This window comes from Lacerta agilis, chromosome 18 (genome assembly GCF_009819535.1).
Source record: "Lacerta agilis isolate rLacAgi1 chromosome 18, rLacAgi1.pri, whole genome shotgun sequence".
NCBI lineage: Eukaryota > Metazoa > Chordata > Lepidosauria > Squamata > Lacertidae > Lacerta > Lacerta agilis.
Window position 1 is genome coordinate 1,921,748 of NC_046329.1, and position 143,717 is coordinate 2,065,464.

The 143,717-nt window shown below is 47.6% G+C and overlaps 4 protein-coding genes across 4 annotated transcripts in view; 3 read left to right on the forward strand and 1 right to left on the reverse strand.

Annotated features, from left to right (window-relative positions):
- The first annotated feature begins 32,188 nt into the window (after positions 1-32,188).
- On the forward strand, positions 32,189-79,074 carry LOC117039687 (mucin-16-like). Its single transcript, XM_033136867.1, is given in 83 exon segments — positions 32,189-32,228; positions 32,794-32,922; positions 33,488-33,642; positions 33,741-33,808; positions 33,940-34,112; positions 34,705-34,731; positions 35,074-35,228; positions 35,320-35,387; positions 35,510-35,682; positions 36,130-36,156; positions 36,954-37,108; positions 37,206-37,273; positions 37,405-37,577; positions 38,682-38,708; positions 38,829-38,983; positions 39,075-39,142; positions 39,275-39,447; positions 40,053-40,079; positions 40,594-40,748; positions 40,840-40,907; positions 41,040-41,212; positions 41,802-41,828; positions 42,344-42,498; positions 42,590-42,657; positions 42,790-42,962; positions 43,408-43,434; positions 43,776-43,930; positions 44,022-44,089; positions 44,213-44,385; positions 44,853-44,879; positions 45,165-45,319; positions 45,416-45,483; positions 45,618-45,790; positions 46,132-46,158; positions 46,478-46,632; positions 46,729-46,796; positions 46,930-47,154; positions 47,835-47,868; positions 47,870-47,983; positions 48,070-48,137; positions 48,270-48,442; positions 48,785-48,811; positions 49,152-49,306; positions 49,407-49,474; positions 49,617-49,789; positions 50,132-50,158; positions 50,497-50,651; positions 50,748-50,815; positions 50,949-51,121; positions 51,607-51,633; positions 51,854-52,002; positions 52,089-52,156; positions 52,293-52,465; positions 52,807-52,833; positions 53,172-53,326; positions 53,420-53,487; positions 53,620-53,792; positions 54,135-54,161; positions 54,492-54,646; positions 54,743-54,810; positions 54,943-55,115; positions 57,501-57,527; positions 57,649-57,812; positions 58,036-58,103; positions 59,013-59,185; positions 59,622-59,648; positions 59,783-59,940; positions 60,347-60,414; positions 60,552-60,724; positions 61,048-61,074; positions 62,056-62,201; positions 62,281-62,348; positions 66,170-66,342; positions 67,521-67,547; positions 68,462-68,604; positions 69,865-69,932; positions 71,440-71,612; positions 73,093-73,119; positions 73,208-73,353; positions 74,762-74,829; positions 76,196-76,368; positions 77,245-77,381; positions 78,979-79,074. Coding segments are annotated over 83 exon segments (8,829 nt in total).
- A 588-nt stretch (positions 79,075-79,662) lies between these two features.
- LOC117039688 (mucin-16-like) lies at positions 79,663-95,079 on the forward strand. Its single transcript, XM_033136869.1, has 8 exons — positions 79,663-79,720; positions 79,805-80,005; positions 88,839-89,002; positions 90,066-90,133; positions 90,272-90,444; positions 91,916-91,954; positions 92,847-92,926; positions 94,787-95,079. The coding sequence occupies exons 1-8, from the start codon at positions 79,663-79,665 to the stop codon at positions 94,883-94,885; spliced, it is 882 nt and encodes a 293-aa protein (XP_032992760.1). The 3' UTR covers positions 94,886-95,079.
- An 8,643-nt stretch (positions 95,080-103,722) lies between these two features.
- On the forward strand, positions 103,723-105,091 carry ACTL9 (actin like 9). Its single transcript, XM_033136870.1, has one exon. It carries the CDS (start codon positions 103,723-103,725, stop codon positions 105,052-105,054), a length of 1,332 nt encoding a protein of 443 aa, XP_032992761.1. The 3' UTR covers positions 105,055-105,091.
- Positions 105,092-125,693: 20,602 nt separating this feature from the next.
- The window catches only part of LOC117039690 (tyrosine-protein kinase ZAP-70), a 21,424-nt gene continuing 3,400 nt past the window's right edge, over positions 125,694-143,717 (reverse strand). The window contains 16 exon segments of the mRNA XM_033136871.1: positions 125,694-125,811; positions 126,345-126,457; positions 127,195-127,335; positions 128,516-128,708; positions 130,154-130,233; positions 130,235-130,357; positions 131,914-131,966; positions 131,969-132,084; positions 132,970-132,979; positions 134,569-134,617; positions 134,856-134,896; positions 136,871-136,952; positions 138,109-138,247; positions 139,906-139,981; positions 139,984-140,020; positions 140,022-140,066. Coding sequence (XP_032992762.1) covers positions 125,694-125,811; positions 126,345-126,457; positions 127,195-127,335; positions 128,516-128,708; positions 130,154-130,233; positions 130,235-130,357; positions 131,914-131,966; positions 131,969-132,084; positions 132,970-132,979; positions 134,569-134,617; positions 134,856-134,896; positions 136,871-136,952; positions 138,109-138,247; positions 139,906-139,981; positions 139,984-140,020; positions 140,022-140,066 — 1,416 coding nt within the window.

Consider the following 143,717-nt stretch of genomic DNA (forward strand, 5'->3'; position numbering starts at 1 on the left):
TCCGACAGTGGGATTTGCTGCCAAGGAGTGTGGTGGAGTCTCCTTCTTTGGAGATCTTGAAGCGGAGGCTTGACAGCCATATGTCAGGAATGCTTTGATTATGTTTCCTGCTTGGCAGGGGGTTGGGCTGGATGGCCCTGGTGGTCTCTTCCAACTCTAGGATTCTATGAGAAAAATGCCAAGGGTTGTGGTGGGAAGTCTGGACTCACGAGAATGGTGCTGAGTTGCATCATTGGATGGCATTATCTGTCATGGATGCTTTAGCTGAGATTCCTGCCCTGCAGAGGGTTGGGCTAGATGACCCTCGGTGTCCCTTGCAACTCTGCAATTCTGCAATTCTGTGATTTAACAGCTCCAGCAAGCTTGAAACTGGAGCATTTTAGGGGAATCGCAGAGCTGAGAGAGGTTTCAGGAAGAGGGTAAGGAGAAAGGCAGCCCCTCAATCTCTTCCTAGAAAACTTCCTCTGATGTATTAAAGGTAAGGATAAAGGTACCCCTGACCATTAGGTCCAGTCGCGGACAACTCTGGGGTTGCGTGCTCATCCTGCTCTATAGGCCGAGGGAGCCGGCGTTTGTCCGCAGACAGCTTCCAGGTCGTGTGGCCAGCATGACTAAGCCGCTTCTGGCGAACCAGAGCAGCGCACAGAAACACTCTTTACCTTCCCGCCAGAGCGGTACCTATTTATCTACTTGCACTTGACGTGCTTTGGAACTGCTAGGTTGGCAGGAGCAGGGACCGAGCAACGGGAGCTCACTTTGTCACAGGGATTCGAACCGCCGACCTTCTGATCAGCAAGCCCTAGGCCAGGGGTCCCCAAACTAAGGCCAGGGGGGCAGGTGTGGCCCAATCACCTTTTAAATGTGGGCCGCGGACGTTACGAGAGTCAGCATGTTTTTACATGAGTAGAATGTGTGCTTTTATTTTAAATGTGTCTCTGGGTTATTTGTGGGGCCTCCCTGGTGTTTTTACATGAGTAGAATGTGTGCTTTTATTTAAAATGTGTCTCTGGGTTATTTGTGGGGCCTGCCTGGTGTTTTTACATGAGTAGAACGTGTGCTTTTATTTAAAATGCGTCTCTGGGTTATTGTGGGGCCTGCCTGGTGTTTTTACATGAGTAGAATGTGTGCTTTTTTTTTTTTTTAAATCTCTCTTTATTGTTTAAAATCATAACAAATAAAACATCTTCAAACATTAACAAACATAGTTTCATACATACATTACATTCATACCTTCAGGCATACACATTTATTCTCACCTATCTTACAACACTTCATATCACTCAATCTCAAAACTTCCAATTATCCTTTTTGTATTTCTTAATTAACTTCTTTAACATAACATACAGCTGTAGTTCTCTTTCTTTACTCTTACTGTCTTCTCATACTCTCCATTTAATTTTTAAGGTTCAATCTAGGTCTGCTTTTAGGATTTCAGTTATTTAAAGAATATCTAACAGAGAGCGGTTTAACTGTAGAATGTGTGCTTTTATTTAAAATGAATCTCTGGGTTATTTGTGGGGCCCGCCTTCTGTTTTTACATGAGTAGAATGTGTGCTTTTATTTAAAATGCATCTCTGGGTTATTTGTGGGGCCTGCCTGGTGTTTCTACATGAGTAGAACGTGTGCTTTTATTTAAAATGCATCTCTGGGTTATTTGTGGGGCCTGCCTTCTGTTTTTACATGAGTAGAACGTGTGCTTTTATTTAAAATGCATCTCTGGGTTATTTGTGGGGCCTGCCTTCTGTTTTTACATGAGTAGAATGTGTGCTTTTATTTAAAATGCATCTCTGGGTTATTTGTGGGGCCTGCCTGGTGTTTCTACATGAGTAGAACGTGTGCTTTTATTTAAAATGCATCTCTGGGTTATTTGTGGGGCCTGCCTTCTGTTTTTACATGAGTAGAACGTGTGCTTTTATTTAAAATGCATCTCTGGGTTATTTGTGGGGCCTGCCTTGTGTTTTTACATGAGTAGAACGTGTGCTTTTATTTAAAATGCATCTCTGGGTTATTTCTGGGGCTTGCCTGGTGTTTTTACATGGGTAGAATGTGCCCTTTTATTTAAAATGCATCTCTGGGTTATTTGTGTGGCATAGGAATTCGTACATCCCCCCCTTCAAAATATAGTCTGGGCACCCCACAAGGTCTGAGGCCCATGGCTGAAAAAGTTTGCTGACCCCTGCCCTAGGCTCTGTGGTTTAGACCACATCGCCACCTGCATATTCCATTGTGCTAAAAGTGGTCAGGTTTAGAGATGACCAGTCACTTGCAAACCTGAATGCGTTGTTTTTATGGAAAGAGTGTGTGGATGTGGTTTGTTTGAGAGAGAGAAGGGTAATTCTATTTTTCCGCACCCTCTTCACCAACTTTTTATAATGCAGGGGGGGGGGAGTTTTAAAATTCCATGGCATGCCCCCCCCCGCCCCCCAGTCCTAATCTGTGCTATTACTTAAGCTTTCCCAAGGAAAGCTGAGCACATCCAGACCTTCATTTATTTTCTTTTAATCAACACATTGTGGCCGGTTTTCTGAGCTGCTTTGGAACTGCCGCTGTTACGCTATTTATTTTTTAAAAAACTAATATAATTTTGTGTGGCTGAGAAGCCCCTAGGCGATGCCCAAATAACCAGTTTTGTCGCTTTGCTGCCAAAATGTTTGTTGTGGAAACACCCACCCTGGGCATTAGACGGGTGACGGTGACGATGCAAAAAACTGTGACTTTGCCTGCGGTTGGCCCCAATTCGCGGCCAGAATGATTGTCACGGGAACACCCAAGTTTGGTATTTAGAGGGCGTACAGCAGTGACGAGAGCATAAAGTATTTGGGGATTCCTCAGCTGCTGCCAAGTGGAAGAGTTAAGATTCCAGGTGACTGTCTGTTGCGCTACACCTGTTCTCAGCAGGCTGCAGTTACCAGATGAGTCCAGCAGGAGGTGGCATCTAATCATGGGAGTTGAGGTAGAGCAATATTTTACTGTAATAGGGAGGGGGGGGGGGAAGAGAGAACCTCTCAAAGAAGCACTTCCCTAAGCTAGATGTTAAACAAAAATTACACTCTTGAGCATAGTAAAAAAAAAGACATTATCATTTATTTATTTATTAATCATTGAAAGTGGGTTGGGCTAGATGACCCTTGGGGTCTCTTCCAACTCGGAATGTCCTTCATTTCCTTAGGAGGTCCCTATTTCCGTTGGAGAAATGTTGGAGGGGGTGGAAAAGGACATTCCTATTGTCATTGGAAGACGTCCCTATTTTACTCCTTATTCACTTTTTGTGCCAAATCTCCTCTTATCCTCCCTGTTAGTTCAGCAATATGGAAGTATTCCATCATTTTAGATAGCCAGTCTGTTTTAGTTGGGATGCTGCTGCTTTTCCAATTTTTGGCAATCAATAACCTTCCCGCCGTAGTCGCATACATAAATATTGGTCTGACCGTTCTTTTTATTCTTTTTATTTCCTCTGACATGATATCTAGGAGAAAGGATTCTGGTCCCCCCCCCCCATGAAAATATAAACATCTTTTTCAATTCGTTATAGATATTTTCCCAGAATCCCACTATCTCTTTGCACTCCCACCATATATGTAGAAAGGTTGTTGCATCTCCAACAGACATCACTACAGTTTTTATATATTTTTGGGAGGACGTCCCTATTTTCATCGGGGAAATGTCGAAGGTTATGAAATAGGATGTCCCTATTTTCACCAGAGAAATGTTGAAGGGTATGCAAGAGTTGTCTCCAGCAACGTTCTTCTCAGAGTAGACCTATTGTTGTGAATCGGCACGGCTAATTTTGGTCCATTCATTTCAATGACACCACATTCACATCAGACACTCTGATGAAAACAGGGACGTCCTGCCACACTCTCCAACCTGTTCCCAATGAAAATAGGGATGTCCTAAGGGAAAGTAGGACATTCCTGGATCAAATCAGGAACCAGGACAGCTTCTGAAAATCTGGGACTGTCCTTGGAAAATAAGGACCCTCGGAGGGTCTGCTCCCTTTGCAGATGCAAGTCCCATTTAGCTTCCATAGTTATTAGCAATTTATCTAATCCTCCCCGAAGCCACCGTAATCCCCCGGGGCCATCACCACACCTGCTCTGCCGTGTGTTTCATAAGGAAATAATTCAATGTATGCAGAGATACTTCCTTCTGCCAGTCTGCGGTCACCCAAGAAGCAATTTCTTTGAGCTCAAAGTGTTGCGAAACAGCACCTTCTCCCCATAGTGCATTATCTTAAGAACATAACAAGAGCCTGCTGCTGGATCAGGCCAGTGGCCCATCTAGTGTCCAGCATCCTGTTCTCGCAGAGGACAACCAGATGCCCGTGGGAATCCCAGAAGCTGGATCTGAGTACAAGAGCAACTCTCCCCTCCTGCAATTGCCTGGTAGTCTTCAATAGGCTTCTCCTCCACCTTTATGTTGTCAAATTCTATTTAAAGGCAACCAAGTTGGGCGGGGGGCAACACTGCCTCCTGTGGGAGTGAGTTCCGCCGTCTAACTGTGCACTGCAGAAGTAAGTCATAGAATCCTAGAGTTGGAAGAGACCCCAAGGGCCATCCAGTCCAACCCCCTGCCAAGCAGGAAACACCATCAAAGCATTCCTGACAGATGGCTGTCAAGCCTCCGCTTAAAGACCTCCAAAGTAGGAGACTCCACCACACTCCTTGGCAGCAAATTCCACTGTCCAACAGCTCTTCCTGTCAGGAAGTTCTTCCTAATGTTTAGGTGGAATCTTATTTCTTGTAGTTTGAATCCATTGCTCCGTGTCTGCTTCTCTGGAGCAGCAGAAAACAACCTTTCTCCCTCCTCTAGATGACATCCTTTGATATATTTGAACATGGCTATCATATCACCCCTTAACCTTCTCTTCTCCAGGCTAACATACCCAGCTCCCTAAGCCGTTCCTCATAAGGCATTGTTTCCAGGCCTTGGAACATTTTGGTTGCCCTCCTCTGGACACGTTCCAGCTTGTCCGTATCCTTCTTGAACTGTGGTGCCCAGAACTGGACACAGTATTCCAGGTGAGGTCTGACCAGAGCGGAATACAGTGGTACTATTACTTCCCTTGATCTAGATGCTATACTCCTATTGATGCAGCCCAGAATTGCATTGGCTTTTTTAGCTGCTGCATCACACTGTTGACTCATGTCAAGTTTGTGGTCTACCAAGACTCCGAGATCCTTTTCACATGCACTGCTCTCAAGCCAGGTGTCACCCATCCTGTATTTGTGCCTTTCTCTCTCTCTTTGCCCCAGTGTAGTACTTTACATTTCTCCCTGTTAAAATTCATCTTGTTTGCTTTGGCCCAGTTCTCTAATCTGTTCAGGTCATTTTGAAGTGTGATCCTGTCCTCTGGGGTATTAGCCACCCCTCCCAATTTGTTGTCATCTGCAAACTTGATCAGGATGCCCTCAAGCCCATCATCCAAGTCATTGATGAAGTCCTTTCTTGTATGTCTGCTGTTGCACTGAGGTCCTGCTTGTGGGCTTCCTATTGGACCACCCGGTTGCCCACTGTGAGTTCGGCTTCCCTTTTGTCCTGGTCCATGAGGGCTCTTCTTCTGTTCTGATATTCTGTGTCATGAATATTGAGCCAGAGCCATTAGGTCCATCTAGCTTAGTATTGCCTACATTGACTGGCAGCAGCTCTCCAGGAGTTCAGGCAGGGTTCTACCCCACCCCTACCTGGAGATGCCATTGGGGATCGAACCTGGGACCTTCTGCATGCAAAGTAGCTGCTCTACCGCTGAGTTGCAGCCACCAAAACATAATAAGCTTGCAGTATTAGCAATGGGATCAAACTGAATTTTGCAAGCGTGGGACACTCTGTAGCACGTGAACAGACCTGCCCGTCGGGATGTGCTGGGTGGGAGAGTCGAGCTTTGAGAAACCCCAAGTGCCCCTCCAACTAGAAAACCCAGCAGCTGATTCCAAAAAGGAGAGACACCCTCCAGGCTTGTAGCTCCCCCTCCACCCCTTATCCATCTGTTCCAGATCCTTTCCTCTGTCTATGGTGAGCCCCAAGGGGCCCTCTCTTGTTTCTGCCTGGCTCTCTGCTCTGTAACATGCAATAGACAACCTTGTTCGGGGGGGGGGGGCTTGCAGGGTGTCAGCAGAGAAGCTGTTGGGGTGGCTGTGCAGGAGAACTACCAGGTCTGATTCCTGTCTCTGCCCTGTGCTGGGGCTCCTGCCTGTTTCCTCCTAACTCTCAAGCTCCCAGCCTCCAGCTCTCCCCACCAGGTGTGGCTGGTTTCCCACAACCAGGACCCCAGACCCAAATCCTCTCCCTCTGTGCTTTTTTGGGGGGGGCTCTTGGTCAGGTGGCTTCCCCCACTCCTCCTCTTCCAGCCAGTCCCTAATAATAATAATAATAATAATAATAATAATAATAATAATAAATTTATTTATTTATACCCTGCCCATCTGGCTGGGCCTCCCCAGCCACTCTGGGCGGCTTCCAACACAATATTAAAATACAATAATTCACCAGACATTAAAAGCTTCCCTAAACAGGGCTGACAGCAAAGCAGATGTAAAACGAGAGCCAGGGTGGTACGGTGATTAGAGTGTTGGACTAGGACCTGGGTTCAAATCCCCACATGGCCTGAAAGCCCTGTGGGTGGCCTTAGGAGCCAACAGCTCTTGCCCCTCAAGCCTAACCTCTCAAGCCTAACCCTGAGCTCCTTGGAGGAAAAGTAGAATAAATAAATAAGACACGATTCTAAGTGCTTCCCCTCGGAAGCTCAAATATTTGGGGTGATTAGTGTCCCTTGCGATGGGCGTCGGATGCGTCACATGCTCCGCTGTCCCAGATCAATGTTCCAGGAAATGATTACCTTTCTTCAAAACACAGAAAGTTCCTCTCGATTCGTCTTATCAAGGGCGGGGAAGGCAGAGCTGTAAGAGGCAGGGATGGGTGTGTCTTCTGACACCTGCTCCTCAAACAAAAGGTTTTGGTCAAGTGAGCAGGAGATGGCACTTGGGGACAGGACCTGATCCAAGCCAGAAGCATCGTGCTCATAGTCGGAGAGAAACCACAAGCAGTACATGGCATTCTCGCAGTGCCTGCATGCTGGAGAAAAACAACTTTGATGACAGAGGGGTGCAACTTCGCGAAGTTTCCATGAGATGGGAGCGTACACGATTGCTTGTTACCTTCTGGGTAAGTCGCTTTTTGGGGGGTATTTTTAGAGTTATGGGTTGTATTCAGGGGTAGCACTGAGGATCATAGAATTGTGGAGTAGGAAGGGACCTCCAAGGGTCAACAAGTCCAACCCCCTGCAATGCCACAGAATCCCTGACAGGTGGCCATGCAACCTCAGATTCAAAACCTCCTCGGTTGCAACCTCCACCACCTTCCGAGGGGCTCCATCCCACCACCTAATGGATTTCTCTGTCGGAAAGTTCTTTCTGATGTTAAATCGGAATTGCCTTTCTTGCAACTTGGATCTGTCAGTTCAGGTTCCCCCCTCCGGAGCGGAAAAGGCAAGCTTGCAAGCGTGGGACACTCTGTAGCACGTGTCCATCTTCCATGGGACAGCCCTTGAGATATCTGAAGGTGGCTAAGGTGCCATCACTGTGAAGGTTTTTCCTTGCATGATTCCCAGGTGAATCCATTGTGTCCCTGTAAATTTGTTCAGGGAGTTTTCCCCACCCTCTGGAGCAGATTTTGGGGTGGAGGGTGGGAGAGGAAGAGGAAATACACTTTTTGTGTTAGCACTTGTGTTATTGGAAGCATAAGAACAGCCGGGTGGATCTGTTCCATAAATTTGTCCATTCGTCTATTAATGCCATCCAAGTTGATGGCCATCCCTGGCTCTTGTGGGATGGTTGTTGTTTAGTTGTTTAGTTGTTTAGTCGTATCCGACTCTTCGTGACCCCATGGACCAGAGCACGCCAGGCACTCCTGTCTTCCACTGCCTCTCGCAGTTTGGCCAAACTCATGTTAGTAGCTTCGAGAACACTGTCCAACCATCTCGTCCTCTGTCGTCCCCTTCTCCTTGTGCCCTCCATCTTTCCCAACATCAGGGTCTTTTCCAGGGAGTATTCTCTTCTCAAGGTGGCCAAAGTCTTGGAGCCTCAGCTTCAGGATCTGTCCTTCTAGTGAGTACTCAGGGCTGATTTCTTTAAGAATGGATAGGTTTGATCTTCTTGCAGTCCATGGGACTCTCAAGAGTCTCCTCCAGCACCATAATTCAAAAGCACCAATTCTTCGGCGATCAGCCTTCTTTATGGCCCAGCTCTCACTTCCATATATTACTTCTGGGAAAACCATAGCTTTAACTATACAAACCTTTGTCGGCAAGGTGATGTCTCTGCTTTTTAAGATGCTGTCTAGGTTTGTCATTGCTTTTCTCCCAAGAAGCAGGCGTCTTCTAATTTCGTGACTGCTGTCACCATCTGCAGTGATCATGGAGCCCAAGAAAGTAAAATCTCTCACTGCCTCCATTTCTTCCCCTTCTATTTGCCAGGAGGTGATGGGACCAGTGGCCATGATCTTAGGTTTTTTTTTTATGTTGAGCTTCAGACCATATTTTGCGCTCTCCTCTTTCACCCTCATTAAAAGGTTCTTTAATTCCTCCTCACTTTCTGCCATCAAGGTTGTATCATCAGCATATCTGAGGTTGTTGATATTTTTTCCGGCAATCTTAATTCCGGTTTGGGATTCATCCAGTCCAGCCTTTTGCATGATGAATTCAGCATATAAGTTAAATAAGCAGGGAGACAATATACAGCCTTGTTGTACTCCTTTCCCAATTTTGAACCAACCAGTTGTTCTATATCCAGTTCTAACTGTAGCTTCTTGTCCCACATAGAGATTTCTCAGGAGACAAATGAGGTGATCAAGCACTCCCATTTCTTTAAGAACTTGCCATAGTTTGCTGTGGTCGACACAGTCAAATGCTTTTGCATAGTATTCCAAACTACTACTAATTTTATTAGTTGTACCCAGGCCATCTGACTGGGTTGCCCCAGCCACACTAGGTGGCTTCCAACATATATAAAAACACAATAAAACATTAAACATTAAAAAACTTCCCTATACAGGGCTGCCTACAGGTGTTTTCTAAAGGTTGTCTAGTGACTTATCTCCTTAGTGCTGGGTTTGCATAACTCCCACATTTCTCTGATGGAAACAGTGACGTCCTAAGAAAAAGCGGGACATTCCAGGATCAAATCATAAACTGGAACGGCTTCTGTAAATCCGGGACTGTCCCTGGAAAATAGGGACTCTTGGAGTTTCTGAAGCAGAATGCCAATTACGTGATTGCAAACGCACACGGTGAAATGATTGGCAGTTCGTTAATTAACATACTGCATATTAATGGGTTTTGGATTTCAGCAAGAGATTTAAGGTTGGAATTTATTTATTTATTGTTTCTCTGGCTGGCTGGTGATTGAAACATTGCCTGGTCCGAGAGAGTGTCCCTGCTCCTCCTGTTCTCTTCCACACCCTCTCTGCCTCGTTTCAGGTGGCAAGAGGATGGCACAGGGCAATGCTGGCAGAGCCCCGAGGGCATTTTTTTTGAAATAGGTTCCCAGCTTTTACCAAGAAAGTCCTCACCTTCTTATTGACAAACGCCTACTGCTCTACTCTGTGAACTATATTCTCCTGTGGTCAGTGGACTAGGGGGACTAGGCTAGCCCCCAAAATGTTCCCCTGCCACCTCCTTCCCAAAGCTCGGGAAGCTTCTGCCTGGCTTAGGGAGGGAGGTGCGACGCTTACCTGGCTCTGAACATAGCCATAATTAATCATGGCTATGTTAATTAATAAGCTAAGAGGACTGCATTGCAGCAGGTTGGACTCAATGACTCTTAGGGTCCCTTCCAGCTCTATACGTAGTTCTATGATTCAATGACAAGCCCATTTGGACGCAGTAATAATAATAATAATAATAATAATAATAATAATAATAATTTATTTGTACCCTGCCCATCTGGCTGGGTCTCCCCAGCCACTCTGGGCGGCTGCCATCAAACATTAAAATACATTTAAAATATCACAGTTTAAAAACTTGCCCATTTTGCTCTTTATCTCCGTGGCCCGTTCGATGCCTCTGGGTAAGCCACGGCTTGAAGGCCGGAGCACAGAATCCCCTTTGTTAATCGTAATTTTTAAACTGATTTCCGCATAGTTTAACAAATTCAAATCAGTTTCCATAGAGTATTCCCTTAGCTTTTTGACTTCCCACCTGTACTTCCGTGAGGTTTCTGCTCGGATCCTTTTCTCTACTGCCTTAAATGCAATACTTGTTTCCATAATACATATCCTACACTATATTCCTTTCTCATCCTCATTCCTTAAATATCTAGTCCTGCCTGCAATTTCGGTTTACTATAACATTTTCTCAGATAATCCAAAAAGGGTCTCCACTCTCCCACAAATATTTCGTCTTTTTGGGGGTCTCTTATTTTTGCTGTCAATTTTGCCATCTACATATAGTTCAATAGTTTTAGAAGTCCACTCCTCTTTTGTTGAAATAATAGAATCACAGAATCATAGAACTGTAGAGTTGGAAAAGACCACGAGAGTCATCTAGTCCAACCCCCTGCAGTGCAAGAATCTTTGGCCCAACGTGGGGCTTGAACTCACAACCTTGAGATCAAGAGTCTCATGTTCTACCGACTCAACAACTTCTTCTTTCCATTTCTACCAGAGCACAGAATCTTGAGGGGCCCAGAGTAGGAAATGACACCCACCCTTAATAAGCTGTCTGTATTTATTTATTTTTACACTGCCCATGGCTTATATCCCAAGGGTGGTTAGATGCTTGATCCCCAGTGTTGGGTGACTCTGAGGTAGACTGCCTTGACTGTGGAGGCTCCATTGAGCTCTCATGGTTAATTGCTCAGGAGAAACTAATGTCCTTTCTATTTTTAGTGATAATGGGCCAAACTTGCTTGGTCAGCGAAAGGTCACTGAACATTAAGGCCCTGAGCTGGCTCTGGGGAGGAGCGTGCTAAATGCTTTCTTTTACAGTGACCTGCTCTTGGTGCAAAAGAAAATACATATTTTTCCTCTCTATTGCGTCTTAGTCAGAGTCCATGTCAAAACCGTTTGAGGTCAGGCGTTGGGAGGGAGGATCCTCCCCCTGGCAGATCTAATCCTCTGTGACACCACCTGTCATATTCTGGTGAGCCACAAGCTGTTGACCTTGGAGGCGAAATTAAGCCACCCAATTAAGCAACCTGCCTGACGCTCCGTCAAGGTGTTTGCTTTGCTTAACAGCCCGATCTATCCGGAAACGGAACGCATCTCGAGTGACAACTCTTCCTCTGCTTCCGCGTAAAGGTGCCAGAGAACACCGGAAGAGAATGGGAACCGGATCATCCAAATCCCTCATCCTGTCCTCGCAGTGGCCAACAAAATGTCCTGATGGGAAGCAAGGACCTGAGTGCAACAGCAACTCTCCCCACTTGCGGGTTTTTAATTAATTTATTAATTATTAAATTTGAATACTGCCCCTACACCTGCAGGTCTCAGGGCAGTTACAACATGAAACCACAATATAAAAACACAAAATACATAATAAAAACCAAAACCAATACAATCGGCCCAAGGCCTGGTTGAAGAGGGAGGTTTTCGGCAGCTAAAGGTGCACCGTGAAGGCACCAAGCTGAACCTCCCTGGGGGAGAGCGTTCCACAAATCAAATCAAAGTTTATTGCGTTAGCCAATTGGCCATAGCACATAAAAAGCATTCAGGCAGAAACCTGCCACAGTTATACAAAATATGTTAGCTTCATTTGCTAACCAACAGGTATAAAATCATGGTAGATAAAGCAAGATGTGGTAAAAGCAGTAATAAATCATGTGGCTATGGGTATTTCAGAATATTTACAAAAGTCCAGGGCTTTAAAAGAGTTAACCTATCGAGGTGGCCCTGAGTTTCAGGGCCTGCAAGATATAGATGGCCACACTGCGGGTAACCATGGGGTTGGCGTCCACCAATAAGTATTTCATACAATCATCTTCCAAGACGATGGATGGGGGAATTAATTGGGAGAGCCTCGGTCTTATTGAGTCATATAAAGAGCAGTGAAAGAAAAAGTGAATAAAGTCCTCTATCTTTCCCCTGTTGCATGGACAAAGGCGAAGATCAGAAGGAGTGTTGGAAAATATACCCTGTAGGAATGCTGTAGGAATGGAGTGGAAGCGGGCAAGTGTAAAGGCATTCCACAAATGGGGAGCCACCACAGAAATGGCCCTGTTCTCATGTTGCTAACCTCTCATGGAGGAGGCACTCATAGAAGGGTCAGGGTAGGTTCATATGGAAAGAGGCGGTCCTTGAGGTATTGTGGTCCTGAGCCATTTAAGGTATTCAGGGGTAGATGATCTCTGGTACTGCATGTAATATGTAACCATCATGGCTAGGTAAAGGTAAAGGGACCCCTGACCATTAGGTCCAGTAGCGGACGACTCTGGGGTTGCGGCGCTCATCTCGCTTTACTGGCCGAGGGAGCCGGCGTACAGCTTCCGGGTCATGTGGCCAGCATGACAAAGCTGCTTCTGGCGAACCAGAGCAGCGCACGGAAACGCCGTTTACCTTCCCACCGGAGCAATACCTATTTATCTACTTGCACTTTGATGTGCTTTCGAACTGCTAGGTTGGCAGGAGCAGGGACCGAGCAACGGGAGCTCACCGTTGCGGGGATTCGAACCACCGACCTTCTGATCGGCAAGCCCTAGGCTCAGTGGTTTAGACCACAGCGCCACCCGCGTCCCTAGTAGCCATCAAAAGTCTTCTTCTACTCCTCTGTGAGTGTTCCCAATCCTCTTTGAAAGGCATCCAAGTTGCTAGCCATCGCTGCCTCCTGTGGCGGGGAGTTCCATAGTTTAGCTATGCATGAAGGAGTACTTCCTTTGATCTTTGCTGAACCTTCCAGCATTGAGGTCCAGCTCTGAGTGCCCCTCTCCCTCCCTCCATGCTGAATATTGTGCAAATATTCACCAAAATCTATCCTTTGCAGTCTTTGCTGGGGTGCGTTGGGCTTCTATTCTTTTCTCTCTTTTTTTAGAGGGGGGAGTGATAGTTAGAGTGTGGTCCAAATGTACGGAAAATTCCCATCTCGCAGTTTTCATTCCATTATCGACAGGTGAGAGAGCAGCCACCCGTGTCTAGAAAATAATGGCTTGCTTTTTGGAAGGAAAGGTGTTTGGGATGATGAACTTTGAGAGGACATAAAAAAAGGAGGAAGAGGTGTTAGGTTGAGACAGACGTTCCTTCCTGAGGTTGTTTTCACTGGCTTCCTTCCTCTGCTATTTGTTTGGGCACAGAAAGGGCACCAGCAAATGGCATGTTTGTGTTGTCTTAGGGTTAATTCGATGTCGCAACAACATCCGTGCGTGACGTGGTCGCCTCTTTCAGGTTAAACTTTGGGTGAATCTATCAGCAGCGTCTATGCTGTGCCTCTGCAGCTGAAATTCCAATTGCTGCAAACTTCAGGAGGGGAGGGTTGCTCATGTGATGGAGTCTAGCATGCAGGTTTCCCCACAGGCAACTGAGTGGCCACTGTGAGAACAGGTTCCTGCCCTAGACGGGCAGCTGGCAGCAGGAACCTTATATATTAGCTCCCAGCTTACTAGCAGTACACGTGAAAAGGATCTCGAGGTCTTGGATGATCTCAAGCTGAACATGAGTCAACTGTGTGATGCAGCAGCAAAAAAAGGTTAATGCTATTCTAGGCAAAACAAAATAAAATAAAAAATTCCTTCCAGCAGCACCTTAGAGACCAACTAAGTTTGTTCTTGGTATGAGCTTTCGTGTGCATGCACACTTCTTCAGATACCCTAGATATTCCAGGCTGCATCAACAGAAGTCTAGTGTTCAGATCAAGGGAAGTAATGGTCCTACTCTGTTCTGCCTTGGTTAGACCACACCTGGAATACTGTGTCCAATTCTGGGCACCACAATTTAAGAAGGATGTTGACAAGCTGGAAGGTGGGCTGAGGAGGGTGACAAGGATGACCAAGGGTCTGGAAACCAAACCTTATGCGGAACGATTGAAGGAATCGGGGATGTTTAGCCTGGAGAAGAGACTGAGAGGAGCCGTCTTCAAATATCTCAAGGGCTGTGACAAGGAAGAGGGAACAAGCTCGTTTTCTCCTGCTTTAAATGGTAGGACTTGAACCAACGACGTCAAGTTACACTAAAGGAGATCCTGACATCAGGAAGAACTTTCTGACAGTAAGAGCTGTTTGGCAGTGGAACAGTCTCCCTCGGTCTCTCCTTCCTTGGAGGTTTTTACACAGAGGTTGGATGGCCATCTGTCATGGATACTTTATCTGAGATTCTTGAATTGCAGGGGGTTGGACTAGAGGACCCATGGGGTCCCTGTCCCTTCCAACCCTATCATTCTATGATTCTGTGATTAACCTTCCCCCCCCCCCAGTTTACTGGATCTCTAAGAGGTCCAGCCCTACTGTTAGACCTGTGTAACGGCAGACTCAGCTGGCAGGGGGCAGGCAGTGCCCAAGTGTTGAGAGCACAGTGCTGTTGTAAGAACATAAGCGGAGCCCTTCAGGATCAGGCCAATGGCCCACCTAGTCCAGCATCCTCTTCTCACAGTGGCCAACTAGATGCCCCAAACAGAAACCTCCAAGGAGGACAGCAACTTGGCCTCCTTTGGCTTCTAGCAGCTGTTATTCAGAAATATTACTGGCTCCAGCCTTGGAGGCAGAGAAATAGCCAGCATGGCTAGTAGCCATCGATAACCTTTGTGTGCCTGCCCCGAGCCCCCCAAGCAAGCCCACTGCCCTCAGGTGCAGTGATGTGGTGGAGGCTGTTATCCTGTTGCCAGGGGTTGAAGCAAGGAAGGGTTTGCTCCACAAGTCCTCCTTCCTTTTCCCTTGCCACAATGCAATGGAAAGAGTGGGGAGGGGTTATTTTTCTCCTTGGCTCCTCTCCCTGTCCTGAAGCTATCATTATGGGATTAGTTTGGATGGCGGAAGGTTGGGGGCTTGACCTTTGCCTACTAAATGCCAAAGAGCAGGTTGCTGCCATTTGACCCTAGGAAAACACACCAGAGGATTTCTCAGCAGGTTAATTCACTTGCAAGCTGGAGGAGGCTTCTGCACTCTTGGCTGTGACCATACAAACTGCTGCGTGATGACAGCCTTATGTTCTTATTTATATAGGAGGATGTGAAGTCTTAGTTGTGTCTGATGTGCTCAGAGAGGGATAGGAGGACCTGTCCATTTTGATTCTCAAAGTTTCTCATTTTTTCAATCTGAAATTCTGTTCCCCACTTTTGGCAGAAGTTTGCAGTTCTTTTCTATTCCTCGTCAAAATCTACCAGGCTTTTAGTGCAGCTTTCTCCCACTGAACACATTTTTTACCTTCCAGTTTTGACGAACGTCCATATTTCTGCCAGCAATTTTCCTTAGTGCATTGCAACTTTACACTGTTACTTTGACTAATCTGTTCATATTTTTTTGTACACGTTCCCTCAATATATGCCTTTCTGTTAATGTTGGCTGGAGAACTGCATTGCAAATTTTGGATAAATACAGATGGCTGCGTTTCGGTACTAAAATTGTTTCAGAAAGTGGAAATTAGTTTTCCTTTAAATGTGAACAGTCCCTGCTCGCCATTGCACCTGAATCAAAAGATGCTGTGCAGGTGTGTGTTATTGGAAGCATAAGAACAGCCAGATGGATCAGGACCAACAGTCTAGTCCAGATATTGACTGGATTGAGGCCCAGTGAACTTAAGCTGAATCTTTATAAATTAGAAGTGTTGGGTGGGGGTGGAGGTCCGTTTCCACCAAAATTTGGTGAAATGAATTATGTCAGGAAAGGATGAACTACCCCTGAAATAACAGGTTCATAGTCTCAGACAGTGTTTCCCAAACTTGGGTTTCCAGCTGTTTTTGGACTATAACACCCATCATCCCTAGCTAGCAAGAGATGATGGGAACTGTAGTCCAAAACAGCTGAAGACCCAAGTTTGGGAAACACTGGTCTAGGAGTATTCCTAGATTAAGCCTCTCAATAGAGTCCAAAGTGGCTGCTGTGAGTAGGAGTGTCAAGGCCTTCTAAACCAGGATAGCCTGGACTCCATTCTCCAGAGACCTCCTGGCTTGACTACTGCAAAGCATTCTATGTGGGGCTGCCCTTGACGGTGGCCCAGAGGCTGCAGCAAGTGAAAACGGCAGAGGCCCCTGTCTGTATAATGTAGTGTCGTACGATTTATCAGGAGAACTTGCTCGGTAAACAATTGTCCATTGTAAAATTGGGTAATGCAAATGGAAAAATAAAAAAAGCAAAATGAAATCCATGGGATTACAAACGCACAAAGTGAAGAAACGAATGCCAATGGAAATCTTCAAACAAACATGAATGTGCTATTTATAATACCTTCCGTGTTGCTTTAAAAAACTGCAGTTAACATAATTGCACTTAACATTCTATCCAATGCATGAAAGTAACATTAATCCTCTTTCACTTTAAAGTGGCAGGAAGCCTGCTGCCTTTGTCTCCAACACAGGAAACAAAAGCCACATCTTCTGTGATCTCCACTACGGTTCCCCCATCAAGGACCGAAACTGAACCCAGTACCACCACAAACACAACAGGGCCAATAACAAGATCTGCAGAAGCCACCCCGTCTCCGCGGCAGACCACAGAGCTCACATCAAGTACTGAGGCTCCATCCACGTCTCCAAAGGAGACTACAGGGCTTCCATCAACTGCACCAAAAGCCACTACATCTCCACTGCAGACCACAGAGCTCACTTCAAGTACTGAGGTTCTATCTACTTCTCCAAAGGAGACAACAGGGCTGGTATCAACTGCCCCAGAAGCCACCACTTCTCCACTGCAGACCACAGAGCTCACATCAAGTACTGAGGCTCTATCTAGTTCACCGAAGGAGACTACAGGGCTGACATCACCTGCCCCAGAAGCTACAACTTCTCCACTGCAGACCACAGAGCTCACATCAAGTACTGAGTCTCTATCAACTTCACCAAAGGAGACTACAGGGCTTCCATCAACTGCCTCAGAAGCCATCACTTCTCCACTGCAGACCACAGAGCTCACATCAAGTACTGAGGCTCTATCCACGTCTCCAAAGGAGACCTCGGGGCCAACAACAACTGCACCAGAAGCCACCACTTCTCCACTGCAGACCACAGAGCTAACCTCAAGTACAGAGGTTCTCTCCACTTCACCAAAGGAGACTACAGGGCTGACATCACTTGCCCCAGAAGCCACCACTTCTCCACTGCAGACCACAGAGCTCACATCAAGTACTGAGTCTCTATCAACTTCACCAAAGGAGACTACAGGGCTGGCATCAACCTCCCCAGAAGCCACCACTTCTCCACTGCAGACCACAGAGCTAACATCAAGAACTGAGGCTCTATCCACTTCACCAAAGGAGACTACAGGGCTGGCATCACCTTCCCCAGAAGCTACAACTTCTCCACTGCAGTCCACAGAGCTCACATCAAGTACTGAGTCTCTATCCACTTCACCAAAGGAGACTACAGGGCTGGCATCACCTTCCCCAGAAGCTACAACTCCACTGCAGTCCATAGAGGTCACATCAAGTACTGAGGTTCTATTTACTTCTCCAAAGGAGACTACAGGGCTGACATCACCTGCCCCAGAAGCCACCTCTTCTTCAGTGCAGACCACAGAGCTCCCATCAAGTACTGAGGCTGTATCAACTTCACGAAAGGAGACCTCAGGGTTGACATCAACTGCCTCAGAAGCCACCACTTCTCCACTGCAGACCACAGAGCTCACATCAAGCACCGAGGCTCTAACCACTTCACCAAAGGAGACTACAGGGCTTCCATCAACTGCACCAGAAGCCACCACTTCTCCAGTGCAGACCACAGAGCTCCCATTAAGTACGGAGCCTCTATCCACTTCACCAAGGGAGACTACAGGGCTGACATCACCTGCCCCAGAAGCTACAACTTCTCCACTGCAGACCACAGAGCTCACATCAAGCACTGAGGCTCTATCCTCTTCACCAAAGGAGACTACAGGGCTGACATCAACTGTACCAGAAGCCACCACTTCTCCAGTGCAGACCACAGAGCTCCCATCAAGTACGGAGGCTCTATCCACTTCACCAAAGGAGACCTCAGGGCAGCCTTCAACTGCCCCAGAAGCCACCACTTCTCCACTGCAGACCACAGAGCTAACCTCAAGTACAGAAGTTCTCTCCACTTCACCAAAGGAGACTACAGGGCTGACATCAACTGTACCAGAAGTCACCACTTCTCCAGTGCAGACCACAGAGCTCCCATCAAGTACGGAGGCTCTATCCACTTCACCAAAGGAGACCTCAGGGCTTCCATCAACTTCCCCAGAAGCTACAACTTCTCCACTTCAAACCACAGAACTCACTTCAAGTACTGAGGCTCTATCCACTTCACCAAAGGAGACTACAGGGCTGGCATCAACTGCCCCAGAATCCACCACATCTCCACTGCAGACCACAGAGCTAACCTCAAGTACAGAGGCTCTGTCCACTTCACCAAAGGAGACTACAGGGCTTCCATCAACTTCCCCAGAAGCTACAACTTCTCCACTGCAGACCACAGAACTCACTTCAAGTACTGAGGCTCTATCCACTTCACCAAAGGAGACTACAGGGCTGGCATCACCTTCCCCAGAAGCTACAACTTCTCTACTGCAGACCACGGAGCTCACATCAAGTACTGAGTCTCTATCAACTTCACCAAAGGAGACTACAGGGCTGGCATCAACTTCCCCAGAAGCTACAACTTCTCCACTGCAGACCACAGAGCTCACTTCAAGTACTGAGGCTTTATCCACTTCACCAAAGGAGACTACAGGGCTGACATCAACTGCCCAAGAAGCCACCACTTCTCCACTGCAGACCACAGAGCTCACATCAAGTACTGAGGCTCTATCCACGTCTCCAAAGGAGACCTCGGGGCCAACAACAACTGCACCAGAAGCCACCACTTCTCCACTGCAGACCACAGAGCTCACTTCAAGTACCAAGGCTCTATCCACTTCACCAAAGGAGACTACAGGGCTGGCATCAACCTCCCCAGAAGCCACCACTCCTCCACTGCAGACCACAGAGCTCACATCAAGTATTGAGGCTCTATCCACGTCTCCAAAGGAGACTACAGGGCTGACATCAACTGCCCCAGAAGCCACCACTTCTCTACTGCAGACCACAGAGTTCCCATTAAGTACGGAGGCTCTATCCACTTCACCAAGAGAGACTACAGGGCTGACATCAGCTGCCCCAGAAGCTACAACCTCTCCACTGCAGACCACAGAGCTCACATCAAGTACTGAGGCTCTATCCACGTCTCCAAAGGAGACCTCGGGGCCAACAACAACTGCACCAGAAGCCACCACTTCTCCACTGCAGACCACAGAGCTAACATCAAGAACTGAGGCTCTATCCACTTCACCAAAGGAGACTACAGGGCTGACATCAACTGCACCAGAAGCCACCACTTCTCCAGTGCAGACCACAGTGCTCCCATCAAATACGGAGGCTCTATCCACTGCACCAAAGGAGACCTCAGGGCAGCCTTCAACTGCCCCAGAAGCCACCACTTCTCCACTGCAGACCACAGAGTTCCCATTAAGTAAGGAGGCTCTATCCACTTCACCAAAGGAGACCTCTGGGCTGCCTTCAACTGCCCCAGAAGCCACCACTTCTCCACTGCAGAACACAGAGCTCCCATCAAGTACTGAGGCTCTATCCACGTCACCAAAGAAGACTACAGGGCTGGCATCAACCTCCCCAGAAGCCACCACTTCTCCACTGCAGACCACAGAGCTAACCTCAAGAACTGAGGCTCTATCCACTTCACCAAAGGAGACTACAGGGCTGGCATCAACTGCCGAAGAAGCCACCACTTCTCCACTGCAGACCACAGAGTTCCCATTAAGTAAGGAGGCTCTATCCACTTCACCAAGGGAGACTACAGGGCTGACATCACCTGCCCCAGAAGCCACCACTTCTCCACTGCAGACCACAGAGCTCCCATCAAGTACTGAGGTTCTATCCACGTCACCAAAGGAGACTACAGGGCGTCCATCAACTGCACCAGAAGCCACCACTTCTCCACTGGAGACCACAGAGCTCACATCAAGTACTGAGTCTCTATCCACTTCACCAAAGGAGACTACATGGCTGGCATCACCTTCCCCAGAAGCTACAACTTCTCCACTGCAGTCCACAGAGGTCACATCAAGTACTGAGGTTCTATTTACTTCTCCAAAGGAGACTACAGGGCTGACATCACCTGCCCCAGAAGCCACCTCTTCTTCAGTGCAGACCACAGAGCTCCCATCAAGTACTGAGGCTGTATCAACTTCACGAAAGGAGACCTCAGGGTTGACATCAACTGCCTCAGAAGCCACCACTTCTCTACTGCAGACCACAGAGCTCACATCAAGCACCGAGGCTCTAACCACTTCACCAAAGGAGACTACAGGGCTTCCATCAACTGCACCAGAAGCCACCACTTCTCCAGTGCAGACCACAGAGCTCCCATTAAGTACGGAGCCTCTATCCACTTCACCAAGGGAGACTACAGGGCTGACATCACCTGCCCCAGAAGCTACAACTTCTCCACTGCAGACCACAGAGCTCACATCAAGCACTGAGGCTCTATCCACTTCACCAAAGGAGACTACAGGGCTGACATCAACTGTACCAGAAACCACCACTTCTCCAGTGCAGACCACAGAGCTCCCATCAAGTACTGAGGCTCTATCCACGTCACCAAAGAAGACTACAGGGCTGGCATCAACCTCCCCAGAAGCCACCACTTCTCCACTGCAGACCACAGAGCTAACCTCAAGTACAGAGGTTCTCTCCACTTCACCAAAGGAGACTACAGGGCTGACATCACCTGCCCCAGAAGCCACCACTTCTCCACTTCAGACCACAGAGCTCCCATCAAGTACTGAAGCTCTATCAACTTCACCAAAGGAGACTACAGGGCTGGCATCAACTGCCCCAGAATCCACCACATCTCCACTGCAGACCACAGAGCTAACCTCAAGTGCAGAGGCTCTGTCCACTTCACCAAAGGAGACTACAGGGCTTCCATCAACTTCCCCAGAAGCTACAACTTCTCCACTGCAGACCACAGAACTCACTTCAAGTACTGAGGCTCTATCCACTTCACCAAGGGAGACTACAGGGCTGGCATCACCTTCCCCAGAAGCTACAACTTCTCTAGTGCAGACCACGGAGCTCACATCAAGTACTGAGTCTCTATCAACTTCACCAAAGGAGACTACAGGGCTGGCATCAACTTCCCCAGAAGCTACAACTTCTCCACTGCAGGCCACAGAGCTCACTTCAAGTACTGAGGCTTTATCCACTTCACCAAAGGAGACTACAGGGCTGACATCAACTGCCCAAGAAGCCACCACTTCTCCACTGCAGACCACAGAACTCACTTCAAGTACTGAGGCTCTATCCACTTCACCAAAGGAGACTACAGGGCTGGTATCAACTGCCCCAGAAGCTACAACCTCTGCACTGCAGACCACAGAGCTCCCATCAAGTACTGAGGCTCTATCCACTTCACCAAAGGAGACTACAGGGCTGGTATCAACTGCCCCAGAAGCTACAACCTCTCCACTGCAGACCACAGAGCTCCCATCAAGTACTGAGGCTCTATCCACGTCTCCAAAGGAGACCTCGGGGCCAACAACAACTGCACCAGAAGCCACCACTTCTCCACTGCAGACCACAGTGCTCCCATCAAGTACGGAGGCTCTATCCACTTCACCAAGGGAGACTACAGGGCTGACATCACCTGCCCCAGAAGCTACCACTTCTCCACTGCAGACCACAGAGCTCCCATCAAGTACTGAGGCTCTATCCACGTCTCCAAAGGAGACCTCGGGGCCAACAACAACTGCACCAGAAGCCACCACTTCTCCACTGCAGACCACAGTGCTCCCATCAAGTACGGAGGCTCTATCCACTTCACCAAGGGAGACTACAGGGCTGACATCACCTGCCCCAGAAGCCACCACGTCTCCACTGCAGACCACAGAGCTCCCATCAAGGACCGAGGCTCTAACCACTTCACCAAGGGAGACTACAGGGCTGACAACAGCTGCACCAGAAGACACCACTTCTCCACTGCAGACCACAGAGCTCACATCAAGGACCGAGGCTCTAACCACTTCACCAAGGGAGACTACATGGCTGGTATCAACGGCCCCAGAACCTACAACCTCTCCACTGCAGACCACAGAGCTCACATCAAATACTGAGGCTCTATCCACGTCTCCAAAGGAGACCTCGGGGCCAATAACAACTGCACCAGAAGCCACCACTTCTCCACTGCAGACCACAGAGCTCACTTCAAGTACCAAGGCTCTATCCACTTCACCAAAGGAGACTACAGGGCTGACATCAACTGCCGAAGAAGCCACCAGTTCTCCAGTGCAGACCACAGAGCTCCCATCAAGTACGGAGGCTCTATCCACTTCACCAAAGGAGACCTCAGGGCAGCCTTCAACTGCACCAGAAGCCACCACTTCTCCACTGCTGACCACAGAGCTAACCTCAAGTACAGAGGTTCTCTCCACTTCACCAAAGGAGACTACAGGGCTGACATCACCTGCCCCAGAAGCCACCACTTCTCCACTTCAGACCACAGAGCTCCCATCAAGTACTGAAGCTCTATCAACTTCACCAAAGGAGACTACAGGGCTGGCATCAACTGCCCCAGAATCCACCACATCTCCACTGCAGACCACAGAGCTAACCTCTAGTACAGAGGCTCTATCCACTTCACCAAAGGAGACTACAGGGCTTCCATCAACTTCCCCAGAAGCTACAACTTCTCCACTGCAGACCACAGAACTCACTTCAAGTACTGAGGCTCTATCCACTTCACCAAAGGAGACTACAGGGCTGGCATCACCTTCCCCAGAAGCTACAACTTCTCTACTGCAGACCACGGAGCTCACATCAAGTACTGAGTCTCTATCAACTTCACGAAAGGAGACTACAGGGCTGGCATCAACTTCCCCAGAAGCTACAACGTCTCCACTGCAGACCACAGAGCTCACTTCAAGTACTGAGGCTTTATCCACTTCACCAAAGGAGACTACAGGGCTGACATCAACTGCCCAAGAAGCCACCACTTCTCCACTGCAGACCACAGAACTCACTTCAAGTACTGAGGCTCTATCCACTTCACCAAAGGAGACTACAGGGCTGGTATCAACTGCCCCAGAAGCTACAACCTCTCCACTGCAGACCACAGAGCTCACATCAAGTACTGAGGCTCTATCCACGTCTCCAAAGGAGACCTCGGGGCCAACAACAACTGCACCAGAAGCCACCACTTCTCCACTGCAGACCACAGTGCTCCCATCAAGTACGGAGGCTCTATCCACTTCACCAAGGGAGACTACAGGGCTGACATCACCTGCCCCAGAAGCCACCACTTCTCCACTGCAGACCACAGAGCTCCCATTAAGTAAGGAGGCTCTATCCACTTCACCAAGGGAGACTACAGGGCTGACATCACCTGCCCCAGAAGCTACCACTTCTCCACTGCAGACCACAGAGCTCCCATCAAGTACTGAGGTTCTATCTACCTCATCAAAGCAGACTACAGGGCTGACATCAACTGCCCCAGAAGCCACCACGTCTCCACTGCAGACCACAGAGCTCCCATCAAGTACTGGGTTTCTATCCACGTCACCAAAGGAGACTACAGGGCTTCCATCAACTGCACCACAAGCCACCACATCTCCACTGCAGACCACAGAGCTCCCATCAAGTACTGAGGCTCTATCAACTTCACCAAAGGAGACCTCAGGGTTGACGTCAACTGCCTCAGAAACCACCACTTCTCTACTGCAGACGACAGAGCTCACTTCAAGTACTGAGGCTCTAACCACTTCCCCAAAGGAGACTACAGGGCTGACAACAACTGCCCCAGAAGCCACCACTTCTCCACTGCAGACCACAGAGCTATCCTCAAGTACAGAGGTTCTCTCCACTTCACCAAAGGAGACTACAGGGCTGACATCACTTGCCCCAGAAGCCACCACTTCTCCACTGCAGACCACAGAGCTCCCATCAAGTACTGAGGCTCTATCAACTTCACCAAAGGAGACTACAGGGCTGGCATCAACTGCCCCAGAATCCACCACATCTCCACTGCAGACCACAGAGCTCACTTCAAGTACTGAGGCTCTATCAACTTCACCAAAGCAGACTACAGGGCTGACATCAATTGCTCCAGAAGCCACCACTTCTCCACTGCAGACCACAGAGCTCACTTCAACTACTGAGGTTCTATTTACCTCACCAAAGGAGACTGCAGGGCTGACATCGACTGCCCCAGAAGCCACCACTTCTCCACTGCAGACCACAGAGCTCCCATCAAGTACGGAGGCTCTATCCTCTTCACCAAAGGAGACTACAGGGCTGGTATCAACTGCCCCAGAAGCTACAACCTCTCCACTGCAGACCACAGAGCTCCCATCAAGTACTGAGGCTCTATCCACGTCTCCAAAGGAGACCTCGGGGCCAACAACAACTGCACCAGAAGCCACCACTTCTCCACTGCAGACCACAGTGCTCCCATCAAGTACGGAGGCTCTATCCACTTCACCAAGGGAGACTACAGGGCTGACATCACCTGCCCCAGAAGCTACCACTTCTCCACTGCAGACCACAGAGCTCCCATCAAGTACTGAGGTTCTATCTACCTCATCAAAGCAGACTACAGGGCTGACATCAACTGCCCCAGAAGCCACCACATCTCCACTGCAGACCACAGTGCTCCCATCAAGTACGGAGGCTCTATCCCCTTCACCCAAGGGGACCTCAGGGCAGCCATCAACTGCCCCAGAAGCCACCACTTCTCCACTGCAGACCACAGAGTTCCCATTAAGTAAGGAGGCTCTATCCACTTCACCAAAGGAGACTACAGGGCTGACATCACCTGCCCCAGAAGCTACCACTTCTCCACTGCAGACCACAGAGCTCCCATCAAGTACTGAGGTTCTATCTACCTCATCAAAGCAGACTACAGGGCTGACATCAACTGCCCCAGAAGCCACCACGTCTCCACTGCAGACCACAGAGCTCCCATCAAGTACTGGGTTTCTATCCACGTCACCAAAGGAGACTACAGGGCTTCCATCAACTGCACCACAAGCCACCACATCTCCACTGCAGACCACAGAGCTCCCATCAAGTACTGAGGCTCTATCAACTTCACCAAAGGAGACCTCAGGGTTGACGTCAACTGCCTCAGAAACCACCACTTCTCTACTGCAGACGACAGAGCTCACTTCAAGTACTGAGGCTCTAACCACTTCCCCAAAGGAGACTACAGGGCTGACAACAACTGCCCCAGAAGCCACCACTTCTCCACTGCAGACCACAGAGCTAACCTCAAGTACAGAGGTTCTCTCCACTTCACCAAAGGAGACTACAGGGCTGACATCACTTGCCCCAGAAGCCACCACTTCTCCACTGCAGACCACAGAGCTCCCATCAAGTACTGAGGCTCTATCAACTTCACCAAAGGAGACTACAGGGCTGGCATCAACTGCCCCAGAATCCACCACATCTCCACTGCAGACCACAGAGCTCACTTCAAGTACTGAGGCTCTATCAACTTCACCAAAGCAGACTACAGGGCTGACATCAATTGCCCCAGAAGCCACCACTTCTCCACTGCAGACCACAGAGCTCACTTCAACTACTGAGGTTCTATTTACCTCACCAAAGGAGACTGCAGGGCTGACATCAACTGCCCCAGAAGCCACCACTTCTCCACTGCAGACCACAGAGCTCCCATCAAGTATGGAGGCTCTATCCTCTTCACCAAAGGAGACTACAGGGCTGGTATCAACTGCCCCAGAAGCTACAACCTCTCCACTGCAGACCACAGAGCTCCCATCAAGTACGGAGGCTCTATCCACTTCTCCAAAAGAGAGTACAGGGCTGACATTGACTACCCCAGAAGTCACCAGTACTCCACTGCAGACCACAGAGCTCCCATCAAGTACGGAGGCTCTATCTACTTCACCAAGGGAGACTACAAGACTGACATCACCTGCCCTGGAAGCCACCACTTCTCCAGTGCAGACCACAGAGCTCTCATCAAGTACTGAGGCTCTATCCACTTCCCCAAGGGAGACTACGGGACTGACATCAACTGCCCCAGAAGCCACCACTTCTCCAGTGCTGACCACAGAGCTGGCATTAAGTACGGAGGCTCTATCCACTTCACCAAAAGAGACTACAGGGCTGACATCACCTGCCCCAGAAACCACCATTCCTCCAGTGCAGACCACACAGGTCCCATCAAGTACTGAGACTCTACCCACTTCACCAAAGGAGACCTTAGGGCTGACATCAACTGCCCCAGAAGCCACCACTTCTCCACTGCAGACCACAGAGCTAACCTCAAGTACAGAGGTTCTCTCCACTTCACCAAAGGAGACTACAGGGCTGACATCACTTGCCCCAGAAGCCACCACTTCTCCACTGCAGACCACAGAGCTCCCATCAAGTACTGAGGCTCTATCAACTTCACCAAAGGAGACTACAGGGCTGGCATCAACTGCCCCAGAATCCACCACATCTCCACTGCAGACCACAGAGCTCACTTCAAGTACTGAGGCTCTATCAACTTCACCAAAGCAGACTACAGGGCTGACATCAATTGCCCCAGAAGCCACCACTTCTCCACTGCAGACCACAGAGCTCACTTCAACTACTGAGGTTCTATTTACCTCACCAAAGCAGACTACAGGGCTGACATCAATTGCCCCAGAAGCCACCACTTCTCCACTGCAGACCACAGAGCTCACTTCAACTACTGAGGTTCTATTTACCTCACCAAAGGAGACTACAGGGCTGACATCACTTGCCCCAGAAGCCACCACTTCTCCACTGCAGACCACAGAGCTCCCATCAAGTACTGAGGCTCTATCAACTTCACCAAAGGAGACTACAGGGCTGGCATCAACTGCCCCAGAATCCACCACATCTCCACTGCAGACCACAGAGCTCACTTCAAGTACTGAGGCTCTATCAACTTCACCAAAGCAGACTACAGGGCTGACATCAATTGCCCCAGAAGCCACCACTTCTCCACTGCAGACCACAGAGCTCACTTCAACTACTGAGGTTCTATTTACCTCACCAAAGGAGACTGCAGGGCTGACATCAACTGCCCCAGAAGCCACCACTTCTCCACTGCAGACCACAGAGCTCCCATCAAGTATGGAGGCTCTATCCTCTTCACCAAAGGAGACTACAGGGCTGGTATCAACTGCCCCAGAAGCTACAACCTCTCCACTGCAGACCACAGAGCTCCCATCAAGTACGGAGGCTCTATCCACTTCTCCAAAAGAGAGTACAGGGCTGACATTGACTACCCCAGAAGTCACCAGTACTCCACTGCAGACCACAGAGCTCCCATCAAGTACGGAGGCTCTATCTACTTCACCAAGGGAGACTACAGGACTGACATCACCTGTCCTGGAAGCCACCACTTCTCCAGTGCAGACCACAGAGCTCTCATCAAGTACTGAGGCTCTATCCACTTCCCCAAGGGAGACTACGGGACTGACATCAACTGCCCCAGAAGCCACCACTTCTCCAGTGCTGACCACAGAGCTGGCATTAAGTACGGAGGCTCTATCCACTTCACCAAAAGAGACTACAGGGCTGACATCACCTGCCCCAGAAACCACCATTCCTCCAGTGCAGACCACACAGGTCCCATCAAGTACTGAGACTCTACCCACTTCACCAAAGGAGACCTTAGGGCTGACATCAACTGCCCCAGAAGCCACCACTTCTCCACTGCAGACCACAGAGCTAACCTCAAGTACAGAGGTTCTCTCCACTTCACCAAAGGAGACTACAGGGCTGACATCACTTGCCCCAGAAGCCACCACTTCTCCACTGCAGACCACAGAGCTCCCATCAAGTACTGAGGCTCTATCAACTTCACCAAAGGAGACTACAGGGCTGGCATCAACTGCCCCAGAATCCACCACATCTCCACTGCAGACCACAGAGCTCACTTCAAGTACTGAGGCTCTATCAACTTCACCAAAGCAGACTACAGGGCTGACATCAATTGCCCCAGAAGCCACCACGTCTCCACTGCAGACCACAGAGCTCCCATCAAGTACTGGGTTTCTATCCACGTCACCAAAGGAGACTACAGGGCTTCCATCAACTGCACCACAAGCCACCACATCTCCACTGCAGACCACAGAGCTCCCATCAAGTACTGAGGCTCTATCAACTTCACCAAAGGAGACCTCAGGGTTGACGTCAACTGCCTCAGAAACCACCACTTCTCTACTGCAGACGACAGAGCTCACTTCAAGTACTGAGGCTCTAACCACTTCCCCAAAGGAGACTACAGGGCTGACAACAACTGCCCCAGAAGCCACCACTTCTCCACTGCAGACCACAGAGCTATCCTCAAGTACAGAGGTTCTCTCCACTTCACCAAAGGAGACTACAGGGCTGACATCACTTGCCCCAGAAGCCACCACTTCTCCACTGCAGACCACAGAGCTAACCTCAAGTACAGAGGTTCTCTCCACTTCACCAAAGGAGACTACAGGGCTGACATCACTTGCCCCAGAAGCCACCACTTCTCCACTGCAGACCACAGAGCTCCCATCAAGTACTGAGGCTCTATCAACTTCACCAAAGGAGACTACAGGGCTGGCATCAACTGCCCCAGAATCCACCACATCTCCACTGCAGACCACAGAGCTCACTTCAAGTACTGAGGCTCTATCAACTTCACCAAAGCAGACTACAGGGCTGACATCAATTGCCCCAGAAGCCACCACTTCTCCACTGCAGACCACAGAGCTCACTTCAACTACTGAGGTTCTATTTACCTCACCAAAGGAGACTGCAGGGCTGACATCACCTGCCCCAGAAGCCACCACTTCTCCACTGCAGACCACAGAGCTCCCATCAAGTACGGAGGCTCTATCTACTTCACCAAGGGAGACTACAGGACTGACATCACCTGCCCTGGAAGCCACCACTTCTCCAGTGCAGACCACAGAGCTCTCATCAAGTACTGAGGCTCTATCCACTTCCCCAAGGGAGACTACGGGACTGACATCAACTGCCCCAGAAGCCACCACTTCTCCAGTGCTGACCACAGAGCTGGCATTAAGTACGGAGGCTCTATCCACTTCACCAAAAGAGACTACAGGGCTGACATCACCTGCCCCAGAAACCACCATTCCTCCAGTGCAGACCACACAGGTCCCATCAAGTACTGAGACTCTACCCACTTCACCAAAGGAGACCTTAGGGCTGACATCAACTGCCCCAGAAGCCACCACTTCTCCCCTGCTCACATCAAGTGCAAAAGCTTTATCCACTTCTGCAATAGAAACTACAGAGCTTACATCAACCGTGCATATTGCCTCCTCTGTTCCTGTAGTGCCCGTGGAGGTCACATCTAGTGGAGAACATCCATCCACTTCTGCAATGGGGACTACTGAGTTAACATCTTGGTCAATAGCTCTTTCTACTTCCCATGGGGATACTACTGGATTGACATCAGAGGCAGCCACCACGTTAGAGACAGAGAGAGGTATGTCCATTTATTTCCTAAGGGCTCATCTGCACTTATCTTTTCCTCAAACTTTCTAGGCTTAGGTCTGTGGTTTACAACACTATATCTGAATGCTTTTTTTAAAAAAACAACAACCAACCCTGACTCTTTCAGCCCAAAATCTTGCTGTTTCGTGCTGAATTGGAACAAGTTGCAATTCAGATTTTCTGCCAATTTAGTGATAAAGTGTGAGCTTCTGCATAGGAGAGAGCTGGGACGGGCAAAAATGGACTCAGCCTTTCCACTTTTTGTAGAAGTTAAGATTGCTTTACTTACAAACTCTCCTAAGGTCAGATTCATGTCATTTTCCATACAGCATTCAGAAAAAGTTGCACAGGCAGTAAAAACAGTTTAGTTACAGTGATAAGTTTTTCCTATACTGTATTATCGGTTTAGTAACTCAAGAGAGGCTTGTAAGAACTATGTGGTCTGAGCTGCAGCAACTAGCTCAGACCTCCTCACCTGTTGGGCTTCTCAGGTAGATGGAAGGGAATAAAGGCAAGCTAAGGACAGCTTACTCCTCTCATGCAAAGGGCGAACTTCAGCCTAGAAACACGGCACAAAATGAAACCTGGACGATCCTTTCCTTTATATACAGGATGCTTTGAAAGGAACAGGTATGGGGTCACCTGGCGCAGTGACGCAGGCACTCCCTGTGTGACACAAACAGGAAGCAGTGGAGGATGGGTTGGTGTCCTGAGTCCTGTGGAGAGATCTTGGGAGGTTTGGTCAGAGCGGGTGGAGGAATGGGATGAGGATGTAGAGCTCTCAGAACTGGATCCCAAGGAGGTGCTCAGTGGATTGGGCGGCCCGAGAGAAGCCAACCTCAGTGCATCACAGCAGTCTGATGTGACCCCAGCACTTTCAGAAAAGAGTCATTTGGATTTGAATATTCTCAACAGGTACAAATATTATAATGTTTGTTTTTAACATAAGAAGGAGGTGACACATTTATTTTCTATCCCATGTAAAGATTTTCCGACAGTCCGCTGTAGTTGGGGGTTCCCCCAGACCTCTTCTCAGTGGTCCTGCCTGAGCATCAGGACACCAACCATGCAAGTGTCTGACTTCTCCGCTCGTTGAATGGGAGGCCCCATGGGGCCAGTGGCGTAGCGTGGGTTGCCCAGGGCCGCGTGTAGAAGGGTGGGTGGGAGGCAAACATTCAGCTGCATAACAGTGTCACCCAGGAGATCGCAGCTGCAGAGATAAGAAAAGAACAAGCACCCCATGGTCTGGAGAGGTCACTTCTGGGTTCCCATGGAGAAGCCCAGTGATGGAAGCACCGGCTATTGAAATTTTGTGCCCCTTACAATTTTGTGCCCAGGGCAATCGCCGAAAGGTGTCCCCACGGCACGGGGGACTGTCAGTTGTTGGCACAACATCTTAGCTTCTGCTTTGCCACATACCGCGGCCTCGGCTGCATTTCTTGACCTGCATGCCGTATGCATCATAGTAACCGATGCAGTGCCTGACGGAAACCGAGCTGAGAGTCTGTGTCTGAAAGTGGGAGCTGGGACAGGTCAGCAAAGATCTCTGGCCGGCAGTAATGGAAATCTGTCCCCTTCCAGCCACCAAATACAACGAATCTGTGATTCAGCCTGTTACCGAGAGGCCAATCCTGCAACCGGGAGGTGTTAAGAATGCCACAACGCCACAGGCAACTACGCCCCATGTCGGAACAACAAGTAAGTATTAACTATTGCTGTTGCTGACGAAATAAATTTTAAAAAAAAGTTAAAAAAAATTCCAATAGCACTTTAGAGACCAACTAAGTTTGTTCTGGGTATAAGCTTTCGTGTGCATGCACACTTCTTCAGATTAGGGATAATTCACTTTCTGACCCACCTTTTACTACAATGTCCCTGGCAGGTTGCAACAATGGTCTTGCTCTCATTTTCAAAAGATTTCTATCCATATTCTTCAAATAAATAAATAAAATATTTTGATACTCTGCTCTACTACACTGAAATGTTTCTTGGATTGTCCTTGAATCTTCCTGCCACACTTGCCATCCTCTCCTGCCAATTCTGGATCCGCACGTCCTTTTCTAGCCCCTCCCCCTTTTTGGGGGTGAGCAGAGTGGATCCTAAGTAAGGCTGCTCAGTCATGGGTACAGCTGCCGAGCTGCTCAACTGCCTCACTCCTTTAGTTAGAATGACTGAATCTGTATCCGCCGCACATGTGCCAGTTCATGACTAGGGGTTGCAGATTTCATGGTCCTGCTCCCGTTACCATTTGCCGATCGCCGTGGGACTTTTTTGGGGTGGCTTTTTTTGAAGAAGGCTGTGTGCAAATTTGTTTTATGCGGGGTCGTCTTAAGCCTATCTGGCGCTGTGGTTCAAAGATCCCTCTGACGCCCCCCCCCGTTCCCCAGAGTAGCTGACCTTTTTACAGCGCTGCTGGCAGCTTTGCGGGGCTGGAGGAGGCGGGCAGCGGCTGGAGGGCGGCTCCTCCGGTGGGGAAGAGGCGGAGGCTCCGGGTGCAGCGCTGCTTCAGCACGGCAGGCAAGGGCGCCTCGCCCAGCCTCGCCTCTTCCCTGGCGCCCGTGCTGCGGTGGCCATGGCAGGCGGAGGCTCCGGGTGCGGCGCTGCTTCGGGCAGTGAGCTGATGCCGGGAGGCGACGCGTCCAGCCTCCGCCTCTTCCCAGGCGCCCTCCAGAACTCGGAGTAAACTTGGCGCCCTGGCACCCCGCGCCACTTGCCTCTATGGGCAAGACGCCCCTGGTTTTATGTGTGGAGCTCAGTTAGGCTTTATTCCGAAGGCATGAGTATCACGACGACCGGTAGATTCTTTGTCCGCCTTGACAGCCATTGTAGCATGCACCTTGTTATCTTCCTCCTGTTCTGCTGTTGAGGACTTCTTGGATCATTCTGTGTCTAGCTCCTCCCCTTTGACCTTACCGCTTTGGGTGACCCTGCTGGGAGTACGAGATTCCCGGCGGCTTCGCTCACAAGGGTCATAGGAACGAGCAAGCCCACTCACAACGACAAGGCAATGCTCCTTTGAGAACCAGTGCTCTAAGCATGCATCCCATAGGCTCTCTGTCGATTTCATTGATATTAACCCTTTCTGGGGACTTAAAGGGCAGGCAAGGGAGAAGGATTATCTCATCTGCCCATCACATCTTCTCGTGGCAACCCCCTGGCTCTCTATTTCCTCCACAGGCTCTTCCACAAAGCCTCTGCTGCCTCCACTTGTACCTGCAACAGTCCGCACAACCACCAAAATCACCCCGGTGGCAACAACCCCCAGACAGCAGACAGTAATTTCCTCCATGGCACCCCAGTTGACAAGTAAGAAAATTGCACGGTGGTGATTTTGTTTTTAATGATTTAAAAACAATTTTTAAAAGGAGGGGGAGCCGGAATCATATTAATAATAATGATTTTGTTATTTATACCCCACGCACCTGACTGGGTTTCGCCAGCCACTCTGGGCAGCTTCCAGCATATACAAAAACATTAAACATAAAAAACTTCCCGATACAGAAGTTCCCGATACAGGGCTGCCTTTAGAAGTCTTCTAAAGATTGTATAGTTACTTATCTCCTTGGCATCTGATGGGAGGGCGTTCCACGGGACCAGCCCCTGGGGAACTCCCGCCTGAAACCTGCCAGCATTGGCCAATTTGCCAGCAGTTGGGAGATCTTTCCCCAGCCAGCCAACAGATCACTGGAGAGGCCTGGCCACACCACCTTTGAAGGCGGGCAAACGTATGACATTCCTTTCAAATATTGCATTCTGAGTATTGCTTCATTTGATTCCCCCTTTTTAACCATCCTGGGTATCCTTTGGTAAAGACGAGAGGGATAGAATTTTACCGAATACACACGTTCATTTATTCCCCCCTCTATTCCAGCCACTCTGCCAACGCCAGCCCAAACAACAACCCCAATCCCAGCGGTTGAACAATTCACCGTCAATTTCACCGTCACCAACCTCAAGTACAGGGAAGAGATGGGAACTCACAATTCCAGAATATTTAATGCAACGGAGAGTGATCTCATCCGCCTGGTAAGCCTGACTCCATGGCAGTTAGCAAGGAATGTGTAGATAAATTTGTACGCTTTCTGTAGGGTGGAATACGCTCAATGTCTCTTTACCTTCCTCAGCTTGACAGAATTCTCCTCAACAGCAGCATTGGCCCGGCATATCTGAGGTGCAAAGTGACTCAACTCAGGTAAGCCTTCCTCAAAGGTGAGAACATACCTGCTCTGCTGATAACCCAGGCAAACAAGGTTGCCATCTTCTGTACCCCCCTTGTCCATAATCTGTGGTCAGTCCTGGATCCTGATTTCCCTCTCCTCCCAGACCGGTGAGAGACGGGGATGAAACCGGAATGGATGCCGTCTGCAGTTACCGCAATAACTCCACCACGCCCGCCTTTGACCGAGTGAAGGTGTACCACGAAATTGTCAAACAGACCAACGGTTTCACTGAGATGGGGCAATACTATCTGAGAAGATACAGCCTCCATGTCAACGGTAGCTGAATGGTTTTTAAGCTTTGGATGTGCATCAATTATCTGTATGTGTGTGGATGTGTGTGTCCATGAATGTTAATAGAGGCAACACAGCAGTTTCCCAAACCCAGCCTTCCCCAGAGGCCAAATTTCTAGGACTGAATGCTGCGGACTTTGATGAATATGATATTGTGTGTTGTTTGGGTAGAACAAGACTAATCATGATACAGAGATATAAGTAAGAGATATAAGTAAGAGCTGTTCAGCAGTGGAATTTGCTGCCAAGGAGTGTGGTGAAGTCTCCTTCTTTGGAGGTCTTTAAGCAGAGACTTGACAGCCATCTGTCAGGAATGCTTTGATGGTGATTCCAACTCTATGATTCTATGACTATGGAGGTTTTCACCAGATGTTGTGTGAGGGTCTGAGGCTCCCTTTGCAGTGAGGTGATTTTGTCATAGATGTGGAGGATGTTCATTCCTGTTTGCAGACGATGCACTATCCAAAATAATGAGAAATGAAATCCCAATCAGTTACTATTTTACAGTATTTCAAAAGCTTGTTTGTGGTATTACATTATGCAATTTCACGGATGAACGTCTCTTCCATTTCCATAGGTTATCATGAAGACCCTCCTGAAACAAGTAAGTAGAACCACATTTAAATTCTAACACAGCACCCGTCCCCCCGATAATCAGAGGAGCTGATGTTGACAATGCATGAGTGGAAGAATACCAAAACGAAGATCCTTTGATTCAAGTGATTCATTTGTTAGACGTATCAGTCTCACCAGGTGGTGGACCTCCTGCTTACTTTCAAAATATTTCAGTCCTTTAATGAGATTGTGAAAGCAGGCAGTTTGCTGGCCTTCATGTTAGTTATTGCATTCTGGATATTGATACATTGGGTTTTTTCTTCTTTCCCCATCCTGGGTGTCCTTTGGGAAGGAGTGGGATAGACATTAATTCTTTCCCCCTCTATCCCAGCCACTCTGCCCACACCAGTCCAAACAACAACCCCAATTCCAGCGGTGGAACAATTCACTGTCAACTTCACCGTCACCAACCTCAAGTACAGGGAAGAGATGGGACAACCCAATTCTACGGTGTTCAACACAACAGAAAGAGCACTCATCGCAGTGGTAAGTGTGATTGCGACTGCTTGTGAGAACGGCTTGTGAGGAGGGGTAGATGATGCTCTTGTTTTGACATCGTGTCTCATTCCTCTCTCAGCTTGACAAATTCCTCAGCAACAGCAGCATTGGCCCTGCGTATCTGGGGTGCAAAGTGACTCAGCTCAGGTAAGTCTTCCTCCAATTTCTTTGCTAGTCATGCCACACCTTGGCCAGTGGAACTCCATCCTTTCTTCCCTTGTGGTCCATTCTGCATCCTGAATGATCTCCCTCTCACTTTGTCCTCCCAGACCAGTGAAGAATGGGGATGAAACTGGAATGGACGCCGTCTGCACTTACCGCAATGACTCCACCACCCCCGTCTTTGACCGAGTGAAGGTGTACCATGAAATCGTCAACCAGACGGACAACCTCAGGAAGATGGGGCCCTATGAGGTGGAAAGATACAGCCTCTATGTCAATGGTAAACACGTTGTGGAGCCCTTGATGTGCATAGATATTCTCTGTGTGTTTGTGTGTGTTATGTGCAGTCCCCCCAAGCGCAGCCTTCATCTGAGTCAATGTTTGCAGAGATATTTGGACCCTTTTTTTGCAAACTGAATGCTGGCGTATTTTCATGTGATTTTGTGCTGCTTGAGCTGCTGTGCCAATCAGGGGGCAGGGATGCTGGTATGAGGTTTTTTTCCTCTGCCCAGGAGGCCTCCCCATGTCATGAAAGTGTCCTAAGTTTCTTGAGGTGATTGTCGTGTGATGGACATGACTGTGAGATGCTTCTCACTGCCTCTTCTTAATGCGTCTTCCAAATACAGGAGGGCATAACAATTCCCCTGCCACAGGAAAGAAACCCTCCTTATTTTAAACATCAATATATTGATAGCTTCTCAAATGACCACCTCTTACTTTTCTGTAGGTTATCATGAAGACCCTCCTGAAACAAGTAAGTAGAACCACATTTAAATTCTAACACAACCCCCCCCCCATAATCAGAGGAGCTGATGTTGACAATGCATGAGTGGAAGAATACCAAAATGAAGATTCTTTATTTAGAGCCAGTGTGGTGTAGTGGTTAAGAGCGGTAGACTTGTAATCTGGGGAACCGGGTTCGTGTCTCCACTCCTCCACATGCAGCTGCTGGGTGACCTTGGGCTAGTCACACTTCTTTGAAGTCTCTCAGCCCCACTCACCTCACAGAGTGTTTGTTGTGGGGGAGGAAGGGAAAGGAGAATGTTAGCCGCTTTGAGACTCCTTCGGGTAGTGAAAAGCAGGATATCAACTCCAAACTCTTCTTCTTCTTCTTCTTCTTCTTCTTCTTCTTCTTCTTCTTCTTCTTCTTTAATTCCAGTGATTCATTTGTTAGACTTATCAGTCTCACCGTGTGATTGACACCTAGTTGACATTCAAAATATTTCAATCTGTTAAGAAGGGGATATATACTTTGAGAATATGGAGTTTAAGGGACTTGGTTTTACTTCTTGCATTCTGAATATTGCTTTATTTGTTTTTTTTTTTCTTTTCTCAATTCTCAGTCACACCATTCCACAGACTTCTAGTTGAAATTAAAAGTATTTCAATCTCTTAAGGAGGAATTATATGTTGTGAGACCTGGGAGTTTGATTTCTTGCATTTTAATTATTGTATTCTGGGAATTCTTTCATTTGATTTTCTTTTAACTATTCTGCTTCCCGTTTGGGAAGGGTGGAATGGAAATTTATGAAATACCTACGTCTGTTCCAGCCACTCTGCCAACGCCAGCCCAAACAACAACCCCAATCCCAGCGGTTGAACAATTTACCGTCAATTTCACCGTCACCAACCTCAAGTACAGGGAAGAGATGGGAACTCACAATTCCAGAATATTCAATGCAACGGAGAGTGATCTGATCCGCCTGGTAAGCCTGACTCCATGGCAGTTAGCAAGGAATGTGTAGATAAATTTGTACACTTTCTGTAGGGTGGAATATGCTCAATGTCTCTTTCCTTCCTCAGCTTGACAGAATTCTCCTCAACAGCAGCATTGGCCCGGCATATCTGAGGTGCAAAGTGACTCAACTCAGGTAAGCCTTCCTCAAAGGTGAGAGCATATCTGCTCTGCTGATAACCCAGGCAAACAAGGTTGGCATCTTCTGTCCCCCCCCTGTCCATAATCTGTGGTCAGTCCTGGATCCTGATTTCCCTCTCCTCCCAGACCGGTGAGAGATGGGGATGAAACCGGAATGGATGCCGTCTGCACTTACCGCAATGACTCCACCACGCCCGCCTTTGACCGAGTGAAGGTGTACCACGAAATCGTCAACCAGACCAACGGTTTCACTGAGATGGGGCAATACTATCTGGGAAGATACAGCCTCCATGTCAACGGTAGCTGAGTGGTTTTTAAGCTTTGGATGTGCATCAATTATCTGTGTGTGTGTGTGTGTGTGTGTATGTCCATGAATGTTAATAGAAGCAACACAGCAGTTTCCCAAACCCAGCCTTCTCCAGATGCCAAATTTCTAGGACCGAATGCTGCGGACTTTGATGAATATGATATTGTGTGTTGTTTGGGTAGAACAGGACTAATCATGATGCAGAGATATGACTTTGGAGGTTGTCACCAGATGTTGTGTGAGGCAGGGGCGTAGCAATTGGTACCCATGGGCCAAAAAAAAATTGTCATCCCCCCCCTGAGGCATGGGAAGGTCAGGTGCTACCCGGTGCGGAAATTTTCTTGTCACCCCCCCCCCATTGATTCCCGCCCCACAAAAATTGTTTTACGTTATTTCATATTTTCTTACAAAGGAATAATAATGAGTAATAATAATAATATTAATAAACGTTTATTTATGTCCCACCCTCCCCGGCCAAAGTCGGGCTCAGGGTGGCTAACATCAGATACATAACATTGGTATAAAATCAAACAATAATTAAATTACCTCCTAAAACATCTCAAAATCAAATTAAAGTCTAATTAGATGGCGTTCCACAGGGTTAGGGTTGGGAACAGTAAGTGCTCCACTGAACTGAAATTTCAGCCTTCATGACATAGGAAAACAGCCAAGCGAACGGCTATTTCGGTGGAGGAGGGTCAAGATATGCATGAAATTTCATATATAGCTATATAATCCATTGTATAGTAAAATAAGATAAGACCATTTAAAAAACAAATTTTAAAAAAATAAAAAATAAACTTTTCAAAAAAAATTCAAAAAATTTTGTTCCTTGACCATTTGTCACCCCCTCCATTATGGAACATGGGGCGGCCCCCCCCGCCCCCCCTTGCTGCGTCCCTGGTGTGAGGGTCTGAGGCTCCCTTTGCAGTGAGATGATTCTGTCATAGATGTGGAGGATGTTCATTCCTGTTTGCAGACGATGCACCGTCCAAAATAGTGAAAAATCCCAACCAGTTACTATTCTATTTCAGAAGTTTGTTTGTGGTATTACATTATGCAATTTCACAGATGAATGTCTCTTCTATTTCCATAGGTTATCATGAAGACCCTCCTGAAACAAGTAAGTAGAACCACATTTAAATTCTAACACAGCACACACTCACCCCTGATAATCAGAGGAGCTCATGTTGACAATGCATGAGTGGAATGGAAATTTATGAAATACCTACGTCTGTTCCAGCCACTCTGCCCACACCAGCCCAAACAACAACCCCAATTCCAGCGGTTGAACAATTCACCGTCAACTTCACTGTCACCAACCTCAAGTACAAGGAAGAGATGGGACAACCCAGTTCTACAGTGTTCAACACAACGGAAAGAGCACTCATCGCAGTGGTAAGTGTGATTGCGACTGCTTGTGAGAACGGCTTGTGAGGAGGGGTAGACGATGCTCTTGTTTTGACATCGTGTCTCATTCCTCTCTCAGCTTGGCAAATTCCTCAGCAACAGCAGCATTGGCCCTGCGTATCTGGGGTGCAAGGTGACTCAGCTCAGGTAAGTCTTCCTCCAATGGGAGAACATTTCTTTGCTAGTCATGCCACACCTTGGCCAATGGGACTCCATCCTTTCTTCCCTTGTGGTCCATTCTGCATCCTGAATGATCTCCCTCTCTCTTTGTCCTCCCAGACCAGTGAAGAATGGGGATGAAACTGGAATGGACGCCGTCTGCACTTACCGCAATGACTCCACCACCCCCGTCTTTGACCGAGTGAAGGTGTACCATGAAATCGTCAACCAGACGGACAACCTCAGGAAGATGGGACCCTATGAGGTGGAAAGATACAGCCTCTACGTCAACGGTAAACAAGTTGTGGAGCCCTTGATGTGCCTAGATTCTCTCTCTCTCTCTCTCTCTCTGTGTGTTTGTGTGTGTGTGTGTGTGTTTTGTGCAGTCCCCCCAAGCACAGCCTTCATCTGAGTAAATGTTTGCAGAGATATTTGGACCCTTTTTTGCAAACTGAATGCTGGCGTATTTTCATGTGATGTTGTGCTGCTTCACCTGCTGTGCCAATCAGGGTGCAGGGATGATGCTATGAGGTCTTTGTCCTCTGCCCAGGAGGCCTCCCCAAATCATGAAAGTGTCCAAAGCTAATTGAGGTGATTGTCCCAGTTACAGGTTGGTAGCCATGTTGGTCTGCCATAGTCAAAACAAAATATAAAATAAAATAAAAATTCCTTCCAGTAGCACCTTAGAGACCAACTATGTTTGTTCTTTGAGGTGATTGTCGTGTGATGGACATGATTGGGTCATAAAATATGCGAGATGCTTCTCACTGCCTCTGCTTTGTGGATCTTCCAAATACAGGCGGGCATAACAATTCTCCTGCCCATAAAAAAAACCTCCTTATTTTAAACATCAATATATTGACAGCTTCTCGAATGACCATCTGTTGCTTTTCCGTAGGTTATCATGAAGACCCTCCTGAAACAAGTAAGTAGAACCACATTTAAATTCTAACACAGCACACACACACCCCTGATAATCAGAGGAGCTGATGTTGAGATTGCATGAGTGGAAGAATACCAAAATGAAGATTCTTTGATTCAAGTGATTCATTTGTTAGACTTATCAGTCTCACCGTGTGATTGACACCTAGTTGACATTCAAAATATTTGAATTTGTTAAGAAATGAATATATAATTTGAGAATGTGGAGTTTAATGGACTTGGTTTTACCTCTTGCATTCTGAATATTGCTTTATTTGGTTTTCTTTTCTTTTCTCAATTCTCAATCACACCATTCCACCGACTTCTAGTTGAAATTAAAAGTATTTCAATCTCTAAAGGAGGAAATATATATTGTGAGACCTGGGAATTTGATGTCTTTCATTTTAATTATTGTATTCTGGGAATTCTTTCATTTGATTTTCTTTTGTTTTAACTATTCTGCTTCCCATTTGGGAAGGGTGGAATGGAAATTTATGAAATACCTACGTCTGTTCCAGCCACTCTGCCCACACCAGCCCAAACAACAACCCCAATTCCAGCGGTTGAACAATTCACCGTCAACTTCACTGTCACCAACCTCAAGTACAAGGAAGAGATGGGACAACCCAGTTCTACAGTGTTCAACACAACGGAAAGAGCACTCATCACAGTGGTAAGTGTGATTGCGACTGCTTGTGAGAACGGCTTGTGAGGAGGGGTAGACAATGCTCTTGTTTTGACATTGTGTCTCATTCCTCTCTCAGCTTGGCAAATTCCTCAGCAACAGCAGCATTGGCCCTGCGTATCTGGGGTGCAAGATGACTCAGCTCAGGTAAGTCTTCCTCCAGTGGGAGAACATTTCTTTGCTAGTCATGCCACACCTTGGCCAGTGGGACTCCATCCTTTCTTCCCTTGTGGTCCATTCTGCATCCTGAATGATCTCCCTCTCTCTTTGTCCTCCCAGACCAGTGAAGAATGGGGATGAAACTGGAATGGACGCCGTCTGCACTTACCGCAATGACTCCACCACACCCGTCTTTGACCGAGTGAAGGTGTACCATGAAATCGTCAACCAGACGGACAACCTCAGGAAGATGGGGCCCTATGAGGTGGAAAGATACAGCCTCTACGTCAACGGTAAACAAGTTGTGGAGCCCTTGATGTGCCTAGATTCCCTCTCTCTCTCTCTTTCTGTGTTTGTGTGTGTTTTGTGCAGTCCCCCCAAGTGCAGCCTTCATCTGAGTCAATGTTTGCTGAGATATTTAGACCCTTTTTTGCAAACTGAATGCTGGCATATTTTCATGTGATGTTGTGCTGCTTCATCTGCTGTGCCAATCAGGGTGCAGGGATGATGCTATGAGGTCTTTGTCCTCTGCCCAGGAGGCCTCCCCACGTCATGAAAGTGTCCAAAGCTAATTGAGGTGATTGTCCCAGTTACAGCTAGGTAGCCGTGTTGGTCTGCCATAGTCAAAACAAAATATAAAATAAAATAACAATTCCTTCCAGTAGCACCTTAGAGACCAACTATGTTTGTTCTTTGAGGTGATTGTCGTGTGATGGACATGATTGGGTCATAAAACATGCGAGATGCTTCTCACTGCCTCTGCTTCGTGGATCTTCCAAATACAGGCGGGCATAACAATTCTCCTGCCCATAAAAAAACTCCTTATTTTAAACATCAATATATTGACAGCTTCTCGAATGACCATCTCTTGCTTTTCCGTAGGTTATCATGAAGACCCTCCTGAAACAAGTAAGTAGAACCACATTTAAATTCTAACACAGCACACACACACCCCTGATAATCAGAGGAGCTGATGTTGAGATTGCATGAGTGGAAGAATACCAAAATGAAGATTCTTTGATTCAAGTGATTCATTTGTTAGACTTATCAGTCTCACCGTGTGATTGACACCTAGTTGACATTCAAAATATTTGAATCTGTTAAGAAGGGGATATATAATTTGAGAATGTGGAGTTTAATGAACTTGGTTTTACTTCTTGCATTCTGAATATTGCTTTTTTTTGGTTTTCTTTTCTCTTCTCAATTCTCAATCACACCATTCCACAGACTTCTAGTTGAAATTAAAAGTATTTCAATCTCTAAAGGAGGAAATATATATTGTGAGACCTGGGAAATTGTTGTCTTGCATTTTAATTATTGTATTCTGGGAATTCTTTCATTTGAATTTCTTTTGTTTTAACTATTCTGCTTCCCATTTGGGAAGGGTGGAATGGAAATTTATGAAATACCTACGTCTGTTCCAGCCACTCTGCCCACACCAGCCCTAACAACAACCCCAATTCCAGCGGTTGAACAATTCACCGTCAATTTCACCGTCACCAACCTCAAGTACAGGGAAGAGATGGGACAACCCAATTCTACAGTGTTCAACACAACAGAAAGAGCACTCATCGCAGTGGTAAGTGTGATTGCGACTGCTTGTGAGAACGGCTTGTGAGGAGGGGTAGACGATGCTCTTGTTTTGACATCGTGTCTCATTCCTCTCTCAGCTTGGCAAATTCCTCAGCAACAGCAGCATTGGCCCTGCGTATCTGGGGTGCAAGGTGACTCAGCTCAGGTAAGTCTTCCTCCAATGGGAGAACATTTCTTTGCTAGTCATGCCACACCTTGGCCAATGGGACTCCATCCTTTCTTCCCTTGTGGTCCATTCTGCATCCTGAATGATCTCCCTCTCTCTTTGTCCTCCCAGACCAGTGAAGAATGGGGATGAAACTGGAATGGACGCCGTCTGCACTTACCGCAATGACTCCACCACACCCGTCTTTGACCGAATGAAGGTGTACCATGAAATCGTCAACCAGACGGACAACCTCAGGAAGATGGGACCCTATGAGGTGGAAAGATACAGCCTCTATGTCAACGGTAAACAAGTTGTGGAGCCCTTGATGTGCATAGATTCTTCATGTGTTTGTGTGTGTGTATTCTGTGCAGTACCCACAAGCACAGCCTTCATCTGAGTCAATGTTTGCAGAGATATTCGGGGTTGTGCTTGTGAATTGAATGCTGGCGTATTTTCATGTGATGTTGTGCTGCTACATCTGCTGTGCCAATCAGGGTGCAGGGATGATGCTATGAGGTTTTTGTCCTCTGCCCAGGAGGCCTCCCCATGTTATGAAAGTGTCCTAAATTTCTTGAGGTGATTGTTGTGTGGTGGACATGACTGTGAGATGCTTCTCACTGCCTCTGCTTAGTGCATCTTCCAAATACAGGAGGGCATAAGAATTCTCCTGCCCCAGAAAAAACCTCCTTATTATAAGCATCAGTGTATTGAGAGCTTCTCAAATGACCATCTCTTCCATTTCCGTAGGTTATCATGAAGACCCTCCTGAAACAAGTAAGCAGAACCACATTTAAATTCTAACAAAACACCCCCCCCCCAATAATCAGAGGAGCTGATGTTGACAATGCATGAGTGGAAGAATACCAAAACGAAGATACTTTGATTCAAGTGATTCATTTGTTAGACTTATCAGTCTCACCAGGTCGTGAACCTCCTGCTTACTTTCAAAATATTTCAGTCCTTTAATGAGATTGTGAAAGCAGGCAGTTTGCTGGCCTTCATTTTAGTTATTGCATTCTGGATATTGCTACATTGGGTTTTTTCTTCCTTCTCCATCCTGGGTGTCCTTTGGGAAGGAGTGGGATAGACATTAATTCTTTCCCCCTCTATTCCAGCCACTCTGCCCACGCCAGCCCAAACAACAACCCCAATTCCAGCGGTTGAACAATTCACCGTCAACTTCACTGTCACCAACCTCAAGTACAGGGAAGAGATGGGACAACCCAATTCTACAGTGTTCAACACAACGGAAAGAGCACTCATCGCAGTGGTAAGTGTGATTGCGACTGCTTGTGAGAACGGCTTGTGAGGAGGGGTAGACGGTGCTCTTGTTTTGACATCGTGTCTCATCCCTCTCTCAGCTTGGCAAATTCCTCAGCAACAGCAGCATTGGCCCTGCGTATCTGGGGTGCAAGGTGACTCAGCTCAGGTAAGTCTTCCTCCAATTTCTTTGCTAGTCATGTCACACCTTGGCCAGTGGGACTCCCTTCTTTCTTCCCCTGGTGGACCATTGTGCATGCTGAATGATCTCCCTCTCACTTTGTCCTCCCAGACCAGTGAAGAATGGGGATGAAACTGGAATGGATGCCGTCTGCACTTACCGCAATGACTCCACCACCCCTGTCTTTGACCGAGTGAAGGTGTACCATGAAATCGTCAACCAGACGGACAACCTCAGGAAGATGGGGTCCTATGAGGTGGAAAGATACAGCCTCTACGTGAACGGTAAACAAGTTGTGGAGCCCTTGATGTGCATAGATTCTCCGTGTGTGTGTGTGTGTGTGTGTGTGTGTTTGTGTGTGTTATGTGCAGTCCCCCCTAGCGCAGCCTTCATCTGAGTCAATGTTTGCAGAGATATTTGGACCCTTTTTTGCAAACTGAATGCTGGCATATTTTCATGTGTTTTTGTCCTGCTTGAGTTGCTGTGCCAATCAGGGTGCAGGGATGATGCTATGGGGTTTTTGTCCTCTGCCCAGGAAGCCTCCCCATGTCATGAAAGTGTCCTAAGTTTCTTGAGGTGATTGTTGTGTGGTGGACATGACTGTGAGATGCTTCTCACTGCCTCTGCTTAGTCCATCTTCCAAATACAGCAGGGCATAACAATTCCCCTGCCCCAGGAAAAAAAAACCTCCTTATTTTAAACATAAAGGTATTGAGAGCTTCTCAAATGACCATCTCTTACTTTTCTGTAGGTTATCATGAAGACCCTCCTGAAACAAGTAAGTAGAACCACATTTAAATTCTAACACAAAACACCCCCAGTGTATCTTGTCATTTTGTAGGTTACAATGAAGCCCCTCTTTAAGCAGGTAAGTACCACCTAAGTATTTTTAAGTAGAGTCTCTTACAACATAGTCAGGGATGCGGCTCATGATGTTAAAACGGTTGGCAATACATTAGCTAACTCGCGTCAATATAAGCACCCTTTAATGGATTGGATATAATAATCGTATAATGCTATAAATCTCTTCACCCTAGTACATATCTTTCACCTCCTTTTCCAGCCACTTTGCCAGCACCAACACAAACGCCAAGCCCGACCACAGTGTTTGAACACTTCACCCTCAACTGTACCATAACCAACCTCAGATACAAGCCAGAAATGGGAATTCCCAACTCAAAGGCCTTCAACGCTACGGAGAAAGCGCTCACCATGCTGGTAAGGCTGATTCCCATCTACTAGTCAGACTGGCATGGGATGAGCTGTGGGTGATGCTGATGATTTCACCGATTCAATGCTTCCTTCCTTCTTCAGTTTGGAAGAATTCTCCGCAACAGCAGCATTGGCCCGGCGTATGTGGGATGCAAAGTGACTCAGCTCAGGTGAGCTATCCTCAAACACGGGAACCTTTTAGCTCTCATCATCCCTTGAACAGACACAAATGATCCTGTCTCGCTCAACCCTTCCAACTGCTCATAATTCTGCTCAAACTCTCTCTCTCTCTCTTTCCTCCCAGACCTGTGAGGAATGGAGATGAAACCGGAATGGATGCCGTCTGCACTTACCGCAACGACTCCACCACGCCCGTCTTTGACCGGGTGAAGGTGTACCATGAGATCGTCAACCAGACCAACGATTTCACCGACATGGGTCCCTACCGCACGGAAAGATACAGCCTCTATGTCAATGGTAACCAGGTGTTTCCTAATCATCTCGTGTGCATGCCTTATCTCTGTGTGGGGTTTGTGTCATAGTACAGAAATAGACTGTCCTCAGAGCTCATCTTCCTTGTTGTGTCCATGATTTCCTGAAAGATGAGGCCTCTCATTCCAGAACTGAGAGGTCTCTATACGGGGTTTCACATTTCATAGGCAGAAGGAAATTTGGGAGTGGGGCATGGAGAGGGAGGAGCCTCCCCTGTGGAGGATTACGGTGTGAGGAAGGCTGGATTGAACCCTTTTCAAGTGTCTACAACTGAAACACTGTTGTCTTGGTCCATTCATAAACCAGCCTGCCTTCCTTTGTTCTAGGTTATCATGAGGTCCCAGTTGAACCAAGTGAGTACCATATCAAAATCCTTAAATTGTGTGCATACGCTGTAGATATTTTTGTGATACACATACGACATAAGAATACTTGCTATACTTGCTTGTATAATTATTCTTGTTTCTAAAACCCAATAACAGAAAAATATAAAAAAGTTGTGCTCCTCATGACAAACTCAAGGGAACAATTAAAATGAGGGTGTCAGTAATGGCCGTGACTCCGTGCAATATCCTCAGTAGGAAAATTGATTTCATTGATTGCTTTGCTGTGTGTCCCAATCCCATCACACAATCAACCTCTCAGCACTGTGGCCTTCTCTTCCACTTGCAGCCACTCTGCCAACGCCAACACAAACGCCAGCCCCAGTCCCAACACTTCTACACTTCACTCTCAACTGTACCGTAACCAACCTCAGATACAAGCCAGAAATGGGAACTCCCAACTCAAAGGCCTTCAACGCTACGGAGAAAGCGCTCACCATGCTTGTAAGGCTGATTCCCATCTACTAGTCAGACTGGCATGGGATTTGTTGTGGGTGATGCTGATGATTTCACCAATTCAATGCTTCCTTCCTTCTTCAGTTTGGAAGAATTCTCCGCAACAGCAGCATTGGCCCGGCGTATGTGGGATGCAAAGTGACTCAGCTCAGGTAAGCCTTCCTCAAGTGCGGAAACATATATCCTCTGGTCATTTCTCCCTCTGGCAAGAGTGACTTCCTCCCGCCTCTGTTTTCCGCCTTTGTGGTCAGTCCTGCACCCAAAATTCTATCTCTCTCTTCCCAGACCGGTGAGAGACGGGGATGAAACAGGAATGGACACTGTCTGCACTTACCGCAACGACTCCACCATGCCCACCTTTGACCGAGTGAAGGTGTACCATGAGATCGTCAACCAGACCGATGGTTTCACCAAGATGACTCCATACCGCACGGAAAGATACAGCCTCTATGTCAACGGTAACCTAGTGTTTCTTAAAGATTTCATGTACATAGATTACCTCTTTGTGTGGTTTGTGTTGTATTTACAGTGCCGGTTGTCCTGAGGGTCCCGTCTTCACATCGGATCTAATGTTTTCAGAGAGCTGAGGGCTCCATCTCCAGCATGACATGCTTTCAAATGGGGGATTTCCAACTCTGTGGGCTGAAGGAAGCTGAATTAGCTGCAGAGATAGATTATGGAAGAGGTCACAAACCACTGAGAATGACACCTCCTTCCTGGTGCTGCCCCTATTACCGTATCACGTAGCCCATGTTCAAGAAGCTTTCCTAATCCCCACAGAGCTGATTGGGAGGGAGACAGATTGGAGACCCACCCCCCTCTGAGCAGTGAACCACGCAAGGGAATTCTGGATGCAACCAGTTATAATTTTTTGGCAAGAATCGCCATCTGAAACACCACTGTTTTGCCTCGTCCATACACCTGTGTTTCTTCTTTTCCCCAGGTTATTATGAAGTCCCAGTTGAACCAAGTAAGTTTGCTTTAAATATTCCAACATCTAAAAACCCTTCATGGCCCTTTCACCAGACTCAAGGAAAGGAGTTATAGGAAGGCAATAGTGTTGGCCATATGTCAATGGAAGAGTGTCAATGTGAACACATTTGAATTGATTGTTTGTTGTTTTGATCACTCACACCATTCAATGAGCCGCAAGCCTCTGCCTGATCCATTTATTTCATTTCGTGTGGTAGCCCCTCCACCAGCCCTGACACCAGCCCCAACCCTGGCAGTTGAACCCTTCACCGTCAACTGGACCGTAACCAACCTCAGGTATAACCCAGAAATGGGGACACCCAATTCAAAGGCCTTCAACGCTACAGAGAGAGCTCTCGTCACGTTGGTAAGTCAAATTCCTGCCTGCTTGTGAGAACGGCTTCTCATGATCCTATTGGTTTGATGTACTCAATGCTTGCTTCCTTTTTTCAGCTGGGAAGAATTCTCCGCAACAGCAGCATTGGCCCGGCGTATGTGGGATGCAAAGTGACTCAGCTCAGGTCAGCTATCCTCAAACACGGGAACCTTTTAGCTCTGACCATCCCTTGAACAGACACAAATGATCCTGTGTCACCCAACCGTTCCAACTGCTCATAATTCTGCTCAACCTCTCTCTCTCTCTTTCCTCCCAGACCTGTGAGAGACGGGGATGAAACCGGAATGGATGCCGTCTGCACTTACCGCAACGACTCCACCACGCCCGCCTTTGACCGGGTGAAGGTGTACCATGAGATCGTCAACCAGACCAACGATTTCACCAACATGGGTCCCTACCGCACGGAAAGATACAGCCTCTATGTCAATGGTAACCAGGTGTTTCCTAATCATCTCGTGTGCATGCCTTATCTCTGTCTGGGGTTTGCGTCATAGTACAGAAATAGACTGTCCGCTGAGCTCATCTTCCTTGTTGTGTTCATGATTTCCTGAGAGATGAGGCCTCTCACTCCAGAACTGAGAGCTCTCTATATGGGGATTTCAGGTTTCATTGGCAGAAGGAAATTTGGGAGTGGGGCATGGAGAGGGAGGAGCCTCCCCTGTGGAGGATTACGCTCAGAGGAAGGCTGGATTGAACCCTTTTCAACAGTCTACAGCTGAAACACCGTTCTCTTGGTCCATTCATAAACCAGCCTGTCTTCCTTTGTCCTAGGTTATCATGAAGTCCCAGTTGAACCAAGTGAGTACCATATTATAATCCTTAAATTGTATGCATACGCTGTAGATATTTTTCTACATTTATTATGGTATATTTGTGATACACAAATGACATAAGAATACTTGCTATACTTGCTTGTATAATTATTCTTGTTTCTAAAACCCAATAACAGAAAAATATAAAAAAAAGTTGTGCTCCTCATAACAAACTCAAGGGAACAATTAAAATGAGGGTGTCAGTAATGGCCGTGACTCTGTGCAATATCCTCATTTGGAAAATCTTTCATTGATTGCTTTGCTGTGTGTCCCAATCCCATCACACAATCAACCTCTCAGCACTGTGGCCTTCTTTCCACTTGCAGCCACTCTGCCAACGCCAACACAAACGCCAGCCCCAATCCCAACACTTCAACACTTCACTCTCAACTGTACCGTAACCAACCTCAGATACAAGCCAGAAATGGGAACTCCCAAGTCAAAGGCCTTCAACGCTACGGAGAAAGCGCTCACCATGCTGGTAAGGCTGATTCCCATCTACTAGTCAGACTGGCATGGGATGTGTTGTGGGTGATGCTGATGATTTCACCAATTCAATGCTTCCTTCCTTCCTTCTTCAGTTTGGAAGAATTCTCCGCAACAGCAGCATTGGCCCGGCGTATGTGGGATGCAAAGTGACTCAGCTCAGGTGAGCTATCCTCAAACACGGGAACCTTTTAGCTCTCATCATCCTTTGAACAGACACAAATGATCCTGTCTCACCCAACCCTTCCAACTGCTCATAATTTTGCTCAACCTCTCTCTCTCTCTCTCTCTCTCTTTCCTCCCAGACCTGTGAGAGACGGGGATGAAACCGGAATGGATGCCGTCTGCACTTACCGCAACGACTCCACCACGCCCGCCTTTGACCAGGTGAAGGTGTACCATGAGATCGTCAACCAGACCAACGATTTCACCAACATGGGTCCCTACCGCACGGAAAGATACAGCCTCTATGTCAATGGTAACCAGGTGTTTCCTAATCATCTTGTGTGCTTCCCTTATCTCTGTGTGGGGTTTGTGTCATAGTACAGAAATAGACTGTCCTCAGAGCTCAGCTTCCTTGTTGCGTCCATGATTTTCTGAAAGATGAGGCCTCTCACTCCAGAACTGAGAGGTCTCTATATGGGGATTTCACGTTTCATTGGGAGAAGGAAATTTGGGAGTGGGGCATGGAGAGGGAGGGGCCTCCCCTGTGCAGGATTACGCTCTGAGGAAGGCTGGATTGAACCCTTTTCAAGTGTCTACAACTGAAACACTGTTGTCTTGGTCCATTCATAAACCAGCCTGTCTTCCTTTGTCCTAGGTTATCATGGAGTCCCAGTTGAACCAAGTGAGTACCATATCATAATCCTTAAATTGTGTGCATACGCTGTAGATATTTTTCTACATTTATTATTGTATTTTTGTGATACACAAATGACATAAGAATACTTGCTATACTTGCTTGTATAATTATTCTTGTTTCTAAAACCCAATAAAATAAAAATATAAAAAATTGTGCTCCTCATCACAAACTCAAGGGAACGAGTAAAATGAGGGTGTCAGTAATGGCCGTGACTCCGTGGAATATCCTCATTTGGAAAATCTTTCATTGATTGCTTTGCTGTGTGTCCCAATCCCATCACACAATCAACCTCTCAGCACTGTGTCCTTCTCTTTCACTTGCAGCCACTCTGCCAACGCCAACACAAACGCCAGCCCCAATCCCAACACTTCAACACTTCACTCTCAACTGTACCGTAACCAACCTCAGATACAAGCCAGAAATGGGAACTCCCAACTCAAAGGCCTTCAACGCTACGGAGAAAGCGCTCACCATGCTGGTAAGGCTGATTCCCATCTACTAGTCAGACTGGCATGGGATGTGTTGTGGGTGATGCTGATGATTTCACCAATTCAATGCTTCCTTCCTTCTTCAGTTTGGAAGAATTCTCCGCAACAGCAGCATTGGCCCGGCGTATGTGGGATGCAAAGTGACTCAGCTCAGGTAAGCCTTCCACAAGTGTGGAAACATATATCCTCTGGTCATTTCTCACTCTGGCAAGAGGGACTTTGTCCCGCCTCTGTTTTCCACCTTTGTGGTCAGTCCTGCACCCAAAATTCTCTCTCTCTCTTCCCAGACCGGTGAGAGACGGGGATGAAACAGGAATGGACGCTGTCTGCACTTACCGCAACGACTCCACCATGCCCACCTTTGACCGAGTGAAGGTGTACCATGAGATCGTCAACCAGACCGACGGTTTCACCAAGATGACTCCATACCGCACGGAAAGATACAGCCTCTATGTCAACGGTAACCTAGTGTTTCTTAAAGATTTCATGTACATAGATTACCTCTCTGTGTGGTTTGTGTTGTGTTTACAGTGCCGGTTGTCCTGAGGGTCCCATCTTCTCATCAGATCTAATGTTTTCAGAGAGCTGAGGGCTCCATCTCCAGCATGACATGCTTTCAAATGGGGGATTTCAAACTCTATGGGCTGAAGGAAGCTGAATTGGCTGCAGAGATAGATTATGGAAGAGGTCACAAACCACTGAGAATGACACCTCCTTCCTGGTGCTGCCCCTATTACCGTATCACGTAGCCCATGTTCAAGAAGCTTTCCTAATCCCCACAGAGCTGATTTGGAGGGAGACAGATTGGAGACCCACCCCCCTCTGATCAGTGAACCACGCAAGGGAATTCTGGATGCAACCAGTTATAATTTTTTGGCAAGAATCGCCATCTGAAACACCACTGTTTTGCCTCGTCCATACACCTGTGTTTCTTCTTTTCCCCAGGTTATTATGAAGTCCCAGTTGAACCAAGTAAGTTTGCTTTAAATATTCCAACATCTAAAAACCCTTCATGGCCCTTTCACCAGACTCAAGGAAAGGAGTTATAGGAAGGCAATAGTGTTGGCCATATGTCAATGGAAGAGTGTCAATGTGAACACATTTGAATTGATTGTTTGTTGTTTTGATCACTCACACCATTCAATGAGCCGCAAGCCTCTGCCTGATCCATTTATTTCATTTCGTGTGGTAGCCCCTCCACCAGCCCCTCCACCAGCCCCAACCCTGGCAGTTGAACCCTTCACCGTCAACTGGACCGTAACCAACCTCAGGTATAACCCAGAAATGGGGACACCCAATTCAAAGGCCTTCAACGCTACAGAGAAAGCTCTCGTCACGTTGGTAAGTCAAATTCCTGCCTGCTTGTGAGAACGGCTTCTCATGATCCTATTGGTTTGATGTACTCAATGCTTGCTTCCTTTTTTCAGCTGGGAAGAATTCTCCGCAACAGCAGCATTGGCCCGGCGTATGTGGGATGCAAAGTGACTCAGCTCAGGTCAGCTATCCTCAAACACGGGAACCTTTTAGCTCTGACCATCCCTTGAACAGACACAAATGATCCTGTCTCACCCAACCCTTCCAACTGCTCATAATTCTGCTCAACCTCTCTCTCTCTCTCTCTTTCCTCCCAGACCTGTGAGAGACGGGGATGAAACCGGAATGGATGCCGTCTGCACTTACCGCAACGACTCCACCACGCCCGCCTTTGACCGGGTGAAGGTGTACCATGAGATCGTCAACCAGACCAACGATTTCACCAACATGGGTCCCTACCGCACGGAAAGATATAGCCTCTATGTCAATGGTAACCAGGTGTTTCCTAATCATCTCGTGTGCTTCTCTTATGTCTGTGTGGGGTTTGTGTCATGGTACAGAAATAGACTGTCCGCTGAGCTCATCTTCCTTGTTGTGTCCATGATCTCCTGAGATATGAGGCCTCTCACTCCAGAACTGAGAGGTCTCTATACGGGGTTTCACATTTCATAGGCAGAAGGAAATTTGGGAGTGGGGCATGGAGAGGGAGGGGCCTCCCCTGTGGAGGATTATGCTGTGAGGAAGGCTGGATTGAACCCTTTTCAAGTGTCTACAACTGAAACACCGTTGTCTTGGTCCATTCATAAACCAGCCTGTCTTCCTTTTTCCTAGGTTATCATGAAGTCCCAGTTGAACCAAGTGAGTACCATATCATAATCCTTAAATTGTGTGCATACGCTGTAGATATTTTTCTACATTTATTATGGTATTTTTGTGATACACAAATGACATAAGAATACCTGCTATACTTGCTTGTATAATTATTCTTGTTTCTAAAACCCAATAAAATAAAAATATAAAAAATTGTGCTCCTCATCACAAACTCAAGGGAACGAGTAAAATTATGGTGTCAGTAATGGCTGTGACTCAGTGGAAGATCTTCAGTAGGAAAATCTTTCATTGATTGCTTTGCTGTGTGTCCCAATCCCATCACACAATCAACCTCTGAACACTGTGTCCTTCTCTTCCACTTGCAGCCACTCTGCCAACGCCAACACAAACGCCAGCCCCAGTCCCAACACTTCAACACTTCACCCTCAACTGTACTGTAACCAACCTCAGATACAAGCCAGAAATGGGAACTCCCAAGTCAAAGGCCTTCAACGCTACGGAGAAAGCGCTCACCATGCTGGTAAGGCTGATTCCCATCTACTAGTCAGACTGGCATGGGATGTGTTGTGGGTGATGCTGTGTGATTTCACCAATTCAATGCTTCCTTCTTCAGTTTGGAAGAATTCTCCGCAACAGCAGCATTGGCCCGGCGTATGTGGGATGCAAAGTGACTCAGCTCAGGTCAGCTATCCTCAAACACGGGAACCTTTTAGCTCTCATCATCCTTTGAACAGACACAAATGATCCTGTCTCACCCAACCCTTCCAACTGCTCATAATTCTGCTCAACATCTCTCTCTCTCTTTCCTCCCAGACCTGTGAGGAATGGGGATGAAACCGGAATGGATGCCGTCTGCACTTACCGCAACGACTCCACCACGCCCGCCTTTGACCGGGTGAAGGTGTACCATGAGATCGTCAACCAGACCAACGATTTCACCGACATGGGTCCCTACCGCACGGAAAGATACAGCCTCTATGTCAATGGTAACCAGGAGTTTCCTAATCATCTCGTGTGTTTCCCTTATCTCTGTGTGGGGTTTGTGTCATGGTACAGAAATAGACTGTCCTCAGAGCTCAGCTTCCTTGTTGCGTCCATGATTTCCTCAGAGATGAGGCCTCTCACTCCAGAACTGAGAGGTCTCTATACGGGGAATTCATATTTCATAGGCAGAAGGAAATTTGGGAGTGGGGCATGGAGAGGGAGGAGCCTCCCCTGTGGAGGATTACGCTCTGAGGAAGGCTGGATTGAACCCTTTTCAAGTGTCTACCACTGAAACACCGTTGTCTTGGTCCATTCATAAACCAGCCTGTCTTCCTTTGTCCTAGGTTATCATGAAGTCCCAGTTGAACCAAGTGAGTACCATATCATAATCCCTAAATTGTGTGCATATGCTGTAGATATTTTTCTGCATTTATTATGGTATTTTTGTGATACACAAAGGACATGAGAATACTTGTTTGTATTACATTATTCTTGTTTATAAAACCCAATAAAATGAAATATAAAAAATTGTGCTCCTCATGACAAACTCAAGGGAACATGTAAAATGAGGGTGTCAATAATGGCCGTGACTCAGTGGAATATCCTCATTTGGAAAATATTTCATTGATTGCTTTGCTGTGTGTCCCAATCCTATCACGCGATGAACCTCTCAACAATGTGTCCTTCTCTTCCACTTGCAGCCACTCTGCCAACGCCAACACAAACGCCAGCCCCAATCCCAACACTTCAACACTTCACTCTCAACTGTACCGTAACCAACCTCAGATACAAGCCAGAAATGGGAACTCCCAAGTCAAAGGCCTTCAACGCTACGGAGAAAGCGCTCACCATGCTGGTAAGGCTGATTCCCATCTACTAGTCAGACTGGCATGGGATGTGTTGTGGGTGATGCTGATGATTTCACCAATTCAATGCTTCCTTCCTTCTTCAGTTTGGAAGAATTCTCCGCAAAAGCAGCGTTGGCCCGGCGTATGTGGGATGCGAAGTGACTCAGCTCAGGTAAGCCTTCCTCAAGTGCGGAAGCATATATCCTCTGGTCATTTCTCACTCTGGCAAGGGGGACTTTTCCCGCCTCTGTTTTCCACCTTTGTGGTCAGTCCTGCACCCCAAATTCTCTCTCTCTCTTCCCAGGCCGGTGAGAGACGGGGATGAAACAGGAATGGACGCTGTCTGCACTTACCGCAACAACTCCACCATGCCCACCTTTGACCGAGTGAAGGTGTACCATGAGATCGTCAACCAGACCGATGGTTTCACCAGGATGACTCCCTACCGCACAGAAAGATACAGCCTCTACGTCAACGGTAACCTAGTGTTGGTTTTTAAAGAAGATTTAGTAATTGGGGAGGGGGGATTTGCATTATTCCAATGCTTCTAAATGGTTGTTGTGGCTGTACACTTTGGAGTATGGTGGCAAGTTAGGAAGGTTGGGAAACTTTGTACATCAGGTTGTTCCTTCACATTCAGGGAGGAATGACCAGGTGCAGAAAAGAGAATGTGGAAGACACCTGGCTTGACAGCATGTGAAAAAGATCTAGGTGTCTTAGTAGACAAGCTTCTGGTTGTTGTTCAGTTATGTCCGACTCCTCGTGACCCCATGGACCAGAGCACGCCAGGCACGCCTATCCCTCACTGCCTCTCGCAGTTTGGCCAAACACAAGTTAGTAGCTTCGAGAACACTGTCCCACCATCTCATCCTCTGTCGTCCCCTTCTCCTTGTGCCCTCCATCTTTCCCAACATCAATGTCTTTTCCATGGAGTCTTCTCTTCTCATGAGGTGGCCAAAGTACTGGAGCCTCGACTACAGGATCTGTCCTTCTAGTGAGCACTCAGGGCTGATTTCTTTAAGAATGGATCTGTTTGATCTTCTTGCAGTCCATGGGACTCTCAAGAGTCTCCTCCAGCACCATCATTCAAAAGCATCAATTCTTCGGCGATCAGCCTTCTTTATGGTCCAGCTCTCACTTCCGTACATTACTACTGGGAAAACCATAGCTTTAACTATACAGACCTTTGTCGGCAAGGTGATGTCTCTGCTTTTTAAGATGCTGTCTAGGTTTGTCATTGCTTTTCTCCCAAGAAGCAGGCGTCTTTTAATTTTGTGACTGCTGTAACCATCTGCAGTGATCATGGAACCCAAGAAAGTGAAATCTCTCACTGCCTCCATTTCTTCCCCTTCTATTTGCCAGGAGGTGATCGGACCAGTGGCCATGATCTTAGTTTTTTTGATGTTGAGCTTCAGACCATATTTTTCGCTCTCCTCTTTCACCCTAATTAAAAGGTTCTTTGATTCCTCCTCACTTTCAAGCTTAACATGTATCAATAGTGTGATGCAGCAACAAAAAAGTGAATGCTATTCTGGGCTGCATCAACAGAAGTCTCATGTCCAGATCAAGGGAAGTCACAGTCCCACTCTGTTCTGCCTTGGTCAGACCACATCTGGAATGCTGTGTCCATTTCTGGGCACCACAATTTAAGAAGGATGTTGACATGTCCAGAGGAGGGTGACTAAGAAGGGCTTGGAAACCAAACTTTATGAAAAATAGTTGAGAGAGTTGGGTAGGTTTAGTGTGGAGAAGAGGAGACTGAGAGGAGATAGGATAGCCATCTTCAAATATCAGAAGGGCATGGAAGTTTCTGTACATGGAAGATAGGGAAAGCTTGTTTTCTGCTGCACCAGTAGGTAGGACACAAACAAATAGAATGTTAGCCGCTTTGAGACTCCTTCGGGTAGTGAAAAGCGGGATATCAAATCCAAACTTTTCTTCTTCTCTTCTTCAAAAGACAAGAAAAAAAGATAGAATCATAGAATCCTAGAGTTAGAAGAGACCACAAGGGCCATCCAGTCCAACCCTCTGCCAAGCAGGAAACACCATCAAGCATTCCTGACAGATGGCTGTCAAGCCTCTGCTTCAAGACCTCCAAAGAAGGAGACTCCACCACACTCCTTGGCAGCAAATTCCACTGCTGAACAGCTCTCACTGTCAGGAAGTTCTTCCTAATGTTTAGGTGGAATCTTCTTTCTTGTAGTTTGAATCCATTGCCCCGTGTCCTCTTCTCTGGAGCAGCAGAAAACAACCTTTCTCCCTCCTCTATATGACATCATTTTATATATTTGAACATGGCTATCATATCACCCCTTAACCTTCTCTTCTCCAGGCTAAACATACCCAGCTCCCTAAGCCATTCCTCATAAGGCATCGTTTCCAGGCCTTTCACCATTTTGGTTGCCCTCCTCTGGACACGTTATGACTAAAAATCAGGAATAACATTCTGATATTATTCTAACAAACTTAGTTGGTCTCTAAGGGGCTACTGGAAGGATTTTTTTTTATTTTTTTTTTGTTTTAACATTCTGATGGTGAGAGCTGTTCAACAGTGGAAGAGAGGGCATTGGAACACGGTGGGCTCTCATTCATTGGAGGTTTTTTGCCTATCAGGGATCGTTTCAGTGTGATTTCTGCATTGCAGTGGTTTGGACTAGATAACCCTCAGGGTCCCTTCCACCAACAACTATTCTATGATTCTGTGCCTTTGATTGTGTATTTGTTATGGCTTCCTGGGATATGGGGGGGGGGTGTTTCCAACTGTCCACAGGTAAGTGTATATTGTAGACTGGGGATCAAAGCAAGAATTCTTTCATCACATTGATTCTGACACAAACCATTCCTTCCTTCCCTTTTCCCTAGGCTATAACGAACAGCCTCGCGAAACAAGTAAGTACCGCATTGGGAACCATTCAGAACATGGAGGGCAGGGAAGGAGAACCAGGGGGTGATGGTCTCATGATAGAGCTTCAATGGAAGACTGTCAAGATATCGTTGTTTTCCTTTCCAGCTGTTTTGCCCCCAGTGCCAACCAAAGCACCAACCCCAACCCCAACCCTGGCAGTTGAACGATTCACTGTGAACTGCACCGTAACCAACCTCAGATACAAGCCGGAGATGGGAACTCCCAATTCGAAGGCATTCAACTCCACAGAGAAAGCACTCACCACCCTGGTAAGACTGGTTCCAGTTGGCGTTGATTGTCTGGGATGCTGTGGTGGTGTTCCCTGGTAGTTTGACCTCCACTGGCAGGCTAGGACTTCTTTTTCCTCTTTATTTAGACAGGCATTTGGTAAGAGTTGGGTTCCGATCCACTTGGCAGAAAATTGATTCTCGTAAGGTGTGGAGCATCAAGGTTCAACGTACAGTACTCAATGTATCTTGTCTTTTTCTCCAGCTCGGCAGAATCTTCTCCGTAAGCAGTATCGGCCGAGAGTATTCAGGATGCAAAATCACAGCTTTGAAGTAAGTCTCGCTTTTTTTCCTGAGTCATGCAGAGTGATGCAGCAGCTTCACCCTCAAAGCCCTAGCGATGATGTAGACTCCACACCTGAGAAAACTCTTTACTTGCAGGATGGCAGCTATTACAAGCAATATCATATATATATGCTAAGTCCAATGCAACGCATCTCACTCTCTTGAGTCCAAGGGAGGATCTTCTAGCTTCCAAAACTCCTTTGAAGCAGCCCATAAATTATAGCTTGCCTGTCCTCACCAGCTCCTTCATGGTCACTTTTAAAGGGAGCTAACGAGGCCACGATCCAGCATTTCTGTGACCTTAATTGGAGTCACGAGATTTTGCAGCCATCACATTGCATTACATAGGTTTTATTTCCCCCAGCACAACTTATTCTTTGTAAAATACATTTCCTAATAAATGCAATACAAATACCAATGGGCAGGTAATGGGGAAGGGAAGGGGAGGTAGTGAGTCTGGCCCTGGAGAGTGGAAAATACCAAGCTAGATGATCTGACTCAGTATGGGGCAGCTTCCTGAGCTCCTGTTTAACCTAGCCCTTTATTCTGGACCATGAGGACTAGAATCTTGTACTACATTTAGGGGAAAGACCATAACCTGGTTGCTGAGCGTCCGCTATGCAAGCAGTAGGCCCCCAGACTCAGTCCCCAGCACCTCTGGTAGGGAAGGCTGCTGGAGAGGTGCTGCCAATCAGTGTGGACAATATTGAGCTTGATGGACCAGTTGCTATAAGTCAGTTCCCTGGGTTCCTAGTTAAACCAGCCATTGTTCAAAAACATGAGGACTAGTACCATCCTGTGCCCTTCTGATCCTAACAATTCAATACTCCTTTGTCTTGACCCACACACCCCAATATTTCTGCTAAACCCTCTCTTTCCTTCTCCCTCTCCTCTCAGACCAGTGAGAGACGGGGATGAAACTGGAATGGACGCCGTCTGCACATACCGCAATGACTCCACCACCCCCGTCTTCGACCGAATGAAGGTATACCATGAAATCGTCAACCGGACGGACAACTTCAGGAAGATGGGGCCCTATGAGGTGGAAAGATACAGCCTCTACGTCAATGGTAGATATGTATGATTGTGTACTTTGTAGTTTTATATTTTGATTTTGTTCTGCGAACCACCCTGAGACCTTCAGGCAGTATATAAATTCAACAAATAATAAAAAAATAAAATAATGCTAGCCAAATTAAAGTGAAATGAAAAAAATGAAATGAAAGAACAGTGGCCAAATAGCTTTTATGCATTTCACATGCATTGAATATCTGTGGGCGTGCTTGCATTATTGCAATGTTCCAGCACAGCACGGGAGCAGTATTCTCTGCTGCGATGGGAATCCTTTTTCACACAACATTTATTGTACTTTCCTTATAGATATGGAGGGGGTTTGGTGTGTGTGTTCCCACAGGTGACTGCATATTGTAACCAGGGATCATCGTAATATTCCTTTCTCCCCCTTGACTTTCATGCTAATTGCTCTTACCTTTCCTTTTTGCCTAGGCTACAATGAGCAACCTCTCAAACCAAGTAAGTCCCACAATCAGATCCTAACTTTGAGTCTGTTCGGAACATGGGGAGAGGGGAAGGGGAGCCAGAGCGTGTTGGGTCTCTTGCAGAGCTTCAATGGAAGAGCACTGATTTATAGCTGTTTTCCTTTCCAGCTGTTTCGCCCCCAGTACCAACCAAAGCACAAACCCCAACCCTGGCAGTTGAACGATTCACTGTGAACTGCACCATAACCAACCTCAGATACAAGCCGGAGATGGGAACTCCCAATTCGAAGGCGTTCAACTCCACAGAGAGAGCACTCACCACCCTGGTAAGACTGGTTCCAGTTGGCATTGATTGTTTGGGGTGCTGTGGTGGTGTTCCCTGGTAGTTTGACCTCCACTGGCAGGCTAGGACCTTTTAGATGTAAACTTTGGTCCATAAACTGGCTATTAAGTAGGTTGTAACTGTTGGGATGTGACTTGATGCTAGGAGAGGATAAATTTATTAGATATTATCTTTCCTTCCTCATGTCTGTGAGCTCAGCAGCTTGAAAGGGAAGCTTAGATCAGCTAATTTTAGCCTTAATTCAGGATGCTTTAAGGCAGACTGGATTCTCCTTGTATTTCCCCCTTAAAATAACAATCACACACTCTTGTAAAAGGTACAAATGAGATTTACTCACTCAGAATATTGGATTCAAAATAATAATATTCAACGGATCCTTTCTTTTTCAGTTTGGAAGAATCCTCCGCAGTAGCAGTATCGGCACGGCGTTTATGGGATGCAAAGTGTCAACTCTGAGGTCAGCCTTCCTATTATTTGTAGACATTTCAGCTTTGATCATCTCTTCCCCCGACACCAGCAGCTTCATTCCTCTCGGACCCAACACTTTGGCCAGTTCCAAAGGCTGCTGCTCAAATCCTTTCTCTTGCCTTCCAGACCGGTGCAAAACGGGGACGAAACCGGGATGGATGCCGTCTGTTCTTACCGGAACAGCTCTGCTGCACCGGTGTTCGACCGAATGATTGTGTATCACGAAATCGTTAACCGGACAAGGAGCTTCAGCAAGATGGGGCCCTACGACTTGAAGAGATACAGTCTCCATGTCAACGGTAGCAAAGCAGTTTTGGGGCATGTGCTCGTTGTGCTATAGATTGACTCAGGTGCCATGCTTTTGAGTGGCCTTCCCATTGGGGTGTCAAGGGGCTCACAGGAAGATCAGGTCAGAGAGGAAGACATGAGTCTATCGCGCATTTAGTTTCTTTATTAAGGGAAGGACAAAAATACAAGGAGGCACCAATCCCAAGATGGAGAGCTGCAGGACGGAGGGGAGGGAGAATCTTGCCTATTTACCTGCCGGTTTTGCCTTAGAGAAAAATGCTGCCATGTCTTCTTTTTCTCTCCACAAACTGTCACCTCTTCTCTTTCTCCCCAGGATATAATGAAGTCCCTCTGGAACCAAGTAAGTATAACTGTGAAAGGCTGTAGAATCCTTACAAAGCCCATGTAAATGAGGTATATATGGGATGTAAAGCACAGGAGCAGTCAAACACAACCTTGCTAGAGTGGACATAGAAGGGGAACTCTAGGCCAGCCAGTCAGAACTTGCTGTTTCTCCTGGGCTGGGATAGACTTCCTCTGTGTAACTGGAGATGGGTGTGGTCTCACCTGGGCAGGTTAACACAAAACCACAGGGGACACACTCCATCTTCCTCTTTTGGACCACACTCTCAAAGAAGCAAGACTGCTAGGATTTCTGTTTTCCCTTATGGAACAGTCTCCTGAGTAAATGTAACTTTTACTAAGTTTAAGTCTGCCGTCTGGGATCCAACGGTGAACAGATGATTTCTTGTGAGTAAACGTTTTTATGCTTTTATAGAAGACTGTGTAATGTCTTAGTTTGAGAGGGATTAATGGGGAAAATACCAGGACATTTATTACAGAGGTTTTTTAAAGGGAGGGCAGCAGTTCCAGGGCCCAATGAACCAGACCAGAGGGATCAGACCCCTTGGATGACCACCTTTTGGTGGGAGGATCTGGAGAAGAGAAGGCCAGTGCACTGTTCGGGGATGTCTGAGGCAGTAGGATAGGATAGTGAGGCTGTGACTACCTCCTGTTGAACTCCAAACCTCATCAGCTTCAGCCAGCATGGCCAACGGTCAGGGATGATGGGAGTGGTAGTCCTGCAACATCTGGAGGGTCAAGTCTGGATAGGCTTGCGTAAACAAAAAAATGTTTTTGGCTGGAGCCAGAAAGAGTACAGGAAAGGCGTCCGCCTGATGTCAAGAGGCAGGGAGTTCCAAAGGGTAGCTTCTGCCACACTCAAAGATGGATTTCTTCCAAGTGTAGAAGGAGTATTATGTGCCGCTAATGCAGACTGGTGAGGTCGGGGTTGGCGGCATACATGGGGCAAGGCTGTGAACTCAGATTATCTCCCTTACAGCTGCCCCACCCTCCACTCCTCGACCTCCAACGGCAGTGGATCACTTTACGATGAACTACACCGTGACGAACCTCATCTACAAGCCAGAGATGGGCACTCCCCAGTCGAAGGCGTTCAACGCGACGGAGAAGGCCCTGTCAGCACTGGTAAGCCCTCCCGGAGAGCACACCTTCTGCTTTCGAAGGGCAGGAATAAATAAATGACAGCACCTTCCTTTGTGCCTAGATGGGTCGAGCAGTGCGGACAGGCAGCGTTGGACCTGCGCTCATGGGATGCAGAGTTTCAGAGTTCAGGTACAGATGTGGGATGGGGGCTTTTTCATTATTATTCTAAAGGTGGTCTTTGAAATTTTACCAGGCAAGTAAGAGGTGCAAAATAACAAGCGCCGCCTATGTCACAAAGCTTGACTGCAACCTGCAAAAACGCAACCCGGAGCAGACGCAACAAGAGGTATGACTGTAGTTAAAACGTGAGGATATCATACATAACTTTAAAAGACAAACAAAAAACAACAACCAGAGGACACAAAAATAGGGAAGATGTACCGTATTTTTCGCTCCATAGGACGCTCCGGACCATAGGGCGCACCTCATTTTTAGAGGAGGAAACAAGGAAAAAAAATATTTTTCTGGTTTTCCTCCTCTAAAAGCCCTTTTTTGTGTTTTGTTTTGTTTTTGAGGATCAGCTAAAAGTTTTGCAGCTTTTTTGCAAAGGGAAAAGCCCTGGCTTTTTTGAGGATCAGCTAAAAGTTTTGCAGCTGTTTTTGCAAAGGCAAAAGGCTTTTTTTAGGATCAGCTAAAAGTTTTGCAGCTTTTTTTGCAAAGGGAAAAGCCCTGGGTTTTTTTCCCCGAGGATCAGCTAGGTTTTGCAGCTTTTTTTGCAAAGGGGGAAAAGCAAAGCTCCTTTTGCAAAGGGGGAAAAGCAAAGAGGAAAAGCCCCATTTTTATGAGGTTTAACTCACATTTCTGAAAAATCTTAAGGAAAGGGAGCCATTTCTACAGTTTCCAACAGATAATCTAATCAGCCAGTCACATGTCCTGGGGAAACAAACAACCTCCCTCTGCAGCACATTCAACAAAGGAGGGCGGGGCTGAAAGGGAGCCGGGACTCTTATCTCTCTCCCGATCTCTTGCTGATCAGCTGCTGAGCGGGGTCCTTTCAACACTCCCTTTTCTCTTTGTAAAATAAAAAGCATGATCCTCTTTTGGCCCCTGGGCAATTCAGCTCCAGGGACCACCATTCGCTCCATAAGACGCACAGGCATTTCCCCTTACTTTTTAGGAGGAAAAAAGTGCGTCTTATGGAGCAAAAAATACGGTAGATGTAGCAATCTGGCAGGTGGAAGAAAATGAAATTTATGTAAATTACATTTTGGAAGGTGGAAGAAAATGTAATTTATTTAAATTTGTTAAATTGTTTTACTCTGTGTGTATTATGATGAATGTGTTTTGCGATGTGATATGGGCCACATGGCCAAAATAAACCTACCTACCTACCAAACATAACTTTAAAAGACAAAAAAGAAAAAAACAACAACAACCAGAGGACACAAAAATTGGGAAGATGTAGATGTAGCAATCTGGCAGGTGGAAGAAAATGTAATTTATGAAATTACGGGCCAAAAACGTTTAGGGATAAGAACAAATATTATTACCATTAATGCGTAAACATCCCCTTTCGAAGGGCAGGGGAGTGGAAACTGGAAAAGGAGCTGTTCGAAAAAGTCATTCACATTTCAAAGAAATGTTGTTGTGGTTGTGGTTGTGGTTGTGGTTGTTGTTGATGGGTTTATCCATATATCCGGACTCACAACTGCTAGCTGTGAGCACCAATAAACAGATGAAGTTCAGCTCCAGAGGTTTTGAAGTAATCCTTCTTTTATTTATAAGCTAAACCTGTAGATATATACAGACTATACAGACTGTGTGAGTTTCAGTCACCTAGCAGAGATGAGAACACATTTTACCTCAGAATACTCTCCTCAGAACTGACAGTTAAGAAGTTACCAAGGAAGCTCCTCCCCCCCTCTCTCTCTCCTCTGAGCCAGGAGATGGACAGAAAGGGAGGGAGCATAAAAATGCTAACTGCTGTATGCCACCCTTTCCCCCCCCCCCAGTTGGGGACTCAAGGCAGCTTGCACAAATTAAAATGGCCACAGTTCAAATACGAAAATCTAAAAACATATAAAAGATAATGGTTTTAAAAAGTAATCAAACTCTAATACAGTGGTGCCCCGCTAGACGAAAATAATTAGTCCTGCGAAAATTTTCGTCTAGCGGGTTTTTCGTCTAGCGAAGCGGCAATGACAGCCGCGCTCCGCTAAACGAAAAAAAAAAAAAAGACGAAAATTTTTCATCTTGCGAGGCAGCCCCATAGACTTTTTCGTCTAGCGGGGCAGCCTTCCGCTAGGCGAATGCCTTCGTCTAGCGAGTTTTTCGTCTAGCGAGGCATTCGTCTAGCGGGACACCACTGTAGAATTAAGATAATATAAAAGCAAATCTCTTAAAATACAGATAATAATAATAATATTAATATTTATTATTTGTACCCCGCCCATCTGGCTGGATTTCCCCAGCCACTCTGGGCGGCTTCCAACAGAAATCAAATACAAAAATATCAAACATTAAAAACTTCCCTAAAAAGGGCTGCCTTCAGGTTTTTTCTGAATGTCAGGTAGTTGTTTATTTCCCTGACCTGTGATGGGAGGGAATAAAAACAGCACAGCCCTTTCTTTAAAGGGGGGGGGGAGGTTTGTTGACAAGATTATTTATTTATTTATTTATTTATACATACATACATACATACCCCCCACACATCTGGCTGGGTTTCCCCAGCCACTCTAGGTGGCTTTCAACAAAATATCAAAAAACAAACAAACAATAAAACATCAGCCATTAAAAACTTCCTTAAACAGGGCTGCCTTCAGATGTCTTCTAAAAGTCAGATAGATGTTTATTTCCTTGACATCTGCCGAGAAGGCCCTCTGCCTGGTTCCTTGCAACCTCACTTCTCACAGGGAGAGAACCACCAGAAGACCCTCGGAGGAGGACCTCAGGGTCCAGGCTGAGCGACAGGGGTGGAGACGCCCCTGGTGCCTCGGGTTACAGACGCTTCAGGTTACAGACTCCGCTAACCCAGAAATAACGCTTCAGGTTAAGAACTTTGCTTCAGGATAAGAACAGAAATTGTGCTCTGGCGGAGCAGCGTCAGCAGGAGGCCCCATTAGCTAAAGTGGTGCTTCAGGTTAAGAACAGTTTCAGGTTAAGAACAGACCTCCGGAACGAATTAAGTACATAACCAGAGGTACCAGAGTGGCTGGGGAGACCCAGCCAGATGGGCGGGGTACAAATAAATTATTATTATTATTATTATTATTATTATTATTATTATTATTATTATTATTACCACTGTACTGGGCTGAGGCCGTTTATGGCTTAAAAGGTCAGCACCAACACTGTTGAAAGTTTGGGTATGTGAATGGTTTGAAAAAAATCTGGTCTACATTAGTAATGGTTTACAAAACCAGCCTAATAGGTTCATGGAAGAATGGAAGGTTTTTTGGTAATGCTTTGGAATAATAAATTTAATGATGATGTTCAACTGTATGCTGCTTTTGACCTGTTGTAATACTGCCACGCTGCATCGTAAGATCTCAGAGTGGTTCACAGAAAAAAATACAGAATAAAAGCAAGAAAATAATTAAAAACTAAGTAGCAAAACAATAACAATAACTATGCAATATTTGTCCATTTATACCTTTATTTACTTTACTGGGTCTAAAATCAGTAACAGATTTTTATATATAGTAAGTCGCTTTGAGTTGCCCTGGCAAAAGAGCAACTAATATTAGTGCTAATACTAATTTTTAAAGACCTCAATACACATCTAATATCCGGCAGGGCAAGTGGCTGACAGGGAGCTCTCCGTGGTGCTGAAACATCTGACCTGCCTTGTCCTCTTGGAGGTGCCACTCCAGCAAAGTCCCTGCTCCTTACCAGAACCACTGGTCCTTTCCTGGGACATCTAATTTAGGGCCAAAAGTGTTGAAATGGAAGGAGGAGGAAGAGATCCCACCTAGGAAGAGTTTTAAAGTTTTTAACCTTTCCATTCCCAGATCCATAGATGACGGGAAGAACACTGGTGTGGACAGCGTCTGCAGTTACCAGAGAGACTTGATGGCATCCCCTTTTGACCGGACGCAGGTATATCGGGAGATTGTCAACAAGACAAAGGACTTCAACAAGATGGGGCCCTACGACCTGGACCAGGACAGCCTCCTTGTGAATGGTGAGGAGAGGAAGCTTGCTGTTATGGTTGAAGCATGTGGAGGTGTTCTTGTGGAAATCAAACCACAGGACAACTCTTGTTTCTCAGCTGAAGCTTCTCTTTATTCCAAATGCCTGGGGGAGAGATCTCTGGTCTCCTGAGAGTCCTCTGAACATGACACAGAGGCCAGAATATTTCTGCAATGATTGATATCCCATAAGCCCAGAGATTTACTTCCTCAAATATAAATGCAATATTACATAATATTCAAAGCAATATTTCAACATGTTCCAAAATAGTTGCTTACTCTTTAAATTCAGCTTGCGTTGCTGTGATTTACTGGCACTGTATGGTTACATGTGTTAGAACATTGTCCTCTGTCCTGATTTCTTTAGCCTGGGTGGGACATTGCGTGGCAATGTCCCTCCCTCCCGAATGAATAATGACACATGAGACATTGTATCGAATTAATGGGCGTAAAGGCCACAACTTTATTGGTTACGGATGTTGGGCGGTATTGGCTTAGGCATTGGATCCCAACCACTATATCTGACCCCAACCCGGGTGTTGGAGGTCCGTGAAGGGTTAACCACCAAGGGTAGCCCCACTGATGCTTATCAAGTGGAACTGCCCCTGTGATCACCGTTGGGGCGTGCCTTAGGTCCTAACCTCCCTAGGCTTCGGACAGGGCCACGCCCCCGGAAACCTTTAACGGAATACCCTTCCAATGAGGGGCAGGTGATGGCACTACCTCCCCTTTTTACCTCTATTGATGTTATCCAATGCCTAACCGCCAAACCAAAAGTTGTGACGAATTGCTACGAGGTAGGCGAAAAACCCCGATTTGGCTAGCCCAAATGGGAAAAAGTCCTACCAGGTCCCCCCAGCCAACTGGGGCGACCAACCGAAGTCCATAGCAAGGTCAATAGCTAACCTAAAAGGTGGGCGGGCGGGCGAACCGATGCAGCAGGGGGCAGCGAAGGAGAGGGGGAAGGATTCCCGCCATCTCCTAGTTAAAGGGCTGCTAGCCACTCCCCTCAGCCGACCGGATTGGTCGGCCTTCAGGGAGAAGCGGCGGGAATCCTGCCAATCACGCAGGGGCTGTGTATCAGCCCCTGCATGCGTGCTCAGGTTGTGACGCCCGCAACGCCGCCACCTGCTCTCTGCCGCATTCTAAAAAGTCTTCCCTCCTTCAACAGGTTATCATGAACCATCTCGCCAACCCGGTAAGTGTGCTATTCACAGAACTGCAACAGCTCAACCACATCCCAACTGAACATAGAAAAATGCCCTATGCAGAGTCAAACCATGCCCACCTAGCTCAATATCATCTGCACTGACTGGCAGCAGCTTTCCAGGGTTTCAGACTCAAGGGCCTTTCCCATACCTGCCCTGGAGATGCTGGAGATCAAACACAATGCTATTAAATTTAAATAAAGCACAATTCTAGTCCTTGTGGCCAGTGGCGTAGTGTGGGTTGCCAGTGCCCAGGGCATTCAAGCATCACCCAGGAGATTGCAGCCACAGACGTAAGAAAAGTATGGAGAGGTCACTTCCTGATTTGCATGGAGAAAGCGTTTTCAATGAAGCCCAGCGACAGAAGTGTGCAGCTGTATTGAGGCAGCACCAGGTGTTGAAATTTTGCGCCCCTAACAATTTTGCGCCCGGGGTAACCACCTTGGGGGGGGGGGCATGCTACGCCACTGCATAGGGCTGTCAGTTGTTGGCAGAACATCTTAGCTTCTGCTTTGCCATGTATCTTGGCCTCGGGGCAGCCACCCATGTGACCCTCACACCACGCCACTGCTCGTGACCTTACCTGCTGTCTTGCGGGACATCTGGGGGCCCCTACACAAATCCAGAGTGGAGTCCCTAAGGCGGTTGGATGGTACCTTTTCAGCCTGCTTCCAGCAACTCCTGCAGTCAAACTGGTGCCAAGCGTCTTGCTCTGCTTTCCTTTGGACTCCCTCAGTGAGACCTCCAGACACGCGGCCCAGGCTTATGGCATTTCAGAGATGGTGATGATCATGATGGTGCAACGTGAAAAAACTGTTTCTGCTCAGCTCTTGGAGGCAGCAATATTCTTGAGGAGACAGACATCTACGTCAATAATGGCTTCTTCTTCTTCTCCGTTATGCAGGCTTTGTCCCAACTCCTCGCCACCCTCCAGCCACTGAACGCTTCACGGTCAACCTCACTCTGACCAACCTCAGATACAAGGCGGAGATGGGGGATCCGAGTTCGAAAGCTTTCACTTCCACACAGAGAGTTGTAACCACTTTGGTGAGTCTGGGTGTTCCTGTACTTCATGGGCACAGGATATCAGTAGGTCTGGATGAGAGATCTGGTCCTTGCAAAGTCTTGTGTGGTCTGGCATGTCCTGCAAATGAGGAGCAAAGATTGCTGTTCTTTCCCCACTTCCATGGGAAGAAGGCCCATTGAATTCAACCGGACTTACTTCTGAGCAGATAGTCATAGAATCATAAAATTGTAGGGCTGGAAGGGACCCTAAGAGTCATCTAGTCTCCCCCCCCTGCAATGTGCAGGTGTCCCATATGGGGATTGAACATGCAACCTTGGTGTTACCAACACCATGCTCCAACCAGCTGAGCTATCATGCACTGGTCATAATCCACCGGCTTTCGCCCTTCCAAAAATTTCCAGTGTGAGCATTTTGATTTTTTGCAGGGGAGGGGAATCAATTAATGCATAGATGAGATGGAATACGTATGCGCTGACAGATTATGCCTCACGTTCCTACCAGCAGCAAGAGTAATAATTATTATTGGTAATTAACCATGGGTTGGCTCCATCTAAGTTCTAAGAGTAGACTGATTGAAATTAATGGGCCCAAGCTTGTCAATGGATATTAGCTTCAGTGGGGCTGCCCTGAATAGAGCCAACATTGGTTACTGCCCAATAATCTGTTAATTATTATGGAATATATAATTATTATTAAGCATTCTTAATATCATTTTAAGCTGCCTGTTCCAGTATTAGTACTCCCACCATTAATGTACTCATAATAATCATTAATCTATTATTGTTATTGTTAATTTATTATCTCAACAACAATAATAGCAACATTTTAAAAACACACCTGCGCTTCCTCCAATGAACTTGAGGTCACCAACCCCTAATCCCCCCTCACAACAACCTTGTGAAGTAGGCCAGGCCCTAAGGTCACTGGCCCGACGTAATGTACAATGCAATCCCATGTTGGTTTAGTCATAGAATCATATATTCAAAGAGTTGGAAGGGACCCCCAAGGGTCATCTAGTCCAACCCCCTGCAATGCAGGAATCTCAGCTTAAGCATCCTTGACAGACGGCCATCCAACATATGCTTAAAATCCTCTGAGGAAGAAGAGCCCACCACCTCCTGAGTAGGTTCTGCTCTATTCCCCGATAAGCGTGTGATGCAGTCTTTCCCAAACCTGGACCAAAGGGCCAGGCTGGATTCCAGACAACCCGGAGTCAGAATTTAATCATTCCTTATCCAGAGTGTGAGTCGGGCTAATATGAGATTCTTTTCTGCCCTTAGCTGGGCCAGATGCTGAAGAAAAGCAGCATTGGAGACGCCTTTTCCAGATGCAACGTTACGGCTCTACGGTAAGACGTCTCGACATTCCGGAACCTTCCATGTTCTCATGGAGAATTAAATAAGTGCAGTGGCTATTATTGATTTGAACCCGAATGTTGCCGTTAACCAGTATTTCCATTCCAATGAATTTCAGCACCAGTGTCCTGCGGCCTTTAGCCGAGAATCATAGAATTGTTGAGTTGGTTTAGCAAAGCAGAGAGTAATTCTGCTTTGTTTGGAAAATATGTTATAGGGTTGTTGTTGTTTCCCCCCCAGAAATGTTTATTAAAGTTTTCGCAATACAGTAAAAACTACATCTAGAACAGATTAAATCATAAAAAAGAAAGAGAGAGGAATATCAAAAGAAAAGAGAGGAAGACAAAGGGAGAAAGGAAACAGAGGAGAAAGACAATACACACACACACATACATATATATATGTTTATATATATATGTGTGTATATATATATATATGTTAATAAAAGGAAGGGCAGGGATTGAAATATACACAATGGAAAATGATGAGATGAAGACTTAAAAAATAATAATGTTAAAATGATATTTTTTAAAAATAATAAAGTGACAAGCAGATTAAAATATGTTTTATAATGCAGCAAGATAGGACGAACAAGGGCACACATGAAGGAAGGTTGGGACAGCAACTTTTAAATATTCAATTCAGATTAATTTGACATGAATTTGTTAATTTTTTTGAAAAGCAATACAAATTACTAAAGATAAACTGGGGGGGGGGGGACAATAATTGCAGAGTTGGAAGGGACCCCAAGGGTCATCAGCCCAACCCCCTGTGATGCAGGAAAAGAAATTCCTGTTCAGCCAGAGAAAAGGGTGCTGCACCAAAACACTTTACAAAAAGAAAATGAAATAAAGTAAAAGGAAAAAGAATATAAAGAAATCAATGGTAGCATTTGAGAACCACAGGCCTGGCCCTCCAGATCTTTTGCTATCTGGCCCTTGGGAACTCTCCCCAGGCCACACCCCCTCTCCCCAGGTCACCCCCTCTCCCCAGGCCACATCCCTTCTCCCCAGGCCACACCCATCTCCCTAGGCCACACATCCTCTCTCTAGGCCACACCCCTCTCCCCAGGCCACACCCCTTCTCTCTAGGCCACATCTCCTCTCCCCAGGCCACATCCCCTCTCTCTAGGCCACACCCCTCTCCCCAGGCCACACCCCTTCTCTCTAGGCCACATCCCCTCTCTCTAGGTCACACCCCTCTCCCCAGGCCACACCCCTCTCCCCAGGCCACATCCCCTCTCTCTAGGCCACACCCCTCTCCCCAGGCCACACCCCTCGCTTCTCACCCCAGCTGACTGATTTTCGCCAGGCTAGAGATATGCCCTTTACTTGCCTGCAGAGGATTCTGTGACTGTGGGTAGTGGCTAGCCAGCGGTACAACAATTGCCCTGCCCATTTCCGCTTCCGGCACGCAGCCCCTGCAATGCAGCCCCCGGGCCGGCAAAGCGCTCAACCCCTGCCTGCTTAGGGACTGACCGTTGCGCCTTCGATCTTGCAGGTCTTCGGATGGTGGGACGGCAACTGCGGTGGACACAGTCTGCAGCTACCAGCGAGATATGATGGCGTCACAATTCGACCGGGTGAAGGTGTACCGGGAGCTGATAAATAAGACCAATGGCTCCACCAAGATGGGGCCCTACACTCTAGACAAGGACAGCCTCTACGTCAATGGTACATTAATAATAATAATAATAATAATAATAATAATAATAATAATAATAATAATAATAATAATATTTATAGCCCACCCGTCTGGGTGGGTTGCTCCAGCCACTCTGGGAGGCTTTCAACAGATATGAAAACACAATGAAGCATCAAACATTAAAAACTCCATGATACAGGACTGCCTTCAGATGTTTTCTGAAAGTTGTGTAGCTCTTTATCTCCCTGACATCTTATGGGAGGGCATTCCACAGGGAGGGTGCCATCACCGAGAAGGTCCTATGCCTGGTTCCCCATAATTTCACTTCTCGCAGTGAGGGAACTGCCAGAAGGCCCTCAGAGCTGGACCTCAGTGTCCAGGCTGAATGATGGGAGTGGAGACGCTCCTTCAGGTATACTGGGCTGAGGCCATTTAGGGCTTTCAAGGTCAGCACCAACACTTTGAATTGTGCTCAGAAATGTACTGGGAGCCAAAGTAGGTCTTTCAGGACCGGTGTTATGTGGTCTCGGCGGCCACTCCCAGTCACCAGTCTAGCTGCCACATTCTGCATTAGTTGTACCTTCAAAGGTAGCCCCATGGAGAGCGCATTGCAGTAGTCTAAGCAGGAGATAACCAGAGCATGGACCACCCTAGTGAGACAGTGTGCAGGCAGGGAGGGTCTGAGATGGAGCTGTAGATAGCCGCCTTGGACACAGAATTGACCTGTGCCTCCATAGACAACTGTGAGTCCAAAATGACCCCCAGGCTGCACACCTGGTCCTTTAGGGTCACAGTTACCCCACGAAGGACCAGGGATTCCCCCACACCTGCCAAACCCCTTGTCCCCCCCCCAGGATTCAACCTCAATCCATTGGCCACCATCCATCCCCCAACCACCTCCAGGCTGGCGGCTGCAGGTCAAGAGGCTTCTGGGTCAGCAGAGAGAGGACACCTGGCTTCACACACAACAGACTTCCCCAATCAGCAGGCTCCAAGACGGATCCTGAATACATATTTGGGGTTTTTTTTTAGATAGCATGGCTGCTAGTCCTCATGAAGGGCAGGAGCAGCAAGTTTATTTGTTTAGCTATAAGCCCTAACCATAACAAAAAGGCCTTCTGAGTGGAGCCACCCATTTGGCAGCCGAGGCAAATGAACCCCCAGGAGTCCATAATTTTCCTCATCCGATATTTCACAGGGATCTTTGAACAGAGGAGGCTGGGTAATGCAGTGAACAATGTCTTCTGTAACTGTTTTTTGGAACACACAGAGGGTGATTTCTTACTGCACCATCCAGATATAAAGGATATTAATATTAAGTATTAATTCTGCGGGGGGAACCACAATTCTACATGGAGACACGAGCTCATCTGCAGTTAGTGACGAAGGAGCCTCTGCTTGGAAGCCTTTATTTTTTAACACAGAGGGATTCTTGAGCAGGAAGACCGTTTTCTTTACACTTTCTCCATCTTGTTTCTTTACGAGGGTGTCTGTTTCTTTCCTTTCCAGGTTACAGCGACCTGCGTAGCGTTCCGTGTAAGTATTCCAAAGTGCCACACGAACGGAAAACTCTCCGACTGAAACGACGCCCGCCTTGAAATTCACATTGTTTCTCCTCCCTCAGATCTCCCCGCAGCGACCCCTGCCAAGATACCAACTTTGCGGAATTTCACGGTCAACTACACCTTGTCCAGCCTCCCGTACACGAATGACATGGGGACCCCTGGTTCTCGCAAGTTCAACGCCACGGAGAAAGCCCTGAACTTCTACGTACGTTTCATACCCCACTTGTGTGCGCCACCTGCAGCACAATTAGCCCAGTCCTGGAGACTTCCTGGTTAGACTACTGCCTTGCATTAGATGTGGGGCTTGCCCTTGAAGACTGCCTCCAGTGCTAGAAACTCCGATATATAACCTAGACGCCACACGGTTCCTTAAACCAAGGTTGTCGTTGCCAAAACGGAATGTCTAGTTGCCATTTTGGGGCAAGATGACTCTAAAGTCCAATTGATGGACTGACTGATTGATTCTCAGCTAAACATCTGGCTAGTTCAACTTGAGCTAGTTTTAAAACTTTTTGTGCTCAGGCTGCACCAAAAAAAGCACTTTGGTTCCAGAAGTTCATTCTGCATTATCTATTTTTAGCCTATTGTTACCAGCATTTTAATTCCTTGAATGTCTTAAATTATGGCTGTTCTTTTTTCTTGTGTATATTTTTATTGCTTTACCCCTTTATGTAATCAGCTTTGAGGCCGTTGTTTTGCTTTTGTGAAACCAAGCATTGCACAGATTTTATAAAATAAATAAGTAAGTGGCAAATGGGCCTGGGTTGCTAAAAGGGGCTCTTGCCACTGGACCCCACTGTTAGTTGTGAGTCCTTGGGTAATGCCTCACTGGGCCAACTCTTGATGCCTGTTCCCTCTTGAGAAACCTTTATTAGCCCCCTTCCTATCTCTTGTGTGCATTTATTTATTTTGCAAAAAAAACCTATATACTGCTTGATCCTCAAAGCGCTTTACAAAAAGAATAAAACAGTAAGAGTATTAGTAAAAGTATTAGTAAAAACCATTTAAAACATTCAGAAAAATAATAACAATCAAAACCAGCAACAACCTAAAAACACATCAGCATTCTAAATTTCTGAGTCTAATAAAAAAAAGGTCTTTAGCAAGAAGAAGAAGAGAAGAAGAGTTTGGATTTGATATCCCGCTTTATCACTACCCGAAGGAGTCTCAAAGCGGCTAACATTCTCCTTTCCCTTCCTCCCCCACAACAAACACTCTGTGAGGTGAGTGGGGCTCAGAGACTTCAGAGAAGTGTGACTAGCCCAAGGTCACCCAGCAGCTGCATGCGGAGGAGTGGAGACACGAACCCGGTTCCCCAGATTATGAGTCTACCGCTCTTAACCACACCACCACACTGGCTCTCAAGTGCGGGAAAGAGTACAGGGAAGGTGTCAAGAGGCAGGAAGTTCCAAAGTTTAGGTTCCACCATGTGCTGAAAGATTGATATTTTTTTTTTTTTACAAATGCAGAATCATCTTCTTCTTCTTCTTTAGCGAATAACTCATTAGATGGCGCCGTCAACAGTGCCAGCCCTGCAGATCATTCTGCCTTTCAGGCAAAGCTTTCATGTGACGGACCTCTGCCAATATTTTTCTTTTCTTTCCCCACCCCAGATGGAGCCCCTTCTCAAGAAAACACACGTTGGCCCGGCATTTGCGAACTGCCAAGTGGAGAGATTTCGGTAAGGGGCTGGGGGGCTGGGGGCAGCTGAGAGGGTGGACAACAGCCGGGCTTTCCAATTCCAACCAATTCCCCTGGCAGGTCCCCAAGGTAGACTGCTGTTGAACGTGGGTGTTCCATATACCCATTTTGAGCCCCACCCACCCAATAGATATTGAGAATTTGGAAGGTGTGCAGAGGAGGGCGATCAAGGTTCTAGAAATCAAGCCTTATGAGGAACGGTTGAAGGAACCATTTAGCATGGAAAATAGGGAACTGACAGCAATAATAATAATAATAATAATAATAATAATAATAATAATAATAATAATAATAATTGCTGTCAGTTTCCTATTTTCCATGCTAAACGGTTCCTTCAACCGTTCCTCATAAGGCTTCATTTCTAGACCCTTGATTGCCCTCCTCTGCACACCTTCCAAATTCTCAATATCTATTGGGTGAAAGCCCAGATGGGCGGGGTATAAATAATAATAATAATAATAATAATAATAATAATAATAATTGCTGTCAGTTCCCTATTTTCCATGCTAAACAGTTCCTTCAACCGTTCCTCATAAGGCTTCATTTCTAGACCCTTGATTGCCCTCCTCTGCACACCTTCCAAATTCTCAATATCTATTGGGTGAAAGCCCAGATGGGCGGGGTATAAATAATAATAATAATAATAATAATAATAATAATAATGGCTGTCAGTTCCCTATTTTCCATGCTAAACAGTTCCTTCAACCGTTCCTCATAAGGCTTCATTTCTAGACCCTTGATTGCCCTCCTCTGCACACCTTCCAAATTCTCAATATCTATTGGGTGAAAGCCCAGATGGGTGGGGTATAAATAATAATAATAATAATAATAATAATAATAATAATAATGGCTGTCAGTTCCCTATTTTCCATGCTAAACAGTTCCTTCAACCGTTCCTCATAAGGCTTCATTTCTAGACCCTTGATTGCCCTCCTCTGCACACCTTCCAAATTCTCAGTTTTGGGGGTATAAATACATTATTATTATTATTATTATTATTATTATTATTATTATTATTATTATTATTATTATTATTATTTATACCCCGCCCACCTGGGCTTTCAACCAATATTTAAAACAATACAGCATAAAACATTAAAAACTTCCCTAAACAGGGCCACCTTGAATTGTCTTTTAAGAGTAAAATAGTTGATTATTGCCTTGACATCTGCTGGGAGGGCCACCTTCAAATATCTGAAGGGCCGTTGCAGGGAAGATGGAGCAAGCTTGTTTTCTGCTGCTCTGGAGGGGAGGACCCCCTTTCATTGCAGGGGGTGGGCTAGATGACTCTTGAAGGACCCCTTCTGATTTATATGATTCTATAATGCGCATTTGCCTTTCCTTAGGGCTCCACAAACCAGGCACGCCGTGGCGGTGGACACCGTCTGCGCCTACTGGGAAGACCTCCTCCCTGCACCCTTTGACCAGGCGAAGCTTCACCAGGAGATCAGCAACCTGACGAGGGACGGCACGAGGCTCGGCCACTACAGCCTGGAGGAGGACAGCCTGTCTGTGAATGGTAAGCCAGTTTGGGGCCGGAGGGTGGATGGGAAGAACCCGAGACCCGTGGAAATCGACAGGCTTAAGCCAGTCATCACTGTGTGCCCATTCATCCCAATGGGTTTGCTCCTTTCCCACCCTGAGGGCCTGAGCTGCCTTCCGAGGGCCGCATGCCAGGGGTGGGCGGGGCCGGGTGCAAAAAGTGGGTGGGGAAATGGATGGTAAATGAGATTCCTTTAGTTGAGATTCTTGCATTGCAGCAGGTTGGACTAGATGACCCCCGGGGGTCCCTTCCAACGCTACGATTCTATAAAATGTAAGCTTTGTAGAGAATAGGCTAGTTTCTACACAAACAGCCCTCTCTCGACTTCATCCAGGCAAGCAAGAGCTCGGATCTGAGTTTGAAACACTGAAGGGGGGTGTGGAACAGGGAGGGCCTAATTATTATTATTTTTTTAATGATTCTCAGTTTTATACATTTCAATTATTTTACAACCATTTTAACATTTCAAAACTCAACTTCCTTCCCTCTCTTTCTGCGGTTCCTTAAATTTGTTTTTAAAAATATTTTCTGCATGTTCCAAATTTACCGGTAATTTACCCATTTATCTGTTACACAGTATTATTTATACGATAATCCTGCCAATGTTCTTATCCATTTACAATTTATTTGTGAATATTCAAAAAACCGTTTCCTATTGGGGAGGGCCTAATTCAGTCCTCATTCTCCTCCGAGGGCGACTGCATTCACACACCATGCCTTTGAAGGGAGGTCCTGAGGGAAACCGGGACGGCTTCCGTAAATCCAGGACCATCGCGGTAAAATTAGGACACCTGGAGGGCCTGCCGTTACCTACACACCTGTTCACGACCTACTCCTTCCAACTCCTTGCAGGATACCCGCCAGCCCTCAGAGGAGGAGCAGAAGGGGTCGGCTATGAGCTCGGCTTCACGATTGTCAACCAGAACTTGACCCACACGGACCCGTCCTCTCCAGAATACCAGCGCGTGAAGTCTGCCATCGCCCATGAGGTCAGGATTCGTGCGCTGGGACTCACCAGACCCTAGAGGGCATAGGAGCCTTCAGGAATGGGTCTCACGCACTTCCTTCAGTGTCCTCCTTTTCTATGTGTTATATTTATACTGAAATAATTTCAGTAGTAAAGAAATAAAGTGATGGAAACGGGGGAAAGGGGAGAAGTGAGGGGGGGGAACCAAAGATGTGTATAAGAAAGCTATATACAGCATACTGTATTTTTCGCTCCAAAAGACACACTTTTTTCCTCCTGAAAAGTAAGGGGAAATGTCTGTGCGTCTTATGGAGCGAATACATGGTCCCTGGAGCCGAATTGCCCAGGGGCCAAAAGCAGATTGTGCTCTTTTTTTTTTACAAAGAGAGAAGGGGGTGTTGAAAGGAAGCCGCTGAACAGCTGTTCAGCAAGTGATCGGGGAGAGAGATAAGGCTCCCTTTCCAGCCCCGCCTCCTTGCCCAGGCCTCCCTTGTTGAATGCAGAGGGAGGCTGTTTGTTTCCCCAGTGACATGGGACTGGCTGATTAGATTATCTGTCTGGAAACTGTAGAAATGGCTGTAGGATTAGAAGCTGCAGAACTGTGAGTTGAACCCCATAAAAACGGGGCTTTTCCTCTTTGCAAAAAAAGCTGCACCACTTTCAGCTGATCCTCAAAAAAGCAGGGCTTTCCTCCTCTAAAAACTAGGTGCGTCTTATGTTCAGGTGCATCTTATGGAGCAAAAAATATGATATATATATACATATACATATATACATGCAATCTAATAGACTATTGTGCATTGCAATATAAATTGATATAGTGTCATTATCCGTGTTAAATTTTGAATTGACCATCCTCGCACCTTTCTTCTGCCATTCTGGAGTTTAAGGAAGAAGAATGGCAAAGCTTGTTTTTTTTCTAAACCCTTTGTAAAGCTGTCCCTAAGAACAGCAGCTGGATCAAACCCAAATTCTGAAACCCTCACGGCAGTCTGTGCAGATAAAATGCAGCACTGAGATCGCTTCCTGTTCCTATTTTTATTTTACCATACATACGTATGGCAACCCGTGTCGAATTTCCTTACGAATAGCTCAACAACAACAACAACAAACTCAACAGCTTTGCGGGGGGGAAGCCTTTTGTGTCTGGATTTTCACTTTTTGAACTATACAAGCGCCTTCCATTATCTGTAGAGGAGGCCCGTAGCTCAGTTATAGGGGTCTACTTTGTCCCAGATTCCACCCGCCAGCATCTCCAGGTAGGGCTAGGAAAGACCCTCTATGTTAAACAGTGAGGCTGCGTGGTTTTTCTCACACATTGCAAGGCACAGGTGATTTAACATGAGAGGCAGCGTGGTGCAGTGGTTAGAGTGTCGAATTAGGACGTCAGGGACCAGGGTTCGAATTCACACCAATCCATGATGCTCTCTGGGTACCCTTGTGGGTCAGTCATTCACTCTCAACCCAACCTACCTGGTAGGATTGTTGCGAGGGTTAAGCGAGACGGAGGGAAACCGTATTAGCCACCTCCTCAAAGGAGACAAATGCAATTAAATAATAATAATAATAAAATAATAATCCCAGCAGTTCCTAATTTCAGTTTGTTCCACCCATTCCAGTTAAATCAACTCTTCCTCCGGAGTGCCATCCGAAATGGATTCAACATTTGCCAAGTAACTGGACTGAGGTCAGTACCGATAGAAAGGAAAGTGTAAGCAGTTGTCCAGGCTCCTGAGACATCTACCTGAATCAGAGATAAGGAATCTTTGGACTTGGACTTTATGTTGAAGAACTCCAGCTCCCATCATCCCTTGCATGTTGAGGGACTCCAACTCCCATCATCCTTTGCATGTCGAGGGACTCCAACCCCCATCATCCCTTGCATGTTGAGGGACACCAACTCCCATCATCCCTTGCATGTCAAGGGACTCCAACCCCCATCATCCTTTGCATGTCGAGGGACTCCAACCCCCATCATCCCTTGCATGTTGAGGGACACCAACTCCCATCATTCCTTGCATGTCAAGGGACTCCAACCCCCATCATCCTTTGCATGTCGAGGGACTCCAACCCCCATCATCCCTTGCATGTTGAGGGGCTCCAAACTCCCATCATCCTTTGCATGTTGAGGGACTCCAACCCCCATCATCCCTTGCATGTTGAGGGGCTCCAAACTCCCATCATCCTTTGCATGTTGAGGGACTCCAAACTCCCATCATCCTTTGCATGTTGAGGGACTCCAACCCCCATCATCCCTTGCATGTCGAGGGACTCCAACTCCCATCATCCCTTGCATGTTGGCCATGCTAGCTGAGGCTAATGGGAGATGGAAGTCACAGATAAGAACATCAGGAGAGCCTTGTGGGATCAGGCTGTTTTTCTGAATTAACCTTGTTGTTCAGAGGGATTGCCTGCCTCTTGGGGTTGGGGTCATTTGTGTTTGAGATGTCCTCTTGTCCCTGACTCTTCCTCTGCACATTGCAATTCTCAGGTACGGCTCCATCGTGGTCGATTGCAAGTGCTACTTTGACCCGGCGACCAACACCAGCCAAGAGGTGGTCCGAGAGACGTTTCAGCAGGAGACGAGGAACGCCACGTCTCTGTGGCTGGGGAAGCAGTTCCAGCTCAAGGGCGTGACTGTGCGAGGTACAGCAAAAACCAGGAAAGGTCACCTGGTTGTGAGAAGTAAAACACGCCTGGTTCTGTTGGGTCCACTATTTGGACCAGGACAGCCTTTGGCTCAGTTGATCAGTGAAAGCCAACAGACTCAGGAGATCCAGGGAAAATACTCTTTTTAATCAGCTGAGTAAAACAGAGGGCAACACTTTCCATACAGAGGAAAGCAGGGGTCAGCATACTTTTTCAGCAGGGGGCCGGTCCACTGTCCCTCAGACCTTGTGGGGGGCCGGACTATTTTTTTTGGGGGGGTGAGCAAATTCCTATGCCCCACAAATAACTCAGAGATGCATTTTAAACAAAAAGACACATTCTACTCATGTAAAAACACGCTGATTCCCGGACTGTCCGCAGGCCACATTGAGAAGGCGATTGGGCCACATCCAGCCCCTGGGCCTTAGTTTGCCTACCAGTGCTTGAAAGCTTCTCCGTCCCCCGCTCTCCCCCTCCTTTCCTCCTTACAATGCCTGTTGGTGGAGAACTTGCAGCTAACAGACTTCCCTAAACGCCCATTTCATATCTACTCCCTGGTATGTGCCCCCTCCCTTTACATACGACCCATGTTCATGTAAATTAGCAGTTTAAGGACAAGGGGTGTTTTTTTTAATATTCATGAGACTCTAGAGCGTGTGCAGAGCCCTCAAGCTAGCACCTGCTAAATCTCCCAGTTTATTGACTAACCCTAAACCAGGGGTCCCCAAACTAAGGCCCGGGGGCCAGATGCAGCCCAATCGCCTTCTCAATCTGGCCCGCGGACAGTCCAGGAATCAGCGTGTTTTTACATGAACAGAATGTGTGCTTTTATTTAAAATGCATCTCTGAGTTATTTGTGGGGCATAGGAATTCATTCATATTTTTTTTCAAAATATAGTCCCGCCCCCCACAAGGTCTGAGGGACAGTGGACCGGCCCCCTGCTGAAAAAGTTTACTGACCCCTGCCCTAAACCAAACCTAAACCTATAAATCTGTCAATCTCAGGGGCCTCTGGGCTATAAATCAGACCAAGCTGATTTACAAACCTTGAGCACCAGACACAGGAAAAATGACTCCCAACCATTCTCAGTACAGTGGTACCCCGTTCCGGATTGCGCTATGTAACACGGGCGTGCGTAACACAAACACCCCCCCAAAAAACAGGAAAAAACAGGAAGTAGCGCGATTTGAGTGCTTCTGCGCATGCGCGAAGTGCGCAGAAGCGTTCTGTGCATCCGGGGGTTGTGCATGGGTTGCGCGCATTCCGGAAACGCTTATGGGTTGCGGGCGTTCTTAACTCAAACGTCCGCAACCCGGGGTGTGCGCATCCTGGGGTTCCACTGTACTGTTACATTCTTCCACAAGTATGACAATTAGGCTGATTAATGGGCTTACACAGGATACAGAAACAAAAGACCAAGCTTCAAAGGAATGCAGACAGCAAGGCCACAAATTAATGGACAGGTTTTTGTTGCAGGAGACAAACTTCCGAGGTAACTTGGTATCTACTAAAAACTCCATCAAATTCCTTGGCAAACTTTCTGTTAACTACAAACTATTAATTTAGCAAGCACGTTGTAGAGAAGCAAATGTGGCATTACTTATCCTATAAACAGGAAAGGAAAGGCTTCTACATCATATTTCTTGAGACCCCGCAGTTCCATCTTCACCCCTGAGTGCTCCAAATGTGCCCAGGCCATTTCGTCTCGGATGTTGCCCTCCTGTCCCCTTTCCCCTGCCAAACAGGTCTTCGTCGGGCTGTTGGCATTCCTGTCCCTGTCTCCCTTCCCTTGCCTCTTCTATCTCCCAGGAAGTTTCAAGGATAGCTGTTTTTACACACTCATGATAGACTTAGAATAACAACCTTAATGGCCGTTTGTACCACTTACAAGGTTAGAGTTTCTTGTTTGTGGTCTAGAGAGCATAAGGTTGCAAAATACAGGCCCACAGGAACCTTACCCAGAAATCAAACCTTTCCCTCCGTGCATTCTATCTAAAAGGTTGAATGCAACTAAAAGTTTAATCGTTATTAAAATCAAAAGTATACACCTTGGGATTGCCGGAGGGGGGCTATGAGACGAGAGGTCGCATTGGGGGTATCAATGACTACCAGACTTAGGAAAGCCGGCGCCACTGGATAAATAAAGCTAATCAGATTTGTTGAATTAATGATACTGAATCATTTTATCTCCAATATATGTGCAATCCATTGTTAGAGTTTTGATTTTGTTTGTTAGTACCGGTAAATCATGCAACAGGGACGCGGGTGGCGCTGTGGGTTAAACCACAGAGCCTAGGGCTTGCCGGTCAGAAGGTCGGTGGTTCAAATCCCAGCGATGGGGTGAGCTCCCGCTGTTTGGTCCCTGCTCCTGCCAACCTAGCAATTCAAAAGCACATCAAAGTGCAAGTAAATAAATAGGGACCTGTTACGGAAATTACCGGGTCGAGGAGGCTCAGCTCCCGGTCCTACGGAGGAAGCCCGTGGTTCGCTGCGGAGGCAATGGAGACCAGCCGGAGATTGGAGCAAAAGCAAAGGAGTTTATTGCGCAACAAGGTTCAGGAGGATCCGAACCCCGAACAAAGGGTGTCCCGGACTTTTAAAACTTCCCGCCATTGCCCAGAATACATAGCGAAATACATCACAGAAACGTCAGAAATGGGAGGAGGGAGAGGAGGTTCTAGTGGGATTTACATATAGGAAAAACAAGTTTTGCATAACAGGAAGGATGGCAGGAACCGGTAAATGGATCTAGGGTGGGTGTAATACACATTGAAAGTTTCCACTGTGGCAGGACAATAGAAAACTCCTAGGAGGATGTCTGCTGCCATGGTAACTGATGGATGGGTGCTTGAATGGATTACCGGGAGGGGTGCATTTCCTCTTGCAGCTGGATGAGGACGTGACTCGCTGCTTAAGGGATTATGAAAGTCACTGAGTGGAGAGTCCAAAAATTATGCAGTATCGAAATAATATACTTCTGATGATCAGAGGATGGCGGGGACCTAGGGGTTAGAAAGGTTATTTTATAAGGAGCAGATAGACACCCGAACCAAGCAGATCGGATAATGCGTTGCTGAGATATTGATTTTTATGTTATTTTACTGTCTGAGCTGTCAGACTGCCCACCCACAGTCTAAATAAGTCCACTTGCAACATTGTTGCAGTTCATAATTAATAGTTTCCCAAACTGGATACATTTTGGTTTCGGTTCCATTGTTCTCGCAGCAGGGAGCCTGTCAATACCCACTTAGCGTTCAGTCAAGCGTGAAGGTGATGATTGAATCATAGTAGCTGAGCTGAACGTTCCATTTTGCAGGCTGAGCTGAATGCATGCTCCTGATTGGTGGGTTTGCCGTTCATTGAGAAAATGGAGCACGTACGGAGCGCTGTTTGACAGGAGCGCTTTTCCAGGGGCTTTTCGGAACGCAGATTTGGGGTTTTGGGGAACCCTTCATCGCGAGGGTTTTATGTGGTGCTTGTGCGACTTATACGTGTGTGTGGGGTACCCGCTCATCGTCGGGGGGGGCAAAGAGAAGAAAGAGGCTTCCAGGTCCCGCATTTGGCAGCGCGGGAGTCCCGCGAGGAGGCTGCGCGGTGGGGAAGGTGGCGGCTGGAATTTTCCTTATCAGTCCCGCATTTGGAGATAAGATTTGTATCTGGTTCGCAGAACCACAAATCCTTTTCTCCACACCTACACCTTCGAGACTTGGTACTCACCTTCCCCACGCGCCTCGGCTGGTCGTACTCAGGGAGAGCGGGCCGGTCATGGTTGGATGCCAACATCGGGTGCAGGCACGGTGGGCTGTCAAAAGCCAGCTGATCGGAGAGTATGATGAGCTGTCACACGGCTGTCAAAGTGGCAGGTAGTCACACTGGCGAGCTGTCAAAGGTGGCCAACGAGGAGACAGGGTGTGCTGTCAAATAGCTGTCAAACAGCTGTCAAACGGCAAGCAGGTAGACCAAGGCAAGCTGTCAAAGCGGTAAGTCCGAAAATGTGGAGAACTGTCAAACAGCTGTCAAAAGCTGTCAATAGCGGCAAGTCCGAAAATGGTCGGTGGGAACGATGTACGGGGACTCGGGAATGGTGAAGCAGGAACTGGGGTGCGATGGACAGGAACTGGGGTGCGATGCTGGGGTGCGATGCTGGGGTGCGACGAACAGGAACTGGGGTGCGATGCTGGGGTGCGGTGATCAGGAACTGGGGTACGATGCTGGGGTGCGATGCTGGGGTACGAGGAACAGGAACTGGGGTGCGATGCTGGGGTGCGGTGCTGGGGTACGAGGAACAGGAACTGGGGTGCGATGCTGGGGTACGGTGGGCTGTACCCCCGGGTATACGAGGGGTGGGAATTGAGCGCAGTCCAAAGGGGAAGGGCTTCAAGGTCCTGTTGGGGCTCTCCTTATGTTCTCAAGTCGGAAGGAGGGGCTTGAACGAATTGCGGGTCAGTTTGAGCTGGCAGAGGGGCACGGAAAGGATTTGGAGGGTGTGACTCTGCGGTTGGTTGGGCCACCGAGACCTGGGTGCCTTGGGGTGGCCAATTCCCTTGGGGTTAAGGTGGCACCATTTGCTGGTTCTCATAACCCTGGGCCCAAGGAGGGTGCGAAGGAAAGGTGGAGTATGGTGAATTTCCTCCGGGGAATGGGTAAGAGTTGGCTTCAACCCATGGGCTCCCCGGGTATAAATATGGGCAGTTTCGTCTTAGGTGCCCTGGTTGAAAACACAGGTGACAAAGGCCAGTGGATGGGCCCCAGGGTCGTGGCATGGATGGGCTTGCATTCACTTCTCCCCCTCTTCCTCGCCCCCTGCCTCCTCCCCTGGCCGGGAACCCTGGAGCTGGGAAGCAAGGGGTTTCCATACTGAGGGCAAGCACTGCCTCTTCCTCTGCCCTGGTGTCCGTCCTTTTCTTTTCGTCTCGATTGTTAAAGACGGATTTTGCAATTGATAATATCTCACTAAAGGTTTTCCCGTCGTAACCCACTAGGAGATTCAAAGTTTTCCTTATGTCTGGCGTTGCTTGGTCCTTAAAGAAACCCTTTACTATTATCTCGTGGTGAGGATTTTCAGGGTCTATTCCACCCCACGTTTTTATGGCCGCCACCAACCGAGAATAATAGTCCGAAGGGTGTTCATTCGGTCCCTGTATTACAGTCTGAACCTTAGTCCAGTTTATTGAGCGCTGCCCTGAAGCCTTGATGCCATCTAGGATGGCCCTTTTAAACAAGTTCAGGCACCAGATGCCATTAGGGGTATTGTAGTCCCAGGCAGGGTTGGGTTCAATACGGAGATCTCTAGGTGTCAGGGCCCCCACCCCTTGAGGTCTTCCTTCCTGGTAGTTTTCCTGATTTAGGGCTTCTTCCGCCTTACTGAGGATGTCAGCCTTTTCAGCCTCATTGAATAGGGCATTTAAGAGTACGTGGACATCAGTCCAAGAGGGATGATGTGAGGAGAAGATAGTAGATATTTGCCTATGGCATTTGTCAGGATCGTCTCTTAGAGAGGGCATCGTGTTAGCCCAGTTAATCAGATCGGCCGTACGGAAGGGTTGATGGGCATAGATCATACGTGGGGCCCCATCCGGGTCTGTCGGTGGTATGGGGAAAGCCCTCAGTGGCATCTGGAAGGAGGCTGCTTGGTGATTATTTCCCTTTTTTCCTTTGGTACTTTCCTTGACAGACTGCCGGAGAGCGGATGGGGGAAAGGTGCCATGGTCGCTGACAGGAGTTGGAGTAGAGTCAGGACCCACAAGCACATCGGGCACCACTAAAATCCCTCCCTGGCCGGCGGGATGAATCAGTAATTGGCCACGCTGAGCCACTACTTGGCTATTGGGACTAGCATCATGTTCAGGTCCCTGTGTCATGGCCCGATCCTCATAGGGGGGTGGCGCAGGACCTTCCTTTGGTCTCTTAGGATCCTTTCTAGGAGGTTTAATCACGGGCATCTGGAGCGTTGGGGACGGGTTTAGAGTCATAAGGACTTGGGATACAGCCTCGAAAGTCTCCAGATAATCAAGCTGACGAGGCTTTTCCTCCAATAAGAGCTTCTTTAAGGTTTTTAGTTGATCCTGATGGAAGGATCCCTCCGGTGGCCAGCGGAGTTCTGATGGCACTCTTTCAGTAAAAGACAGCCAGGAATTCCTACAAAGATCTTGCAGCTTCTGTCTAGACAAAATCTCATGGTCCGGAATTATCTTCCAATGCTTCATGACAATCGCGAGGGGAGAGTCGGGTTCCGGCTGGGTAAAAGAAGGCTTTCGAGAAGCCTTCTTCCCAGTGGAAGTACGACCATGCTTCGAAGCCTTGGCACCCATCGTTCCTTGGGGTTTAAGAGGAACCTGGGGTTTTTGGGAAAGGAGGGACGGGAAAGGTATCTTTGTAAGTCGGGGTTTCTCACTAAGGGAGTGGGACAGGGGGGTTTCTTAACATAAGCAAAGTACAGTACACAACGTTCCAATAATCTAGCCTGGTCCCTTGCGTTCACTAGTTCGGCTAGCGGGGCGGCTGACCAGGGGGATCTACTCTAAACTACCTCTTCCTTTCCTTTTTCCTGGAGCTCCCTTTTCCTCTTCCTTTCTCTTCCATTTCTTCTCATCTATTCCTATTTCTCAACCCCCATTTCCACCCATTACAGGGTACCCCCACCTGGCAACCTCCTGCCTATCGTTAACAGCTAAGGAAGGGAACCCTACTGGACGCCTGCCACTGCAGTGCCAGATCGGGCAGCCCTTTAAATAGAGTTAAACGGTCCGGAAAAACCTCCCTTGCGTTCGGAAGCGGGCTCACGCACGACCAGCGTGTTTTACATGGCCCGACCGGGGCGGCTGAGGTTTAGGATAGTGCAGAGAAGTCCTTTGCCCCTTGGCAGCTGGCAAAGTAGAAAAAGAGCCCAGTCCCTTGCGTTCGTTAGACCAGCTAACGGGGCGGCTGACTGGGTATTGGAGAAAAAGAGATAGAGCTCAGGACTCCCCTTTCGAGTTGAGCAGCAGTCCACGGGACAGACTGAGAGACAGGCAAGAAATGATAGGCAAGAGAGCAGTAGATTGCGGTTGCCAGGCTTACTTCCCCCCTCCCCCCAATCACCAGTGCACTGGATTTATACTTACGCGTCTTCCACCGCGATCCGCTGGATCGTTGGAGACGAAGCCGGCTGAACTTTGCCTTTGCTCCCCGGTTGGCTCCCCTTGAGACCTGCAATTACCGCCCGGAGGATGGCCAGGGATCCGATGGGTCTCCACGGGAGAAGAGGGTCCCGATGCCGGCTGAAGACTCGATGGGGTCCCCGGCCACCACGGGAGAACGCAGGTCCCGGCTTTCGGCACCAAGACTGTTACGGAAATTACCGGGTCGAGGAGGCTCAGCTCCCGGTCCTACGGAGGAAGCCCGTGGTTCGCTGCGGAGGCAATGGAGACCAGCCGGAGATTGGAGCAAAAGCAAAGGAGTTTATTGCGCAACAAGGTTCAGGAGGATCCGAACCCCGAACAAAGGGTGTCCCGGACTTTTAAAACTTCCCGCCATTGCCCAGAATACATAGCGAAATACATCACAGAAACGTCAGAAATGGGAGGAGGGAGAGGAGGTTCTAGTGGGATTTACATATAGGAAAAACAAGTTTTGCATAACAGGAAGGATGGCAGGAACCGGTAAATGGATCTAGGGTGGGTGTAATACACATTGAAAGTTTCCACTGTGGCAGGACAATAGAAAACTCCTAGGAGGATGTCTGCTGCCATGGTAACTGATGGATGGGTGCTTGAATGGATTACCGGGAGGGGTGCATTTCCTCTTGCAGCTGGATGAGGACGTGACTCGCTGCTTAAGGGATTATGAAAGTCACTGAGTGGAGAGTCCAAAAATTATGCAGTATCGAAATAATATACTTCTGATGATCGGAGGATGGCGGGGACCGAGGGGTTAGAAAGGTTATTTTATAAGGAGCAGATAGACACCCGAACCAAGCAGATCGGATAATGCGTTGCTGAGATATTGATTTTTATGTTATTTTACTGTCTGAGCTGTCAGACTGCCCACCCACAGTCTAAATAAGTCCACTTGCAACATTGTTGCAGTTCATAATTAATAGTTTCCCAAACTGGATACATTTTGGTTTCGGTTCCATTGTTCTCGCAGCAGGGAGCCTGTCAATACCCACTTAGCGTTCAGTCAAGCGTGAAGGTGATGATTGAATCATAGTAGCTGAGCTGAACGTTCCATTTTGCAGGCTGAGCTGAATGCATGCTCCTGATTGGTGGGTTTGCCGTTCATTGAGAAAATGGAGCACGTACGGAGCGCTGTTTGACAGGAGCGCTTTTCCAGGGGCTTTTCGGAACGCAGATTTGGGGTTTTGGGGAACCCTTCATCGCGAGGGTTTTATGTGGTGCTTGTGCGACTTATACGTGTGTGTGGGGTACCCGCTCATCGTCGGGGGGGGGGGCAAAGAGAAGAAAGAGGCTTCCAGGTCCCGCATTTGGCAGCGCGGGAGTCCCGCGAGGAGGCTGCGCGGTGGGGAAGGTGGCGGCTGGAATTTTCCTTATCAGACCGCTCCAGCGGGAAGGTAAATGGCGTTTCCATGCGCTGCTCTGGTTTACCAGAAGCAGCTTAGTCATGCTGGCCACATGACCCAGAAGCTGTACACCGGCTCCCTCGGCCAGTAAAGTGAGATGAGCGCTGCAACCCCAGAGTCAGACACGACTGGACCTAATGGTCAGGGGTCCCTTTAGGTCATGCAAACCGCTCTTTTAAATAATACCAGCTGTGGGCACTGGGAATCAAGGGGACAGTGGCCGAAGGGGTATTTTTTTTGGATTTTTAGGATCATTCCTTCCTCCCTAGCTCCCGAATCGGCCATTGAGTCCGTCACTGCTGCCCTGCTGCCCGAACTCCAGCTGAAGAACTTTGCGGTCAATTTCACCGTCACCAACCTGCCGTACGCAGGGGAAATGGCAGATCCCGACTCGGATGTCTACTGGAAGACCAAAATGAGTCTTGAGAACGAGGTAAGCGGCTCGGGAGAGACACTAAGCAGAGGCCAGGCCTTCCAGACCACTCTGCCTGGCCCCCGGGACTCCCTTCAGGCTTGCCCCAGACAAGCCTTCTTTCTCTCCCTCCTCAAGCGTTTGGGCCTGGCTGGAAATATGTATATGTAATGTTATTTATCGAACTTCTATATCCTACCTTTCCTCCCCAAATGCGAAGTTTTAAAAAACAAAGCGAGAACATTCTAAGAGCAGATCAAAATATTTTAAAAGAGCTAGAATTAAAATCATCTCAGATCATGTTTTGTTTTTATATTCTTCATTGGAAAATGCAGAGTACAAAATTATAACTGCACAGGGTAACAAGAAGTCTCACCCATGTGGAAAACGAAACAGGAAAAAAGATATTGCATGCATTAACAAATAAAATTGTTATTGCAGTTAACCATACCTTAATAAAAAACGGTGTTTATAAAAATGAATTCCAAATATTGTTAAGTTTGTCCACGGGCAATTTTTTAAAACATCTCAAATCATGTATTTGTTGTGTTTATATGTCTCCTGTTTCTCTGAGGCGCCCAGTGTAGCTTATGTGAGGTAGGTGGGCCTGAAAGGTCACTCAGTGAGTTCCACAGCCGAGTGGGGATTCGAACCCTGGTCTCTCACCAAGCCGAGAGGGCAGCCAACCTCGGCGAGGAGTTGCTACCACAGGGGCACAGCGAGCAAAGTCCACCCGTTGCCTCCTGCACAATGCCCGCAGTGAGGTTAGGGGGCGCAACCCTCGCCTTGCATTTTACGCCACCCGACTAAAAACGCTCTTGTTTTGCTATGTGAACTAAGTTTAATACATTCAAATAAAGTGGCTGTTATTTCCAGAGAATATTTAATTGCCGAAGGGTGAAGGGTTGGTTTTCTGCGGGGTGGGGGGGCACCTGCTATGTGTGTGTACGCGCACCTTAAAACCCGCGTATCAATGGCACAGGCCAGGCCAACGTGATATGACTCAAAGAGCGTCCCGAATCGCACCTCTCTCTGGCTACATTCGCCCTTATTGATCCTGTTCTCTCCTTTTTCCTCCAAACAGCTCCACCATTTATATCAACGCAGCGGCCTGCAGAAGGAGTTTGTGCAGTGCTCTGTCGAGAGCTTCAGGTGTGTGTGTGTGTGTGTGGTTCGAATGCAGTCTAAGTGAGGGTCTGCAATCTCCGCTGCCATTGGGAGTCTCCAACGTCCCTGCTTAAGGGACATCAGTCATGGCGGTTGACCAACTATGATTTAATTTTTGCATAGACCCACCGGCCAGCATACCGAGACAGGGGTCGGCGCCGCCTGCGCATTCGCGATGGATTCGCCCACAAGGACCTTCGACCGAGCTCTGGTGTACGATGCGTTTAGGAAATGGACAGGCAATGCCACAGCGTTGGGGGTGTACACACTGGAAAACGGAAGTCTGCTGGTCAGCGGTAAGAATGCAGTGGGTGCCAGAGATCCTGGACAATGGCAGAAGCTTCCAGGGGGAAGTCAGAAGGGCCTGCTGGATTAGGCCAATGGGTCATCTAGTCTAGCATCCTTGTCTCACTGTGGCACAAGAGTAACTCTCCCCTCCCGTGGCTTCCAGCAACTGAGAAGCATAACTGCCTCCAAGACTGGGGTGTATGGGGTGTTAGGGGCGCTGGGGGGTGTTGACTGATACTGACTGATAGATGTTTATTCGGCATTTGCGCCCATCATACAATACAAAACAAGCAGTCAATCAAAAATCAGGTAAAATCAAATAAAACGATAACCCAATACAGGGCGCGGATATAATAACACAACTCACAGGGACCAATATTATCACTTCGATAAAACATATATAAAAAAGAATTAAAGTTAAAATTTAGGCACCCAAAACTAAAACCAATGTCTAATTCTATTTTTAAAAAACATATCTAATTATCAGTAATCGGCTGACATCCCATTTTGTCTCATGTGCGAGATGACGGCTGTTGGGAATCTAGCAACCTGTAGAGTTATATAAGGGTCCACATCTTGGAGAACCCAAGCAAGACGTAGGTCAGCTGGCTTATCAGCAATGGACTGAATTATCGGATTTAATATACTGGCACGTATCGATCTGTACATAGGGCAATTGAACATTACATGTTACCTCTGGTGGGGGACATACCATGCTCCTTCTGGGGTCATTTGCCCACCTCTGGTCCCCACCTGCACCCAACTCTCACCTGTGGCTCCTAGAAGCTGCAAGCAGGTGACAGCGGCCACAACCCAAGAAGGGCTTCAACTGGCCGGCTAAACCAGGCAGGGGGGGGGGCTGATGGGTCCCAATCCCTCGGGGAGCTAGGGACTTTCCCCGCGTGCGAAAACAGGCTCCGGCAGACAGAGCGGACAAGACCAAGAGTGGGTCCAATGGTCAAGGAGGTGGTCTCTGCACGTGCTGTAGAAGGAAGTGAGGGGCAGATGGGACTCATCTCCTATCTAGGAGAAGGAAAACTAACCCTAAACTTCTGCTGCCTTGTGGGAAATCTTTGGGAGAACAAAAGAGTAAACCCTGCACCAATCTTGGGCGGAGTCCCTAAGACGGCTGGATGGCACCTTGTACGCCTCCTTCCAGCAACTCCTTCAGGCAAGCAGGTGCCAAACGTCTTGCTCTGCCTTCTTTGGACCCCCTCAGTGAGGCCGAGAGGGGGGGGGGTCTTGTCCTCTGGGCAGCCCAGGACCTCTGGACACAACACCCTGAGTCCAAAATGACTCCCAGGCTGCACACCTGGTCCTTCAGGGGCACAGTTACCCCGTTCAGGACCAGGGAGTCCGCCACAGCTGCCCGCCCCCCGTCCCCCAGAAACAAGACATTAGATGGGGCCCTTTGGGCTCGATTCTGCTCCTGGGTTCATTTCACGCTCTTATGCTTATGCTGTGTTTGCCTATTTACAGGTTATCCTTCAACAGTGACCCCAGTGCACCACCAAGGAGGTTAGTGATGTTTCTTTGGTTCAGCGTTGATTCGAGGTTGGAGGGGTCCCGGTTTCTGGTGGGTGGGTCTCCTCTTTCAATTCTTCCACTGGCCGTTGGATTTTCCGTATTTTTCGCTCCATAAGACACACTTTTTTCCTCCTGGAAAGTAAGGGGAAATATCTGGTGGTTCCTGGAGCCGAATTGCCCAGGGGCCAAAAGAGGATCGTGCTTTTTATTTTACAAAGAGAAAGGTGGGCGTTGAAAGGACCCCACTCAGCAGCTGATCAGCAAGAGATCGGGAGAGAGATAAGAGTCCTGGCTCCCTTTCAGCCCTGCCCCCTTGCCTCGCCCTCCTTTGTTGAATGTGCTGCAGAGGGAGGTTGTTTGTTTCCCCAACGATATGTGACTGGCTGATTAGATTATCTGTCTGGAAACTGTAGAAAAGGCTCCCTTTCCTTTAGAAGCTACATAAATGTGAGTCGAACCCCATAAAAATGGGGCTTTTCCTCTTTGCTTTTCTCAGATTTGTGCAGATTTGTGCAGCTTTTTTTGCAAAAAAAGCTGCACAAATCTGAGATGGTCCTCAAAAAAACAGGGTTTTTCCCTTTGCAAAAAAGCTGCAAAACTTTGAGCTGATCCTCAAAAAAACAGGGCTTTTCCCTTTGCAAAAAAGCTGCACAAATTTGAGCTGATCCTCAAAAAAAAAACCAGGGATTTTAGAGGAGGAAAACCTGAAAAATATATATTTTTTCTTGTTTCCTCCTCTAAAAACGATGTGCGCCCTATGGTCCGGTGCGCCCTATGGAGCGAAAAATACGGTACTCAAATGCCTGAGCCTCAGAAGCTGCCCACAATGCCATGGGTCAAGGCCTGCCAACATTTAATACTTTTTTTTTTTTTGTCTTTCCAGGGTTACCTTTCTGGGCCATCATCCTTATAAGCCTGTCTGCTCTCCTGGGCTTCCTCCTCCTCCTCCTCATCTGCTTCCTGGTATGTTCATCCTCTGCGTTCAAGACAGAGGGGATAGGAAGTTCTTTCCTCTTTTTTTACCGGACACAAGCAATGCACGCAGTTCTTGTGCATTTTTGGGGTGGGGGCAAGGTCGAGGTTTCCCGCTTCTGATACCAGTTGCACCCAATGTGGGGGAAATTGCATTTCCCCAGAACCATTTCACATGGAAGGGGGCTGGAGAATGCTGTGGGAGAACTACTTGCGCAAGTATTTATTATAATTATTAATTTTTTTCTGCATTGGGAAATGTCCTGGTGTGCTGATGGAGGTAGTTTTGGGAGGGGAGGACCCAAACGGCATTTAATTTCAGCCTGGCTGGCGGAGGGGGCCTCGCTATCTCGCCTTTCCCTCAGATGCAGCTGTATTGAACGGCTTGTGCAAGCCAGGCTGATGGTCTTCCCTGTGACACAGCTAGGTGGAACAGTTTGTCCCAGCTGGACCAACGGAGGGAGACTTCCTGCCTCACCTCTCTGTCTGACGTAGCCAGGTGGAATGGTTTGTCCTAGGGAGCCACAGCGAGCATCTGTAAGGGACTGGCAAGGACGAAGAGGAGTGGTGGGAGGCACCAGCTGGGGAACCCCCCAAGAGAAACCCCAGAGGAGGAAGGCTCAGAGCCAGGGGGTTGGTGGTGGGACACCGAGGAGAGGTCAGAGGGAGAAGACGGAGCAACGGGGTTCAGTGAGCAGGAGGAGTCTGTGACACGGAGCAGTTCAGACTCTGAGGCTGAAGCAAAGGGGGGTGGGGGTGTCAAGAGGCTGCAGGAGAATCCAGGGAGTCTCTCTTTCTGGCTGTGACAAGCTCCCCTCCACCCTAGTCTCCGAGAATAACGAGAAAGGCAAAACAGAGGCTAGAGGTATGCAGATATAGTTTGAGTCTGCTTGGGAAACATCTGGAAGAGAAGGAGCCATAGAGAGGGTGGAAGGCAGGGACCTCCAGTCCTGGCAACGGCTCCATAGGGGCAAGACCTTCTGGGAAGGGTTGCTGAGTTGTGTGCCGCTTCCTTGAATAAAGAGTTAACTTTACTGGCATCATAGATCTGCTTCTCTCCTTGCTGACCTGTGTCCAACTCCAGCCCTGACAGCATCTGCAGATGGCTCTGGTTCCAGGGCACAAAGCGGAGCGTGGTCCTCACACAGGCTTAGATTCACAGAACTGTAGAGCTGGAGGGTAACCCCAGGGGTCATCTAGTCCAACCCCCTGCAATGCAGGAGTCTCAGTTAAAGCATCCGTGACAGAGGGCCACCCAAGCTCTGCTTTAAGACCTCCAAGGAAGGAGAGCCCGCCACCTCCTGAGGGAGATTGTTCCACTGTTGAACAGCTCTTGCCACCAGAAAGTTCTTCCTGGCATTGAGTCGGAATCTCCTTTCTTGTAACTTGCAGAGCGGGAGAAGACAAGCTCCCTCTTCCATGTGACAGCCCTTGAGCTATTTGAAGATGGCTACCATATCTCCTCTCAGTCTCCTCTTCTCCACACCAAACATACCCAGCTCCTTCAACCGTCCTTCATAAGGCTTGTTTTCCAGTCCCTTGATCATCTTGGCTGCCCTCCTCTGCACACCTTCCAGCTTGTCAACATCCTTCTTAAATGGTGGCGCCCAGAACTGGACACAGTATTCCAGGTGTGACCTGACCAAGGCAGGATAGAGTGGGACTATGACTTCCCTTGATCTGGACATGAGACTTCTGTGGATGCTGCCTGGAATAGCATTTGCTTCTTTTGCTGCTGCATCACACGGTTGGCTCATGTTCAGCTTGATGCAGGTCAGGAAGGGGAGCATTGTCCACACACAGACTTGTATGACAACTGTTCTTTTCCCCCTCTCTTTCTGCACCAACCAGGTTGCCTTCTGTCTGCGGAAGAAAGCAGGGAAGTATCAGGTGCAGCAGGACATCCTCGGTCTCTACTTCCCGCACTTGGACATGAGGAAAGCGCGATGACGGGCAGACCTTTTGCGGCCTTGACTCTCTGCGCCCCACGAGGTGGGGGGTGGGGTGGTCTCCTTTGGCACACTGCTCCCACCGTCCACAGCAAACAACTGTTTTGGCACAGCTGGAACAGACGTCTAGATTAAGAAGTGAATCACAACCAATCAACGTTAGCTTGTCTTGGACCAGAGAGAGAGAAAGAGAGAGAGATGGTTCCTGCATTGCGGGGGTTGGACTAAATGACCCTCGTGGTCCCTTCCAGCCCTATGATTCTTCGACTATTGAGCATGCTCTATGAGATATTTTGGACATTGACCTGGCCGACCCTGAAGACTGCCGGATTCAGAACTGAGTGGGCTGGGGAGGCTCCGTTCCAATTTATTTATTAACGCACGGTGGACTTTGGAATGTAATTTTAATATATATGTGTGTGTGTGTGTAGCCACAGATTATTTAACTATTTGTAGACGAATTCTGCCTGGAATGCAAGTCTTTCTCCCCCCGCCCCATGTTCTCTGAAATGTCCAGAGATACGTCGAAGGAAGTTCAGACTGTATTGCACTTTAGATTCCCTTAGAATTTTGCTTTTCATTCATTCAGCCTTTATTGGCATAGCTTAGACAGTAGAATCGGGTTTTTTTAAAAAACCCAAAACCACCCATAAAACATTCGTAATCTAGACATATTAAACTCATAAAGCATAAAAAAGACCAAGTAGCCACCATTAAATAAATTAAGCAGTTTTAAATTTGACTTTAAATATCTCAACTAAATATCCCGAAACAATCTCGTCAGTTTCGGGAATATCATCCCTCAGCAGATATTGTATCTGCTTGCAAAAACAGGTTCCGTTTAGCTCAGGGACTGGGAGATCTCGTTCAGCTCAGGGGCCGGTCCCCCTCTTGGGGGATCTTCTGAGGGCCACATACCGTTGGAGGGCGGAGCCGGGAGCAAAAAGTAGGCGGGCCTATGCTAATTACCCTTGTGTGGTAGGCTACATGCTGCCAGAATGAAGACCAGAGGTTTCTATGTCCAGCCACTCCTCTTTCCGTCCTCCGTCCAGGCCAGCAGGCGGCATAATCACAGACACATTTCCATCCAGGCTAAAGCACTTATGGAAGGTGTGGTGGAAGGTTGGTGAAGGATGTGGCCTGACAAGAGAGGCCTAAGGGTCTGGGGTGGGGGGTGGGGGAAGCGAGCTGGAGGTCTCTTGTTCCATTTTACCTAATACAAAATAGCAGTATTTTAGTGATTGCCGGCAGGGATGATTTTTCTATTTAAAGTAAAGATGCTCTTTTTGGAGAAGTTTGCTACACTGGAAGGATAATTCCACACACACAGCACCCCAAAAAAACAACTGGGGCTGTTGTTTAGGAGAGAACCAGATTCCAAAATAATATATATTTGTATGTCAGCGATTGATATGATGATTGTTCTTTGTTTTCTAAAATATCTCAATATTTAAAAACGTTCTCGACTTCTTACGAACCAATCAATAAACAGCAAGCTGAAAAACGAACTTGAGAGGGTGTGTGTGTATAAGCATATCTGGAATCTAAAGCAAACCTACAAGCAAATGAAACCCAGTGGTAATCGTACATCCATTATGCCACAATGCAGCTCATGACATGAGAGTCAGGTCTTGTTGTTGTTGTTCAGTTGTTCAGTCGTGTCCGACTCTTCGTGACCCCATGGACCAGAGCACGCCTATCCTTCACTGCCTCTCGCAGTTTGGCCAAACTCATGTTGATAGCTTCGAGAACACTGTCCAACCATCTCATCCTCTGTCGTCCGCTTCTCCTTGTGTCCTCCATCTTTCCCAACATCAGGGTCTTTTCCAGGAAGTCTTCTCTTCTCAGGAGGTGGCCAAAGTACTGGAGCCTCAGCTTCAGGATCTGTCCTAGTGAGCACTCAGGGCTGATTTCTTTGAGAATGGATCGGTTTGATCTTCTTGCAGTCCATGGGACTCTCAAGAGTCTCCTCCAGCACCAGAATTCAAAAGCATCAATTCTTCGGCGATCGGTCTTCTTTATGGTCCAGCTCTCACTTCCATACATTACTACTGGGGAAACCATAGCTTTAACTACACGGACCTTTGTCGGCAAGGTGATGTCTCTGCTTTTTAAGATGCTGTCTAGGTTTGTCATTGCTTTCCTCCCAAGAAGCAGGCATCTTTTAATTTCGTGACTGCTGTCACCATCTGCAGTGATCATTGAGCCCAAGAAAGTAAAATCTCTCACTGCCTCCATTTCTTAATAACATACATTAAGCCTCAGGTCTTAATAACATACATTTATTTGCCTTAAGCGTACTGGAACGGCAGAAGAGGAAGATCTGGTTTCCGAGTTAAGACTCCTTGTTCTTTAAATCCCCAAATGATTGCCATATAAAAGAGGCAAAAGACGTCATTTTATATGATTGTTATCTTAGGAGGGCAAACCCTCTCTTTTTATGATTATTAAATCGAGAGCAGGGTGTGGGGGGTGTTAGGGGAGGGGTAGCACTACAGTGTGGTGTAGTGGTTAAGAGCGGTAGACTCGTAATCTGGGGAACCGGGTTCGCTTCCCCTGTCCTCCAGTTACAGCTACTGGGTGACCTTGGGCTAGTCACACTTCTCTGAAGTCTCTCAGCCCCACTCACCTCACAGAGTGTTTGTTGTTGGGGAGGAAGGGGAAGGAGAATGTGAGCCGCTTTGAGACTCCTTCGGGTAGTGAAAAGCGGGATATCAAATCCAAACTCTTCTTCTTATTCTTATTCTCATGGGTGTCATGTGTGCTCCTTCTGGGGTCGTTTGTCCACCTTCAGTCCCCACCCTGCATTCAGCTCTCACCTGCGGTTCCTAGGAGGTGTCAGCAGGCGACAGCGGCCACAATCCTGGGAACGGCTTCGACTGGCCGGCTAAACCAGGTGAGGGGAGCTGATGGGTCTCAAACCCACAATGAGTTTGGGGTTTCCCCTGCATGTGAAGACGGTGGGATGTAAACACAGAGCAGCCAAACACAACATTGCTAGAGTGGACATGAAGGTAACTCAGTCCTCCAGGCATAACTTCCTGCTTCCTGGACTGAGTTAACTTCCTCTGACCAGAAGTAGGTGTGGTCTTACCTGGGAACAAGATCCCAGGGATCAGTCACCATTTTGCCTCTGTCTGTTCAAGATGCAACAAGATGTTCTCCTGGCTCTCAGCCAAGAGAACAAAGGAAACTACTTTTCCCTATGGAAGTAGTAACCACATGTAAATACTTTTTACTAAGCAAGACTGCCATTCTGAGAAACGCTGTGTAACTCAGGAATTATGTAAGTAAACTCTTTTTATTCATCTAAGATACATTGTGTCGTGTGCAGTCTTTTAAGAGGGATATAGGGGAATTATACCAGGAATATATATTTCTTATAGAGGCTTTAGCAAGCCTGTGCAAGCGCGTCTGCTCTGTGTGTTTTAAAAGGGAATGGAACTCTGCTAAGTTTGGAGCTTCTTAATTCAAGCTGGGATGAGATATATCAAATAATATATCATCATCCACACTCCTCAACATTCCCACAAAGACAGGCCCTCGGGGATGGAGAAGATGAGACCAAGAGTGGGCCCAACGGTCAAGAAGGCAGTTTCTGCCTCTGCCATAAAGGGAAGTGAGGGGCGGGTGGGACTCATCCACCTGGGAAGGGAGCTCAACTAGGAGAAGGAAGACTCTGGCCCTAAACCTCCACTGCCTTGCGGGATATCTTCAGGAGAAGAAACCCCTACACAAATCCAGAGTGGAGTCCCTAAGACGGCTGGATAGCACCTTGCCCGCCTCCTTCCGGCAACTCCTGCAGACAAGCTGGTGCCAAACATCTTGCTCTGATTTCCTTTGGGCTGCATTAGCCCAGGACCTCCAGACACACTGACTACTAGGCTTGCGCCGCAGAGAAGTCACTTTGGAGCTGCTCGCCACCAGCTGAACATGAGCCAACAGTGTGGTGCAGCAGCAAGAAAAGCAAACGCTATTCTAGACTGGATCAACAGAAGTATAGTGTCAAGGTCAAGGGAAGCAATCGTACCACTCTATTCTGCCTTAGCCAGACCACACCTGGAGTCCAGTGTCCAGTTCTGGGCACCACAATTTAAGAAGGATGTTGACAAGCTGGAAGGCGTGCAGAGGAGGGAGACGAAGATGATCAATAGACTGGAAAGCAAGTCTTATGAGGAACAGAGTTAGGTATGTTTAGCCTGGGAAAGAGGAGAATGAGAGGAGATATGAGCGCCATCTTCAAATAGCTCAAGGGCTGTCGCATGGAAGATGGAGCCAGCTTGTTTCTCCTGCTCTGGAGGGTAGGACTCGAACCCATGGCTTCCAGTTACAAGAAAGGAGATTCTGACTAAACTTCAGGAAGAACTTTCTGACATTAACAGCTGTTAAACAGTGGTACTTTCTTCCTTGTGAGGTGGTAGTCTCTCCTTCCTTGGAGGTTTTTAAGCAAAGTTTGGAGGGCCGTCTGTCCTGCATGCTTTAGCTGAGATTCCTGCATTGCAGGGGGTTGGACTAGATGACCCTCGGGGTCCCTTCCAACTCTACAATTCTATCATTGTATGCTTCTGAATCCCAGCTGCTGCAAGCCGCAGGAGCGGAGTGCGACTCTTGTGATCAAATCTTGCTTGTGGGTTGGCCGCCGAGAGAAAGGGATGCTGAACTCGATGAGCCTCTGTCCAGATCCAGCAAACCCTTCTTAAGTTTCCTGCCTCTCGGAATGCAAATGCCGTTCATTCTTCCGCCCTCTCAGCCACCTCTCCTGCCCTCGGGGAGGGCGGCTGTTTTGAGAACGGGCGTCTTTCTGTGCTTTTGATCCTTACGTATTCTGCGACAGAGGGAGCAGAGTAAATGGACCGTGGCTCAACTGAAAGTGAACTTTTTGTGAACGGATGCCCTGGGGTGCCTTCCTTGCAGAGATTTTGCAACATGTGAGCAAAAAAGTGGCGTGTCAAGCAGGAGTGATGAATCCGTTCCAGATCATAATTTCTCCATAAGTTTACTATTATTGTTACTATCTTAATTACTATCACTCTGACAACATGATATACCTGTAGATCAGCCTTGCCCAACCAGATCCCCTCCAGATACTGATGGACTCCAACTTCCATCATTCCTCTGAGCTGCTGGGAGTTGGAGTCTAACCACACCAGGAGGGTCATCAGTATTCCCTGTCCCTGCTGTAGCAGACTTGCAGAATTGAAAGGTACCCCTAAAGGTCATCCAGTCCAACCCCTTGCAATGTAGGAGACTCAACCCCTGCTTAAGAACCTCCAAGGAAGGAGGGTACATCACCTCTCTTGGGAGTCTGTTCTACTGTTGAACGGCTTTATCTGGCAGAATGTTCTTCCTGAAGTTTAGTCGGGATCTCCTTTCTTGTAACTTGAAACTATGGGTTCGAGTCCTACCCTCCGGAGCAGGAGAAAACAAGCTGCCTCCCTCTTCCATGTGACAGCCCTTGAGATATAATAATAATATTAATTATTATTATTATTATTATTATTATTATTATTATTATTATTATTATTATTATTTGTACCCCACCCATCTGGCTGGATTTCCCCAGCCACTCTGGGCGGCTTCCAACAAAAATCAAATACAAAATATTTGAAGATGGCTCTCATATCTCCTCTCAGTCTCCTCTTTTCCAAGCTAAACATACCCAGCATGCTCTCCCAATATTCCTCCAGTGAAAATAGGGTATACAGACGTTCAGCAATCATTGAATCACAGAATTGTTGAGTTGGAAGGGCACCCCAAGGGTCATCTAGCCCAACCCCCTGCAATGCTGGACTGATAGCTGAATCATCCCTGACAAACAGCCACCCAACCTCTGTTTAAAAACCTGCAATGAAGGAGTCCGCCAAATTTTTTTCTGACACTATAGATGATAATTGCATCTAAGCCATATCATGTCCTGGATATAGCTCAGTCGGATGGACCATGGTGCTCATAATGCCAAGGTTGCAGGTTCGATCCCTGTATGGGAATTCTAGTCCCAAAACAGCTGGAGACCCAACTTTGGGAAACCCTGATCTAGATTAACAGCTTTTCATTTTGGTGGGATTGTGATTAATTGATTCACTCCTGCCACCTGCTGGCAAATTTAAGACATTGTTGCCTGAACTACCGGTATGTTCAGCGCGTTAGAACTACTGCAGGTGTGGCCAACTCCCAAAACACGGCGATCTACTCACAGTTAAAAATTGGCAGTGATCTACCCCCTTTGGGGGGGTTCAGTTCAAAGTTGAGCTTTTCCTTTTTTAGAAAGGAAAGCCCTGTTTTGTGGGGTTCAGGTCAAAGTTGTTGATTTTTTTCAGGGGAGCCAAAGTTGTTGAGTTGTTGAGGGGAGCCAGTGACCTACCAGCAATCTACCACAGACACCCAGTGATCTACCGGTAGATACATGATCTACCTGTTGAACGTGCCTGGACTATAGGAAACTGCCTTGTACCCTCTGAGGCTAATGGTCTGTCTAGTTTAGTATTGTCTACACTGACTGGCAGTGTCTCTCAGGTTTACCAGCCTTACAGATTGATTGTTGTGGCAATGAAAAAATGGATATAAAGAAGTCAGATGCCTGGATACCAAGATCCAGATTTGTGGCAGGTACTTTGAAGAAGTATTTTCCTTTACTGGTCCCAAATTTTCCAAAATCGGCCTTCATTGGATAATAAAAAAGTAACTTTTCCCGGCTGCATTCCTATCAGCTAGTGCTCAGGGATAGATTACCTCTGAAACTGCAGGTAGTAGCCATTGCTGAATTTGTCCAAAATCATTCCGAAGAACATCAGCAGTTCCCTATTGGATTGGGCCAAAGGGAGCCCCATTAGGTTATGCAGAAAGTCACAGGTTTGATCCCCGGGATCTCCAGAAAAGAGCCCCCTTGTCTAAAATCCTGACGTGCTCCTGTCAGTCAACGTACATAATGCCTACTCAACTAAATGGACCTGTGGGTCTCTGACTCACTCCATATCTATGATATAAGAATGATCGTCTGGATCAGGCCAAAGGCCCATCGAATCCAACACCCTGTTCTCTGGGCAACTTCCAACACATATAAAAACATAATAAAACACCAAACATTAAAAACTTCCCAATACAGGGCTGCCTTCAGATGCCTTCTAAAAGTCAGATAGTTGTTTATTTCCTTGACATCTGACGGGAGGGCATTCCACAGGCAGGGTGCCACCACCGAGAAGGCCCTCTGCCTTCTTATATTAGCATTCTTATGTTCTCCTTCGTGGATACAGAGACCCTAAACAGCCTTGGCCCAGTATACCCAAAGGAGCGTCTCCACCCCAATCGCTCAGCCTGGAACCCTATAATCGCACTTCTTGCAGGGAGGGTACCACCAGAAGACCCTCGGAGGAGGACCTCAGGGTCCAGGCTGAGCGATGGGGATGGAGACGCTCCTTTGGGTATACTGGGCCAAGGCTGTTTAGGCTTTAAAAGTCAGCACCAACACATTGAATGGTGCTTGGAAACATACTGGGAGCCAGTGTAGATCCTTTAGGATCAGTGTTATATAGTACCAGTGGCCAATCCCAGTCACCAGTCTGGCAGTCACATTGTGGATTGGTTGTAGTTTCCAAGTCACCTTCAAAGGTGGCACCATGGAGAGCGCATTGTAGTAGTCCAAGCAGGAGATCACCAGGGCATGGACCACTCTGGCAAAACAGTCTGCGGGCAGGGAGCCACCGTACTAGATGGAGCTGGTAGACAACCACCCTGGAAACAGAATTGACCTGTGACTCCATGCAGCTGTGAGTCCAAAATGACTACCAGGCTGTGCACCTGGTCTTTCAGGGGCATGGTTACCCCATTCAGGACCAGGGAGTCCCCAACCTTCCTGCCCCCTGTCCTCTAGAAACAGCACTTCTGTCTTGTAAGGATTCAACCTCAATCCGTTGATAGCCGTCCACACCCCACCCGCCTCCAGACACCCAAACTGGATGTTCTCTGCCTTCACTGCTTCTGATTTAAAAGAGAGGTAGACCTGGGTACCATCCGCATACTGGTGAACACCCAACCCAAACCCCTTGATGATCTCTCCCAGAGGTTTTATATAGATGTTAAAAAGCATGGGGGAGAGGACGGAACCCTGAAGCACCCCACAAGTGAGAGCCCAGGGGACTGAAGATTCATCCCCCAACACCACTTTCTGGACATGGCCCAGGAGGAAGGAGCAGAACCACTGCAGAACAGGGCCCCCAGCTCCCAGCCCTCCTAGACAGTCCAGGAGGATACTGTGGTCGGCAACTGCTGAGAGATCTGGTAGGAACCAAATACCCCAAAGGGAAGCCTGCAAACAGAACCTGAGTGCAACAATGCATTGTGATTCCCAGCAGCTGCAACTCCCGAGGTGTTTCCTGCCCCCAGCTGTGGATGGAGGAACCATCACTTATCTGTGTTTCCAGATACAAAATGTGAAGCCCTTAGATGCCACTCACTCGGGAGAGAACATGCCCAGCTGAGCTGTGGTGTTCCATGTTCATGGAATCATAGAACCATAGAGTTGCAAGGGACCCAAGGGTCATCTAGTACTGAAGATTCCAGGATTCCGGGCCTGCCACCCATTGTCTCTCGTGGAACAATTCAGAGCCTCCTGACGACCAGCGGTGGGATGGACTGAACACCCAGGATTCACGCTTTGAGCGATGGTCGGAGGGAGGCAATCGCAGCCGGCCGAGACCAAGTGGCCCTTTCCCGAGCCACGTCACCCAAGGAGCTGGTGTGGCGTCATAGTTGCCTTTGTGACATAGTGAGGCAGAGTTCTGCAGGACACTCTGGTGTTGTAGCTGACCTTGAAGAAGGGGGTATCTCAAGGGCCCGTTCAAGATGTCATTCAGGAGTACCAGGAGAACCAGCCCCGGGCCTTCGCGGACAAGGAGCCCAGCAACCTCGCGATCAAAGAGCCCTGGGTCGAGGCCGGCCAGCCCAGGACATGCTGGAACAAGGAAAGCATCCCCGGGATTCGCACTGGACCGCTCGTCCAGATCGCGGGCATCCTCAAAAGAAGCTCCTCGGTCAAATACTCCGGAAAGAGGGCGCTCAGTTGTGAAGACAGGAGCAGTAATCATCGATACAGGTACAGGGACGTGTAAAGCAGGGTTCGCAGGTCAACAGACTCCTCAGGCGGTCATTGGAACGTTGGTTGGGCACCCCACTGAGAAGTCCATGAGGACTAGGAGAGACAGGCCGAATACCTTTGTTGGGGAGCGGGCGCGGTTAGAGCCGGACGTCGATATCATTTTGCCAGTCCGACACGGCATCATCATCGACTGGGACGCGGCGGAAGTTCTGTGGAGGCACCTGTTCTACCACGACCTCAAGGTTGCTCCGGAAGACCACGCCCTCTTGATGTCCGACCCTCCACTCTGCCCCACAACGAACAGGGAAAAGTTGGTGGAGGTGGTCTTCGAGTCGCTCAACTCCCCCGGGATGTACGTGGCGTACCAGTCGGTGTTGTCGGTGTACGCCCACGGCAAGATCAGCGGTTTGGTAGTGGACACGGGACATGCCACATCCCACACCGTCCCCGTCCACCAAGGGTACAATCTTCCGCATGCCACCGAGAGGATGGACATTGCGGGCGCCAACATGACATCTTTCCTGATGGACCTTCTCAGGAACATGGGACATTACTTTGACGAGAGGATGTGGGATGTCATTGACGACATGAAGCAAAAATGCTGCTACGTGGCTTTTGATTTCGAGACTGAGTGGAATCGTCCCAAGAGAGACTACGTGGCAGATTACCAGCTGCCCGACGGCCAGATCATCAGCCTGGGCAAAGAGAGATTCCAGTGTACAGAGATGTTGTTCAGCCCTCCGCAGATGCCCGGACTGAACCTTTTGGGGCTTCATGGTATGGCACTGAGAAGCATCCGGAAGGTCCCCGAAGAATCCCGGAAGGAAATGTACGAGAACATCATGCTCTGCGGCGGCTCGTCCCTCTTTGACGGGTTCGAGAAGAGGTTCTTGCACGACCTCATGGCGGCTGTGCCCACCAACACGAAAGTGAAAGTCACGGCCATCCCTCTGAGGAAGTACTCCGTTTGGACTGGGGGTTCCATCCTCGCTTCCCTGAAGAACTTCCAGCCATGCTGGGTCCGGAAGGAGCAGTATCACGAACACGGCCCATACATCGTCCACAGGAAGTGCTACTGAGGCGGGCCAGGCGAGAATCCCCTGGGGGTAGTTTGGGGCTGGGGTGCCAGGGCACCACAAATAAATCAGTTTGCATAGGAATGACAAAAGAGACTCGCAGTTATTGGCTGGAGGGGATGAGCTCAGCCTTGGAGGCAGTGCTGGGGTCAGGGAGCCCACAAGGAAAGCAGCTGTGTTAAGAATGGAAATTATGGGCTCCCTGCACAATTTCTCTCCAAACGGGCTTTTGCCCACAGCTGTGCTGGAGACCCCTGGGAAGGAGGCTGCAAGCCCCGAAGCCCCCTTGAGGCCCTTACAACCTTAACCGCCTTTGCTGCAGGCAAGGAAACGCAGCGGAGGCCTCTTTTCTTCTTCTTATTAATAGATGGATTTCATAGAGTGAGAAAAAGAAAGGAAAAAGTGAGTCAAATGGGGGGGGGGACACTGTTACATTAACATGCATCAGTATACAGGTGTGTATATTCTTATGATCCTAATAAACATAAAATTGCCAGTAATCTAATATACTCTGTGTGAACCCATTCCCAATATAATTGCATTTATCCAAATAAAGTATGCGTCTATTAGCTGTCTGTTCACAGACCCTCCAAGTGTCCCTGTTTTCCAGGGACAACCCCAGATTTACAGAAGGTGTCCCTGTTTCTTATTTGATCCCGGAATGTCCCGCTTTTCCTTAGGACGTCCATATTTTCATTGGCGAAATGTTGGAGGGTATGGAGCTATCCAAGCCCTGAGCCATCTGAAGGAAGTTTTTCAGTGTTTCATGATTTCTTCTGTTTGTGCCCCAGAGTGCCTGGGGCAACCCAGTCAGATGGACAGGGTATAAAAATAATAATAATAATAATAATAATAATAATAATAATAATAATAATAATAATAATAATAATAATAATAATAATAGAATAGGACGTCCCTATTTTCTTTGGAGGGTATGAAAAAGATGAAAATAAGTTGCCAATGTTGTCATGTTGTCAAACCACTGATTAAGAGGAATTGTATCTCTATTCTTCCAATTCACTGTCCTGTTGTCAATTTCCATAGGTAAAGGTAAAGGGACCCCTGACCATTAGGTCCAGTCGTGTCGGACTCTGGGGTTGTGGCGCTCATCTTGCTTTATTGGCCAAGGGACAGCTTCCAGGTCATGTGGCCAGCATGACTAAGCCGCTTTGGCGAACCAGAGCAGCACACGGAAACGCCGTTTACCTTCCCGCCGGAGCGGTACCTATTTATCTACTTGCACTTTGACGTGCTTTCGAACTGCTAGGTGGGCAGGAGCTGGGACTGAGCAACGGGAGCTCACCCTGTCATTGCGGGGATTCGAACCGCTGACCTTCTGATCAGCAAGCCCTAGGCTCAGTAGTTTAGACCACAGCGCCACCCGCGTACAGTGTACAGTTCCCTAGAGTGGGTATATAGTTCAAGAACATATTCACCTCTGGAAATCTTTAGTTTTTCCATAGTGCATTGTTTATATAGTCCAGGAATTTCTCCCAAAACTTAGTCAGTGTGCGACATAGCAGAAGCATATGTTTCAAAGAAGCATTGTCCGTAATACATCTCCAACCGAGAGATACATTAGATCAGGCACGTCCAACAGGTAGATCATGATGTACCGGTAGATCACTGGACATCTGTGGTAGATCACTGGTAGATCACCGGCTCCCCCAAAGAAGCTCAACAACTTTGGCTCCCCTAAAAAAAGCTCATTTTTTTGCCCTGCGCCCCCAAAAAACAAGGCTTTCCTCCTCCCCAAAAAAGCTCAACAGCTTTGACCTGAACCCCAAAAAGGGGGTAGATCACTGCCAGTTTTTAACTCTGTAAGTAGATCACAGTCTCATGGGAAAACAAAATAAAAAATAAAAAAATTCTTTCCAGTAGCACCTTAGAGACCAACTAAGTTTGTTCTTGGTATGAGCTTTCCTGTGCATGCACACTTCTTCAGAAACACTGGAACAGAAGTCACCAGACCCTTATATACAGTGAGAGAGTGGGGATAAATGGACATAAATCTGATATCAGGAATCACAAGACAGAGAAACCAGCAGGAGAACACTTCAGTCTCCCAGGACATTCTATACAAGATCTCAAAGTAGCTGTCTTACTACTAAGGAATTTCAGAAATAGACTGGAAAGAGAAGTGGCTGAATTGCAACTAATCACCAAACTTAAAACCATGGAGAGACCTGGTCTGAATAGAGACATTGGATTCTTATCTCATTATACATGACAAAGCTATCTTCAGCCACCTCACCCCTTGCCTTTCCCTGTAAGACCAATTGCAGTCGTTAAGAGTCGTCAACAGGTTTTCCACACTTATCAGCCAATCCCCCATTCCCACCACCCTTCGGAGTCATACCCCTCCCACTATATTTAAGGGTCTGGTGACTTCTGTTTCAGTGTATCTGAAGAAGTGTGCATGCACACGAAAGCTCATACCAAGAACAAACTTAGTTGGTCCCTAAGGTGCTACTGGAAGGATTTTTTTTATTTTTTTTATTATTTTTTTGACTATGGCAGACCAACACGGCTACCTACCTACCTGTAACAGTCTCTTGGGAGTTGGTCACCCCTGCATTAGATGGTCCTTTCTTATGCAAACATCAGGGAGTCCAATAGGTTCTAGATAATATTTTATTTAGTGTAAGTCTTAGTTTAAGATCCATTGGTATGGCTGATACCAAAGCCAAGACATTTTCACGCTGCCTTTGGCCTCTTAACTTGCAGCCAGATTGCTCCATGCTAGGCTCCATGCTGCGGTCGTAACCACAACGGCCTGCGGTCAATTCCGCTTGCAACATTTTGCATTCCTTTTATCAATGCACCTCCTGCCTCCCCAACCCCCAGCACCAGGAAAGAGGAAGCATAATGTCCCCATTAAATAAAAATAAATGTTTATTACTTTTTCAGCAGGTGGATAGAGACACAATCAATGATTTGCCCATTATTGCTGCCGTGGTGCCAAGTGCTCCTGAGCATGGGCAGAGTGATCTCCTCTTCTCTTCTCTGAGCAGAACATTCCTCGCCCTTTCCCCCAAAATTGTAAGCAAAATTGTAATTGTGGGATGCAATTTTAAAGGTCGCTCATAGTACCTTAATAATAATAATAATAATGATAATGATAATGATAATAATAATTTATTATTTGTACCCCGCCCATCTGGCTGGGTCTCCCCAGCCACTCTGGACGGCTTCCAACAAATATTAAAATACATTAGAATATCACAGATTAAAAACTTCCCTTAACAGGGCTGCCTTCAGGTATTTTCTAAATGTCAGGTAGTTGTTGATCTCTTTGACCTCTAATGGGAGGGCGTTCCACAGGGCTGGTGCCACTACCAAGAAGGGCCTCTGAGCATTTGCAGAGTGCCTTCTCTAACGAGAAGCAGCAGGTGGGTTTTAATGCACCCCTTAACGGTGGAAGATTCAAGGAAGTAGCAAATTTAGTTCCCTGTTGAGGACTCTCCTTCTGTGCAGGTTATTAAGCAGAGGTTGGATCACCATCTGTCATGGATGCTTGAGCTGAGATTCCTGCATAGCAGGGGGTTGGACTAGATGACCCTTGGTAGTCCCTTCTGACTCTACAATTCTACGCTTATTCTATGATAACAAAAACCCCAAACAAACCAATAACTCCCCCCCAAAAAACACACCCCACATTTAAAAGGCCATGGGTTGTTTAATCAGCCAAAGGCCTGGTTCTACAGAAACGTTTTTTGTCTGGCACCTAAAAGATACATAATGGAGGCGCTAGGCAATGCTCCCTGGGGAGAGCATCCCACAAACAGGGAGCCACTGCAGAAAAGGCCCCGTTCTCGTGTGGCCACCCTCTGGACCTCTTGTGGAGGAGGCACACGAAGAAGAGCCTCAGATGTTGAGTGTGGGGTCTGGGTGTGTTCCTATGGTGGTCCTTGAGTTCCCTGTTATTATAATTTTCATTCCTATTCACCCTTTCTTCCAGGGAGCCAGTGTGGTGTAGTGGTTAAGAGCGGTAGACTCGTAATCTGGTGAACCGGGTTCGCGTCTCCGCTCCTCCACATGCAGCTGCTGGGTGACCTTGGGCTACTCACACTTCTCTGAAGTATCTCAGCCCCACTCACCTCACAGAGTGTTTGTTGTGGGGGAGGAAGGGGAAGGAGAATGTTAGCCGCTTTGAGACTCCTTCGGGTAGTGAAAAGCGGGATATCAAATCCAAACTCTTCTTCTTCTTCTTCTTCTTCTTCTTCTTCTTCTTCTTCTTCATACAATAGTCATTCCTGCTGCCCACCATTTTATCCTCACAACAGCCCTGCAAAGTAGGCTAGGCGGAGAGTTTGTGTCTGGCCTAAGTGAGCTTCAGGGCCGCCCGGCTGCTGGCAATTTGAACCTGTCTCTCCCCGGTTCTTAGTCCCATCATTGAAGTTCTGCCACCATGTTTGAGCTAGCGCAAGTACAGTGGCACCTCGGGTGAAGAACTTAATTCATTCTTAACCTGAAACTGTTCTTAACCTGAAGCACCACTTTAGCTAATGGGGCCTCCCGCCAGAGCACGGTTTCTGTTCTTAACCTGAAGCGTTATTTCTGGGTTAGCGGAGTCTGTAACCTGAAGCTAATGTAACCTGAAGAATATGTAACCTGAGGTACCACTGTATACAAAATTAATTCTACCTCCAACCTCCTTCCCCCTCTTCTTCTCTACCTCTCCCCCCCCCAGGCAACCCCCCTCCTCCTTAACAGTCACCCGGCTTTATGGAGATGTGGAGAATATTGTGGGAAAGGACCACGTCTGCCTGTGTGTTTCTTCCTTCCCTTCCCCACAATAACACAATACCCCTGCTTCTAATCTTAATCTTGTTTTGCCGTGGACTCCCAAAGGTTGCAAACCACTGTCCTGATCCAAATATCCGCATCCGAAAGTTGGTTGCTACGCCCTAAGTCCCATGTCCTCCTTCCTCTCCGAAGATCGACCCTCGAGCTTATCCGTACAGTGTCTGTTGATGCTGCCATTTCCCCAGGAGTTTAAATAACTTGCCTTAATCCGGAGTTTATGGGGCAAGGCAGAGGGGCATTTGTTTGCCTGCAGCGTTTCGGAAGCATCCGGCAACAACCTGCAAGGGGGCGAGTTGGTCCCACCTCGCTGCTCAGGCCCGCCGCTTGGCGGGGTTTGGGGGCGGCCATCGCTCCCTCCCTCGCCCGCGGTCAGTGACACAGTTGGCAAACGGGGGTCTCCAAACCCCGGGAAATGGCAGCTGTAACTGTGGACGAGGTGGTAGTCGAGGAACTTTGGGGAGAAGAAGGCCGATCTGCAAAAAGTGGGTTCCTCCTCATGACCCCTTTCTTGCAGAGAACCCAAGCCTGGCAGAGAACCTGGGAGGTTCCCGGAGAAGTAGATAAAACCTACTGGTTCTTGAGCTGCAGGGGGGTCAAGGCGAGCCCTAAAGCAGCCCCCGTCTTGTCTGGGAAGGAGAGGGAAGACTTGGGGGTCTGGGATTTGCTGGGCCTCCAAGTCGGCGAGGCTGAACCGGGCCCTCAGCTCCAGGACCTCCCAGCGGAGACGCAGGTTCTCCTCTTGGAGCGTGGCCACTTGGCTCTCGATGGCGAAATCGCTGAAGCGCTTCCTTTCCCGGGAACGCCTGGCCGCCTCGTTGTTCTTCCTCCTCTTCTCCCGGTAGGCGGTGTCCTTTTTGTCGTCGGGGGTGAACTCCCGCTTCCTCCGCAGAGGAGCCCCCTTAGGGCTGCAAGGGAGAGGGCCTGTTGTGCAGCGAATGGCGAGGGGGCTGAAGACCCCGGGGGGGCGGGCATGGAAACCCTCCGCAGTCCGCTCACTGCCTTCTGCGAAAGGGAGAAAAAAATGGGTTCAGTAGGGGTGAGAAATCTCGCTTCGTCAAAGCCATCAGGGATGCTTGGCCTCAGATTCCTGCCTTGCAGGGGGTTGGACTAGATGACCCTCGGGGTCCCTTCCAACTCTACATTTCTATGATTCTATGAAAGGGTGAGCTTTGCTGAATATGCACGCAAAGGCAGAAGAGGTTTTTTTCCATGGTAGAAGGTTCTAGGTTCAGTCCCCTGGGAGACATAGGTGCCACCCCTCAGCCACCGCCCCTCAAGTATTTGGGGATGGAGCTGAGTCCCCCCAATCCTGAGGGGCGAGGCTTCCCCCACGGTGGCGGCAGGCCCTGCCGAGCCTCACAGCCTTCTGACATGTATGTCGTCTCACATGTGTGTCACACGTGTGACATCACACCCCCAATGTCAGGTGGAACTCTGCGACCCTGCTGGGAAATCTGAGGAAGAACCCTGTATGAGACCCCAGGAAACATGCTGCCAGTCAGAGAAGACGACACTGAGCTAGAATAAGGCAGCTTCCCGTTTAAATTTCAACCTTCCCCCTGCCCCAAGATTCATGAGGACTAGAATCTCTGCAGAAAGTCCCAGGTTTGAGTCCGTGTTTCTGCCGGTGGAGCTGGAAATCCCCCTTGCCTGAAACTTTGGCGAGCTGCTGCCAGTCAGTGTAGACAATACTGGCCCAGTGAGTAAAAGGCATCTTCCCAGGTTCCCATTTAAATCGACTTTTTAAATTCAGGACCATGAGGACTAGGATGTTACGTTATCTTTATGGGAGGGGCAATAGCTCAGGGGTGGAGCATGCAAATGCACCCCCCCTTCAATCCCTGATGCCATCTCCAGTTGATGCCCTGACACCCTGTAGAGCTGCTGCCAGCCAGTGTCAACAACACTGAGCTAGATGCACCAGTGGTTTGATGAAGCAAGGCAGCTTTAGCTGTTCTTGTTTAAACAAGCCCTCCATTCCAAATCACATCTGGAGGGCCACGTCCGTCCCCCCCCATCCCTGGTTCACTGCCCCCTTAGTCCATCTGTCCTGGTTGCTTTAGCTGAGTTTCCTGCATTGCAGGGGGTTGGACTAGATGACCCTCGGGGTCCCTTCCAGCTGTACAATTCTATAATTCTATGATAATTGGGAGGGGATCGTGGCCAGCTGCCGTCTCACAGCCTCTTGCCAGGAGTTATATCTCAAAGCCACGGTCCCCTTGCCCTGGTTTCAGGTCTGCAATTGCTTACTAGGCTTCTCTGCTGCCTTGTCGTGTTGTTGGCATTGACAGGGGTGCCGACTCAGCGGAGGTGCGGGGGGTGGCCCCACCTGCATCAAGGGACGAATCAGCATTCCGCCACAAGCTTCTCTCGCGCCCATTTGCCCCCAGGAGGTTTCCTCTTCAGCTCCTTGGGCACCACGTGAAAGCGTGAAATCATAAACTCTTGGGAAAAAAACTGCCATTTGGGTGGGTTGAGGTGGGGAAAGAGTCATCCAATGAAAGGTGGAGGTTCTTAAGGCAGGGATCATGGCCTCCAAGTGCCCCTGTTTTCCAGGGGCGGCCCTGGAATTACGAAAGGCATCCCAGCCAGGGGCGTAGCAAGGGGGGCGGGGCGGGGGCGGTCCGCCCCAGTTTCCATAATGGAGGGGGTGACAAATTATCAAGGAACAATTTTTAAATTTATTTATGTATTTTTGAAAATGCCCGCTCCGAATGTCTTATCTTACCATACTAGGGATTATATAGCTATATATGAAATTTCATGCATATCGGTTAATATCTTGACCCTCCTCCACCAAAATAGCTGTTCACTTGGCTGTTTTCCTGTGTCGTGAAGGCTGAAATTTCAGTTCAGTGGAGCACTTACTGTTCCCAACCCTAACCCTGTGCAAAGCCATCTAATTAGACTTTAATTTGATTCTGAGGTGTTTTTAGGAGGTGATTTAATTATTGTTTGATTTTATACCAATGTTACGTATCTGATGTTAGCCACCCTGAGCCCGACTTCGGCCGGGGAGGGCGGGATATAAATAAAAGGTTTTATTATTATTATTATTATTATTATTATTATTATTACTTGTTATTATTCCTTTGTAAGAAAATATGAAATAACATAAAACCATTTTTGCAGGGGGGAATCAATGGGGGAGTTGACAAGAAATTTTCCACACTGGGTACCACCTGACCTTCCCACGCCTCAGGGGGGGGGGGGTGACAATCTTTTTTTATTTTATTTTTTGCCCCGGGTACCATTTTACCTTGCTACGCCCCTGATCCCAGCCTCCTCATTTGATCCCAGAACGTCCCCATTCCCCCCCTTTAAAAAGGCAAAGGTAAAGGACCCCTGACAGTTAAGTCCAGTTGCAAACGACTCTAGGGTTGCGGCACCCAGCTCACTTTACTGGCCAAGGGAGCCGACATTTTCTCCGCAGACAGTTTTTTCCGGGTCATATGGCCAGCATGACTAAGCCACTTCTGGCGAACCAGAACAGCGCATGGAAACGTCCCGCTGGAGCTGTACCTATTTATCTACTTTGCACTTTGATGTGCTTTTGAACTGCTAGGTTGACAGGAGCTGGGACTGAACAATGGGAGCTCACCCCATCATGGGGAATCGAACCGCCAAACTTCTTGATCGGCAAGCCCTAGGCTCAGTGCTTTAGACCACAGCACCACCCGTGTCCTGTATTCCCCCCTTTAGATGCCTTCTAAAGGTTGTATCATGACTTATCTCCTTGGCTCGGAGATCGCATAATTCCACCCCCTCCAATATTTCTCCAATGAAAATAGGGATGGCAGGTCGCCGAAGAATTGATGCTTTTGAATTATGGTGCTGGAGGAAACTCTTGAGAGTCCCATGGACTGCAAGGAGAACAAACCTATCCATTCTGAAGGATATCAGCCCTGAGTGCTCACTGGAAGGGCAGATCCTGAAGCTGAGGCTCCAAGTACTTTGGCCACCTCATGAGAAGAGAAGACTCCCTAGGAATAGACACTGATGTTGGGAAAGATGGAGGGCACAAGGAGAAGGGGACGACAGAGGACGAGATGGTTGGACAGTGTTCTCGAAGCGACTAACATGAGTTTGGCCAAACTGCGAGAGGCAGTGAAGGATAGGGGTGCCTGGCGTGCTCTGTTAAGATAGCCAAGATATATTCTGCAACAAGTAATGTGTGTTGGAAGTGTAAATCTGTGGAAGGCACCTTCCATCATATGTGGTGGACATGCCCAAAGGTAAAGGCCTTCTGGGAGATGATTTATAATGAACTTAAGAAGGTAATGAAAATTACCTTTACTAAGAAACCAGAGGCTTTTCTCTTGAGCATGGTTAATGATGAGATACCCAGTCAGGATAGAATGTTCTTTATGTATGCCACAACAGCTGCTAGAATTTTACTTGCAAGAAACTGGAAAGGTGAAGAGATTCCGACAGTGGAAGAATGGCAGATGAAGTTAATGGACTTTATGGAACTCGCCGAACTGACCGCGAGAATCCGGGACCAGAGGGAGGAGAAGGTGCTTCAGGAGTGGAAGAATTTTAAAGACTATTTAAATAAGTGTGTAAAATTGAATATTTGAGCAGAATTAGCTAGATGAATAGGCTTTAGCTAATCGATGTTAAACAAAAATGTGTATAAGAAATATTGTTATGAATGATTTAAATTTGTAAGAATATTAGGATGTGTAGTTTAGGTGTTGAATTATATTTGATTAATTATCTTAAGGATTTTAAGAAGTATTGTTAATGTTTATGGGAAAAAGATACAAAGTTACCAAAGTATATTCAGGTTGAATGCAGCCGGGTTTGCGGGGGAGGTCCATGGTAGAAGAAGATCGAAACAAGAATTAATAAGGATAGATTTTTTTTTTTTCTGTGCAGTTTAGGTAGGTATATGTTTTTCTTTTGTTTATTGTGATTTTTGTTTGAATTGTTTATTATGTTTTGTTATTTCTATGTGTATTTGTATATGTGTATTGTGTTTGCTTGTTTGTTCCTTATGCTGAAAATAATAAAAAAAATTATTAAAAAAAAAGGGGGGTGCCTGGCGTGCTCTGGTCCATGGGGTCACGAAGAGCCGGACACGACTGAACGACTGAACAACAAGGGAAAACGGGATATTCCGGGATCAAATAAGAAACTGGGACGGCTTCTGTAAATCCAGGAGTGTCCTTGGAAAATAGGGTCTGCCACTGAGCTTCACAGCCAAATGGGTCTGCCCCTCCTACTCCATCACTCTAACCACTGCACCACACTCTCCTGGCCTCGTGAGTTCATGCTCTCGACCTTCAGTTCTGGACAGCGTGTGTCTTGGCCTGGGATCCCAGGTTTCCATCTTCAAGCCTATAACTCTGGGTTTCTGGCCCCGACCACATCGTGGTCAGGAACAAGGATGGTGTGAGGAATGCCTCTGGTTTCTGCTGGGCTGCGAAAGACGGATGCCACTGCTGTGCCGTGACAAGGGTTCCTCTGGCGCATGCAGTGAGTGCACAGCTGCAAGCCAGAAACCTCAGCTATTATTAACAGACTGACTTGGCAACAGGTACGTCCTTTGTTTTGACAGCCACACAACCCAGACTGTTTCGCACCTTATAACCAGAACCTCATGCTGCCCTCTCTGCTTCATGACTCCAATTTGGTGGCTGGGGCAACCTGGTCAGAAGGGTGGGGACATATAGCTGTCAACCTTTCCCTTTTTTGCGGGGAATTCCCTTATTATAGCAGTGGGAAACAGCAGGGAGGGTTGACAGCTAAGGGCGGGGTACAAATAATAAAATTATTTTAAAATATATATATTATTGAATCAGTGGAATCCACAACTTCTGAAAGACAAGAACCTGCGAACATCTAGCCAAGCTGAATGCTGGGCGATTCATGGACAGAAAAAAATAATAGAATCCTAGAATTGTAGGGTTGGAAGGGACATCCAAGGGTCATCCAGTCCAGCCCCCTGCAATGCAGGAGTCTCAGCTAAATCATCCCCAAAGACTCATTTTTGAGAGAACATGCTTTGGATGCAGCTTCACAAAAGTCTTGTGATATGAAATGTGTCACTTGGAAAGGTTGACAATGTAAAACAGAAAATTTAAGCCATTTGTGCTACATCTGGATGATAACGTGGATTAGATCGAGAGAGAGATAAAATATATGCTCATTCCTTCTTTCACACACTTTCAAGTTCTGCACTTAGGCAGGAAGAACCAGATGCACAGATATAGGATGGGGGACACCTGGCTTACTAGTAGTACCTGTGAAAAGGATCTCGGGGTCTTAGTGGACCACAAGCTGAACATGAGCCCACAGGGTGATGCAGCAGCAACAAAGGCTAATGCTATTCTAGGCTGCACCGATAGAAGTTGACTGTCCTGATCAAGGGAAGTAATAGCACCACTCTATTCTGCCTTGCTCAGACCACTTTCTGTCGGAGTTGGGCAGAGTGGCCATCACCCTGCGGTGTCACAGTCCTGCGACAGGAAAGCCGGTGGGTGTCCTCCACCATGGGTGGCAGTTATTCATAAAGCCCTTCTAAGCGTGCCTCGTCTGCTAAGCTCAACAACTTTGAGGGTGTCAGGAACGTTGCTTTTTGAAATATTTTAAATATGGCAAGCCTAACTGTGTTCAGTTCTAGGCACCACAATTTAAGAAGATGTTGACAAGCTGGAACGTATGCAGAGGACGACAACCAACATGATCAAGGGTCTGCAACCCAAGCCCTATGAGGAACGGTCGAAGGAGCTGGGTCTGAGACTGGCATGTTAATTCACTTTAGCTGACTTGTGTTGCTGGGGATTGGACTAAATGACCCTTGGGGTCCCTTCCAACTGTACAGTTTTTGATTCTACGATTCTAAGATCCAGTCCAACCCCCTGTAATGCAGGACTCCTCATCTTATGTTCTTGCTACAGAACCCCAGCTCAGAAAAATGTAAACACGCCAACTCTTCTTTCTATGTACGTCATTTGGGGTCACCTTTGGGGTCACCTGGGGGGGGAATCTGGGCGGGACTTGGGGGCCAATTTGCCATGTTCCCCCAAGCATGTCAGCTGCTGGGAAGCAACGATGTCTGGAACGGAACCTACCTCGCAAAACGAAAGGCGAATGTCAGTTACCTAGAAGAGATGCCTTATCACCAAGAACTGGTTGACCTTTCTCCATGGAAACGTCAATCTCACCACTGCCAGAGCAAACCACAGATTGTTTTGTCAATCTCTTACTGATGCCTAAGTGCCGGTAACTGGCGTGGGAGAAGAGGAAATCGTTGGGGGTTATGAAATGAGGCTGGTGCTTGGAAGATCTCTCAACCACAGGTCGATAAATTTCACTTTATCAAAGAACAAGGACAGAGAGAGGGGGGGGCGCATGGCAGCGAAACATTCAGCTAACTTGCAACCCACGATGGTGGGTTAAATATCTGCAGATTGTTGCCCACTAAGTTGCACACTAGGGACCATTAGGAAAGGAATTGCAAATAAAACAGCTGGCATCATAATCCAGTTGGAAGACTGTGTGCAAAAAGACTGTTCATGTACGCTACACCAGCTGCAAGGATGTTGCTTGCCCAGAAATGGAAAGATGACAAGATGCCTACGAAGGAGAGCTGGCAGATGAAACTGCTAGATTACGCAGAAGTGGCAAGATTGACCAGGGAAATCAGAAATCTGGAGGAACGAAACTTCCAACAGAAATTGGTATAAATATAGATTGTATTTACAAGAACACTGTAAACACATGAACTCTCTGGCAGCCTTTAAACAACTCCTGCAATCTTACAAAGACTTTGGAAACAATGGAGAACTGAAATTTGGATGAACTATAATATGCAGTTGATATAGGTATTTTACAAATCCATGGAGGGGAGGAGGGAAGTCCTAAGATTCGAACATTTCAAGAATGTTAATTGTGTGATTGATTTTGTAAAGCCAAATAACAATTATTTTTTTGAAAAAGAAAGAAATGCTGTGTGCAGTTCTGGTCACCTCATCACAAAAATGATCTTGCAGAGATGGAAACTGTTCAGAAAGGGAAGAACAATTACTTTCTTTCACCTGTCCCAAATCTTCCAATGCTGTGCTTCCTTTCATTTTCTTTTTTTCTTTTTTGCATTGAAATTGTCGTTTATTTATCAGATATACAATGTTTGCCATAATCGTACAATAAACGTTCCAAACGCAAATTTTAAAAAACCCAATTACAATTACTGTATTTGCTTGGTTTTGTTATTACCCCTAACTGGTATCCAATTCTATACACTTATAAAATACTACAAATAAATCAACAATAGTTTAAATAAAATAAACCAAAAATAACGTATCACTGAACGGAAAAGAAAACATAAAAAATAGAAAATCTAGAAAAAAGGAAAGAGAAGAAAAAAGAAAACCCCAAAAAAACACCTCAAAATTAAAAAAAAACAATACCAACGAATTTCCCAAGCCCATTCAACTTCCTATCAAGCCCAACTGTATGATTTGCTCTTACTTATGAGTGTAATTCAACATATCCACATATCTTCATATATATCTTTATTACACTGTAATATCAACCGGTACCCAATCTTCAATTCATATCCTTCTTTCTACTTCCAAGGCTACTGAAAAGCTGGCATAACTATCCAACCCCTACTGTATTTCTGAACATATATTATATGTTGTTGTTGTTCAGTCGTTCAGTCGTGTCCGACTCTTCATGACCCCATGGACCAGAGCACGCCAGGCACGCCTATCCTTCACTGCCTCCCGCAGTTTGGCCAAACTCATGCCAGTCGCTTCGAGAACACTGTCCAACCATCTCGTCCTCTGTCGTCCCCTTCTCCTTGTGCCCTCCATCTTTCCCAACATCAGGGTCTTTTCTAGGGAGTCTTCTCTTCTCATGAGGTGGCCAAAGTATTGGAACCTCATCTTCAGGATCTGTCCTTCTAGTGAGCACTCAGGGCTGATTTCCCTCAGAATGGATAGGTTTGATCTTCTTGCAGTCAATGGGACTCTCAAGAGTCTCCTCCAGCACCAGAATTCAAAAGCATCAATTCTTCGGCGATCAGTCTTCTTTATGGTCCAACTCTCACTTCCATACATTACTGCTGGGAAAACCATATGTGGACCTTTGTCGGCAAGGTTAGATATATCTAACCCAATTTTCTTGAAATTTTTGTTTTGATCCCCCTCTCAAACTATTAGTTAACTGGGCCATTTCGGCAAACTCTTGCAGCTTGTTTTGCCATTCTATTATCGAAGGTGGTTCTGGTTCTTTCCAGCTTTTTGCTATTAAGATTTGAGCTGCCACCGTGGCATACAGAAAGGCCTCTCTTAATTTGGCTGGAATTTCTTTATCGACAATACTTAATAGGAGGGATTCTGATTTTTGGGGGGAATGTAATTCCTAGTAGTTTTTTTTGAGCTCATCATGAATCAAACGTCTTTATTTTTGGCATATCCACCACATATGGAATAGGTTTCCATTGTCCCCCCCCCACACATCTCCAACACATACTTGCAGATCCTTTATAAATGCTGTGCTTCCTTTCTGAGCCTCAGAGACGGAGTGGGGAGGAATCAGCCGTCTCCTTATCATGCATAATTTTACAGATCTCTGTTGTATCACTCCCCTTCCCCCCCCCAACAACTCACCTTTTCTCTAAACAAAGGGGAATTTTTAATTCAGAAAAAATGGGGTAACATCATGCATAAGAGAACTAGAAAGAATCCATGTGCCCCTTTGGTTTCAGGTAGCGCCTGGGAAGATGAACATAAAAGGCCGGGACAGATGAATCTAAAAAGCCTCTCGTGGCTACGCTGGCCCATTTACCAAAAGTAATGTATTTAGCATTAACTCTGGAAGTGTAGACTTGATTCTGACAAAACTAAGCCTCCTAGAGCAGGGGTCAGCTAACTTTTTCAGCAGAGGGATGGTCCACTGTCCCTCAGACCTTGTGGGGGGACAGACGATAGATAGATAGATAGAGATAGATATGGGGGTGAACGAATTCCTATGCCCCACAAATAACCCAGAGATGCATTTTAAATAAAAGCACACATTCCACTCATGTAAAAACACCAGGCAGGCCCCACAAATAACCCAGAGATGCATTTTAAATAAAAGCACACATTCCACTCATGTAAAAACACCAGGCAGGCCCCACAAATAACCCAGAGATGCATTTTAAATAAAAGCACACATTCCACTCATGTAAAAACACCAGGCAGGCCCCACAAATAACCCAGAGATGCATTTTAAATAAAAGCACACATTCCACTCGTGTAAAAACACCAGGCAGGCCCCACAAATAACCCAGAGATGCATTTTAAATAAAAGCACACATTCCACTCATGTAAAAACACCAGGCAGGCCCCACAAATAACCCAGAGATGCATTTTAAATAAAAGCACACATTCCACTCATGTAAAAACACCAGGCAGGCCCCACAAATAACCCAGAGATGCATTTTAAATAAAAGCACACATTCCACTCATGTAAAAACACCAGGCAGGCCCCACAAATAACCCAGAGATGCATTTTAAATAAAAGCACACATTCCACTCGTGTAAAAACACCAGGCAGGCCCCACAAATAACCCAGAGATGCATTTTAAATAAAAGCACACATTCTACTCATGTAAAAACACGCAGATTCCCAGACCGTCCGTGGGCCAGATTTAGAAGGCGATTGGGCTAGATTCGGCCCCTGGGCCTTAGTTTGCCTACCCATGAACTAAGCTTTCCTGAGAGAAAACTTGTTGATTTCTATGGGGAAAGAAATTGGATTCAGTTTGCATCTGAATACAGCCAGGTGGGTGGGGTACAAATAAATTATTATTATTATTATTATTATTATTATTATTATTATTATTATTACTACTACCAAAGCAATGTATATAATGGGGAGTTGGACTAGATGACCCTTGGGGGTACCTGTACAATCCTGTGAATCGTATGCCATCCTTCGACATTTGTGCCAAGCGGATTTTGGAAGATGACAGAGTTTCGGTTCGTTCATTGGAAAACGCCAATAAGTAAAGAAAATGGCCAAATTATTAATGTATGTGACAACAGCAGCTAGAATATTATATGCACAGGAATGGAAAGAAGAAAAGGTAATAAAATAATAATAATAATAACAATAACAATAATAATAATAATAATAATAATAATAATAATAATTGGGGCTTTTGAAAGCAATGGGCTATCAGGAATGGCACAACTGACCACGAAATTAAGAGAACAAAATGATGAACTTTTCAAAGAAGAATGGAGGCCTCTCGTGGACTATTTTTTTAAAAAACAACAACATTACAGTCAAATGAAATCGCGGGCAGGATTCAAGATGAAAGCAGCGGAAGAAAAATAATTGTAATAGAGAAACTTTTTTGTAAGAGATAAAGATATAATGCAGTACAAAAGGTTTGAGTAATTGTAGAGGGGAGGGGAGGAAGTCAGTTATGAAACTGCATTTGATTTGAAGGTTAGGGTAAAAATATCTTGGGGGGGAAATAATTTAAAAGTTATATAGGGAAATGTCAATAGGTCTGCCGTTGAGTGCGAACTGAATTTTATTTCTAGCTCATCCCTATGAGGAGGAATCATAGAATCATAGAATCCTAGAGTTGGAAGAGACCCCAAGGGCCATCCAGTCCAACCCCCTGCCAAGCAGGAAACACCATCAAAGCATTCCTGACAGATGGCTGTCAAGCCTCCGCTTAAAGACCTCCAAAGAAGGAGACTCCACCACACTCCTTGGCAGCAAATCCCACTGTCCAACAGCTCTTACTGTCAGGAAGTTCTTCCTAATGTTTAGGTGGTCGAGCTTACCTGCCAACATTTGGAGGATGAGAACAGGGTCTCCCGATCTTTCTAAGATGAACCGGGGCAGTGAGTTGGGGACGTATATAGGTATCAACTCTGTCTGTCTGTCTCCAGTCTAAGAAAAAACGGGTGAGCATCTCACAATTACATGAGGGAGGGAGGGAGGGAGGAGGGGAGGGAGTGAGGGAGGGAGGGAGGGAGGGAAGGTGGTAAAAAAAGGGGCGCAGGTGGAGATCTCATTTCTCTTTTGAACCCGAATCCCCAGATGGAAAGGGGAGGGGGGGAAACAGACCGGGTCAAAGTGGCTGATCCAAAGGGCAGCAGGTTTATTTCTAAGATCAGGGTGGGAAATGAGTCACTGGGGAAGTTGTGTGTGAGAAAGAGAGCGCGCCAACCTTCAGAATAGCGAGGCAGCCACGCAGGTCGCAAACTTTTCAACCCAGCCTTTGCTCCTGTGCCCTGAGAAGCAGCTCAGTCCGCAGCATACGCTTTTCTGATGAAAAATAGGGACACCCCAACATTTCTCCAAGTGAAATAGGGACGTCCTAGTCCATACCCTACTAACATGAGTCTGACCAAACTGCGGGAGGCAGTGGAAGACAGGAGTGCCTGGCATACTCTGGTCCATGGGGTCACAAAGAGTCGGACACGACTGAACGACTGAACAACAACAACAAAGTCCATACCCTCCAACACTTGTCCGATGAAAATAAGGAAGCCATCAGAGAAATTTTGGAGCGTATGGAATAGTGGCGCTGTGGGTTAAACCACAGAGCCTAGGGCTTGCCGATCAGGAGGTCGGCGGTTCGAATCCCCGCAATGACGGGGTGAGCTCCCGTTGCTCGGTCCCAGCTCCTGCCCACCTAGCAGTTCAAAAGCACGTCAAAGTGCAAGTAGATAAATAAGTACCGCTCCGGTGGGAAGGTAAACGGCATTTCCGTGCACTGCTCTGGTTCTCCAGAAGCAGCTTAGTCCTGCTGGCCACATGACCCGGAAGCTGTACGCCGGCTCCCTCGGCCAGTAATGCGAGATGAGTGCCGCAACCCCAGAGTCGGACACAACTGGTCAGGGGTCCCTTTACCTTTACCTATTTTCATTGGAGAAATATTGGATGGTGTTATAAGGGGGGGGGACTGCTCCTTTTCCCTTATGGGGCACCCAAGAGCCCGTATAGAGTCTTTATGTGGGTTCTCTATCAGAAGGAGAATCATAACAGAGGTCAACTAGTAGGCTAAGCCTGATCTTTATTAATCTGTTGCAACAGGGTCCTCACTCACTCACTATTAAATAGTGGGTGGACATAGCAGACGACACAGTGATTCTCCAAGCAGCTCTGTTTATTCTCAGGCTGGGACAGAAGTGAACTGAAGGGCTCAGCAGCCTGCTTATATAGAACTCAGCTACAAGCAACAGTAACAACTTTCTGTAGTTACCAAGTCCCTGAACATCACTTTTCAATCCCTCATTTGCATGTGCGGACCTGAGTGAAAACTGCAACAGAATGAACTATATACACACACCCCTAGTGGCCTAGGGTGAGAACTTCAATACATAACACTCACCACACACAGGGGGGAGGACGAACCCCGAACAATGGTGTGCAAGCCTTTATATAGACTTTTGAAACTGCCCACCATGGAGCCCAAGACCACTCCCCTACAACATCATCCATACATCACAGAAGGAGGTGGTCTCCAGCAGAAATTTGAGTGTGTTGCTTCTCTCCTGTCTGCCAGGATACCTGATAATGCCATAATTGCCTGGCCATTCCTTGGAGATGGTAAATGCTTAGTTCCTGAATCTCTTACGCATATGGATAGTGTGCTCAGCTTAACAGGCACTTGCCAGACTGTATTTACGGGGAGGTGTTAAGCCCCTACAGTCCAAAGACAATTGGAGAGCTTTTCCCATTTCCTTCCTCCTTGCAGAGAAATATTTGAGGTCAATTTGGGAGAGTCAAAATGGCTTCAGGGTTGTTCTCCTGTACTATTTCAGACACGTGGTTTATATACTTATGCATGTGTTTGCCTTGTACATTTATGGACTTTTATTTTTATATATATAAAACCTTAGAATTCCTATAACAAGTGTATGCAGATTCCATTCATTCATTCATTCACTCATTCATTCATTCATTCATTCACTCATTCATTCATTCATTCATTCATTCATTCATGGGCGTCCTATTAGCAATGGCTAAATTTGAAACTTTTACGTCACAGGAGTTTCTGGGGGCCTTTCCGAACGGAGAAAGTAATTTCTGGGGAAGACAGGGGAGTAGTTTCAGAATGAAATGGAAAAGGAGCGGAGTGGGGGGGGGGGACTTAATACGCACAAATTCCACCAAGTTGCACTGGCTTCTTGAAATGGCAGAAAGAGAAACAGGACGTAAGGTGGACGTCAAAGTCCCCACTGTCTGTTTGCTGGTGAATCAGAGCAAGCGTCCATCGGGTTTTCTCTGGTTTAGCACTAAAGGGGGCATTTCTAGGGGGAAAGAGGGGGTCAAAGGCAAAATTGCTCGGAACCATGCTTCCTAGGCATGCAACATCTGGGATTCGTCCTAAGATGGAGGAGGTATTACATCCCAGCGCAGAAGGGGTTAATCCACCTTCATCTTGACGGACAGTTCATCCTTTGGGGGCGGGGCGGTCCGTCCCCCCCCCCCTTTAAAAGGAGGGAAGGGGGGGCCGTTTTGGCAGTTGAGAAGAGGGAGGGGGGTGTGGAGACAGGGAAGAAGAGGGGTACTTTCTTCCTCCTTTAGAGGGTTTTCCTTTGCAAGGTTTCAAAGGGAAGAGATTACTCAGTGGACTGGTATAGCTCAGTCGGTAGAATTTGAGACTCTCAGTTTCATGGTTTTGGGTTCGAGTCCCATGCTAGGCAAAAAGATTCCTGCATTGCACAGGGTCGAACTAGATGATCCTTGGGGTCCCTCCCAACCCTACGATTCTGTGACTATGCAGAAATGGCAAAGGTGTCAGGAATATTAAGAGGTCAAAATGGTGAAATTTTTATAGAAGAATGGAGACCTCTCTCTCTTTTTTTGGAGTATTTGGAGCCAAATGAAATCGCAGGCAGGATTCGAGATCGGAGCAGCGAAAGAATAATGAAAAAGCAATTGTATTAGAGGGATCTGAGTTCGATTTATAATGCAGTAGAAAAGGGTGTGAACAGAAACACTGAGTTGGTTGCGGAGGGGGGGGAGAGTCAATACATGAAACAATGTAACTATTTAATTTGAAGTCCATTTGGAAAAACTAGGAAATTCAATAAAAAGTACATTATGTATAACAAAACAGGTAACTCTTGAACCTGATGACCTTTGGGGGGTCCCTTCCAATAAATTGTATTCTATGAAGGCTACTGGCCACAATCTCTTTGCTCTGCCTCCACAACCAGAGCCAGCAATGCTTCTGAACACCAGCTGCCGGAAACTGCAGGAAGGGAGGGGGCTCTGGCGCACGGATCCTGCCTGCATGGTGGCCATTGGCCTGATCCAGCAGGGAGCGGGAAGGGAGAAGGAAAACCTGGAGCCACTACTAGAATTTGGATCCACAGTGTGCAGTGTCTGTTGTACAGGAGGACTGCCAGTAGGGGGCACCAGAGTCAATGAAGAAGAGAAGAAGAAGAGTTTGGATTTGACATCCCGCTTTATCACTACCCGAAGGAGTCTCAAAGCGGCTAACAATCTCCTTTCCCTTCCTCTGTGAGGTGAGTGGGGCTGAGAGACTTCAGAGAAGTGTGACTAGCCCAAGGTCACCCAGCAGCTGCATGTGGAGGAGCGGAGACGCGAACCCGGTTCACCAGATTACGAGTCCTCCGCTCTTAACCACTGTGCAAAACGGAGGATGAGGGAGGAAGCTGAGAGGCAGGAGGGCTGGTTGTACAGAAGAAGGCAGGCAGTTGTGGGCCTGGGCGAGGGCAGACTGAGCTTGGTCTCCGCCAACTCTGGATTTGCAGCCGCAGAGAAACAGCGCAGCCTGCAAGGCATCCCTTTCCAAAGGGCGGAAAGATGTCTTGGCTGCAGAGGGTTTTGGGAGCTCAATCAGGCGTCGTTCTCGCTTTCTCCTCTTGCTTTTCCTCCGTCCGGGCGGCGATGCTGTAGTAATAGGTGCGGATGAGCGTCTCCACCGTGGAAAAGTCCGGCCGGTCTTCCCACCTGGGGAGGGAGGGGAACGGAGGGGAGAAAATAAAAGTGAGGGTTGAGGGTTCTGCGTATTTGTCAGTGAAATGTGAAGCTTGCAAAAGGGGCCGGCGTCCTGGAGGCTCGTACTTGCACTGACCTCTCCCCACCCTGCAGCAGGGAGTCCCGCACCTTAACTCCGTTCTGCACGAAGGAGCATTCCCCGTCTCAGATATCAGGTGCGGGTATTCCTCGGCTCACAGAGCGATCATTCTGTGATGTTATGGCAGTGGGGAAAGCTGTACTGTAACTTTTGAATAAATCTGAAGAAGTGTGCATGCACACGAAAGCTCATACCAAGAACTAACTTAGTTGGTCTCTAAGGTGCTACTGAAAGGAATTATTTTATTTTATTTTATTTTGAATAAATGTTTGTTTGTTTTAAAAAATAAAAGAATCCCAGATATTGGCCTGCCACCCCTGCAAGGTTTTTGAGAGGCCTCGACTAATTTAGAGCACTCAGCCAAGTCTGAGAAACCAAACCTTGTTTAACTGCAGAAGGGTCTTACTTGAAAGTCCAGCACTGCTGCATTAGCTTGTACATCTCCGGGGGGCATTTCGCGGGGCAATCCATCCTCTTCCCTTCCTCGAGGAATGTTATCACCTCCGGTCCTTTCATTTTCTAGTGGAATGGTGGCAGAGAAATTGACTGGTTTGTCTTAAGAGCAGAGAACCACAGAATCATACAGTTGAGTCATCTAGTCCAACCCCCTGCAATGCATACGATTAAGAGTCCCATGCTCTAAGAACAACAATAACAGGTAGGTAGCAAAAAAAACAAAATAAAATAAAAAATTCCTTCCAGTAGCACCTTAGAGACCAACTGAGTTTGTTCTTGGTATGAGCTTTCGTGTATCTGAAGAAGTGTGCGTGCACACGAAAGCTCATACCAAGAACAAACTTAGTTGGTCTCTAAGGTGCTACTGGAAGGAATTTTTTATTTTATTTTGTTTTAACAGCAGCAGCAGCAGCAGCAGCAGCAGCAACAACAACAACAACAACAACAACAACAACAACAACAACAACAACAACTGCATGGTAAATTTTATGACAGAATAAAAAAATATAGATAAATTTGATGAAATAAGAATAAACAGATTAAACAGGTAGATTCTTATGGATAGATAGATGGATTCTCGTGGAATCATAGAATTTTTGAGTTGGAAGGGACCCCCGAGGGTCATCTAGTCCAACCCCCTGCAGGTGCCGAAGCATGCAGTCCCCCCCCCAATCCAATTAGAAACCAGAGCAGACTCTGCTTAGTTTGCGAATGTGCTAGCAGTTTTATATATCGTGAGCCTGGTGAAATGTTGCAGGGTGCGGCCGGGCTCCCGCGTTACTCAGCTTAGTGGTGTTCACCTTGTAGGGTTTCTGTCCGTAGCTAAACGCCTCCCACATCGTGACGCCGTAACTCCAGACGTCGCTCTTGCTGGAGAACTTTCGGAAGAGCATGCATTCGGGGGCATACCACTTCAGTGGCCACTTCCCTGTTGTCTTGGCCTGCATCGAAAGGCACGGAAGAGGAGCACTGAAGAATCGCCAGGTAATGTGCATGGTGCAGAAGGAGAAGACTTGGGTGGACGACCCGCTTTCCCCCAAGCAGAGACAGGCCCCACCTTAGCCCAGCATCCTGTCCCTCATAGGGGCCAACCAAAGGCTTCCTCCCTCCTTTGTTCCCCACCATTCTAAGGTAGACTGCCTCTGCCCATGGAAGCTCTATTTTTAGCAGCCGTAAGAAACTCAGAGGAGCCTGGCTGCTGGATCTGGCCAAAGGGGGCCCATCCAGTCCACCCACCTATCTTTATGGCGTCCGACAATATGCCCCGACCTCTGAATGCAACGGCAGCAACTCTCCCCAGTTGAAATTCCCAACAGCTCATATCCAGAGGTAATTTCAATGGGCAAGACCTGGTTTTTATTCCATTTCTATCCCAGATTTTTTCCCAGGAACTCAAGATGGCATCCATGACTCTCCTTTGGCCCATTTTTATTCTTCTGAGGAACAATAAGAGACTGTGGCTCACCCCAAAGTCACCCGGCTAGCCTGATTGAGGGTTTGAACCCTGGTCCTGTTCTCCCAGGTCCTAGTTCATAACACCACCACCACCAACAACAACAACTTATTGCTTACACTCCAACCATGACGTATTTGGAGTCACCTCGATATAATCAAATGCCTTCTTGTTTTCTCATGATCTGGTTGAGCAGTCCTCTGCCCCCCTCAGATATCTCTAGGCTGGGCGATATAGCAATATATCGTCCAAAACCAGTTTGAGGTCCATATTGTGATATCGGTTTCATAGTTTTTGACCTGGCAATATATTGCAAATCATGGTGTGTGTGTGTGTGTGTGTGTGTGTGTGTGCTTTAAAAATAATCACAATGTGGGGGGAACTGTGAAGCCACCCAATGTCTCTATATAGCTCCATCCTTATTTCAGACTTTGAGATCAGTATATCAGTATATCGTGGTATTTAGCTTGTGATATATCACAAATTTGAAAACCAGCTCCATCCTTATTTCAGACATTGTGATATATCTCAATATATCACAATGTTTAGCTGCTTTATCACAATCTTTATTTATCACAATCTTGAAAACCAGATATCGCCCAGCCCTAATCTCAACCATTCTTGCATCTGACCTTCAGTGGATCCCCAACCCGTTTTTCATTTCTCACCAGGTAGTAGCTGTCATCAGCAGCCAGAGCTTTGGACAGCCCAAAATCACTGATCTTGGCGTAGTGTTGGTTGACCAGCAGAACATTCCGGGCAGCCAGGTCTCGGTGGACAAAGTTCTTCTCTTCCAAATATTTCATGCCAATGGCCACCTGGTGCATCAGCTCAACCACATTATTCACGGGGACTTCATCCCTAGGGGAAGGGGGGAAGAAGTTCTTCTACGGTTAAGGCATTGACGTAATGAGGGTTCCTGAGCTGGAGAAACCCATTTGCTTTGGAATAGGGAAGGGGAAACTTGTGTGTGTGTGTGTGTTTAAGATATAAAACAATAAAATCCAAACTCATGTATGAAAGAATGATAAAAATCAACATATCAAGAGAATAAGAAAAGAGAAAAACCAAGAGGGGGAAAGTGCGGGGGGGGACGACGACAAAAGAGATAAAGATAAAAGAAAAGTACCTCCACAACCCTTTCTGTCAATTGTTAGTACTAGGTAAGGTAAAGGGACCCCTGACCATTAGGTCCAGTCGCGGACGATCTGGGGTTGCGACGCTCATCTCGCTTTACTGGTCAAGGGAGCCGGCGTACAGCTTCCGGGTCATGGGCCAGCATGACTAAGCTGCTTCTGGCGAACCAGAGCAGCGCACGGAAACGCTGTTACCTCCCACCGGAGCTGTACTATTGATCTACTTGCACTTTTGACGTGCTTTGGAACTGCTAGATTGGCAGGAGCAGGGATCCGAGCAACAGGAGCTCGCCCCGTCGCGGGGATTCAAACCGCCGACCTTCTGATCAGCAAGCCCTAGGTAGGTTTAACCCACAGCGCCAGCCACTGTAGTTAGTACTACATTATATTATTTAATATAAACACTCCATGAAAATTTCTGGCTGTAATTAAAATTAGTTTTCATACTATTCTGCTAAATGGTATGTTGTGACATTTCTCTCCCAGGCCCAGCCTTCCTCTTTTGTCGCTTAAAAAGTCCAAAATGGAGAAAGTTCTTAGCCTGAGGAGTTCCAGGGAGTTATTACCTGTATTTTGTTTCATAGAATCAGAGTTGGAAGGGACCCCCAAGGGTCATCTAGTCCAACCCTCAGGGTCCCTTCCAGCTCGACAGTTCTATGACCTCAGAAACTCTCTTTCATTGGAGGTGTTCTAAACAGGGGCTGGGGGGGGGGGCACCTGCCAGGGATTCCTGAGCTGTGAGTCCTGCATTGCAGAAGGTGTCCCTCCCAGCTCTACAAATCTATGCTTCTAGGGTTAGTGGTATCCCCGTGGCTCAGACACCGTGGCTCATATCTCTCAGGAGCCAAGTATTCCATAGGGTGATCCCAATATCGCAAATCTCCCTCCTGGCTCAGATGACAGACCCCTCCCTTGCTGAACGTGACAAAGACATTTCTATTCCGGAAGGGGGTTGGACTGGATGACCCTCGGGGTCCCTTCCAAGCCTACAATTCTAAAGGAAGTCGCATTAGGTCTATTCGCAGCCCTTTTTATTCAATGGAGGAATTGCTTAATCGATCTGCCAATCCGCTTTCTGACCTTCTTTGGAGAAGAAGAGTTCTCCATAACCCTTGGAAATAAAGAACTGCCCGGGACCTACAGGTGTATTCGGCAGCGGGATCGACTCACTTCTTAGAGGAGAGGAATCTGTTGAGCGACCCTCCGGAGGCCATCTCCATCACCAGCATGAGCGCCTCTGCCTCGCAGACAGCCGATCATGCGCACGATGTGAGGGTTGTCCAGCTGGTGCATGAGCTGCGCCTCCTTCATCATGTCGTCCCTCTCGGCTTTCTCGTTCCCGCTTTTCAGGATCTTGATGGCCACGTCGATGTGCTTCCTAGGGAGGAGGGGAGCAGAGTTCATGGTGACGGGTGGCAGTTGGCATTGGCCTCTCAGAAGAAGCACTCCCTTCCACATGCTGGAGGTGGAGGGGGTGCCTCTATCTCCGACTTTGCAGAATGCCTCTTCTTAAGAGTCGGGAAAGGAGGCTGGGCTCTGAAATGACTCTTTGGAAGACTATTTGAAAGAGGAATTCCACCCAAACTGGAATAGTAATACTTTCCTGCTCCAAGAAGAGGCTTTCCCCAGTGTGGGGAATAATATGTGGAGGAATTATTAATTAATTAATTAATTAATTGTCCTGCTCTAAGAAGAGGCATTCCCCAAATACTGGAAATAACCACCGCCACCTATCTGACTGCGTTGCTTTCCCAATACAGGGCTGCCTTCAGATGTCTTTTAAAAGTTCTATAGGTGTGTTGTTGTTTTTTTTAAATCTCCTTGACATCTGATGGGACGGCGTTCCACAGGGCGGGCGCCACCACCGAGAAGGCCCTCTGCCTGGTTCCCTATAACCTCACTTCTTGCAGGGAGGGAACTGCCAGAAGACCCTCGGAGCTGGACCTCAGTGTCCGGGATGGACGATGGGGGGTGGAGATGCTCCTTCAGGTAAACAGGACTGAGGCCATTTAGGGCTTCAAAGGTCAGAACCAACACTTTGAATGGTGCTCGGAAATGTACTGGGAGCTGGTTTTTCAGGACTGGTGTTACATGTTCTTGGCAGTCACTCCCAGTCACCAGTGTTCTGGATTAGTTGTTGTTTCTGAGTCGCCTTCAAGGGTAGCCCCACGGAGAGCGCATTGCAGTAGTCCAAGCGGGAGATAACCAGAGCATGGACCACTCTGGTGAGACAGGGAGCAGGCAGGGAGGGTCTCAGATGGAGCTGGTAGACCAGGGGTCAGCAAACTTTTTTTTAGCAAGGGGCCGGTCCACTGTCCCTCAGACCTTGTGGGGGGCCAGACTATATTTTTTTGGGGGTGTGAATGAATTCCTGTTCCCCCAAAAATAACCCAGAGATGCATTTTAAATAAAAAGACACATTTACTCATGTAAAAACACACTGGTTCCCTGACCGTCTGCGGGCGTGGATCTGGGAAGGCGATTGGGCCGGATCTGGCCCCCAGGCCTTAGTTTGCCTACCCATGTGGCAGACGGCTGCCCTGGATGCAGAATTGACCTGTGCCTCGATGGACAGCTGAGAGTCCAAAATGACCCCCAGGCTGCACACCTGGTCCTTCAGGGCCACAGTGACCCCATTCAGGACCAGGGAGTCCCCCACACCTGCCCACCCCCTGTCCCCCCAAAACAGTACTTCTGTCTTGTCAGGATTCAACCTCAATCCATTATAAGGCAACATCCATTTTAAAATGGGGGGTGAGGGCTGGAATCTTACTTTGAGCCCCAAGTTCTGCATATAAAATCAACCCCCAGCATCTCCAGGTGCAGCTGGGATGATCCCTGCCTGACTCTCTGGAGAGCTGCTGCCAGTCAGTGCAGGCAATACTGAGGTCGCCGGATCACTGCTCTCGCTCACGGTGAGGCAAACTTACTTCTTCATTTTTGTAAACGCCTTTCCGGACGGAGCCGAAATTGCCTGCCCCAGCTCCATGTCCTCGACAATCAGGTTACTCCTCTTCAAGAATAGCTTCTTCTCCTTCAGCTCCTCGGGGTCACTGTAAGGGCTTTCGTAGCAGGACGTGTCCATGGGCAGGATCCGGCCCCTTTTTTCCACGGCCTGCACCCATCCCCAAGAGAACTTTGTTTTTAAATGAATTTTATCATTTTCATAGTCACATAACAAAGCAAAGCATTAAATTAAATCGAACATTGACTTCCCTTCCATTGTTCCTTCTGGTGACCCCTTGCTGCTGCATGCATGTGCCATCCACCATGTGTTTTCCCTTCCCGACGTATTTTTTACTGCTGAAATTACTCTAGTCCTGCTAACGTTCTAACCTGTTTGCAATGATTCTTCAAATATTCCACAAACATTTTCCAGTCTTCCTTAAGGTATCCTTCTTCCTGTTCTCTTATTCTGTTTGTTAAATTTGCTAATTCTGCATATTCCATCAATTTCGTCTGCCACGCCTCCTTTGTTCCCTCCCTCCCATTTCTGGGCATTCAGGTTGGCCTAGTTGCGTAAATAAACAGATTATTTCGATCTCTGGGGACATCTGACTCAGTTATTCCTAAGAGAAAGGCTTCTGGTCTTTTTATAAAAGACCTTTTATATATATATATATATATTATATATATATATATATATATATATATATATATATATATTCATTTCAGTATATATCATGACTGAGAAGCCCAATTTACATGGCCACCACATATGGTAGAATGTACCTTCTGTCTCTTTGGATTCCAGCAGGTATCTGATTCCCCTCCCCCAAGAGATCAAGGAGATGCTCACAGAGGGCTGAGAGTGAGTATTAGAATCATAGAATCCTAGAGTTGGAAGAGACCCCAAGGGCCATCCAGTCCAACCCCCTGCCAAGCAGGAAACACCATCAAAGCATTCCTGACAGATGGCTGTCAAGCCTCCGCTTAAAGACCTCCAAAGAAGGAGACTCCACCACACTCCTTGCAGCAAATTCCACTGTCCAACAGCTCTCACTGTCAGGAAGTTCTTCTCATGTTTAGGTGGAATCTTCTTTCTTGTAGTTTGAATCCAATTGCCCTGTGTCCGCTTCTCTGGGAGCAGCAGAAACAACTTTTTACCCTCCTCTATATGACATCCTTTGATATATTTGAACATGGCTATCATGTCACCCCTTCACCTTCTCTTCTGCAGGCTAAACACACCCAGCTCCCTAAGCCGTTCCTCATAAGGCATCGTTTCCAGGCCTTTGACCAGTTTGGTTGCCCTCCTCTGGACACCTTCCAGCTTGTCCGTATCCTCCTGAACTGTGGTGCCCAGAACTGGACACAGTACTCCAAGTGAGGTCTGACCAGAGCGGAATACAGTGGTACTATTACTTCCCTTGATCTAGACGCTATACTCCTATTGATGCAGCCCACAATTGCATTGGCTTTTTTAGCTGCTGCATCACACTGTTGACTCATGTCAACTTAATCTTGAAACAATGTTGCAGGTGGTATTTAACACCAAATAAACTGGTCAAATACATAGAAATGTGTCAAGTAAATGTTGGAATGTCAGCAGACAGAAGGGTTATTCCTCCATATGTGGTGGGCATGCACAAAATCTAAAGGCTTTTAGGAAATTATCTATAATGAAATGAAGAAAATTTTTAAATGAGCCGTTCCCAAAAGACCAGAAGATTTTCTTATAGGGATAATAGGGACAGAGGTTTCAAAGAAGATGACCAAATTATTTATGTATGTGACAACAGCAACTAGAATATTATAACCACAGAATGGAAAGAAGAGAAAGTAACAACAACAACAACATCAAAGGAGGATTGCCTTTTGAAAGTAACAGACGTTGTGGAAATGGCAAAGCTGACAGCGAAATTAAGAGATCCAAATTAAGAACTTTTCATAGAAGAATGGAGGCCTTTTGTGGACTATTTAAAAATATTATAGCAAAGCAGTGGAAGAAAAAATGATAAAATGATTGCAGTAGATGAAGTTGGTGTAATTCTCACCTCTTTCTTCTTTTCGCACTTAAAGAAACAATTAGTAGAGTGAATTATTTCCTAGATGCAAAGTTAAAAACGTCCTTTTCAAACAGTTCCTTTGTTGTAGTGCCACCAGTGGCCACAGGGTGGTGCTGTTGCTGTGGATTCTTTTAGATTTTGTTGTGATTTATGTGGGAATCATTTGGTTTGGTTGTGTGTTTTTTAACACTTCATTTATTATTAGTCATGGACTACTTTTGTTATCTTGTAGTTATGAATTTTCTTCATGTTCTAAGCTGCTTTGAGCATGGTTCATAGAATCCTGGAATCCTGGAATTGTAAGGTAGGGAGAGACCCCCAAGGGTCATCTAGTCCAACCCTTGCAATGCAGGAATCTCAGCTAAAGCATCCAGGACAGGTGGCCATCCAGCTCTGCTAAAACCTCCAGGGAAGGAGAGTCCACAACTGTGGGGAGGCAGCACATGAATAAAATTATGTGTGTGTGTAGAGAGAGAGGAGAAATGCCTAAAATTTGGACCAGTGACTTACCAAGAACATATAAAACCACAACAATTCACCTTGGGGTGCCGGTTTATTCCCTTGCCCTTTACTCACCGATGGGGTCAGGTGTGTAACCATCAGAGTTTTGTGATACGAGTCTCCGCTGAGCCTGGCAAGGAAACATGGAATCATGGAATTGCAGAGTTGGAATTCACCCCTTGCAGATGCAGGATTGTTTCAGTGCAGAGATTGACTCAATGGGATTTCCCTGGCCGCTGATGGAAGCCACGGCTGATCTCTCACCCAGGACATGCGTGTCCCCCAGTCCTTAAACAGACCCTGAAAGGCGGTACCCAACTGTGACAATTTGAGAGGAAGCCAAAGAAAGAGCCACTACTTACGAACGCAGACGGGTGGGCCGGTGGGGCAGGTGTCACGGTTTCTGGAAACAAGAGGAAAGAGTTTGCTTAGGTGACATCTGCAAAGGACAAGCCTGAGCTATGGTCCTTCTAGTTCCCTCGTGCACAAACAAACAAAGCCGCCAAGCTTCCAGACCTCATGAACCTTGCTTGGAAGGAACTAGGTGGAAAGAAGATACAGTCCCAACCAAGAAAGAGTGGCAGATAAAATTAATGGACTATTAACTGGCAAACGTACGGGAAGAATTAGAAACCAGGGAGAAGTAACTTTTAATGAAGAATGGGGAAGCATATTATCTATTGGAAAAACTATTGGGGGGAAACTAAACTCATTAGCAGGACTAATGAGGATGTCATATAGAGGAGGGAGAAAGGTTGTTTTCTGCTGCTCAGAGAAGCGGACACGGAGCATTGGATTCAAACTACAAGAAAGAAGATTCCACCTAAACATTAGGAAGAACTTCCTGACAGTAAGAGCTGTCCGACAGTGGAATTTGCTGCCAAGGAGTGTGGTGGAGTCTCCTTCTTTGGAGGTCTTTAAGCGGAGGCTTGACAGCCATCTGTCAGGAATGCTTTGATAGTGTTTCCTGCTTGGCAGGGGGTTGGGCTGGATGGCCCTGGTGGTCTCTTCCAACTCGATGATTCTATGATTCTATGATTCTATGACTGATGTAGAACTTGTAGTAAAAAATGGGAAATAAGGAACAGTTACAGATTTAGTAAAATTGTGGTTATCTAGTCTTATTAACTTATATGCAGAATTCATCATGCGCAAGGCTGGACTGGATGAATCCCAAACTGGAATTAAGATGCTGGAAGAAATATCAACAACCTCAGATATGCTGATGACACAACCTTGATGGCAGAAAGTGAGGAGGAATTAAAGAACCTTTTAATGAGGGTGAAAGAGGAGAACGCAAAATAGGTCTGAAGCTCAACATCAAAAAACTAAGATCATGGCCACTGGTCCCATCACCTCCTGGCAAATAGAAGGGGAAGAAATGGAGGCAGTGAGAGATTTTACTTTCTTGGGCTCCATGATCACTGCAGATGGTGACAGCAGTCACGAAATTAGAAGACGCCTGCTTCTTGGGAGGAAAGCAATGAGAAACCAAGACAGCATCTTAAAAAGCAGAGACATCACCTTGCCGACAAAGGTCCGTATAGTTCAAGCTATGGTTTTCCCAGTAGTGATGTATGGAAGTGAGAGCTGGACCATAAAGAAGGCTGATCGCCAAAGAATTGATGCTTTTGAATTATGGTGCTGGAGGAGATTCTTGAGAGTCCCCAGACTGCAGGAAGATCAAACCTATCCATCCTTAAGGAAATCGACCCTGAGAGCTCACTAGAAGGACAGATCCTGAAGTTGAGGCTCCAGTACTTGGCCACCTCATGAGAAGAGAAGACTCCTAGAAAAGACCTGATGTGGAAAGATGAGGGCACAAGGAGAAGGGGACAACGGAGGATGAGATGGCTGGACAGTGTTCTCAAAGCTACCAACATGAGTCTGACCAAACTGCGGGAGGCAGTGAAGGATAGGCGTGCCTGGCGTGCTCTGGTCCATGGGGTCACGAAGAGTCGGACACGACTCAACGACTCAACAACAACAACAACACAACAAGTCTTTTATATATTGTATGTGTTTGGATTACTGTATCAATGTATTTGGATGACTTTGTATGGTTTTACTGTTTTGTGCCAATAAAGGGTATTTACAAGTAAGAATTAGAATCATTAAGGAGATTTGGGGGTTAGGGGGGAGTTATAACATCAGAATCCACAAAAGGAGGGAGGGAAGTCCAAGGGGATATGGGTATTGTTTTGCTTTGCTTTTTAATTGGTGCTTGAAAATTCATATATATTTTTTAAAGAAACTGGGCCGTATTTAACAAAGTCAATAAATTTAAAAAAGCAACAACCCAAAAAATCCCAACAACTCTGAATTGCACCTGAAAGAAGTTACAATATTTTCCAAGTCACAAATATTGGGGTTTCACCTGTTGGCATATCCGGATTCGGCGCAATTTCCTTCAAATAATAGATCAGGCCATCCGGTTTCAGTTTGAGATATTCCACGAGCTGCAGATAGGAAGGGAGGAGAAGAAGATTAGAAGCCCAAAAACAGAGAGAGAATTTTTTTAAAAATTCCACGCTCCCTTTTGCTCGGATCCCAAGATCTCCTTGGAGACAGCAAGACGAAATATGGGGGAAGCGTTCCTCCACAACAACAGTAGATTTCATGAATGCAAGGGCCACATTCCTTTCTTGGCAGCCTCTTAGGGGGCCACACGCCAGCAGTGGGCGGAGCCAGTGGGAAAAGCGGGCGGAGTCACAGGCTATACCTGAGTACAGCAGGATAATTTCCGCCCACGCTCAGCCTGCTTTGAGGTTTTATTTGCACAACCGAGCAGAATATAATTTTAGGAAATTAACACACAACACCCCACTGTCCTCCATTCAGTTCCAGCTAGGAATATACACATCTTTCCTCTCCAACACCCCTCACTTTCCCCACTTATTTTACTCTGTATCACTTTATTTATTTATAATCGAAATTATTTCAATAAAATATAATATTAGAAGGAAGGGGCGAAGCAAAGCCAGGGAAGGGTGCGTCCTGGGGAGGTTTCTGAGGTCCACACTGAGTGCTCCTGAGGGCCGCATATCATCCATGGTGGTTGATGCATGACTGATACCCCTGCCATGTCACCAACGTGCCTCTAAAACCCCTCCAATCCGCAGAGCCGTCAAGAAAACTTCCACTGGACCTATTCAGTCTTGTTGCTGTTTCCCCCCCCCCCCCGTCTCTACATGGCTATTAGTCATGCTGATGAGTGGAAGCTACAATAAATGGTCCACTTCCATGACACTCCATTGGGTTCCCCTGCCCATCTGGTTTTCTGTTCGTCTCCCTCGACAGCCACCACACATGCTCAGTCCAAATGGGTCTGCTTTGGGGGCTCCCCCTCCCTTTTAGGTGTCCACCCATCCTCCCCCACCGGCAAAACTTGTACCCCTGCAAACCTTGTGGCTTGCCCATGTTTGCTGACACCTTCTTGGGTGGCAGTGCCATCTTCCCTAAAACAATAGAATAAACCCCATTTCAGGGGGTTGGGCTAGATGACCCTCAGGGTCCCTTCCAACTCTGCAGTTTGATGATTCTCTTCTCTTCGCTGCAATGCAGGCAATCCGAGAAGGAGGAGGGTCTCCAGCCCCACGCACTCACACAACCCACCTGCCACAGCGTATCAAACTTGGTTCCGTCTTCCACCGAATATTTTCCTGCTTTGTCCTGTCCGATCCGGTAGTGATAAACCGTCTTTCCGTAGACGAGGGACAGAGCGTAAGAGCCGTTCTCCTTTTTCTCTCTCAGCCTGGAGGGAATGGCATGGAAGTTGTCAGGATCCGCTCTGTTCCTGCTTAAGGGGCACCTGATTTTTCTCCAAGGGGCCTGGCGAATGTGTCCATTTTCTGTTTCTCATCCTTCCAATCTCAGCTTCCCTATGCAAAGCAGGGTCCCCTGAGATAATGCAACTTTGTATGATATTTGCACAGATGTGTGTCTTTTTATGGGCAGGTTGCTGCTATATAGGCACACATCTGGGGGACGGCATTGCAAAATTCAGAGAATTGCCAATTGTGAGGGGTGGCTGTTTTGCATTCTGCATAGGGTTTCAAAAATTACGAATCAGGGAAGTTTGCCTTTTGAGGCAAAACGAGCTTAATTTATACCCTGGCAACAAACAGAATTGCAGAGTTGGGAGGGAACCCAAGGTTCATCTAGTCCAGGCATCCCCAAACTGCGGCCCTCCAGATGTTTTGGACTACAACTCCCATGATCCCTAGCTACAAGGACAGGGTCAGGGATGATGGGAATTGTAGTCTCAAAACATCTGGAGGGCCCGAAGTTTGGGATGCCTGATCTAGTCCAACCAATTAGCTACATTAGTTACAAGTAGCAATTAACAAGAGCAAACTCTGGGTAGCTTCCAACATATATAAAACGTTAAAAAACAGTGACATTAAAAAAAACTTCCTATCCAGGGCTGCCTTCAAATGTCTTCTACGGTTGTCTTTATCTCCTTGGCTTGGGGTCTCATAACTAATCATACCCTCCAATATTTCTGCAATGAAATAGGGACGTCCTAAGGAAAGCGGGACATTCCAGGATCAAATCAGAAACTAGGACAGCTTTTGTAAATCTGGGTCTGTCCTGGAAAATAGGGACACTTGGAGGGTCTGTTAGTACCGGGCAGAAATGGAACTGCAGCAGAGCCAACAGTGGCAACGCTGGGTCGGAATGGAAGTGGATGCTTTCTGACACCCTTACGGGGAGGTGGGCTTGGGTGAAATGGCCTCGCGGGCCAAATGAGGAGACTGGGGGCTCCTCACCCCTCCTGTGGGACATTAGGACGGCAAGTTCCTGGACTCGGCCATTCCAACTCCTTCGCCCTGGTCGATAGATACCCCCGAATCTGCAAAGCGAGGCAGATGGGTGCCCCAACCACAGGAAGACGACAGACAACTTTGGGGAGGAAACAACGCAGCAACGAGAGGAAATTGTGGGCGCATCGAGGACAGAGCGCAGGGAAGCCATTTTGGGGGGAGATTGGAAGAAGAAGAAGAAGAGTTTTGGATTTGATATCCCGCTTTTCACTACCCGAAGGACGTCTCAAAGCGGCTCACATTCTCCTTTCCCTTCCTCCCCCACAACAACACTCTGAGGTGAGTGGGGCTGAGATACTTCAGAGAAGTGTGACTAGCCCAAGGTCACCCAGCAGCTGCATGTGGCAGAGCGGAGACGCGAACCCGGTTCCCCAGATTACGAGTCTACCACTCTTAACCACTACACCACACTGGCTTGAATGTGTTTTAATTTGTGGTTGATTTCGTTAAAATTTGGGAGATCGATAGAATGATTTGGAAGAAGAAGAAGAAGAAGAAGAAGAAGAAGAAGAAGAAGAAGAAGAAGAAGAAGAAGAAGAAGGAAGAAGAAGACAGACAGGAAGCTTTGCCCTGATAACGTGCTTACAAGAATTTCCCATCAGGCTGTGAACCGGAGTAGAGCCTGCTTTCTGCTTGCGCTCGAGTGATGGGGCCGTGGTACAGGGCATCTTCTCGTGGGCTTTGGTGGCCAGAAGTTTCTCCCACCTGGGGGGCCTGGCTGATGATGGCCTGCTCGAGGGTGTCCCCCTACGAAGAAGGAAGAGGAGAGAACAGAGACTCTATTGCCTTTCTGGGAATATTTAACTTCCCCAGACAAGCTGCGACTGGTGGGGGGAATTCTCAGCCTCCCATTTAACCCAGGTGGTTCCTACACAAGAGCAGCACTCAACGCCTGTATGCTGGAGATGGAAGGAACTGCCTTTTGTAATTCTACGTTGTCCTAAACTAGGGTGTTATGTACTGAGTGAATAGGATCCAAACTGCAGCAGGCTGATTGGTCCTAGAACAATAGGATTGAGATTGCAGCAGTCTGACTGGTCTCAGAACAATAGGATTGAGATTGCAGCAGTCTGACTAGTCCCTGAACATAGGATTGAGATTGCAGGAGTCTGATTGGTCTGCAGGAGCCACCCAATCCAGCTCCAGGTGGAAGTGAATCCGCACTCTGATTGGCATACAGGAGTATCCCGGAATTAGCCAATCACGTGGGGCCCATTGTGTAAATAGTGTATATAAAGCAAACGTTTTGGGGGAACTACATTCCTCACTACTATGAGCTGAATAAAGAGCATGAAAATCACACTGGACTCCGAGTATCTTTCACTGGCGACGAAGGTGGGATCCCGCTGAGCTGACTGCCACACACAGCACCGCAGCAACGCCACCTGCCGCACAGCTGCCTCGCACCGTGTATCCAGGCTTCAGCTCCGGGTCCCAAGGAACTCAAGATGGCAACGGACAGCAGCTTCTCGCCATTCAACCCAGCATCAGGAGACTGGGAAGGATACGCCACCCGTTTCACCTTTCTTCTAGAAGCTAAAGGGGTCACCAACGATGCCAAGAAGAGGGCGATATTCTTCAGCGTCTGCGGAGAGGAGACATTCGAAATCGCCCGGGCTCTCCTTGCGCCTGATGATGTCGCTACCGTTCCTTACAAAACAATAGTGGAACGGCTGAAGGGGCACTTCTCGCCACAGCCCTCGGTGGTGGCTCGTCGAAATGCCTTCTATGCAAAGCGGCAAGCCCCTGGGGAAACCATAACGGGGTTTGTGACCTCCCTCCGCCAAGCCGCTCGGTTCTGCAACTTCTCAGAGTTGGAGAACATGCTGCGTGACCGCCTCGTCGGTGGCCTGAGTGACGAGAAGCTGCAACGACGCCTCTATGCCAAGAAGGACCTAACATTCCAGGTCGCTCTGGAGGAGGCCCTGGCAACAGAAGCCGCCGAGAGGTCGATGCAAGAGGCACGGCCGAGCGTGCCGTCCCAACCAAGGGTCCACCACGAGGACCTCATCGACGATTCAGGATCAGACAGGGAGGAGGTGCACAGAGTACAGCGGCGCACTCAAGCCGTGCACACACCACAGCTGCCTCGACCAGAAGGAGGGAACTGCGCAAGCTGCGGGGAGAATCACGAGAGGAGGACCTGCCGTTTCCGCAATGCCGAGTGCAGGCAGTGCAGAAAATCAGGCCACATCGCCCGGGTGTGTCGGGCTCGGCCCATCCGACGCCAGGCATCAGATGACCGCCCCAAGAGCCCCAGGTCCCGGGGCCCAACGCACCAAGGCAACTCGACGGAGACCACGGACTACCAGGTATACCAGTTGCCCCACCCTAACATAGAGAAAATTTATGTAGAGGTACAGATAGAGGGGGCCCCGTGCCGCATGGAGCTGGACACAGGTTCAACCCTATCCATAATCTCGGCACGGACTTTAAGAAAACTGTGCCCTAGTGGGGGTCCCAAACTCAGGCCAGCCCCATTCACCCTCCGGGACTTCCAGAAACGTAAGGTCCCCACAATGGGGGTGGGGACCTTCAGGGTGCAATATCGAGGGCGGACACGGCAACTGGACTTGCTCGTGGTCAAGGGCTCCTACGTTAGCTTACTGGGATTGGCATGGTTTGGACCACTGGGGCTAGCCGTCACCGGGGTGAACCGCACTAGCTTACAAGTGGATGTGGACGCCATATGCAAGGAGTTTCCGGCAGTTTTCGATGGGAAATTGGGACAGTATACGGGCCCCCCCATTGCCCTACAGCTGGACCCCGCAGTACGACCTGTCAGGCTCAAGGCCCGCCGGGTCCCGTTCGCCCTGAAACCCCGTATAGACGAGGAATTGGACCGGCTTGTGGAGCAAGGAGTGCTGGAGCCTGTGCCTAATGCCACCTGGGAAACCCCGATCGTCACACCCGTCAAGCCTAATGGTTCGGTCCGCATCTGCGCAGACTACAAATGTACCATAAACAAGGCCCTCATGGCCCACGCATACCCAGTGCCAGTGGTCAGCCATGTCCTCGCCACCCTGGCTGGGTCAAAATTTTTTGGCAAGCTGGACTTGGCCCAAGCCTATCAACAGCTGCCAGTAGATGAAGCCACAGCAGAGGCACAGACGATTGTGACACACAGGGGAGCATTCAAGGTAAAGCGGCTGCAATTCGGTGTCAGCGTGGCACCAGGCATATTCCAGAATCTAATGGACTCGCTGCTTAAAGGGATTCCTGGCGTCACCCCCTTCTTTGATGATGTGTTGATTGCCGGGCCCACGGCAGAGGAGTTTGAGGACCGCCTTCGCACCGTTCTGCACCGTTTCCAGATGGCGGGTCTCAAGGTGAAGCGGGAAAAGTGTCTACTAGGAGTGCCTCAGGTGGACTTTCTGGGATTTATGGTGGATGCAGAAGGGGTCCACCCGACTGGGGACAAGGTACGGGCCATTTGTGATGCTCCAGCGCCCAAGGGCAAGACTGAACTTCAGGCCTTCTTGGGGCTATTGAACTTTTACCATGCCTTCCTTCCCCATAAGGCAGCAGTAGCAGAGCCCCTACATAGACTCCTGGACAAGCGGGCCCCTTGGGTGTGGGGCCAGCGCCAGGAGGCCGCATTCCAGGCAGTCAAGGACTTGCTCGTCTCAAACTCGGTCTTGGCACACTTCGACGAGAGGCTGCCGGTGGTGCTAGCATGCGACGCCTCACCCTACGGCATCGGCGCTGTCCTTGGACACCAACTCCCAGATGGAAGAGAGGTGCCAGTGGCATACTTTTCCCAGACACTCACCGCAGCCGAGCGGAACTACTCGCAAATCGACAAGGAAGGTCTGGCAATCGTGAAGGGAGTAAAAAAATTCCATGATTTCTTGTACGGGCGGCCCTTTACCGTGGTGACTGATCACAAGCCGTTGCTTGGTTTGTTTGCCCCCGAAAAGCAGACCCCCCAAGTGCTGTCTCCTCGCGTCCTCAGGTGGTCAATTTTCCTTGCCGGCTACCAGTATGCACTGATTCACCGCCCTGGGAAAGCGATGGGCCATGCAGACGCCCTCAGCAGACTACCACTACCAGAAACTGGCCCCGACCCAGCACCCGCACAAGAGGTTATGAGCCTGGAGCTGCTTCCCGACCGCCCTATTCAGGCACAAGAAGTTGCACACCATTCCAAGAAAGATAGGGTCATCTCCCGGGTCCTGGACTGGGTGTGGAGGGGATGGCCCAGCAGCAGCCCCGGGCCAGAATTCGCTGGCTACACAACCCGTAAACATGAACTGTCGGCCCACAAGGGGTGCCTGTTATGGGGAAGCAGGGTCGTCGTGCCTGAGCCCCTTCGCAAAAGGGTCCTTGCAGCCCTACACGAGACACACCCAGGGGTAGTGAGAATGAAGGCCCTCGCCAGGAGTTATGTATGGTGGC

What these genes read in the sequence shown, in the direction of transcription:
- LOC117039688 (XM_033136869.1), top strand. Translation starts at nt 79,663, where the DNA reads ATGCTAGCTGAGGCTAATGGGAGATGGAAGTCACAGATAAGAACATCA. An exon ending in CCCAGTGCACCACCAAGGAG is followed by an intron (nt 91,955 to 92,846) that starts GTTAGTGATGTT and finishes TTGTCTTTCCAG; the next exon opens with GGTTACCTTTCTGGGCCATC. An exon ending in TCCTCCTCATCTGCTTCCTG is followed by an intron (nt 92,927 to 94,786) that starts GTATGTTCATCC and finishes TGCACCAACCAG; the next exon opens with GTTGCCTTCTGTCTGCGGAA.
- ACTL9 (XM_033136870.1), top strand. Translation starts at nt 103,723, where the DNA reads ATGTCATTCAGGAGTACCAGGAGAACCAGCCCCGGGCCTTCGCGGACA.